At 35.8% G+C, this 120,929-nt stretch overlaps 4 protein-coding genes across 9 annotated transcripts; 2 read left to right on the top strand and 2 right to left on the bottom strand.

Moving 5' to 3' along the window:
• Window positions 1-4,818: 4,818 nt before the first annotated feature.
• LOC127878219 (galanin receptor type 1-like) lies at window positions 4,819-67,100 on the bottom strand. Of its 5 annotated transcripts, XR_008048770.1 has the most exons (4): window positions 47,412-47,588; window positions 18,393-19,012; window positions 10,965-17,178; window positions 4,819-10,819 (listed from the first exon to the last, which is right to left on the bottom strand). XR_008048770.1 is itself a non-coding variant. In XM_052424737.1 (3 exons), exon 3 carries the CDS (start codon window positions 17,139-17,141, stop codon window positions 15,978-15,980), a length of 1,164 nt encoding a protein of 387 aa, XP_052280697.1. In that variant the 5' UTR covers window positions 17,142-17,178; window positions 18,393-19,012; window positions 66,535-67,100; the 3' UTR covers window positions 4,819-15,977. The 5 variants fall into 5 exon arrangements, 4 of the variants coding, with proteins under 4 accessions (XP_052280697.1, XP_052280695.1, XP_052280696.1 ...); XM_052424737.1 differs by lacking the exon at window positions 47,412-47,588 and adding an exon at window positions 66,535-67,100 and having other exon boundaries at window positions 4,819-17,178; XM_052424735.1 differs by having other exon boundaries at window positions 4,819-17,178.
• On the top strand, window positions 54,052-116,593 carry LOC127878204 (coiled-coil domain-containing protein 171-like). Of its 2 annotated transcripts, XM_052424693.1 has the most exons (33): window positions 54,052-54,218; window positions 67,158-67,290; window positions 67,819-67,978; window positions 69,154-69,233; window positions 69,472-69,646; window positions 71,086-71,198; window positions 71,425-71,513; window positions 72,031-72,071; window positions 73,748-73,842; window positions 74,307-74,399; window positions 74,723-74,817; window positions 75,842-75,907; window positions 76,371-76,509; window positions 78,402-78,522; window positions 81,215-81,321; window positions 82,649-82,900; window positions 85,835-85,873; window positions 87,411-87,578; window positions 90,305-90,493; window positions 98,433-98,821; window positions 99,350-99,465; window positions 100,655-100,798; window positions 102,533-102,744; window positions 103,121-103,300; window positions 106,060-106,251; window positions 107,722-107,867; window positions 108,093-108,147; window positions 109,288-109,407; window positions 112,196-112,339; window positions 112,530-112,636; window positions 113,092-113,157; window positions 113,730-113,760; window positions 114,820-116,593. In XM_052424693.1, the coding sequence occupies exons 2-32, from the start codon at window positions 67,168-67,170 to the stop codon at window positions 113,746-113,748; spliced, it is 4,035 nt and encodes a 1,344-aa protein (XP_052280653.1). In that variant the 5' UTR covers window positions 54,052-54,218; window positions 67,158-67,167; the 3' UTR covers window positions 113,749-113,760; window positions 114,820-116,593. The 2 variants fall into 2 exon arrangements, with proteins under 2 accessions (XP_052280653.1, XP_052280652.1); XM_052424692.1 differs by lacking the exon at window positions 113,730-113,760.
• Window positions 54,570-64,808, top strand: LOC127878208 (uncharacterized). Its single transcript, XM_052424705.1, has 3 exons — window positions 54,570-54,693; window positions 58,219-59,764; window positions 61,416-64,808. The coding sequence occupies exons 2-3, from the start codon at window positions 58,225-58,227 to the stop codon at window positions 62,618-62,620; spliced, it is 2,745 nt and encodes a 914-aa protein (XP_052280665.1). The 5' UTR covers window positions 54,570-54,693; window positions 58,219-58,224; the 3' UTR covers window positions 62,621-64,808.
• LOC127878216 (uncharacterized) lies at window positions 56,096-66,479 on the bottom strand. Its single transcript, XM_052424732.1, has 2 exons — window positions 65,057-66,479; window positions 56,096-57,438 (listed from the first exon to the last, which is right to left on the bottom strand). The coding sequence occupies exons 1-2, from the start codon at window positions 65,283-65,285 to the stop codon at window positions 56,375-56,377; spliced, it is 1,293 nt and encodes a 430-aa protein (XP_052280692.1). The 5' UTR covers window positions 65,286-66,479; the 3' UTR covers window positions 56,096-56,374.
• Window positions 116,594-120,929: the final 4,336 nt, after the last annotated feature.

Here is a 120,929-nt window from a genome sequence, read left to right as displayed (position 1 = left end):
GTGTTAACAAGGTTTTACTATAGCCATATAAGGAAAAATGCCCCACCCCTGGCAGCCATGTTTTTCAACCAACCGGCATCATTTTTGAACTCATCCAAGATATTATCGGAATGAATCTTCTGACCAAGTTTCATGAAGATCGGACAGTAAATGTGGCCTCTAGAGCGTTAACAAGATTTTACTATAGCCATATAAGGAAAAATGCCCCACCCCTTGGAAGCCATTTTTTTCAAGCAAACATAATTATTTTCGAGCTCATCCAAGATATCATTGAGACCAATCTTCTGACCAAATTTCATGAAGATTGGACAATAAATGTGGCCTCTAGAGTGTTATCAAGGTTTTACTATAGCCATATATAGCCATATTAGGAAATATGCCCTGCCCCTGGTGGCCATGTTTTTAAAGCAACCAGAACCATTTGCGAACTCATGCAAGATATCATTGGGACAAATCTTCTGACCAAGTTTCATGATGATCGGAAAATAAATGTTACCTCTAGAGTGTTAACAAGGTTTTACTATAGCCATGTAAGGAAAATAGCCCCGCCCCTGTGGTGGCCATGTTTTTCAACCAACCAGCATCATTTTTTAACTCGTCCAAGATATTATTGGGATGAATCTTCTGACCGAGTTTCATGAAGATCAGACTATAAATGTGGCCTCTAGGGTGTTAACAAGATTTTACTATAGCCTTATATAGCCATATAAGGAACAAGAAATGTGTCCACAGGACACGGATGCCCCCAGCTGTAACTTTGTCACTACATAAAAGTATAACTGTGTAAACGCTTGGTAGAAGTTATTAGCTTTTTTCAAATCCTAAACGCAGTTTTCCAACCTAAACGCAGACCCTAAGTTCAAGGTCAAGGTCACAGGGGTAAAAATGCGTATGGAAAGGCCTTGTCCATTAACACATGCATGCCAAATATGAAATTGCTATCTGAAGCGACATAGAAGTTATGAGCATTTTTCGAAATCTAAACACAAAGTGTGACGGACAGACGGACGGACAGACAAATGGACAGTCCGATCACTATATGCCCTCCTTTGAGGGCATAAAAATGTCTTAGAATATCAAAATAAATCAGAAAGTCACATAAACTAGAGAGCGGACAACATGCTTAATCCTTGAAATGCACTAAGTGACCCCGTGACCTAGTTTTAGACCCGGCATGACCCATATTTGAACTTGACCTAGATATTGTCTTAATACAACTTCTTACCAAGTTTAGTAAAGATCAGATGAAAACTACTTCAATTAGAGAGCGGACACCATGCTAAATCATTGAAATGCACTAAGTGACCCAGTGACCTAGTTTTTGACCCGGCATGACCCATATTCGAACTTGACCTAGATATTGTCTTGATACAACTTCTGACCAAGTTTAGTAAAGATCAGATGAAAACTACTTCAATTAGAGAGCAGACACCATGCTAAATCCTTAAATGCACTAAGTGACCCCGTGACCTAGTTTTTGACCCGGCATGACCCATATTCGAACTTGACCTAGATATTGTCTGGATACAACTTCTGACCAAGTTTGGTAAAGATCGGATGAAAACTATTTGAATTAGAGAGCAGACACGAAGTGTGACCGACCGGCTGACTTACTGACCAACCGACCGACCGACGGACAGTGCGAAAACTACAACCCCCTTTTCTTCGAAATGGGGGCATAAAAATGCCCCGCCCCTTGGCGGCCATGTTATTCAAGCAAACGTAACCATTTTCAAACTCATCTAAGATATCATTAAGACAAATCTTCTGACCATATTTCATCAAGATTGGACAATAAATGTGGCCTCTAGAGTGTTAACAAGGTTTTACTATAGCCATATAAGGAAAAATGCCCCGCCCCCTGGCGGCCATGTTTTCAACCAACCGGCATCATTTTCGAACTCGTCCAAGATATTATTAGGGTGAATCTTATGACCAAGTTTCATGAAGATCAGACAATAAATGGGGCCTCTAGAGTGTTAGCAAGATTTTACTATAGCCATATATAGCCATATAAGGAAAAATGCCCCTCCCCTTGGCAGCCATATTTTTCAAGCAAACGTAACCATTTTCGAACTCATCCAAGATATCATTGAAACCAATCTTCTGACCAAATTTCATGAAGATTGGACAATAAATGTGGCCTCTAGAGAGTGAACAAGGCAAATGTTGACGTCGCACAACGGACAACGCACGACGGACAAAAGGCAATCACAAAAGCTCAACATGAGCACGTTGTGCTCAGGTGAGCTAAAAACCTATGTGGCTGGGGATTTTAGAAATACATCATACAGAATGTTTGTAGAATTTAAAGTGTCTATGCCATCCTTCACTTCTCACTGCAAAATATCTATACATAAATAATGTCATAGGCAACAGCTGTAATGCTGCTAATTTACTGGTAAAAAAAGGAAAAGTTTTAGGTAAATACATGTCGTCAAGGACATATTCCTGCCAGCAGCAATGTATGTAAGAGTAATAGATTACTGCAAATAATAAAGCAATGACTTCTGCTAATTTATCATAAAAACCATGTGAGTTTTCTAGTGATGTAAGGCAGAATTTAAGTGATTAACAGAGAAAAGTTAGGCTGAATTACAGACTTCTGGATTCTGCTGGTTTGATCACTGTACGGATTAAAGATGCCATTTGAAAGCTTCATTTTTTGTTTTTCCCCATACCCAGAAATCGCTGTTCATTTATTGCCCCATACCAATTTATATATAGTGGCCACAAATTAGCCTGTAGATTTAGCACGGGCTATTCAGGACAATACTTTCCACTCTGATGGTTTGAAGGAAGTCTCTTTTAAACAAAAATCAAACCTAGACGGAAAGTGTCGTTCCTTATTAGCCTGTGCAGACTGCAAAGGCTAATCTAGGATACTCTATGCAACATGCTTTAAGCCCAGTTTTCCCAGAAAGGGCTCATATGCCATTGTATCTACAGGTAAAGACCTGTATTTGTCGTAAGTGTATCACAAGTTAAAGGAACTTGTTCACATATTGAAGTACTTTTTTAATGGGTATTATTTTATTTACAAAACTGTTTTGTTCAGAATTTATGTTAATAATCATAATAGGAGGAAGATCAAATTCAAACAAGAGCACCGCATAACAGGTGCCAACGCTCCGCTGCAATTGCAGTTTTGAATAAATGAAAGCATGTAAGATTTTTTTTAAATTCTTTTTTTAGAGGTCAGTGACCTTGACCTTTGACCTAGTGACCCAAAAAATGGGTGTGGCGTGTAGAACTCATCAAGGTGCATCTACATATGAAGTTGTAAGTGGAAGCAATTTGATTTTAGAGCCAACGTTAAAAAGGTTAACAAAATGTAATGGTTTTAGCCCAACGCAGGACGACGAGCTGGCTATGACAATACCTCGGGTTTTTTCCGAAAGCAGCCAAGCTCAAAAATGAGCTTGGCCTGGAGATTAAATAAGGGACCCCAAAAGCAAATAATTACACCACACAGATAAAATGTAGTTAAAACCCTGTGTTGGTAATTCACGTATTTGCTAAATTATCAATACTAGAGTGTTAACAAGGTTTTACTTTATAGCCATTTAATGTATGTTTTTCAAGCAACCAAAACCATTTTCTAACCATTCCAAGATACTGTTGAGACGAATCTTCAGACCAAATTTCATGAAGATTGGACAATAAATGCGGCCTCTAAGTGTTTACAAGGCATTTGTTGACCCCGCACAATGCACAACAGACAAAAAGCCATCACAAAAGCTCACCATGAGCACATTGAGCTAAAAAGGCATTTCAAATGCTTAATAATTTGTACAATTTTGATTGATGATTATCAATAAATGAACATATATTTTGAATATTTTTCTTATACTCGATATGTATTTTGCTTGTTAGAATGTATTACATACATTCTTTTTTGAATATTTGACTTTTTTTCAGTCCCTTTAAGCATTACAATTATTGAATAACTAACCGTTTCTTAAGTACTTTTTAACACGTCTGTAGACAAACATAAAATAGGCTATGATCTGGCCAAGTAGTAACTGTCAAACAATATCAACCCTTTGCATGCTGGGAAATTTGTCGTCTGCTAAAATGTTGTCAGCTGATTTTCTAAAATAAGCATTTTCTTCGATTTTTTTTTCAAAGAATACTATCAGAATAGTTCTGTGGCGTCTCATCTGGATCCAAACTGTTTGCAAAGGCCTTCAAAATTCGGTTCCAGCACTGAAAGGGTTTAGAATAGATAAACATAATTGTAAACATCAATATAACCAGAAACAAGAGATGTGTTTGTCAGAAACACAATGCCCCCTAATGCGCCACTTTGAATTAAAAATATTTGACCTTGAAGGATGACCTTGACCTTTCACCACTCAAAATGTGCAGCTCCATGAGATACACATGCATGCCAAATATCAAGTTGCTACGTTCAATATTGCAAGTTATGAAGAAGGTTAAAGTTTTTGAATTATTTTGTTTTTTACCTTTGACCTTGAAGGATGACCTTGACCTTTCACCACTCAAAATGTTCAGCTCCATGAGATACACATGCATGCCAAATATCAAGTTGCTACGTTCAATATTGCAAAAGTTATGAAGAAGGTTAAAGTTTTGGTTAAAGTTTTGGGACACACAGACACATACAATGACAGACAGGCCAAAAACAATATACCCCAATCTTTCCATCCAGGGGCATAAAAATGGTATAAGGCTCATACTTCATTGCCTAAAAATATTTAAAGTTTTTCAAATCGACATTATTTCAGCAAATTGACATGCTGTAGCCTATGAATCTTAGCTTTGTCTGCATGACAGAGAAAACAACACAAGTAATGAAGATTACAGGTTTAATTGTTCACTTTGTATGTTGCTATAAAGGAGAGTACAAATAGTCATGTATCTAACATCAGTCCTTTTTTTACGAACCTAATGAATAAAACACAACACAAACTGCATTTAATGTGTTTCAAGCATGCCCTATATCAATCAATAACAAAACAGCCGTACACCTTTTAAATCTTACACACTGACACATACGTAACTCCTATAAAAACAAGAAGGCTAAATGCCATAGGTTGCTCATCTGACACATGTAGAAATTCACCCGGATCATAAAGAAACTAAACTATAATGTGAAGATTTTTTATGTCTGTATAATAACTGTTTTTTATTAAGTTTTTTTTTAAAACTCTGCATGAGACATATTTGATATGGTCATAGTAACAAAGACACCACTGGAAAAGCATGTGGCTTCTCTGGACAAAAAAAGCCAATTTTATGGGTGTGAAGTATTGTTTTATCAATTCTTGACACAAAACCACTTTATTTTGATTAGCAAACTGCACAAAAAATGCAAATTTGTATTTAATTTGTATAAATGCGCTTGACTCTTTGTTTACACTTTCACAGTAAACAAACACAAGCTCAAATATAACTTCTGATTAAAATTCACTTTTTGTTTTCTTCATAAAAATCAAGAAAGTTGAGACTATAATTTTTAATAGATTTTTGTGAAAAAAAATGGTAACAGATTTTAATGGTATGCAATGGACCTTATTGAGTTTTGAAGAACTTTGATAGAAGGTCACGCAAAGATCATACCTGTGTAGTTTGGTTGAAATCAATTAAGGGGTTAAGAAGGAAAATGTCAACACCTCACAAATGCACTAACGGACAATGGACAACACAGTATCCTAAAAGCTCTCCATAGGCACTTAGTGCTCAGGTGAGCTAACAACTAAAATACAATAGAACTCAGGTGAGCATTAACTTAAAAAAACAACAAAAATCAAATATAATTTTATACTTATGAAGTTCCCTGTTCAAAAAGTAACCCTTGAATATTCACCCTTATTTATTGATATTTCTGTGTTCTGTCTTCCATGAAGTCTTGTTACTTTTTTTAAATGCCTGGAGATCTTATGGCAATATCCATCAAAAATAAATGAAATTGTTTGAACAGCACATTTTTTAAAATTCAATACAGAAATGAAATATCTGTAATTAACAATAATTATCAAATGAACACACAGAAACAAAATAAAATAACAAGGCACAATCAAAACTAATATAATTACAGGAACAGTACAGAGAAAAACATGTACAAACGTCTATCCATCTAGCAAAACATTCACAACTTAACCGCAATGGCATAACAGTAAATAAAACATTATCATACGTGTGACTTTAGATCTTTTAAGATACTAATAACTTCTTATACATAATGTATTTACCCTTATTATAATAGACAATTCTTAAAGCGAGATTATACGATTTTGTCAAATATTTATTAATAATATAAAACGTGTAAAAAACTTATTAAACATATATTTCAATACAAATTAAAATAAAAAAATAAGAAGAAAATACGTCGAAAAATGTGAAATAAGCCAAATATTTCATTCTGAAATCGAAAATGTCTGTACAGTAGAATTTGCCAGCATGTAAATCATGCATGTACGATGTGAATCTAAATTTAGTTCAACGGTTCATTTTAAATTTCTGCAACAATATCTATTCATACGACACTAATTAAAAAGATGAATGCTTCGGTTATTGTAGGAAAATATGTACGAAATATCTTCGTCACAATCGGCTCGGGGCGCTTATTTGTCTTTGCTGCATTTTATGAACTTGTTTTCAATTTATAATTTATCTTGCCTATTTTGTGTTATTGTTATATATTTTATCAATATATTACAATTAAACACATATAAAACAATAGTATAATCTTGCTTAAAAGAGGATGCTTTCAAAAACAACATAAGAAGAGTGATTGTGTTTTACAATTGAATAAACAATGATGAAACCCAAAATGAATGCCTGAATATGATTTTACACATGATTTTTACTAAATGTGTAAAAGAAATTGTAAACAAGTTTGTACCAGTATGAATATCGAGGTTTCATGTTTAACATAGTCAACTGTTGATGATGGTCTTGTGTTATAAGAAAGAAATGAGTTGCATATTCATTAAAGCATTGGATGGAAATCCAACAGAATATTGAGCATTGATGTATCAGAGCATTTTAACATAAACATAATACAAATACTAGGCAAAACAGCAATGTACACACAAATATGAGAACCAATATTTACAAAAAAGGAACACATTTTTCCTCATGACAACAAGCCAGATTAACATTAAAAAGCTTGGAATAATATTCAATCTCAACCATCAGGTATTAGAAAATAATTCAAAATTTTACATTGAAGTAAAATAAACACATCAGCAAATGTAAAAATTCACTCTAAATGTTTGTGTTTTTATGGCTTGCAGATGTTTAGGTTTTACATATCGCTCTTCCAATGAAAATGATTCAGGCTGAGTCCTGAAAAACAAACAGACAATTTTTTTTAAAGAATGTTAATGTCAACACATCCAATATCAGGTTCCATCTTAAACAAGATTCATGTACTTTGTAGAGTTCTTGAGCAAAATCAAAAAGGCAAGCACTGCATGCAAAGTGTAAAGAATGTACAACATTCCATAAGAAATATGACACTTGAGACATAAACTGCAACAATCTCAGTGATCCTGCTCAGACTAGTAAAAGTGTGTCATCAGACAGAAAAAAGTATGAAGGCATGAATATCCATAAGTTCTCATAATTATTTTAGTTGCAATCATATTCAAATATTCTTTGCATAATAGTTCAGGTTATAAAGAAATCTATCAATAAATGTAAATTAATAAATCCTTGAGAAAAACTTGTTGTGACTTATTTTGTATTCAGTCTCTATCGTGGCATAGAAGCTTAAACAGTACTGCAACAGGTACAAATGTTTTTAACTCAACCCATGACAGGTTATCATAAGTGGCGCAAACGCCAAGATAGAAGATAAGAAGATCATAAGTGGAAATGGTATAATGCTACAAGGTAGTCTGTGACCTAGCAATAACCAGCAGAGCATTGGATATAATACTAAGCTTAGCAAAAACATATCATGTTAACAACAAGTGTGCATGCAACAATGTGGAAATATTCAGTGCCACAAAAAACAACAGCCTCTAAAACACTATAAAAGGAAACAAAAACACAATCCATTAGCACATCACCATGCTGTCTATATTAAAATTTAATAAATGAATGTATAGTTAAGAATAAAATTTAGATGAAAAAAAACAGAGCTTTGTCACAGACGTGACGCATACGCCCACATGCCTCATTGACACAGACTATTTTGCATGATGTCTTCACATAACAAGAGAATCTACTTTATGGTGATTTTTAAGAATTAGTATGCCATTATCATTTATAGCCACTTTGACCTTTAAACTCTTGAATTCTTTCACTTGACACGCCGTCCAATGACTGTGAACAAAATTAATGTACAGAGTCACTTTAAAATCTCATAATGAATGACATAGTTATGGCCCGGACAAGATCATTTATTGCCATTTTTGACCTTTGAACTAAAAGTGTGACCTTGACCTTGGAGATATCGATGTAATTCTTTCGCGCGACACACCGTACAATGATGGTTTATGTGCCAAATTATTTTAAAATCTCACCATAAACGACATAGCTATGGCCCGGACAAGCTCATTTATGGCCATTTTTGACCTTTTAACTTAGAGTGTGACCTTGACCTTGAAGATATCGACGTAATTCTTTCACGCGACAAACCGTCCAATGATGGTGAATTAATGTGCCAAATGATTCTAATATCTCACAATGAATGACATAGTTATGGCCCAGACAAGCTCATTTATGGCCATTTTTGATCTTTGAAGTCAAAGCGTGACCTTGACGTAATTCTTTCGCTCGACTGACCGTCCAATGATGGTGAACAAATTTGCCAAATGATTTTAAAATCTCACAACAAATGACAAAGTTATGGCCCGGACAAGCATTTGACTTTTGAACTCCCATTGTGACCTTGACCTCGGAGATATCGACATACTTTTTTACACGACATACCTTCCCATGATGGTGAACAAATGTACCAAGTCATTTTAAAATTTAACCATAAATGACATAGTTATGGTCCGGACAAACTTTCGGTTAAAACACACTATGTGACCCCATGACCTAGTTTTTGACCCCGCATGACCCATATTCAAACTTGACCTAAACATCATCTACATACAACTTGTGACCAAGTTTGGTGAAGATCGGATGAAATTTCAGGACAGACCGACAGACAGACAAACAAAGTGACTTCTATATAGCCCCCATAACCAATGGTAATGGGAGTATACCTAACACCTGAGTAGAAAAATACTGCAGAAACAATAAAAGTAATAAAACATTTAATGCTGAAATCCTCGAACACCTTTGTTAAGTATCAATATCAATTCAATACAAGTTGTAGTTACACAGATATTAAGCTCCTTAATGCAAACATCACAATAAATCTATTGGTTAAAGACATATAATGTACAGAATTTTTGCAGTCAAACCTCTATTTCAGCATTATCCAGATGCTCGCACTAATGAATGGTCACATTGAAAATTAATGCAAATATTTTGTAACATGATTGTAACAAACTGTTTGTATTTGCATGCAATTTATCTTTTTTTTAAATAGCACTGTGGTTGTTGGTAGTACAACAGCAATGACCTGATAGTTTGAGCAAATACACCTTCCATGTAAAACAGTCAAGCAAATTTCAAACACAATCTTTTAGACATACAAAGACACATATACTCCATGTATTGATGTGTTTAATGCCCAACTTCATGTCGCACTGTGCAGAATAAGACTTTTTGTTGCAAAGAATTTAAGAACTATACAAAATATGTTTATTGTTACCATTATTCCTTTAAGCATATCTGTTATAAATATGATTGATAGAAGAAACAAATTTGTATTTATAGAAGTAAAACAATCATTTATTAATGTGTAAGTCAAATAAAGTCCATCTAACCAGAGAACCAAAGGTCGTATGTCACTCACCTGAAAACCGAGAGAAATGAACTGAACTGCAAAAAGGAGCTGTTGCAATGTTTTATTAACAATTGTCTAATTCGCTCCATATATTCAAAATAAACTTATAATAAACAAGGGCTGTTTGTAAAACATGCATGCCCCCCATATGGGCTGTCCGTTGTAGTGGCAGCCATTGTGTGAATATGTTTTTTGTCACTGTGACCTTGACCTTTGACCTAGTGACCTGAAAATCAATAGGGGTCATCTGCGAGTCATGATCAATGTACCTATGAAGTTTCATGATCCTAGGCGTATGCGTTCTTGAGTTATCATCCCAAAACCATTTTACTATTTCGGGTCACCTTGACCTTTGACCAAGTGACCTCAAAATCAATAGGGGTCATCTGCGAGTCATGATCTATCTAACAATGAAGTTTCATGATCCTAGGCGTATGCGTTCTTGAATTATCATCTGGAAACCATTTTACTATTTAGGGTCACAGTGACCTTGACCTTTGACCTTGTGACCTCAAAATCAATAGGGGTCATCTGCGAGTCATGATCAATCTACCTATGAAGTTTCATGATCCTAGGCGTTTGAGTTTTTGAGTAATCATCCCAAAATCATTTGACTATTTCGGGTCACCGTGACCTTGACCTTTGACCTTGTGACCTAAAAATCAATAGGAGTCATCTGCGAGTCATGATCAATCTACCTATGAAGTTTCATGATCGTATGCGTTCTTGAGTTATCATCCGAAAACCATTTTACTATTTCGGGTCACAGTGACCTTGACCTTTGACCTAGTGACCTCAAAATCAATAGGGGTCATCTGTGAGTCATGATCTATCTAACGTTGAAGTTTCATGATCCTAGGCGTATGCTTTCTTGAGTTATCATCCGGAAACCATTTTACTATTTAGGGTCACCGTGACCTTGACCTTTGACCTAGTGACCTGAAAATCAATAGGGGTCATCTGCAAGTCATGATCAATCTACTTATGAAGTTTTATGATCCTAGGCGTATGCGTTCTTGAGTTATCATCCGGAAACCATTTTACTATTTCGGGTCACCGTGACCTTGACCTTTGACCTAGTGACCTCAAAATCAATAGGGGTCATCTGCGAGTCATGATCAATGTACCTATGAAGTTTCATGATCCTAGGCCCAAGCGTTCTTGAGTTATCATCCGGAAACCACCTGGTGTGGGACCGACCGACAGACCGACATGTGCAAAGCAATATACCCCCTCTTCTTCGAAGGGGGGAATAAAAATAGAAGTAGTAGTAGTAGAAGTGGTAGTAGTAGTAGTAGTAGTAGTAGTAGTAGTAGTAGTAGTAGTAGTAGTAGTAGAAGTAGTAGTAGTAGTAGTTGTAGTAGTAGTAGTAGTAGTAGTAGTAGTAGTAGTAGTAGTAGTAGTAGTAGAGTAGTAGTAGAAGTAGTAGTAGTAGTAGTAGTAGTAGTAGTAGAAGTAGTAGTAGTAGTAGCAGTAGAAGTAGTAGTAGTAGTAGTAGTAGTAGTAGTAGTAGTAGTAGTAGTAGTAGTAGTAGTAGTAGTAGTAGTAGAAGTAGTAGTAGTAGCAGCAGCAGCAGCAGCAGCAGCAGCAGCAGTAGTAGTAGTAGTAGTAGTAGTAGAAGTATGCATTACAAAAATGCTGTTAGCCTTACATTTAGTAAAATTTAATTATATTACAAGGGAGGCAAATCTGTAACAATAAATTTAAACTTATTGCATTTGTTTCCCCTGTTGTGTATTACCTCCCCTGTCCTGCTTATATTTATATTAATCAACAAAATTAAACATTAATACAATATTTAATATACAAAATATACAAAAAATCTCATATTCTGATAATATTTTTACTGATCCACTGTATTTTACTAAAAGGATGATGTTTCATTGGACTGATAATTATAGATTTAGGATTACAGACCAGTTGCTTCAGTAATATTGTTCAGAGTGTGCCCTGTTGGCCGCGTATGCATTCTTGAATTATCATTCAAAAACCATTTTACTATTTCGAGTCACCGTGACCTTGACCTTTGACCTAGTGACCTCAAAATCAATAGGGGTCATCTGCGAGTCATGATCAATTTAGCTATGAAGTTTCATGATCCTAGGCCAAAGCACTCTTGAGTTATCATCCGGAAACCACCTGGTGGACGGACGTACCGACACCTGGTGGACGAACCGACCTACTGACATGAGCAAAGCAATATACCCCCTCTTCTTCAAAGGGGGGCATAAAAATGTTCTGAGCAAGTTTCATGTTTATTTGGGAAAAGTATGTCAACAAGGTTTCATTATAGCCATGTAATGAAACTCTCCTGTTCTCTTATGACCATGTTTTTTCAACGGACAAGGTAAATGTTGATGCCACATGCTGCACAAAGGACGAAAGGCTATCACAAAAGTTTACCACAAACATGTTGTGCACAGGTGAGCTAAAAAGAAGATGTTGATGTAACATGAATGAATCTGTGAAAAAAAAGAAATTTGAACAGCCATTAATTTACCGGCCTAGATACTTTAACAAAACTCATGGCACAATACAGGTACATTTAGTACTTGTTGCCTGAGGTATAAAACTGGCTTAAAACTGTAACCTTACAACGGGAAAAAAAAGCTCAAAATATTTTTTCATCATAAGAATTAATAATTGTAAAACAAAACTTATGTACATGTATTGTGAAACCAATCTTATTCTTTGAAAACTAACCCTTTGCATACTGCGAAATTTGTCGTCTGCTAAAATGTTGTCTGCTGAATTTCTGAAATTAGCATTTTCCCAATTTTTTGCAAAGAATATTATGAGAATAGCAAACAGTTTGGATCCTGATGAGATGTCACGTTCTGTGGCGTCTCATCTGGATCCAAACTGTTTGCAAAGGCCTTCAAAATTCGGTTCCAGCACTGAAAGTCTAAGACGCAGCTAACTTTCCATGATTTTTGTGGGTCCTGTCACCCACAAAATAAAATGTCAAATGAATGTTCAAGTCTGAAGCAGTATATCAGACATAAGAAAAAAAAATCAACTCACTAAATATCAACGAAAATGACAGATTTATAACTCCACACAATTAATTAGTCTGCAGTATTGCACCATCATGGTTTTAACACCAGAAGAAACTTATATGAAAAAAGAACAAGTACTGAACATGATCATGATGATACAACACATTGACAAATATTATAAAATGATAAATGCAAAATGTATGATATAAGGGTTAGGTAGATAAAAAAAATTACATGTAAAACATATTACTTTAAAACATGTAGAACCAATGACTTACAGTTCATGATACATTGATACACCATTTACTGGAACTATTTAATGCCTTTATTTTAAGGTTCCGATGATGAAAATAAGAAATCTTCTGTTTTGCACTTCTGGGACATTTAAAGTTAGCAGCAGAAAATATGGGACATATTTTATGGATGAACAAGCAAATTTGTTGAATTGATATCCCCCACCAATATACTTCTGGACACAAAAGTGTTATATTTGACACTAAAAAAAGCATTTTTTTGAAGATACAAAGGGCCATAACTCTGTTATTATCAGATGGTGTACAATGCCATTTGGCGTGCATCATCCTATTATCCATATATATACTCATACCAAGTTTCAATGAAATCCGCAAAAGCACTTCCAAGATATGGCTCCGAACAAAAGTGCCGGACGGACAGCGCCAAAACAATATCCCTCCGCCTCTGGCGAGGCATATATACTCATACCAAGTTTAAATGAAATCTGCCATAGCACTTCCAAGATATGGCTCCGGACACAAAAGTGCCTATAGTAAAAAGCATTTTTTCAAGATACAAAGGGCCATAACTCTGTTTTTAACAGATAGTATAAAAGGCCATTTGGCGTGCATCATCCTCTTATGCATATATATACTCAAACTAAGTTTCAATGAAATCCGCCAAAGCACTTCCAAGATGTGGCTCCGGACACAAAAGTGCCTATAGTAAAAAGCATTTTTTCAAGATACAAAGGGCCATAACTCTGTTTTTAATAGATGGTGTAAAATGCCATTTGGCGTGCATCATCCTCTTTTGCATATATATACTCATACTAAGTTTCAATGAAATCCGCCAAATCACTTTCAAGATATGGCTCCGGACACAAAAGTGCCTATAGTAAAAAGCATTTTTTCAAGATACAAAGGGCCATAACTCTGTTTTTAACAGATGGTGTACAATGCCATTTGGCGTGCATAATCCTCTTATGCATATATATACTGATAGGAAGTTTCAATGAAATCGGCTAGAGCAATTCCAAGATATGGCTCCGGACACAAAAGTGCCGGACAGACGGACGGACAGCCGGACGGATGAATAACGCCAAAACAATATCCCTCCGCCTCTGGCGGGGGATAAAAAAACAACATTTCCAAAAATAAGGCTATTGTCAAGCAATATGGTCCCCTACCGGCTCCACTATTGTCAGAAACTCCACCATTGTCAGATTTTATTTTTTTTTTGGTTTTGTTGCCATAGCATCCAGAATTTTGGACGTAGGAACAGCATGAATTGACGTGCATTATGTCCATATTGCCATCTATCCATGTTTCAAGTATCATGAAAAAATATTAAGAACTTTTAAGTTATCGCAGGATCCAGAAAAGTGTGACAGACTGACGGACCAACGGACACACAGAGCGAAAGCCGTAAGTCCCCTACAGTGAAACCGGTAGGGGACAATAAATCTTTAACAAATGAAATTCAGGAGTAAGCTCCGTTCTTCTGGGACTATTGAAGTAAGCAGCAGAAAACATGAGAAAAATTGTATTAATAAAAAGAATATTTTTTTTAACATAAATCTAAAAAAATGCAATTCAGGAGAAAGGTTTTGAAAAGGTTATACTCATTATTTAATTATAAAAAGCATAATATCAATTATAACTAAATTTTTATTTTAAAACGGACAACTTTTAAAACAAATGGGCCATGATGACCATGAAGGGTTCAACTGGTTTCAAGGTACACAAGTTGTCAAAGATTTGACCAGGTAACCTACATGTAGTTCAGATCTAAAACTAACTCTGAGTTAAGATGGTCAAGATTACATTTTGAACAAGTTTTATCAATACTGAGTTATAAATGTTACTTCCAGAGTGGTTACATGTATATTAGTTTTCTAAGATTAGACCCGGTGACCTAATTTTTAGACACACATGACCCAAATCCAAACTCAACCTTGAAATTGTCAAGATGAACATTCTGACAAGTTTCATAAAAATTGAGTCATAATAGTGGCCAATTATGACATTGGCACAGACTGAAGACAATACCTCGTGTTCAAGTGAGCACAAGCAATTGTTTACAAATAAAACAAGTGCAAATAACAAGTGAAATCTAAAATAATATATGAAAGGTAAATGAAGCACAGACAAAAATATTTACCCAAGTTAAAATAAATTCTTAAATTTAGAACTGCAGTCTTCAAGATTTAGAGTATTCAAAAGCAAGACAAACATAAATGTTTGTGGAACTCACAACATGCTATATTAATGCTGGTACATATAACAATATTCAAATAATATTAACAGTTATCAATAACAGGGCAAAAGCACATTTACAGCAACTTTTCTTCCTCTGAAATAACAGATGGTCAATAACTAATATACACTTTCTGAACTTTCTGGATCTCAAGTATTGGTATACGATTGCGTTCAGTGACATTTAACAGCCCTCAACAAAACAATCAAGCACCAGAATATTCAACAAAAACTATCTCTACAAAACAAAAAATCTCAACAAAGCAGGTCAATAACAATGGAGTTGCAAGTTAAAATTTGCATGTTATGTGGGTCTAAATATAGAAGACATCTTATTTACATAGACCAATCATAACAAACACTTCTGAGGCAATACTGTTAAAACTTAAATCAACTTTATTGGCTATTGAAATTGTATTTGGGCCTTATTTTGCCCCAAACTGGGCTTAATGCATGAGTGTAAAGTGTGTTCCCAGATTAGCCTGTGCAGTCCCCACAGGCTAACCAGGCCTTCATGCTGACACTTCATGCTGAATGCATTTGGCCCATTTTTCTGAGAGCAAGGCTCATTTTATTTTAATTGTTTTCACGAACACCATTACAATATCAACCAATGTCACGCTCAGCGTCATAATCCTGAACCTCGATACTCGGTCGCAAAGGAGTCTCCACCTCACTAGGCCCGTGATTTGCAGACTGAATCACTTCTTCTATCTCTTGGCGACGTCGGCGCAACGGTTGAGGGTCAAGATCATCATCATCTTCTTTCTTGCAGTATCTGCAGTTAATAATGCTGTCATACACTGCGCCAAACTCTTGTGACATTGTGGCGTATATGACAGGCCGCAATGCACAGTCCAGCATGGCTAAGATGCTCAAATATTCTCTTACACGGAACCATACTGTTAACTTATTAATGTCCGTAGACAGAGCAATCACAAAGTCTGTGTTCTTCAACTGGAAGTGCACAAGTAAGGTTACCATTTCATCTGGTAGTCTGCACAGAGCAAACACGTAAATTATGTATGTTATCATTTTTGACAACCGCCTTTCCCTGGGTGAGTAGCTATCCTCGAAATACCTTTGACTCATGTAACCTGTGACTAAGTAAATGACAAAAATAAGAACTAAAGGCAGGAAGTAAGAGAACGCAGCTGAGAGCAGTATGTACAATTCTTCAGTCCTCTGCACCACTGGTTCCGATTTTCCGAAATTAAAACCAGGATTTTCCGCACCATCAAAACTCGCAGCACATGTGGATTGTATTGTCAGCTTTGAATGATTGATCATTGGTATGTTGGCTAGTAACGATACAATCCACAGGATGATGCACGTCAAAAACGCGATCTTCGACGTTGGCCCATGGTGATCACGAGCTGTTAGTAGTATTCCTCGGAACACAGCCAGTACCACAATGTGGAATGGGGTAATGTACTGAACAGAATTGAACAGATAACCAAAGATTTTACACCAAAGCTCAGATTTGAGATCACCTTTTTCCGCCTTGTTAATTATCTCCTCGGGGACATTCAAAGCCGTGTTTAAAATATCGGTCAATGCAAGGCCACCAATTACAATATATATGGGCGTGCGAATCACTCGACGATTGTTCACGAGTGTCACGAAGGCAATCATGTTTCCCGTAATGCTGACCACCCCAATGAGGCCTGCGATGACACTCTGGAGTAAGCTGTGGATCATCGCCTGTTCATCGACGCTTTCTTCGTGGCCAACATGTACCATCTTGCCTGGATCTGTGGAGCCCTCCATGCTGGATAAATTGGTAGGGGGTGTTGGGTCCAATACCCTGAAATATTACACATCCGCCATAGCTGTGTACAAGGTAAAGACATTCGTAGGTTTAGGAGTGATATAACCATTCATCTTGTACATACATATGGGAAGCAAATTATTTTCTTAAACAATGTAATGACAAATATTTTGTTTTTATATTTTTAACACTAAACTATTGTTTTTAATATTAAATAGTTGATACTCCTATAAATATACCAGTTAGTGTTTCTTATCTTCAATTTATTCTACATCTCCAATAAAACAACTTTTTTTTTTAATAATCACATCCAAAATACATCATCAGAAATTTGGAACAATTTAATCAATGCACATTAAAGACACAGCTTTTTTAATACAATGTAAAATATGTGACATAATAAATTACTGGTAGATCTATGGCAAGTTTGAAGTTAGAGGTAAATACATGTAGTAAATATGTAGTTCTATATCATTTCAGGCCTTTTCCGACAATTGTGTTATGGCACAGAGGAATAGACCCACATTGTAATTGGTTTTATTTGTTTCTTAATTCAATATTTCCTTTTATAAATTTTTACAATAATTCGGAGCGTAAAAAAGCACTGACAGGTATTAATTAATTAAAAATTAAGGTACATTGGTGTTCCTGAACTGAAAACTAAGACACATTGTTATCCTTTTTTGTAAACTGCTGCCACAAGAGTGGAAATACCTTAAGTTATTATTCTTATTTATTTGCGAAAAAAAAACAAACTTACATGTAAAAGCATGCAATAAATTGTTTAATGACATACACACATGAAGGACATAAGCAAGCATATTTTAACTAATTGCCATTAAAATAGGAAATTTGTTTAAATGAAATATGTTCACACAATCATCTCAATATGGTTCTTGCCAATAACAGGGTCTTGACATTCCCGTACATGTAAATGACAGAAAAACAAAACTGAATTGATTTACCAGTAAACAGCCCCCCCCCCCCTCTGGGAATATGTAATGCTAAATAGGAGCAATTATCAATGAATAGATGGTGGAGATGAATTTACTGACTATTCTTTTCTATTTGTGCCCTCATTCATTTAAGTACTTCAAAATCAAAACAAGCTCAAAATGAAACTTTTTTAACTTAAACTGTAAAATTCATGAAAGCTTATTGACAACATCATCAACATAAGCTAACTTTCAAAGATTACTGAACAGTTGTTTGTATTTGTTATTCAAAGATGGACACAAAAAAGCACCAACCTTCTACTGTCTGTAACACAAAGCTACTTCTGATGTCCTCTGTAAAAGGTGTGTACATTTACCTCTGTACACCTTACCACTTCTGTTGCCTAACCGCCTTTCACAAGCCTAGAAATCTGAGTTGTTTCCAGACACTCCTATCTGTTCATCTGTCCTTTTCCAGCTAAAAACCAGGTCTCTTAAAATGTCACAAATAATGGATCAGCCACGTGATACCACTCATCATATTTCCAGAAATTTGCTAAAACACCAATAATTGTTCAGAACTTCTGATAAAATCACCGAACAAGGCGTTTAAGTACCATAAACATGTGTGGATCAAGCTCTCATATTTGATGCCTTTTGTGGACGGCAAATAGCAAGCTTATCTGACTTCTGCGTCACAAACCAATCCTGAAGGTAGAGGGTAAAATGTGGTCATACAAGGCAGCACCAGAACTGTCATTCTCTGATGACTGGGAAATCCAATCAAGTTTATAGTTTGTTGAGTTATTTCTGCACAGCAATTTATGGGCAAAATGAGGAAACAATTCAGTCAGTAATTATTGACAGTATTTGAAGGCACTTGCTACGGTTTCTGAGGTTAATCAAGATTCCTGAGATTGGCTGGCTGGAAGACTCTGAAATAAAAAAAAAGTATTTCAATTGCTTTCTTATATAAAAGCCACTATGTCAAAGATAATTGGACAAAATATGATGTCAGATGAATGATTTTTTCCACAGCAACCACTCTCACTATATATTCTGTCCCATGTTTTGCTAAAATATATATTGTGAAACTACCAATTACAAGTACAAACAAGAGCACCGCATAACGGGTGCCATGCTCCGCTGCGAAAGCTTGTCAGAATTTTTTTTAGAGGTCACAGTGACCTTAACCTTTGACCTAGTGACCCAACAAGAGATGTGTTTGTCAGAAACACAATGCCCCCTACTGTGCCACTTTGAAATATATTTTATATTTATATATATCATTTGGGAGGTATAGACATCATCTCCCTTTAAAGCTTTATTACTACCCTTGGATTTTTTCCAATCCAACCGGGGGGGGGGGGGGGGAGGGAGGTCTGTAGACAGTCAAAAATGACCAAGTCAGACATCACTGACAACCAAGGCCTGTGGTTTATCAAAGAGATCATGTATGTATGGACATAAGTCCACTGATATTTAATGAAAACTAGCATTCACAAATTAGAACAGGTTAGAAATGATAATTATATCAAGAGATGTGTTCGTCAGAAACACAATGCCCCCTATTGCGCTGCTTTGAAATAAAAAAATAAAATTGCTATTTATCATTTGGCAGGTATAAAAATCATCTCCCTTTAAAGCTTATTACTTCCCATGAATTTTGTCCAATCCAACCGGGGGGGGGGGGGGGGGGGGGGGGGGGGGGGGGGGGGGGGGGGGGGGGGGGGGGGGGGAGGGTCTCACAATCAATTATGACCGTGTCAGACATCACTGACAACCAAGGCCTGTGGTTTAAAAGCGATCATAGCCAGAGTTTGTTTGTTTTTTCTTTTTCATAAAATCATAGCCAGAGTTGATCATGTATCTATGGACATAAGTCCACAGGTATGTAATGTACATCAAAGAAATTATAATTATATCATTAAAAAACAAGGGACAAAATTGTCACAAAACCAGGTTTTCATTGTGAAAAAAAAATCTGATAAAGGGAGAAAACTCAAACTGAACTTTTGAAATGAACAAACAAAATTAACCCCCTTTGTAAGTTTGTTTTTAAAAAAATCTATTTTTAGTTGTGGCGACCTTGACATTGGAGATATTGACGTGATTCTTTCGTGCGACACACCGTCCCATGATGGTGAACAAATGTGCCAAATGATTTTAAAATCTCACAATGAATGACATAGTTATGGCCAGGACAAGCTCATTTATGGCCATTTTTGACCTTTGAACTCAAAGTGTGACCTTGACCTTGGAGATATCGACGTAATTATTTCGCGCGACACACCGTCCAATGATGGTGAATAAATGTGCCAAATGATTTTAAAATCTGACAATGAACGACATAGTTATGGCCCGGACAAGCTTGTTCCGCCCGCCCGCCAGCCAGCCAGCCCGCCCGCATTGGCCAATCTAATAACCAGTTTTTTCCTTCGGAAAACCTGGTTAAAAACTTTGTTAAATCAATCATGTGAGTTATAAATAATCAAAATAATAAATCTGTACAGTAACTGTGAAAAGAACTTCAATTCTTGGTAAGGAAATATATATCATGAGATTTATAATTATATAAATTACTTCCCTTGAAAATATTTGTTTCTAACAAATCTCTATTTTTAGTAGCAAATAATTAAAAGTCACTACTGTGACTGTGATTGACCACTCGAAATGTGCAGCTCCATGAGATACACATGCATGCCAAATATATAAAGTGGCTATGTTCAATATTGAATAATTTTCTCCCTTTTTAAAGCTTATTACTTCCCTTAAATTTGTATTTTTTACCGTAGACCGTAAAGGATGACCTTGACCTTGACCACCTTTTACCATATGTGTTTGTAAGAAACACAATGCCGCCTACTGCGCTGCTTTGATTTATTTAACAAAAATATATACGTGGGCAGGTCAGATAACTATGTCCATTTATAAGTTATTACTGCCCTTTACTTTGTTTTTCGACCCTAGACCTTGAAGGATGATGTTCACCTTGAAAATTTACCACTCAAAATGTGCAGCTCCATGAGATACACATGCATGCCAAATATCAAGGTGCTATCTTCAATATTTAAAAAGTTATGGCCAATGTTAAGGTTTTAGCACGACACCTACGCCAGACGTCGGACGACGGACGATGAGCTGGCTATGACAATAGCTCGGGTTTTCACCGAAAACAGCCTCGCTAATAACTTGAAAAGTTTTAAAATAAACAAAGGCTGTTTGTAAAACATGCATGCCCCCCATATGGGATGTCAGTTGTAGTGGCAGCCATTGTGTGAATAAGTTTTTTGTCACTGTGACCTTGACCTTTGACTTAGTGACCTGAAAATCAATAGGGGTCATCTGCCAGTTATGATCAATGCAACTGTGAAGTTTCATGATCCTAGGCCTAATAATTCTTGAGTTATCATCTGGAAACCATTTAACTACTTCGAGTCACTGTGACCTTGACCTTTGACCTAGTGACCTGAAAATCATTAGGGGTCATCTGCCAGTCATGATCAATGTACCTATGAAGTTTCATGATCCTAGGCGTAAGCATTCTTGAGTTATCATCCGGAAACCATTTTACTGTTTCGAGTCACTGTGGCCTTGACCTTTGACCTAGTGACCTGAAAATCAATAGGGGTCATCTGCCAGTCATGATCAATGTACCTATGAAGTTTCATGATCCTAGGCGTAAGCATTCTTGAGTTGTCATCCAGAAACCATTTTACTGTTTCAAGTCACTGTGACCTTGACCTTTGACCTGAAAATCAATAGGGGTCATCTGCCAGTCATGATCAATGTACCTATGAAGTTTCATGATCCTAGGCATAAACATTATTGAGTTATCATCCGGAAACCATTTTAGTGTTTTGAGTAACAGTGACCTTGACCTTTGACCTAGTGACCTGAAAATCAATAGGGGTCATCTGCCAGTCATGATCAATTTACCTATGAAGTTTCATGATCCTTGGCGTAAGCATTCTTGAGATATCATCAGGAAACCATTTTACTATTTCGAGTCACTGTGACCTTGACCTTTGACCTAGTGACCTGAAAATCAATAGGGGTCATCTGCCAGTCATGATCAATGTACCTATGAAGTTTCATGATCCTAGGCGTAAGCATTCTTGAGTTATCCGGAAACCATTTTACTATTTCGAGTCACTGTCACTGTGACCTTGACCTTTGACCTAGTGACCTGAAAATCAATAGGGGTCATCTGCCAGTCATGATCAATGTACCTATGAAGTTTCAAGATCCTAGGCGTAAGCATTCTTGAGATATCATCCGGAAACCATTTTACTATTTCGAGTCACTGTGACCTTGACCTTTGACCTAGTGACCTGAAAATCAATAGGGGTCATCTGCCAGTCATGACCAATGTACCTATGAAGATTCAGGATTCTAGGCCTAAGCATTCTTGAGTTATCATCCGGAAACCATCTGGTGGACGGACCGACCGACCGACATGTGCAAAAGAAAATATACACTTCGAAGGGGGGGGCAAAAAAATGATTTGATGTGCAGTCATTTGAAGAATATCATTTGATTTCTGTAAAATATAACAGTCAACAGGTTTTTTTCCCACTTTTAGGGAAGATAGCCCATGGCTTTGGCATTGGGAATTTTATTGGCATTTTCATGAAATTGGGAAAATAAATTCATTAGCCTTTTTTCACACGAAAAGTCCAGTGATTAGGGAAATACTAAATTTGATATAACTCTTTATAATCATTCAAATTAAAAGAACAAAATCATATAATACTTTGTTAGATGTATTTGAATTAAAATTGAGATAAAAAACACTTCTTTCTAAAAAAAAAAAATTTTTTTTTTGGAAATTGGGAATTTATGGCCACATTTTGGGGAAAAAGTATACTTTTTGGGATTGGGAACATAGCCGAATTACGGCTATAAAATCGGGCCCAAAAAAACCATGGTCAATACCAATTAATACATTTTGAGATCTTTTGTCAATTTTATATGTTAAATCTTGCTCAAATGTATGAAAACAAGAGATTTATTTGTCAGAAACACACTCCTCTTACTGCGCCGCTTTGATTTTTTTGTTTGTTGATTATATTCCTTTAACAAATATTACTTCCCTTGTGAAAATGATCTGTACCTGCCAAATGATAAATAGAAATTATCCCCCTTTAAAGTTTGTTACTTTCCTTCGATTTTTTTTACCTTTGATCCTTGAAGGATGACTTTGACCTTTAACAACTCAAAATGTGCAGCTCCATGAGGTACACATGCAAAGCCAAATATCAAGTTGCTATCTTTAATACTGCAAAAGTTATGGCAAATGATAAAGTTTACAGACAGACAGACAGACGGACGGACTGACAGACAGTTCAACTGCTATATGCCACCCTACCAGGAGCATAAAAATATCTCTCAAATCTGTTTTTGTTTGCAACTTTTTATGTTATATACTTGCTGTAAAATCATGATAAATATCTGGCTGTTTTTTGTTTCCACATCAACCATGATATTTTAAGCTTTGCCTGATTTACATTTTTCTCTGTAATGAATATTAATTGGTTTTACAATTGAAAAAAAGCACTTGTGGTTAGCATAACAGTCACAATATAGGTCATTAAGTGTAATTCATATCTTCAAATCATATTGCTTTTTTATACAAAATATCTGAAATCATTGTAAGACCTACAATATACTTTTGTCATAAGTTCTACAATTATTAGGAATTCAGTGCTCACATTTTTTATTTTGAGTTGTCAGATGTTGCACTTTCATATTATTAGCAAGCAAGAAGTCAATTTTTACAAGATGGGTCAAAATTTTCTTCCCAGCCACAAATATGAGCTAAATCCGGAAAGAAACGGGTGTAACTCATACAGTATGCATAAAGTATCGTCCCAGATAAGCCTGAGAAGTCTGATAATCAGGGACAACATTTTTCAATAATATGTATGAATTTGATCAAAGGAAATATCCTTTAAATAATAATCAAGTTGGGCAGAAACTTCTTCCCAGATAAGCCTGTGTGGACCCCACAAGCTAATCTGGAATAACACTATATGCATGTTCATCGAGCCTGATTTTAGCAAAGTCCAGCGCATATCAGTGTTTAGGCTCGCACCAGGCTTTTCCTTCATAACTGTAAACACCACTTTCTTAAAACATTTCCAAGAAATTCCATCAAAGATAACATCAGACTAAAGAAGCTGAACAAGTTTGAAATATTTCTATACCTCTTTTCCAACCAATTGCCTAAATAAACATTATTTACATCTTAATCAACAACAGGTGTACCGGTAGCTATTAGGTTTCATGTCTGATTGATTACTTTATGTCTTCTTGCAGAATATGAACAAAACTGAATGATTAGAAAAGTAATTTTAATCAGCTCTGAATGCCCAATATAGCAATCTCAAAAAAGTAAATATTTTTCTGAATTGTTTGCCTAAAAAAAAGAAACCATACCTGACTTGTTTAAGAAATCACATGAAAATGTTGAGAGCAAGTTACACAGAGATTACAATATAAAAATGCAGTCACTAAAGTGTTTACACTCTTTTTCTTTAATTTGACCCAGCAAACTAGTTTTTTACTTACTTGATGCAGTTTCAAACTTGGTTGACTCATTAGACGTCATTAGTGAAAAATGTTCTGACCAAGTTTCATGAAGATTGGGAAATAAATGTAAAGTGTTAACACTCTTTTCCTTTAATTTGACAAAGTGACCAGGTTTTTTACCCCAAAGGATCCAGTTTCAAATCAGCCTAGATATCATTCTTCTCTAGAATTACTTTATTCAGGGTTATTAAACATCAGGACTTTGATATAAAACCATTTTTCCAAGCATATGTTTATTATAAAAACTCTGCTTTAAGAGCCTATGAAATGTTGTTGTAAATAAATAGTTGTAGGCAATACACACACTACAGTCGTATGTGGCACATGATGTTGGTGTAGTTCTTCTTGAATGCTCTCATACGTACAGCTCAGACTGAGGGTCAATTGCTGGGAGTTGGATTATTGCAACTAAATGTTGGTGGTGTCACTGGATTATGATAATTCAGATTATCATTACACACAGTTTGCTGTTGTTTTTTTTGCTACAAGTATTAATATCTATCTTCTGATCAAAAACATAATTTCAAAATTTGAAAAGTGTTATCAAGTACTGGTAAGTGGCACTTTCCCAGTATGAAAAATTATACAATGCCAATTGCCCAAAAAATCCCAAAATGAAGTAAATTTGAGGGTTTTTTTTCACTCTAAAACTGCCTTAAATATCAGCCAGTAAAAATATACAAGAGGGCCAAGATGGCCCTAGTTCGTTTCACCTGAGAGGAGTCGGTTCATTCAATCTTTACCTAATGTCAAACATGACCTAGATATTGATCAGACAAACATCCTGGTCAAGTTTCATCATTATTGAACCAAAACTCTGGCGTAGGAAGTGTTTTTGTTTTTGTAAGATTTGAAATGGTGACCTATATTTTGAGTTGACCCTCTAAACATCAAACTTTGCTTATAAGGATTTTGTATAATATAATGAAAATTTGGACAATCTAAGGGCAATAATTATGGCATTAATTATGTGATTTTGCTCATCATCAAACTTTACCTAGATCTTTCAGCAACTTTGATAAAGAATGCTTGAGAAATGTGAATGCTAGAGTGTTTACAAACCAAATGTGGACGGACGGACAGCGGACAAAGACCAATCCTTAAACCTCACCTGAGCAATCAGGTGAGCTAAAAAGTGTGTTTCACCGATCTGAGCCATTTTCCAACTTGTCCAAGAAATCAACAAGGGCTGTTTGTAAAACATGCATGCCCCCCTATATGGGCTATAAGTTGTAGTAGCAGCCATTGTGTGAATACGTTTTTGTCACTGTGAACTGTGGTGGTGGTGGTGGTAGTTGTGGTGGTGGTGGTGGTGGTGTAGTAGTAGTAGTAGTAGTAGTAGTAGTAGTAGTAGTAGTAATAGTAGTAGTAGTAGTAGTAGTAGTAGAAGTAGTAGTAGTAGTAGTAGTACTAGTAGTAGTAGTAGTAGTAGTACTAGTAGTAGTAGTAGTAGTAGTAGTAGTAGTAGTAGTAGTAGTAGTAGTAGTAGTAGTAGTAAGTAGAAGTAGTAGCAGCAGCTGCAGCCGCAGCAGCAGCAGCAGCAGCAGCAGCAGCAGCAGCAGCAGCAGCAGTAGTAGTAGTAGTAGTAGTAGTATGCATATTAAAAATGCAGTAAGCCTTACATTTGGTAACATTTAAATATATTACAAGGGAGGCAAATGCTGTAACAATAAATTTAAACTTATTGCATTTGTTTCCCCTGTATATAAGAAAGATATAATAGTGTATTACCTCCCCTGTCCTGATTATATTTATATTAATCAACAAACTTAAACATTAACACAATATTTAATATACAAAATATACAAAAAAACTCATATTCTGATAAAAATTTTACTGATCCACTGTATTTTACTAAAAGGATGATGTTTCATTGGACTGATAATTATAGATTTAGAATTACAGACCAGTTGCTTCAGTAATATTGTTCAGAGTGTGCCCTGTTGGCCGTTGCATTTTTGAGTTATCATTCAAAAACCATTTTACTATTTCGAGTCACCGTGACCTTGACCTTTGACCTAGTGACCTCAAAATCAATAGGGGTCATCTGCCAGTCATGATCAATGTACCTATGAAGTTTCATGATCCTAGGCCCAAGCGTTCTTGAGTTATCGTATGACAACCACCTGGTGGACGGACCGACCGACATGAGCAAAGCAATATACCCCCTCTTCTTCGAAGGGGGGCATAATAAAACCAATGTATTGACTAAGTTTCACGATGATTAGGCAAAAAATGTGACTTCTATAGTGTTCGATCACAAGGTTTTTCTCTATATAGTCACATAAGGAAAACTGCCCCACCCCCCTGGCAGCCATGTTTATTGACCCATAGGGACCATTTGGAAACTCATCTGAGATATATATAAAACAAATCTATTCACCAAGTTTCATGATGATTGGGCAAAAAATGTGACATCTAGAGTGTTCACAAGCTTTTTTTACTATATAATATAAGAAAACTGCCCCCCCCCCCCCCCGGCAGCCATGTTATTCAACTGACCGGAACCATTTTCCAACTCAACTCTCGTATCAGAAAACAAATGTTCTGACCAAATTTTATGAAAATTGGGCAAAAAATGTGACTTCTAGAGTGTTCACATGTTTTCACTATATACATATAGAGAAAAATGCCCCGCCCACTGGCGGCCATGTTTTTTCCCAATCTGGACCATTTTCGAACTCATCCGACATATCAATAAAACCAATGTTTTGATTAACTTTCATGATGATTGGGCAAAAATTGTGACTTCTAGAGTGTTTACAAGGTTTCTCTAAAGCCATATAAGGCAAACTGCCCCGCCCACTGGCGGCCATGTTTTTCAATGGACCGGAACCACTTTTGAACTCAACCAACATATCATTAACACAGACATATAGACAAAGTTACATGAAGATTGGGCATCAAATGTGACTTCTACAGTGTTTACAAGCTTTTTCTTTTTTTTGACCTAGTGACCTAGTTTTTGACTCAACATGACCCAGTTTCAAACTCGATCGAGATTTCTTTGGGACAAATCTTCTGACCAAGTTTCATGAAGATCGGACAATAAATGTGGCCTCTAGAGTGTTTACGAACAAATGTGGGCGGACGGACGACGGACAAAGACCAGTCACAAAAGCTCACCTGAGCAATCAGGTGAGCTAAAAACAAGAGCTGTCACCATAGGATGACATATGCCCCCTATAAACGCTTTGATAGAAGTTATAGCATTTTTCGAAACCTAAACGCAGATTTTAAAACCTAAACACGGACCCTAAGTTCAAGGTCAAGGCCACAGGGGTCAAAATTTGTGTGCGTATGGAAAGGCCTTGTCCATATAAACATGCATACCAAATATGAAGGTTATATCTCAAGGGACATAGAAGTTATGAGCATTTTTCAAAACCTAACCGCAGATTTCGAAACCTAAACACGGACCCTAACTTCAAGGTTAAGGTCAAAGGGATAAAAAATTGTGTGCGTATGGAACGGCCTTGTCCATATACACATGCATACCAAATATGAAGGTTATATCTCAAGGGACATAGAAGTTATGAGCATTTTTTGAAACCGAAACGCAGATTTTGAAACCTAAACGCGGACCCCAAGTTCAAGGTCAAGGTCACAGGGGTAAAAAATTGTGTGCGTAAGGAAAGGCCTTGTCCATAAACACATGCATACCAAATAAGAAGGTTATATCTCAAGGGACATAGAAGTTATGAGCATTTTTCGAAACCTAATTACAGATTTCGAAACCTAAACACGGACCCTAAGTTCAATGTCAAGGTCACAGGGGTAAAAATTTGTGTGCGTATGTAAAGGCCTTGTCCATATACACATGCATACCAAATATGAAGGTTATATCTCAAGGGACATAGAAGTTATGAGCATTTTTCAAAACCTAAACGCAGACTTCTAAACCTAAACGAGGACCCTAAGTTCAAGGTCAAGGTCACAGGGAAAAAAAAATGTGTGTGTATGGAAAGGCCTTGTCCATATACATATACATACCAAATATGAAGGCTATATCTCAAGGGACATAGAAGTTATGAGCATTTTTCGAAACCTAAACGCAGATTTTGAAACCTAAACGCGGACCCTATTTCAAGGTCAAGATCACAGGGGTAAAATTTTGTTGTGCGTATGGAAAGGCCTTGTCCATATACACATGCATACCAAATATGAAGGTTATATTTCAAGGGACATAGAAGTTATGAGCATTTTTCGAAACCTAAATGCAGATTTTAGATGGAAAGGCCTTGTCCATATACACATGCATACCAAATATGAAGGTTATATCTCAAGGGACATAGAAGTTTTGAGCATTTTTCGAAACCTAAACGCAGATTTCGAAACCTAAAAGCAGACCCTAAGTTCAAGATCAAGGTCACAGGGGTTAAAAATTGTGTGTGTATGGAAAGGCCTTGTCCATATACACATGCATACCAAATATGAAGGTTATATCTCAAGGGACATAAAAGTTATGTGCATTTTTCGAAACCTAAACGCAGATTCCGAAACCTAAACGCGGACCCTAAGTTCAAGGTCAAGGTCACAGGGGTAAAAAATTTTGTGCGTATAGAAAGGCATTGTCCATATACACATGCATACCAAATATGAAGGTTATATCTCAAGGGACATAGAAGTTATGAGCTTTTTTCGAAACCTAAACGCAGATTTTGAAACCTTAACGCGGACCCGAAGTTCAAGGTCAAGGTCACAGGGCTACAAATTTGTGTGCGTAAGGAAAGGCCTTGTCCATAAACACATGCATACCAAACATGAAGGTTATATCTCAAGGGACATAGAGGTTATGAGCATTTTTGGAAACCTAAATGCAAAGTGTGACGGAAAGAAGGACAAACGGACAGACAGATAGACGGACGGACGGACAGTCCGATCACTATATGCCCCCTTTTCTTCGAAAGGGGGCATAAAAACATCCAACTTCGAATAACTATTAACACATAAATGAAACACAACTACACTGTATTATTATGAAAACATTAATAATCAAAGGGGAGTAACTACTGTATTTTTAAATGCAATATTTAGAAGAGTTGTCTCACATGTTACATGACCTTAATTCATGATTGTTTGCAAGCCTTTTTACTATATAAATATAAGGAAAACTGCCACCTCCCCCTGGCAACCATGTTTTTCAACAGACCGGAACCATTTTCAAACTTAACTCAAGGATCTAGGAAACAAAAGTTCTGACAAAATTTCATGAACATTGGGCCAAAAATGTAACTTCTAAAGTGTTGACATGTTTTCACTATATACATATAGAGAAAAATGCCCAGCCCACTGGCAGCCATGTTTTTTCACCGATCTGGACCATTTTTTAACTCGTCCGAGAAATCAATAAAATCAATGTTTTGACCAATTTTCATGATGATTGGGCAAAAATTGTGACTTCCAGAGTGTTTACAAGGTTTCTTTATAGCCAAATAAGGAAAACTGCCCCGCCCACTGGCGGCCATGTTTTTCAACAGACCGGAACCACTTTTGAACTCAACCAACATATCATTAAGACAAACATTTTGACAAAGTTACATGAAGATTGGGCATGAAATGTGACTTCTACAGTGTTTAAAAGTTTTTTCTTTTTTTTGACCTAGTGACCTAGTTTTTGACCTGGCACAACCCAGTTTCAAACTCGACCGAGATTTCATTGGGAGGTCGCTTCTGACCATGTTTCATGAAGATCGGACAATAAATGTGGCCTCTAGAGTGTTTACGAACAAATGTTAACGGACAGATGGACGGACGGACGAACGTACGCCGGACAAAGACCGGTCACAAAAGCTCACCTGAGCAATCAGGTGAGCTTAAAAGTGAATTAGTTGTGTGTAACCACAAGCACCTTGCTCCATTAATTAAGGTTAAACAAATATAACAAGAGATTGCCAAGCAATATGGTCCCCTACTGGTGAAACTCCACCATTGTCAGAATTAAAAAATAATAATTATTTGTTGCCATAGCAACCAGAGTTCTTGACATAGGAACAAAATGAAATGACTTGCATAATCTGCATATTGCCATCTATCTATGTTTCAAGTTTCATGAAAGAATATGAAGAACTTTTAAAGTTATCGCAGGATCAAGAAAAGTGTGACGGACTGACTGACAGACAGACTGACAGACAGACGGAGTGCAAACCATAAGTCCCCTCCGGTTTCACCGGTAGGGGACAATAAAACATCATACATTGTATTTGATCAATCAGGTTACTTCAATTTACATTCACTAACCATTGCACCAACACAGTTCTGATGTTGATGATGGCCAACCTGAGTAAGTGTCTATTGAGGACCTATAACTCACCAGTCTGGATATCGGTTTATTTCACAATTACACAACTCTGTCCAAAAGTGAGAATTGAAGCTTAACATTTTCCAAAAACCCATGAGAACAAGGGCTGTTTGTAAAACAAGCATGCCCCCCATATGGGCTGTCAGTTGTAGTGGCAGCAATTGTGTGAATACGTTTTTTGTCACTGTGACCTTGACCTTTGACCTACTGGCCTGAAAATCAATAGGGGGTCATCTGCCAGTCATCATCAATCTACCTATGAAGTTTCATGATCCAAGGCGTAAGCATTCTTGAGTTATCATCCGGAAACCATTTTACTGTTTCGAGTCAGTGTGACCTTGACCTTTGACCTAGTGACCTGAAAATCAATAGGGGTCATCTGCCAGTCATGATCAATGTTCCTATGAAGTTTCATGATCCAAGGCGTAAGCATCATTAAGTTATCATCCGGAAATCATTTGACTCTTTCGAGTCACAGTGACCTTGACCTTTGACCTAGTGACCTGAAAATCAATAGGGGTCATCTGCCAGTCATGATTAATGTACCTATGAAGTTTCATGATCCTAGGCGTAACCATTCTTGACTTATCATCCAGAAACCATTTTACTGTTTCAAGTCACTGTGACCTTGACCTTTGACCTAGTGACCTGAAAATCAATAGGGGTCATCTGCCAGTCATGATCAATGTACCTATGAAGTTTTATGATCCTAGGCATAAGCATTCTTGAGTTATCATTCAGAAACCATTTTACTATTTCAAGTCACTGTGACCTTGACCTTTGACCTAGTGACCTGAAAATCAATAGGGGTCATCTGCCAGTAATCAATGTACCCATGAAGTTTCATGATCCTAGGCGTAAGCATTCTTGAGTTATCAACCGGAAACCATTTTACTATTTAGTCACTGTGACCTTGACCTTTGACCTAGTGACCTGAAAATCAATAAGGGTCATCTGCCAATCATGATCAATGTACCTTTGAAGTTTCATGATCCTAGGCCTAAGCGTTCTTGAGTTATCATCCTGAAACCATTTTACTATTTCGAGTCACTGTGACCTTGACCTTTGACCTAGTGACCTGAAAATCAATAGGGGTCATCTGCCAGTCATGATCAATGTACCTATGAAGTTTCATGATCCTAGGGGGGTAGTAGGCCTAAGCGTTCTTGAGTTATCATCCGGAAACCATCTGGTGGACGGACCGACCGACCTACCGACTGACCGACATGTGCAAAAGAATATACCCCCTCTTCTTCGAAGGGGGGCATAAAAATATATGTATGGGCTTGCAAAATTAAGTCCCAAGGAATTAAAAATATTCAAAATTTACAATTTGAAGATTTAATGACACAATTGTTCCCCAGTGCAGGGATTTTTGCACTATTTTCCCCAAAGGCAGATACTTTTCCCAAATGCAAAGAATATTGCTGGCCTTATAATGAATTGTACAAATTGTGGATATAATTAAAATCAGTAGAGGGTTAGTAAATTCTAGTAATTATTATAAGTTGTGATTTGGATTAAACTTAGTAAACCACAATAATGTCTTTGTCACATGCTAATATTAATGGCTGTTCTTTGGGATGATACGTCGATAATTCTGATCTTCTGCAAAGACTGCGTTTTAAATATGATTAATTATGTTTCTGTCAAGTTGATTATGCCATTTGTTTACCGAGATATATTAGAAAATCAGTTTTTGCAAATTTAAATATTTACTTAAGTAAAACAAATGTACACATTTAATCAACATATGTGATATGTGATATGGTGTGCTCACATAATAATGATATAAATTTAAAGTTTCATACACGTTAACGGTTCATGAAAATGTGTAAGTTTTTGAAATGGACAATTGCCAAGTATTCCGAATTAGAAAATAAGCTATCGTCTATCTCTGTTATTCTCTGCAAGCTTTATGTCGTGTCTAATCAACTAATCGTAATACATAGAGACTATCGAAAGTTGTTTTTTTATCAACTTTTTCTTTTGATGATTTCTCCACAAATGACATGCAATTTCATGTTTATGGTAACAGGTTTTGTGTTTGTTATGATGTTTTAGGTTGATTGAACTTGATTTTATGGATAATTATTTTACATGAAAAAAGGCCTTATCAGGAAGAACTTTAAGCTGTATGTATGAACTCATAAAAAGCATTCAAGACGAACTTAGTGAAGACAAGTACAATTCTTAATCCTCCCACTTTTTAAATGCATTATAACACTGATGATATAATAAACTTATCAAAGAAACTGACAGAAAAGCAATGTGAGGAGAACATTGCAGTCTGAACAATAATGTTTGAACCTTTTCTTACTGACAATTAATATATTAATGTATAAAACTGAAGTAAAATTTAAACAATCACGAGAAGACAAACAACTCACACTTTTTCCAAGACCTTTGTAACACCCTTAGCTCATTTCTGTGGACCAAGTCCTGAACATTGACTCACTAACCATACATAAAGTTGTACATGTCATTGCATCACCCATAATCATGCTACCCAGTTTCTTACTTTACTACTTATCACATTCACTGCACGCAGTTACATGTACATAAAGCACCGAATACTAGGTGATATATAACTAGACATGATTTATGATCACATATCATTCTTGCCAGTAATGATTGTAAAAGCATTCTACATGTAATTGTTTCAACTTTTGTATAAGACTAATGTTAAACTACCTGACCAAATCTTACATGTTTTCTTTCTGTTTCTAACACAGATTTTATGAATTTCAAAAAACATAAAATTTATTATCAAAATATTGAACACATAAAACAAAACATTGCAAAAATATCTTGGTGTTATTTTTTATTGATTAATTATTAGGATGTTTGAAATCAGTAATCATCTATAACATAAATGTACAATTAAATATTGCAGACTTTTGTTCTGCGACCACTAATAGGTCAACCTATAACATAAATGCTTCATACATGTACATATCTAATGCCTGCAAGCATTTGCAAATAGCACAATCTTCATGTTACAAAACAAAGTTTCATGCAACTGCAAGAGCAAAGGGTACAAGTGTTATGTTTCTGACAGGAGATAATTCAACAGAGAAAAGAGTTTTAAACAATATTAGTACTACTTGTTTGCAAAATTTGACATCCAGAACTACTTTCAAACAGGTACCAAGTTGTCAACAATATTACAGATGTTACAGTTGTTATGGTGGGGATTTCCATAATAATGTTGTGTTGCATCTGTAGTCGCTACAATAAAACTTTAGATTATTTAAACTTCAGCACTACCAGCGATATTTTTCCTTCTTTAAAAAGTACCAGAAAACTGCACTTTCCCAATCAGAAAAAATGCAAATTTTACAATTGCGGTAAAAAAAATCCCAATTGATAGTTTATTTTTTTAAATGCAACTTTTTTTTTTCATGCAACATTTACTTTGTTTTCCTATGCAGCTTAATTGCTTGAACCTAAGTATAATTATATAATATTGAGAACTTGACAACACTTACTTATCAATTTTAAAATACTTGGAGAAAAAAAATCAAATAACCCAATTTCCCAATATGATGACTGCATGACGCCAATTTTCCCAGTTTCAGGGTTCTTGGTGCTCAATTTTTACCAATTGGACTGGAAATGGTACTTTTCATGATTGGGCAAAAAAATTCGCAGACTAACCATTTACATGTTAAAGTTGTACAAGAGCTGGTATTTTTGTAATATAGTTTATGCCAGTGCCTTTAACCTTTGATCTTTTGATATCAAAATTGGCCCTCCCTCAAGACTAACCTGCATACTATTCAATATGATCCTAGGGGTTCTCTAGATATTATAGACAAACCATATTCATGATGTACCGGTAAGCCCCTGTGACTTTTACCTCAAAATAGTTTCCTCCCAAACCTTCCTGATATATGGTGCAAAAACAAATTATATGTTTATTATATATTTATATTAACTCCCCAACTCAAGACCAGATTTCAACTTTCAAGAAAATACACCACCTACACAAATGTTGACAAATTAGTATAAAACACTTACTGTTATGGCTCCACAATTAAAAACATTCTACAACCATGTTACATTCTACAACCATGTTAGTTATTTCACAGATTGTGATAAATAAGACTGCTTCATACTTCCATGAACTGTGAATGTAAACATCATGCTCTTTTATTGGACATTGGATCCTGGAAACATTGCCCCCATAAATGTGTGTCTTACTATGTGTATATGATATCACTGGTTTGTATATCATTCATTATATACTTTATCTCAATTAAACAAACATGGTATACACAAGTGCAATGAACTTGATATTTTAAGTATACGGATTAATATGAACTGAAAGAGGCACAAGTTTACAAAGAATAGTTCATATGCATGTGTGATTATATCAATTACTTTTGTCAATGTATGTTAATTCACCATGGAGAAGAAATACTATTATTAGACTGGGGAGTTTTTAACTCGGTGAACAAAAATATCAGAACACATGGCCCTAAATCTGTCAATTTTACTACAAAGATAGATTGCCAGACTATTTTTTTTATATAAATAAAATGTATGCTGAAAAAGTGGTCAAGTTGAATTAATGGGCAAATATACAAACTAATATATAATCTTTATTTCATTAATTGTGAATAATTTTAACTATAAAAAGGCTACACAAACTGATGTTATCTCATGTAAAATGATTGATAATACTGAAACTGCAGGCACTTGCAGGGCTTAACATTAACCTAAAAACCAACTTGCCCTACCGGGCAAGTACTTAGAAAATCTACTTGCCCTGAACGTAAAACCACTTGCCCAAACATGAAATATCAAATTAATTGTTAACTTCATATTTTTTTATAAAGATCAAAATGATACACCACGAAAGCTTTTTTATTTTTGCACATTTAACAAAATAATTACAGCAATTAAAGTCTAATTAAAATCTAAATTAAATGCACTTTGTTCTTTTTTGCACTTGCCTGGGCGGGCAACTAGTTATAAAATGACTTGCCCGGACCCAACTTTTACTTGCCAGAGGCAATAGGACAACCGTTAATGTTGAGCCCTGACTTGGAATTAACTGCTTCCCCCTCCACCCAGCTTTTTACCCCCTCCCCTCCCCCTCAATACCTCTCTCTCAAGTGTCCATTTGTTATACACAATAACAAAACAAAAGTGAGTCAAAATGTTTTATACTTATTTATAAGTTACTCTTTTTGTCATATCACTTTTTTGTTTAGTTATTGTCACATATTGTGTATAACGAATTGATAATTTTGAGGATTTTGAGAGAGGGTAGCAGATGGGGGAGTGGATAACAGCTCATGCCGAGTGCCTGCGCCTGAAAAAAGTTGCCACTATTACAATGATATGGAAAAGACAGCCAAACCAGTTGGAACTTGCTTGTTTCTGAGTTATTTGTGTAAAACTACATGTAATTACAAATTTCCAAATAATATCACTGACATAAGAATATAATGCTTTTTATGTAAATATATGAACTGCACTCTGAGAATATTAGGTCTAAGAAATATGTGTTAATTGTCTTCACACTGATTAGCCTGTGCAGTCCAAACTGAATATGCATGAAGGACACTTCTGGCCTAAACTAGATTTTCATTCAAAAGAGAAGGATCAAAGTCATAAAAATGGAGTTTAAAACAAAGCTTTTTTGACATAAATACAGAACTTCTTGAAATTGTATACACTTTTTCTCAATGATTTTATCAATATTAAATTTTTAATTAAGTTAGATAAATATTTATTGAATAAGAGAGGATGCACATTAGTTTGAACAAGATATGTGTTTGTCAGAAACACTACATGTATGTCCCCTTTTGCGCCGCTTTGAAGCTATATATTTGACCTTTGACCTTGAAGGATGACCTTGACCTTTCAACACTCAAAATGTGCAGCTCCATGACCATGAGATACACATGCATGCCAAATATCAAGTTGCTATCTTCAATATTGCAAAAGTTATTGCAAATGTTAAAGTTGGCACAAACAAAAACATAAACAAACTAACAGACAGGGCAAAAACAATATGTCCCCCACTATAGTGGTAAGGACATAAAAATAAAATGGCTATATATCTAGAGGAAATACTGTTGGTATGCACCTTTAACAGTTTGAAGCAGTGCTTAAGTATTAGTTCAATCAACAGAATAATACTCACACACACACACACACACAAATATCAACGCTAATTGATTGAAATTTATATTATAAGAGATAAATATTAAACAAGATGTGTTTGTGAAACACTATGTCCCCATATATGACGTTTGACTTTGAAGGATGACCTTGACCTTGACCCTTCACCACTCAAAATGTGCAGCTCCATGAGATACACATGCATGTCAAATATAAAATTGCTAGCTTCAATATTGCAGAAGTGACATTACATGAGCAATTTTGACCCATATATTTGACCTTGAAGGATGACCTTGACCTTTCTCCACTCAAAATGTGCAGCTCCATGAGATACACATGCATGCCAAATATCAAGTTGCTATCTTCAATATTGCAAAAGTACTCATAAAATGAGCAATTTTGGCCACACATATTTGACCTCTGACCTTGAAGGATGACCTTGACCTTTCACCACTCAAAATGTGCAGCTCCATGAGATACACATGCATGCCAAATATCAAGTTGCTATCTTGAATATTGAAATATTGCAAAAGTGTACATAAAATGAGCGATTTTGACCCATATGTTTGACCTTTGACCTTGAAGGATGACCTTGACCTTTCACCACTCAAAATGTGCAGCTCCATGAGATACATATGCATGCCAAATATCAAGTTGCTATCTTCAGTATTGCAAAAGTTATTGCAAATGTTAAAGTTGACGCAAACCAACAGACCAACAGACAGCGCAAAAACAATATGTCCCCCACTACTATAGTGGGGGACATAAAAACTTACCACTCTTTTTTCTTTATTTTGAATTGTTTTGACTAGTAAACAAGAAGGACAAAGGCCCTAAGTTGCTAACCTACATGTAAGACTTGGAACTGAACTGTTTTGATCAGCTTTTATGCTATTTCCAGTCCCAGTTTTTATTTTGGATTTATCATACTACAGTCCCATTTAAGAAATAATGGCAAATATTTCTTAAGAAATTATATTCTGATGAAGTTTCATGACTATTGGACAAAAAAATTATGACCTCTAGAGTGTTCAAACGCGTTTCCTTTCATTTGACATAGTGACCTTCTTTTAGATGATACGAGTATCTAACTCCCGTGTGATATCATAATATTATGGACAATTTTTTCAACAACTTTCATGAAGATTGGATGATATATATTGCCTCTAGAGTGTTCACCAGCTTTTCTTGAAATTTGACCTAGTGAGGTAGGGTTTTATTCTTCATGTCATAGTTTTAAAATCGCCTTAGATATCATTAGGACACAATCATGTTCTGATAGAGTCATACGGATTGGGAAATAAATGTTCACAAACTTTTTTCTTCAATTTGACCTACTGACATAGTTTTTGGCCCACATGACCCAGTTTCAAAGTTGGACGAGATATCGTTGAGAGATATGTTCTCACCAAAATTGATGTAGATTTGGCAATAAATGTGGCCTCCAAAGTTTTCCAAAGTTTTGTTCTTTTATCTAACTTAGATATTGACCCAATTAGACCTAGTCTCAAACTCTGAATAATTAATTGAAAATAATTAATGAAGAAACGACAAGGAATTTCTAGATATACATGTATCTTTATGAATTCAATCAAATATTAAATTAAAGGATCTATATTGGAGGAATCATGCATGGAAATAAAAGAATTAGTATGAGTAACTTATTTGTGAATTTTTTTCCTGCTATGATGCTAAATTAAGTCTATTATCATTCTTGTTTGGCTTTTCTTGGTATCTGTATTGCAAACACACATCATTAACACAAAATGAACTCCCACACACAAACAGACCAAATCAATGGTAAGAAACCACTCGAGCAATGTAACATCAGGGCTTTCCTTAGACCTCAAATCTCAAGAGTCAATGACTCTTGGGACCATATTTTCAAGGGTCAAAATCAAATTTGTATGAGTCATAATAATAATGCAAGATAGTCAATGATCTTTTGTACTTGAAGCAAATTACTGAGATATAATATATAAAAAACAACATATTTACAAATATCTTAACATTTATTTCTTATATTCCAGTCAATAAAAGGCACAATGTAAACATACATTGTGAGCATCGTGAAATAAATACGAAAAAAACACACGCACTGGTACTGACATAATATATATCAGGGGTGTCAATTGTCCCAAATTCGAAATCCGGAAAATTAAGCAGAGAGTCTGAGACCGTAAGATAAAGGAAATAGAGGGCATAGCCCCTCGAGCTCTAGCTAGCTTGTTATTTTTTATTGTCTATGTGCAATTTCTTGTGAGTACAATGCAAAATTTTATCAATCAGACCATCCGTAACACCGCATGTGTATTCGTAATTCTTTAAAAATGTTAAATAGAATGTTGAAAATAAATTAAAATCGACGAATCATACCGTATCCGAAAACGTCTGTCCGAAAACATGTTGAGATTCGTCGTTTGCACATTAAGCAAATACGCAATCAATATATGATTCGGTTGACACATTGTTTTAAAATATGATTTTGCCGTGCTTTACTTTGCTTATAGATAATTTATAGGTGGCGGACATTAGCAACGTTCGTAGAATGCCAATAGTACGGGTTTCGGAAAGTAGGGAATATGTTTCGTCAGGTACTGCTCATGTAACTGCTCAGTGCTAGCCGCTTACCATCAGAAATGAGAAATAAATACATCCGCCTTAAACTAACTCATCGGATTTACATTCATCTCAAAATCGACCCTGGACGGCTCAAGTCCGGGTTTAATTATTTGTTTATTTCATGTGCCATCTTCACCGAAGACGTGCGACAAACACGCCATTTTTCGATGCCGTCTCCAATGGTCAATTATTACAACTATGTTGTAATTAATTAGCACATGCAGCATCCAAATTTGTCACTTTGCCACACGGTCAGTTATACCGGTCCAATGGTTATTTTTAGCAACTCTGATGCAAAGCGTGTAATGTGACGATGTAGACAGTACATATGCCAGCATAACTTTCGCGCGTATTTGAACGTAGCAAACATGAAGTAAAATAGGGTTGGGTGTATTTAGCTTTGGAAATACATTCTGACATATTGTGGAAGTATTTCTCAAAATATGCTTTACAGTGTATTGTGGATATAGATGTTATTATTTTATATTGGATATTATTAAAACTGACGCAGGTGAGTCCATTCTGTTTTGGTGGGTTTAATACATGTCTTTTCCGCAAACAACTGATATCAAACGCTGTGATAAATAATGGAACGTTTATTACGCGTCATCGAACGCAGTGTTTTAATTGGTCATTACTAGATTTCTAAATGGGCCAAACACCGCCTACTAGGCAGACTTGTGCTTCAATGATTGGAAACATGTGAAAATGGTAAGCGTCTACTAAAAGAGATACTCCACCCCAAGCCAATTATCGCTTAGTCTTAACAACTTTTGATCTCGTTGACGCAAGTCGGTATATTACCCCGGTTCAAATGTGACGCAAGACGTAATTTTCTCAAGAGTCAAACAAGGGTCTTCTGTAATTTTCAAGCGTCAAAACCCGGGAGCTCGGGTCAAAGGAAAGCCCTGTAACATAATTTGCAAAAATTAACAACCCTCCTACAAAGTGGACATTAACAAATTAACTGCTTGTGCTTGGAAATGTTCTAGTGACTATTTTTCTATTACAGAATATCAAAAATTGAATGTGGTTTAGGCCAGGGTTGTGTTTTCCTCAGGATCTTTTTGTATGGCACTACGCCTTGCCGCCGTTCTGAAGCGCCACTTTGCCCTTTTCAGAAGCAAAAGCCACGCCTTTATTGATGACATCTCAATTGCCTCTTGACCACACTTTGCACATGTTAATCCCTATTTTCAAATCATCACAGTGTACATAACAGGCCATTTTATCTGTTAAGCGTGTTTTCCCAACAACCAGCACTAATTGCAGTCTTATCTGGGCTTTTTCTGATAGTACAGAGTGCAATAACAGTTTTTATACTGACTTATCTAAAAGACTGTTAAAATAAAGATACAGCAGGTTTGATTTTAAATTATATCATAGGAAGTGTCAATTCCAAATCTTTTGCGATATATAAATTTTGTAAAAATGAACTATAAAACATGTAACAGAAATTTAAGTATCTCGATGTTTTTTGCACTTCATATTTTTTATACAAAAAATCAATGTCCCCACTTTCCATGTGAATTATTTGACATTTTTATCAGGACCCAGAATCAACACAAGCACTGTTTATTTGAAGCTAGAGCAGTGTTTGTCACCATTTTGAGAATTGGGCCGGGTTCCTTTGGATTGGGAAAACTTGTGTTTTTTTTAACTAAAATTGTGAAATCAGCGTTGTTGTTGTTGTTAAGCTTAAAAATGCTTCAAAATTGAGAATTAAACTGTCTTCGGTATTATATTTAATGAGGTTGAACTTATATAAGCTGATGGGAAAAAATGTTGAGATCTAAAAAAAGGAGAGATCTCTTTTTTTGGTAACCTTGAAGAATCCACAGGCCTTGAAGAATCCACTCGACCGCTCGCATAGTCGAGTGAAGTTGACGGTCGGGCAAATAAAGTTTGTTAAATACTCGACCAACCGGGCAAGTGCTGTTCTTCAAGTTGAGAAATATAAATTCAGTTCCAGAACTGCCACATTGATACAAATTGCAATCAATTTTTCAAACAAACAAAAAATAGGTTTAGTACACAAAGAAACTGCACTTTCGTTTTGACAATGAAAAATGAAGTCACAGGCACAGTAAAAATAATTCTCGAAATCGGCTGCGCTCTTTTCGTAGGTGTCAGTGCTCTAAGCTAATCGATTAAAAGTGAAAACAAGAGGGCCTGAAAGGCCCAAAGTCGATCACCTGAGATAATAAGATATTATTGGGACAAATCTTCTGACAAAGTTTCACGAAGATCGGAAAATAAATGTGGCCTCTAGAGTGTTAACAAGGTTTTACTATAGCCATATAAGGAAAAATGCCCCGCCCCCTGGCAGCCATGTTTTTCAAAAACCGGCATCATTTTTTATTCATCCAAGATATTATCCGGATGAATCTTCTGACCAAGTTTCATGAAGATCGGACAGTAAATGTGGCCTCTAGAGTGTTAACAAGATTTTACTATAGCCATATAAGGAAAAATGCCCCGCCCCTTGGAAGCCATTTTTTTCAAGCAAACATAATCATTTTCAAACTCATCAAAGATCATTGAGACCAATCTTCTGACCAAATTTCATGAAGATTTGACAATAAATGTGGCCTCTAGAGTGTTACCAAGGTTTTACTATAGCCATATATAGCCATAATAGGAAAAATGCCCAGCCCCTGGTGGCCATGTTTTTAAAGCAACCAAAACCATTTTCAAACTCATCTAAGATATCATTGGGACAAATCTTCTGACCAAGTTTCATGATGATCGGAAATAAATCATTAAATGTGACCTCTAGAGTGTTAACAAGGTTTTACTATAGCCATATAAGGCAAATAACCCCGACCCTGTGGTGGCCATGTTTTTCAACCAACCGGCAGGAAAAATGCCCCGCCCCTTGGCAGCCATGTTTTTCAAGCAAAGGTTACCAATTTTGAACTCATCAAAGATACATTTGTATCAGTGGGACAAATCTTCTGAGCAAGTTTCATAAAGATCAGAAAATAAATGTGGCCTCCAGAGTGTTAACAAGGTTTTCCTATAGCCATATAAGGAAAAACGCCCCGCCCCCTGGCTGCCATGTTTTCCAACCAACCGGCATCATTTTCGAACTCGTCCAAGATATTATTGGGATGAATCTTCTGACCAAGTTTCATGAAGATCAGACAATAAATGTGGCCTATAGAGTGTTAACAAGATTTTACTATAGCCATATATAGCCATATAAGGAAAAATGCCCCGCCCCTTGGCAGCCATGTTTTTCAAGCAAACGTAACCATTTTCGTACTCATCCAAGATATCATTGAAACCAATCTTCTGATCAAATTTCAGGAAGATTGGACAATAAATGTGGCCTCTAGAGAGTGAACAAGGTAAATGTTGACGTCGCACAACGCAGGACAAACGAACAACAGACAAAAGGCGATCAATCGATCACAAAAGCTCATCATGGGCATGTTGTGCCCAGGTGAGCTAAAAAACAGTTAAATATATTGGTCATTCCGTGAAGAATAAAATTTTATTTTAATGTATATATCAATAAAAAAAAAATACATATCTCGTTAATAATAATATTCTTAAATTTAATTAAAAATAAACAGAAATAAGAGATGTGTTTTTCAGAAACACAATGCCCCCCTAATGCGCCGCTTTGATTATTATTTTTTACCTTTGACCTTGAAGGATGCCCTTGACCTTGACCTTTCACCACTAAAAATGTGCAGCTCCATGAGATACACATGCATGCCAAACATCAAGTTGCTACGTTCAATACTGCAAAAGTTATGAAGAAGGTTAAAGTTTTGGGACACACGGAAACATACAATGACAGACAGGCCAAAAACAATATACCCCCGATCTTTCGATCTGGGGGCATAAAAATAATTATTAATAAACAGAATAATTCGTGATCAGAAGCCTTAGCCAAAATTTACCATATTGTTACCATTTGTCAATCAAGCGTGTCTTTCAGTGTTCGTCTGAAATATTAAAACTCAGCATGGAAAAAGGGTTCTATTTTAAAATATCTGCAAGGTGGTGGAGACAGGGAACAGAAAGAAAGGTCATCAAAACGAGAAGCGGAAAGTACATGTATTGAGAAAAGGAAACAGGTGCAGAAGACATTCTGGTTAATCATAACTATTAAATATAGATATTTTTTTTTTTTAATGCAGGGCGAGTAGAATAAAGTGATGGGCGAGTGGATTGTCAGGCCTACTCGCCCTGCAGGGGGAGTGGCTCTGGAAAAATTCTTCAAGGCCTGCTTCAATTGGGACTTTGTAGGTCCCATTTGAGAAAAATATACACGTTTTCCAATTGGAAATGAGGCCAAATAGCCCACCTGATTTTGAATGAAAATAACACACTGTAGAGTTTGTAAACATTGGGGACGTGTGCATTACAATACCAAATTGCTTTTTGAATGCCAAATCTAATTATGCTCATTTAAGAATTCAACATAACATTTACAGTTGTATGTAATAAATTCTATGAAAGTTTGATAACTGCTTAATGTGTTAAAGCAAATATTTTGACAAGATTATACATGAAATGCACAATTTATTTGATCATAACACCCAGTTGCCTTCATCAGTCTTTTAAGAAACTGGCCATGATTTTATCATGAAAAAGTAGACTGTTTAGGGACCGATTGGCGATTAGTATTAGTGTGGTAGGTGCATGTATAACAAGGACAGACAGGGCCCTCAATCTATCAAATCTGCCGCCGAATTTCGGCGGCAGTCCCCCATCTGAAAAGTATACTTTTTTCCCCTTTAGGGGGGCAAAATTCCCCCTAAAAAAAAATTATTTTTTTTTATAGAAAGATGTGTCTCATGATTATTATATCTCAATTCTATTTCAATTTAATCTTTGCAAACATACTAAATTATGAAAAATGCAATGAATATAGTGCAAACATGTACAAATGTAATAATGAGAGAGTAAGTAAAAAAATCCCCAAAAAAGGGAAATGCCGCGAAAATTCCCCCTCCTAAGGGCTGCGGACCCCTTCCCCCAAAGTAGTGTGAGGGCCCTGACAGAACATCAAACTGCCACATAAACACTGAAATTAACAAACAAATGCAGACATCAGAACCTGCATCCATTAACCCATGACCCATAAGATATTGTCATTTTTAATCACACATTTAAAGTTAAAATTCCTTCAATGCAGAATTTACATGTATCTGTAACGTAATCCACATAGTTTAGTGACATTTATTATTAATAGTTTTTCTAATCCGCACACTTTTGTGACATTTATCATTCATAGTTTTTCCTGTCAAAATAACTATAATATGTGAATTTGGTCAGTAAGCATGATTAGAGCATAGATTAGATAATAAGACTGATGTTATATGTATATTACAACGACGGCAAAAAGAAGTTCAATATAACGATGTGAAGCTAACTACTCTTCTGTGACTGTGTTAATTAAGTGCCATTTTGTATTAATGCATGATACACTCATTTTTATACCACATTCAGCATACAAGACCAACAATTTATGTTGCTTGGTGATCGTTAATAAATAAATTCGTCCTAGCCCAATACATCAACAAAAAAGTAGGCTAATAGCTTGCGGCATGCACACTTCTTAAGTATCTTTGACTGAAATTGATTTTAACACGAAGCTGGAACATTAGCATTAACACAAGTAGCTTAATATGCGCAAAATGCCAAACTTGATTTGCGTCTGTCATTACTGACAACCGCAGCCGATGTCTCAATCCAAAAATACTCAAATAGACGAGTTAATTGTTATTGTTTACATTCGGGATTTTCCGCGCATGCGCACTGACTGGTTGGCAAAAACACTGGTTACAGTCACGTAAAACATGTATAAAGGGCTTTTGTTTAGTCAATTAAACGATAAAAAATCCGAAATAAACATTACAAGTCTTAAACAATAGTGCAAATATATCATATTTAGTACTAATAAATGTATCATCATATATATAATTTCCTCTTTATAAAAATACAAATTAGTTATTAGTATCAGAGTAAACGTGGTCGGAAGACTAAATACTGACAATACCACACAACAAAACAATACATTAGCCGTATTCTTTTTTATAGTAAGACTTTAAAAAATGATATTTCAAAACTTATAAAACATATATTAATTTGATTATAACTATAAACGGTGTGGATATTGTTATTGCTCATCAGCGACCGAAAGTGTTTTATAAGAGGCGCATTTAATCAATTATAAAACAAAGCCATAAAAAACGGAATACATTAACAATCGTTAAATGTTGTTGTAATTTTCTTTTCCATAGAATGAATTTTCGTTTCGTTTTCATTGAATAACAATATTAATACATTTTAATATACAAATGAAAATAAAACCTGCATCTTGTGCAAATTGAACTGTCTTTGCATGTATATTGAAATCTCTTAACAAGTAATAAGGAGTGATACATTTAACAATCTAGCATTTTATGATAAATATATGTATTTATTTAATTTATTTTACGCAAATACTGTTTATCCATTGTGATTGCTTGTTTTCATGATGGGTGTTACGTGCAATGCAAGAACGTATAATCTTTACACTAAATTGACGAGTTTACATTTGCCGGTACCCGCGGTAAATACATCAATTGTGTAGCAGTAAAATTGAACAATATTTTAACTTTAAAGACATAAAGCACTGTATTATTATGATTAAACTGGCTAACAAATAAATACACATGTTCCTGTTAATCCGTTTCGGACAAATATCTTCTTTTTTTAATATGTTAAATTATTTATTAAAGCAAATGTTACGTATTTTGGCTTTAATATTTGGCTTGCTCAATATGACTGCTCAATATGCCAAGAGATGACATGGAAGTATCATAAAGTCTGCCACATGTGGTCTATGCAAGGACCCAATTAAAGTATAGGTCCCTATGTTTATGACGCCGGCATGTTTTCTGTGTAATTGTCTGGGCAGTCTCCGATCATAACGAGATAATATGCTTGTGACGAACAACGGTTCAATTAAACACCAGGTTAGAAATGCTGAAACAAGTGTCAAAATTGGTGTGCACAATTAAATAAAACAATTAGATTTATGAATTTATTTGTTGTGTAACAAGGTAAGTTTGTACAGATATATTAAGATTAAAATCAGTTACTATATGTTGCGAACAAAAAGCGATCTACTTGTTGTTTGTTTCCATCCTTATTTGTGTTCTTTCATTAAATTTAATTTATTCTAAACGAATTTACATTTCTGAAATTTTGTATCTAAAATGGACGTGAAAATGCGGTTAGTAGAGATTTTTGTGGTAACCACATACCGAGCTCGTAGATAGTGTACGTTCCACTCCAGAGCTCGTTTTTAGTAAAAACAAATAATAACAACAATATAATCGTTCAAAAAAAATGAATTTCCACGCATGCTTATGTTTTATTCAGACATAAATAGTAAAATTATATTTGATACAGTTCATGATTATCAGTAAAAACGATGATAATGTCAACCTTCTCTATATGCGCTTATATCAATTCCACCTCTTTTTGCCAACCAGTGGGCGTAGTCTTAACTTTGCAAGTGCGTGTGACGTCACGCGTTAACTCGTCTATAGGTCAACCGCACATTTTTCTACTAAGTTTGGTTTCATAATCATAAAGCTTTCATTAAAGGCAAAAGCCTCCCATCGGATTGGCCTTGGTAATAAACATATATAGACATATTAATGACTTACATGTTAAAATGCAAACTGCTTTTAACTCCGAAATCAATGTTCAGCACCGCTGCACTGATGTCAGCATTCTGTCCTAGTTCAGCGGCTTACTTGTAACCTACTTTTCGGCCAATTGTAATGTACATGAGGCGACACCGGAAGTAAACAAATGCGTTGAATTGCCTGGTTCCCATTTGAGTACTGTTCGATTCGTTCTTAAACATTTCGTAACAGTGAGTCACCATTGAATTAGATAAACAAGCTTATGCGTGATTTTTTGTACATTTAGTAAAAGTTCTGTTAAGATCTGCTACATAATGTACCGTATGTTGATAAATATCAAAACGAACACATATACTATTAAACAGTTAACAAAAAGGGACATTTTACCTTTTTGATATGTTAACTTGATCAGTTATAGCTTAATAAAATATGCGTAAACATCTGTTAATTACTTTTAAATTAGATTAAACAAGAAATATCTTTTTAAAAAGATATACGGCGTTGATTGTGGTTGGTGTTTATGAACGATCAAAAGTTATATCCTTGACATCAAAAATAGCGAATGCCTTTTCTGCGCATTTCGATCTTAGCTGCATCACACGCAAATTAATTACGGGGTGTTTCGCCCGATTTCTTTGATTATTTTGCTTTATAAGATATAATTACACATATATCTATATTAACCTAATAGAAAAACACAAGAAGCATGAAAATAAATGAAAGCATATAGCTCAGCCGGCACAACTCGAATCTTATTTGATTCAATTATTAACAGTATCGTGAATCATCGTGCTCATGCTTAATTAATTTGTCTAAATGGATAAATATTTCTAATTAAATTAATCAAAATTGGTCCTTATCATGCAATTGTTGAAAATACTTAAAAAAATATGATTGACATACCATGATAATATCGCCGAAGATCTTTATTAAGAATCTTCTGATCGAAATAAACTTAAAGGGCACATATTGTGTGTGTGTATTCCAGAGTTTAGTTACAGGTCCTGCGTGCCCCTTCACGGAGTCATTTTAGCTAGACCTGCCCCTGTGACCTTTCAGGGGAAAAACTAATTTTGAGCCAAAGTAGGTAAAATTTATCCCGGCTGCCCGGGTATTCGCCAAAAAAATAATTTGGATCCAAATAGACCAGTGCACGGTGGCCAATGAGACCGTAATGTGCACTGGTAGACAATTTCAAGACAATTCATGTCTGGATGCCCCGCCCTCCAGGGGACAAGGCTACTCCGCAAAGGGAGTGCTGACAATCTTCAAGAGATCTTCTTCCCGCTCCTAGCTCCCAGCTCTGCCTTTATGGCCGCTCTAGACGTCACCGGCCGTCGTCTCGTACCCCGAGGCGGTTTCCCCAGTGAATTGAGCGTACTGAGTACCGCCGCCCCGGGTCCCTTCTCTAAGGTCACCCCCTCAATGTTCTGGTCGTCGCCCCCAGGTCCGCCCCGTATGTCATCAACACTGGTAAGCTCGCTGTCCCGTTGTTCCCGTCAATCTTCAGACGGAACCTCTGCAAGGTCCGGACAAGCGAACTCTCGACGATAAACAGCGGTTGATAAGACCGCTGCATCTTGGAGAAGACGGTGAACCTAGCAGTGTAGAAGACGTCCGGCTCGAGGCTGGCGGACTCAGCTGGATTAGCAGAGCCGCCCGCAGAAGTTCCCCTCTATAAGGAAATATGTACAGGTGAGAGAATCTTCTGCGGGTGACTCTCGCCTCGGTGGCGACGCGCACGCTCCAGCTGCTGACCGAGGGGCACATATTGTTTACGCAATAGCGTTTATATAACGATTTCTGTAACTGACCGCAAACTGACCTTGATACCTTGAGGGTTGGAATGCAATGCATTAAAGTGAGGTAACAATTCCACTGATGGAACAACGGCTTGCTTAAAGCTTTAAACATTTACGTGTTTAACGGTCAATTTCGAAAACAATTTTAAATATTTTCGTTAAAGTGAATATCAGGTTACTAAACAACAATACTTATATAATCTAAAATTTATGAGTGCACAGAATGCAATATCGTAGTAATTACCAAATATGAGAACACAGCCTTTAAAGCCACACACATTGAAATAAAATACTTGTTAATCAATACATATAGATGCAATTTGAAAGTGTGCAAAACTGCCATTAAATCTATAGCCTAGTTAGCAAGTAATTTATTATTTTTCAAACGGCACCGCTTTTAAAACCGAAAGTAGGATTTTTATACATATACGGCAATTTCGACAAACGCGATTATTTTTAAGTTTTAAAGCGCAAAAAAGACGGATTTCTACCTTGTACGGTTGATGCTACCTTGTAACCTCCAGATATATTCTAATTCGAATAGATGAAATTCAATCTATAGCCTAGTTAGCAAGTTATTTATTATTTTCCCAACAGTAACGCTTTTAAAACTGAATGTAAAATTTCTTGACGTATACGTCTTTTTCGACAAACGCGATTATTTTTAAGTTTTAAAGCGCAAAAGGCGGATTTCTACCTTGTAACCATCATATATATTCTAATTGGCATAAATAAAATGTGTTTCTTATTTATACTTAAATATACTATGCTGTGTGGCTTTAAGTACAAATGCTGACATTCTTATAATATAAAGGGGCACACATTCTGTATTGATGTCGAGAATTGAGTGTGCAACTGCTCTATCTCTCAAACCTTATCATTAGAGATACATTGTTTCATGCTGAATACGCAGAAAACATCGTTGTGAAACAAACTGTATTATTATTATCATTATTATTATTATTATTATTATTATTATTATTATTATTATTATTATTATTAGTATACCGAATTTATATTGCGCCCTTTTCATACAAGAGTGCACGTTCAAAAAGGCTTTATATAAGAACATTTGACGTATCGCAGATACGAATACATTTTCAACACTGTTGAGAGAAATCGATCAAAGCTACTCAATTATACTATAAAACTACTCTATTATACTTATACCGTAAGTTCTACGTAAAAACATGCACAGTAACCATAGATAAGAAAAATCAACAAGACACTATACAAAAAACTACTCTATGTGTATAGCTATAGGACAATTAATGAAACAATAAAATCTAAAACTTAAACTATAAGTACTATGGGGAAAAAACATTCACAGTAACCATAGATTAGAAAGATCAGCAAGACAAAACAGAACAGAGACAAGGGAAGCGTCAGGTTACCATTACCACGAGTCCACAAACCCCCAAAGGAATAATTATGCTTCCTTGAAAAGGGTTAATTCCGGGTCATGCTGATTTAAACAAGGGTAACGTCATGTATCCATTTTCATACCCTATATTTCCCAAGAAAAGAAAGTCGATGGAATAAGATATTATTGTTAATGTGACATTTGTTTTTAGATGACGTTTTCTACTGCGAAAAGTTTCAGGCCTACCGGCGGGAAATTTTATATTCAAAGTGATTGGTCGCTAACAAAGGTCAGACTAAGGTGAAACGCTGGCGTATACAGCTATGCCGAAAAATTATTGCTGTGTATCATAAATTCTGTTTAAGATGGTCTTATATACGCATTTTCAAAATTATGACGGTTCTAAATTCAAAAATGTTGCTTTTATTTTCAATGCTATATTACTGACCTTAAGATGCGTTTGTAATTGTATCCGAAAACGTAAATGTTCATGTACGCGAATAAATGATACATATTTAGCATGTATTTTGCAGTGGCGTAGCCATCAGAGGCGTAGCTGGGCTGATTTTCAGTGTTTGCAAACGGCATACTAGGGGGTCCAGGCATGCTCTCCCGGCAAATTTTTTATCTCTACGAAGCCGTATGAACATTCTAGAGAGGTTTTAGACAATATTTTAGTGCAAAATATGGCGTGATAAATTCGGATATGATACCATTTGTCTTCGATTTAATAACATGTGATTTTCCTTTAAGATTTTTATTCCAGAATTTTGTCATAGGACATAACAATTTTGGATGAAAGTAACTAAAGCTTAATTTGTATTGTTAAAACACAAATACAAGAGACATAATTTAGCAAAATATCCATATTTTAGATAGCAAATATGTCTATCATATTTACTCGATAACTCTAGTCACTTACATCTCGTCTTGTATTCTCTACCTATAGCAAAATACTTTTAAAAACAATATACGTAAACTGTATACATTCGAATAAATGCAAGGTCTCTTGTATTGCGTGCATTACATTACACACGAAATAAAAGGGCCAAACGGCGCTCCTTTCGTCTGGCAAATACGTCAACGACCTCTTCAAGATCGATCTCTCGCTCTCGGTGTATATTCAACAGGGCAAGACCGGACATGCAATCCGTTCCCATGGTGTTACGGAGGCATGTCTTCACCCGTCTCATTGTTCTACTACCCATCTCTTCTGTGCCCACGGCGTTAGTCTCCAAGTTCTCATAGAACCGCAAAAGCCGTTTGGCAGAGTAGTCAAAGGCAAACGCTGTTGTAAGGACAGTTGCCATTATGTTCTTAGCGTGCATCGAGTCGGAGGCGTGTATAATGGCGAGATTCAACCAGTGCACCTTGCAGAGAGTGTATACAGCTCTCGCGACGATGGCTTGGATGCGAGCCTGGACCCCCTTCCCGGACATGTTCGACGCACCATCATAAATTTGGCCGCACATTTTCTGAATGTTTACTCCAAGAGCTTGAAGGTTCTCGAGGGAGGCATTAGCCAGAGCTTCGTCGGTGGTAGACTTGCACTCGACAAACCCAACGAATTCCTCTCGAGACAGGCTTTCTCTGCATCGTAAAATCGATGGCAGAGAGCCATTTGCTCCATAGTGGCAGCATCAGTGGCATCGTCCGCCATAAATTCGAAGCAGAACGACTGTACTGGATGTTGGCTGGTCTGATTTTCCGTCGAAAACATCTATGTACGTGGCGACATCAAATTAGCAGCCTTTCTTAAAATCGCCCGCTTCGTTAACATTCCATTCGGATACATATTAGAAAACAACAATAAAGCGCAGTCGATAAAAATATTATGGATAGTCACCACATCACCACGTGAAAAGAAACGTGACCTCAAAAATGGTAGCTAAATCATGCGTATTCTATGAAGTCGAAAAAAAACTTTGAGGCAGTTTAAGTGTTTTCGATATGAAAACACATCTCTCGCTAGAAAAAATGCCTAAACCGGGTTAGGCATCACATTTTATTGCATTTTTCGAATACTTTAATTGTGTATTTTTTTCCAAACAGCGTACGCATGCGTATTTGCGTATGCCCAGCTACGCCCCTGGCCATGGTAATTTTTAGTGGAAGGCCTTGTCATATGAAGTTCGGTATTTTGATTTGCCAACTATACAAATATGTTTGTTTCACTTCACATTCATTAAAACTGGGTAAGTACGGGGGATATACGTCTTTTTACAATTTTCGAAAAAAAAAATGAAACTGAATTACGCGGTTCGTTGTGTACCCTTGAACTACCATGGTAATTCATTCATTGAAAACGTATAGCAGGCACTATTGATGAAATATTAGCACAACACTGTAGCATACATAAATATTTATATAAGTTATTGTAATGACGTGTTCATCAACTCTTGTTTTATACATTATTTTTTGCCTTTGGAAGCAAATTGTACGATGAAAACCCCGTCTTAAAACAGTTTGGAAATAAGTTTGATGGAATTTTGACTTTCAAACAAAGGCATTACCGTTTTAAACAATGCGAACATATGGGGAATATATGAATTAAAAAGAAAATCGTACCATACGAAGCTGACTTTTGATGTTAAAAAAAGCATTCATTTATTCAAATTAATTGTGAACACATACTTTTTGTGGTAAATTTTATATATTGACGGCACGATCATTAGCGCCTGCTGGTTTCACTGTCGATACATTAAGTGATTACTCTGTCGCAACAAAACAGTTTAATATTGATGTATGGTTTCATTTAATACACATGATATGGTTTTATGTCATTCACATTGAAGCAACTATACATGTTGCACAAACGGTGAAGTGAGTAAGATGCTAAAATTTAAGAACAAGGAGCCCATGTACTAGGAACCTTAGATAGTGACAATGTGTGTCCGTCCACGTGTTGCTATTTGGCTAGGTATTGAGACGATTATTCTGCACACTTCAATCTCTTGAGTATGGCCTCTTCATTAAATCGCATATTGCGGTGTTTTTCGCTCTTTTGAATATAGCACACACAATTTTAATTCGATAATCAGCGTCGCCGGGAAAGGAGCTTTTCGGGTGTCCAAGCGAAAAAAACACACACATTTTGACAAAAAAGAAAATACAGATATTAAATGTATAAAATATGGCTATAACTACTCATAGGGTAACAAACGTTCAGTTTTTACTTAAACGAATACGTACTAATTTGTGTAATTGTATTAGAACTCTTGCGACCTAGAAGTCCAAAGGAGACTAGTCAGTCGAAAATAGTACCATGGTACGTAGTTTTGTTTCTTTTTATTTCAATCTCCGATTTTATTTAATAAAAATTTCAACATGTGCGTGAGAATGCTGTGTTGTTTGTGCTACAAACTCTCATAGACCTTAACAATTTACTAAAAAAAATCCGTTTTAAAGCGCAATTTTGGTGTGATATACACTTAAATCTTTTAACTTTTCTTCCGTGTTTTACACCCTTAATTACGACTGACCAATGAAACGTATCCGGAAGTTGGCAAGTAAACAACATGGCGGCCAAGTGACAGATTTTGAAACTTCGTTTTTAAAATAAATCCACTTAAGCTGAGCTTGTAAACATTTCAAGTGCAAGATACTTGCAAATTAAGGATTTTGACAATTTCAACACTTTTCGCTGATTTTAAACTTAAAGTAAGTGCTTTTTGCCTAGAAATAGGGTCAGGAAACAAGCTTTTCACTTGCAAGTCACGTTCAAACATGTTTATTTTTTGTAGTTTACTTAATTTGCATTGTGTTATGGTTTATTGAATTAAGTCCGAATGTTTTTAGTTAAATTGCCTTGCGGAATGTATCGTTTTAATTTGAATAAACTAAAAATCCACAGCATTCTTGTTGTATTCAGAAACTAAACTTCCTGTCCACAAACATTCATTCCATACAAAGACCTAGATTACACAGATTGGAATCTCTCGTCTCCGCTACAGCGATATGCGATAATATCTATCGGCGGACGCGGATCACGTGACATTGATTTTGGAGATGCCGGTGTACCTGTAGAATCTTCCCTGTTCCAGCTGCTGTCGGCCATTTTCTTATAAAGCAAACAATTATTCTTCGTAATTAGTCGTTAATATTTGATGTCGTAGGGTATTCTGAGCATGATCTGGTAAGTTTATATTATTTTGATATTGTTATTAACAATTTTAATGTGTTAATTAGTGTTTTTAGCGCTCGGTTGTCAGTTTGCAGAGCAATGAATGCCTGAAAGCGCAACGTTACGAACTTTACGTAGTGAGCAAAGTCGGTCTCCGAAAAAAGACATATTGAATATTCTTTGTGTGATAAGAAATAAGTATTTATTTTCTGTCTTGATAATTCTTTAGGTTTTGGTAGTTATTATTCTAATTAATTATTAATTTATCGGAATTTGAAAGAGAACACTGGATTCGTTCATTTTCGATAATTTTTGAAAAATTGAAAGGCCCGAAGCATTTTTCTATAAACTTCTTCATTAAGCATCACATATTGATAACGTAAGATTTTTATGCTAGGTGAGATGTTAATCTATGTATGATTTATAAAAAGTAGACGAAAATGAGGTATTTTAAAGGATTTTGCCTTTGTACAATTTGTACTATTTATACTGTTATTTCATTCAATCAAGTGGTTTGTATTTTGTTGAAACACTTTTCTATTTTATTTCTCATCCCATATCTTATGAAGTAAGATTTTTATGCTAGGCAAGATGTTAATCTAAGTATAGATTTAAACAAACTACAGGAAAATATTCAATTTAAAGCATTTGGCCTTATACAATGTTGGTACAATTTTAAGCTCTTTTCTTCTGTTGTACAAGATTGCTGTCAAACGTGTTTTTGTTCTTATTGATAAACTTTTTCATTTTTCATCCCAAATCGATTAAGTCAGATTGTTATGCTTGGTGATATGTAATTCTAGGTATGATTAATAAAAAGTAGACGAAAATAAGTCATTTTAAAGGATTTTGCCTTTGTACAATTTTATACTGTTAATTCATTCAATAATTTTTCACACCTGTCGCCAAAGTGGTTTGTTTCTTTGTGAAAACTTTTCTATTTCTCATCCCATATCGTTGAAGTAAGATTTTTATGCTAGGCAATATGTTAATCTAAGTATAGATTTAAACAAACTAGAAGAAAATATTCAATTTAAAGGATTTGGCCTTATACAATGTTGGTACAATTTTAAGCTCTTTTCTTCTGTTGTACAAGATAGCTGTCAAACGTGTTTTTGATAAACTTTTTCATTTTTCATCCCAAGTAGATTAAGTCAGATTGTTATGCTTGGTGATATGTTAATCTAGGTATGAATTAATTAAACTGGAGGATAATGTTCATTTTAAAGGATTTTGGCCTTGTACAAAGATGGTACAATTTTAAGCTCTTTTACCCTATTATACACACATGTTGTCAAACGTGCATTGGTTCATTGTGAAAAACTTTGTCATTATTCACCTCAAATTGAAGAAATAAGATTTGTATTCTGGGTAATATGTTTATCTTGGTATGAATAAAAGAACTAGATGAAAGTACAATGTATGGGTTTAAATTTTCATTTAATATCTTATTTTATTAGTATTACCAGTTTTCCTGTCAATGTTACACATGCAAGTTAATATACAAACATATTTTAACAGATAGCTGTGAGCTTACTATTAAAACACAAACAAAAGCTGTGAGATGACTATAAAAACCACAAATTGTCATTGTTAAAAGCGTAAGCAATAGCAGAGCACACGTTATTAGTTTCAATATTCCCATACTGATAGTCCTGATGTTAAACTTCTGGTACAGACCTATAGTCCCAGTTTATTTCAAATTACCGGTATTCAGTGACTTTAAAGCATCTCTCAGGCTGGCGGATGTTTTCTTTTCATTTTTTGCACTTTTCTCAGTTTTCTTATTTATTAGTTTTGTAATTGCAAAACCTCTTACAGTAAGAAATAGGTTTATGCAATCTTCAAGAAAGCTCTCTCTTTCATTATCATCTTCCACAAGTTCAAACACATCACAGCTATAGTGCTTTACCATAAATGAGTCAAGAATTTCTTCACGTAATTCATCTTTTAAGAAAGACTTCGAATGAATGCTTTCATGGTCCACTGATTTTCGCACAACATTTTCAAACTCGCGTATCATGAAAAAGAAATTGTCACTTGGTTTTTTCAAGCCACCACAGTTCTTGTAGTCTATCATTGTGCTGTACTTTTCCGTGAATGTTTTCTCTGAGGATTTGTTCACTAAACTCTTTATAACATCTTTCTTATGTTCTTTTTCAGTTGGATTTTTTACCTTGCTATACCTCTTCAGAAGAGCACTGATTAAATATCCAGATATATAGAAAAGCACTTTCGAGTCATTTTCACTGATTACTTCACTAGTGTTTTTGGATGATTGCGCGCACAATTCCACAAAACTCTTAAATATTGCCCCAACAAGTTCAAGAACAAAATCTTGAATGAAATTGTTCACCGCCTCCTCAGAATGTTTAGTTGTTTCATTGTTTATAGTTCTTGTGAGGTCTTCAATCACTGCAGAGCTCAACCTTTTTTCATGTAGTTTTCTGAAGATGGTTTCTCTTTCTGAAGTTGATGCACCACTACTTCCATTGAACACCTCCAACATTAGGTCCTCAAACTTTTTCCTTACAATTTCATTGTCTACACAACACTTGGCTACCTTACACTGGTCAGACTGTCCAAAAATGTTGTAGATTGGACTGCTGATAATTGTTCTCAGACTATTGGTGTAAGCTTGTTGGAAGACTTTCTTCACGTCTTCATTTATGCTGGTTGGTGCATTTGTTGTTTTCTTCTGATACATGTAAGCAGCCTCTTTCTTGTTTTTTGCAGCCCCTTTTTTGTGCTCACAAGCTGAAGATACAAAATACAAGATATATTATACTGAGCAAATCTTCTAACTATCTTCTAAATTTACTTATATTTCTTTTATTAATCAATTAAATTCCAACAAAATTTCCTGGAAATGTTACACAGTGTATTGACAACTGACATTTCATTATTTCACAGGTAATTGACACTGATGTGTTAAACACTTGACTGAATTCACAACTTTAGTGTGTTAGTAAGTCAGCTAAAATCGATATCGCCTCATACGTTGATGTTTATCAGATTAAAAAATCATGCATGTGCGATTGGCCTGAATTCAGCGTAAATATGTTACCATAAGGAACTTTTCATAGCGTTTCAGAAAGTTGTTTTTTAGAATCACAAAATCCCATCATGTTTTTTAATCTGAGTGGAAACGGGTTAACCCTTTCAGTGCGGGAACGAAATTTTGAAGGCCTGTGCAAACAGTTTGGATCCAGATGAGACGCCACAGAACGTGGCGTCTCATCAGGATCCAAACTCCAGATGAGACGCCACAAATGGCGTCTCATCAGGATCCAAACTGTTTGCTATTCTGATAGTATTCTTTGAAAAAAATCGAAGAAAATGCTAATTTTAGAAATTTAGCAGACAACATTTTAGCAGACGACAAATTTCCCAGCATGCAAAGGGTTAAGCACATAGCCATTTTCACTTTGCTTCTGAGTGGGAAAGGGTTAATAGACCGTGTTCGTTAATCGAAAGAGTGATGTTAATTAATCAATCTTGAAAGCATTATGAATAATTCAGTATTTCTTTTTCCAGATCAAAATGCCAAAAAAAAAGAAGAGAGCAGGTGTTTCTGGTCGGCGTCATAAATACCATTATTTAAAAAAGACAAAACATGAAAGCAGTGAAAATGTGAATCCTGAAATAAACTTTGAATGTGACAGTAAACAGACAGTCCAGCGTGAATTCACTGATGTAAATGTTCAAACCATTCAGACAGAATTTGAAGATGCTAGTGTTCAAGCAATACCTGAATCTAGTGATATATCTGTGCATACTATAGAAAGGGATACTGATCATACATATGCAAACAGTTATACCGATTATTCAAGTGATGACAGTTTTAGTAATGCAGAACTTTATTCTAGTGTAAATGAATCGCATGAAGCTATGGAGCAGATAGAGTCCATATACATTGATTGTGGGGACGAAGTTGTTGAGTCCCTTTCTTTTAAAGAATTTTCTTCAGCTGTCAAGAAAGGATTGAGCAGTAAAACTAGGAGCTATAGTGTACACGAAACAGAATCAGAATTGACACTCATAGATTGCTATGTTTCTAGTGAAGGTGCTTTAGCAGTGAAATTGACAGTTAGATTTAACAATGACTTTACTTGCAATGTGTGTGTGCACAGGAAAGAAATACCAAGATCACACAGTTTGTGGGAATGTGCGCCAGAGGTGTTTCATACTAGCAAAGATGCCTTGGATTTCTTGGAAAGACTTGATAAGTTCTCTGTTTGCTGTGGAAATTCAGAGGCAGAATTTCAGCAGTTAGTACCTGTTGGGTCTGGGTTGACAAAATATTCCAGCAATGATATTGTGGCATACAGAGAAGGAAATTTTGGTGCGCAATACCAGTCCACAATAAGATCATCTGCGTGTGAGATGTTGACCTTGCGAAAGGAAAAATGTCTTAAATGCAAGGATTATGGCTATGCATTGACAAAAAGAATCAAAAGACTCGAGGACAGGAAAGCAACTCCAAGAAGATTTAGCCATTCAACATTCAAACACTCCGACATGACAAGAGATGAACTTTGTAGCAAACTGAAAGAGCAAAAAAATGAAATTAATGACCTCTCAAATACAGTTTGGAAACTTAAAAGACAATTTGAGCGAGCAATTTCCAAAAGTGGTGTTAAAATGAGCGAGCATGGAAATATTGAGTTGAAAACATTGTTTGCGACTTGTTCCGAGGAAGTTAAGCGACATTTCCCAGATAGCAATTCGCGTCAAAGACTCTTTTGGGAACAACAAGAACTAGCTGCAAGTAAGTCTGATAAACGTGGGATGCGCTGGCATCCAATGATAATCCGTTGGTGTTTGTTCATGAGACAAAAGTCACAGGTTGCATATGATGCTATGTGCGAATCAGGATTTGTGAATCTCCCATCCTCACGTACATTATATGACTATAGTCACTTCCTAAAAAGTGAGCTAGGATTTCAGGCTGATGTACTTCAGCTAGCAAAAAAGGAGGCAGAGAAGACCGGTTTATATGATGCGGAGTGGAGGAAGAATGTTGGGCTTCTATTTGATGAGATCAAGATCCGTGAAGATCTAGTGTACGATAAACACACTGGTAAGCACTTGAGTCCTTGAAATTAGCATAACTTATTTTTCAATTTTGATGCCCAATAATTGGCATGTATGTGTAAATTATTTCCCTAAAGAAGGAAATGGTCACTATCGCCAGACACATTTTTTAACACGCCCGGTTCATAAGAGACGACTAAAAGTGCATCATTCCTCACGCCAGTCTAACAGTCTAACTTGCATCTGTCATTTTCTGGTATTTACATCCACCATCTGATCATCCAAGTCAGAATTTCTCCTCAAAATACCTCCTATCAATTTCTAGAAATTTAATGAAATGAATACAGGTAGATGTTTAGTATAATACAGTTGCTAATGCGTGTCCAAAATATTGCTTTTTTTGCTTCAGTTTGCTCATTTTTGTTTAACCCTTTGCATGCTGGGAAATTTGTTGTCTGCTAAAATGTCGTCTGCTGAATTTCTAAAATTAGCATTTTTTTTTATATTTTTCTAAGACCACTATCAGAATAGCAAACAAGTTGGATCCTGATGAGACGCCAAATTCTGTGGCGTCTCATCTGGATCCAAACTGTTTTCAAAGGTCTTCAAAATCCGGTTCCAGCACTCAAAGGGTTAATAACGGCTATGTTTGCATGATATACAAGTCTTAAGATTATTTGAAAACGTATACATGTTCTTCTTGTTATTTACATTTTAGCGATTATTACAAAAGATTAATCTAAAAGGTTGTAGATTTTCCTAGAAGCCTGACAAGAAAGTACATTTTTTGACAGATTAATAATTTATTGTATATACCAATTATATAAATGAGTTGTGTTGCAGGAAAAGGGACCTTAAGGTGATTGCAACTAGTTTTGGTCCAGATCAGCCTGTGCTTGAAAGCTCAATCTGATCAGGTTCAAAACTGTTCAATATTCAGTCAGTATATTTTAAGTTTAAGTTAACAAAGACTAAGCAATCATTTGGATCCTGATCAGACTGCACTTTCAAGCACAGGCTGATCTGGATCCAAACTGGTTGCAATCTTGTCATAGTCTCTTCCCTTGACACTACTCAAATTCAATAATCAGCTTGGTAAATTATTCATTTATCAGACTGTTAAATTAAAATGTAATTATCTCAAACATTGAAAACACTAATCATGACATGTTGACGAATCTTGTATTCTATTGCGACCTCACAGTGTTTTATTTTCACTTTTGGTTTATTAGTCAATTGAAACCATAGTGTGCTAGTTTATATAGTCCGAAGTTATACAATTTGGGGGCTCGCCTCTGTGTGTTGGTCATTCTTGTGATTTCATCAGTAGTTGAACCAACCACTCTCATCTATAAAATTGTGATTTAGGCATAAATGACTATACAATATTAAAGGCCCTATCCATACCCTAGATGGCCGATTTCGAAAAATAATTTAATAACTTGTTGGTAAGACATCAAAACTAAGTGTCTGATTCATTTCTTTATCAAATTTTTTGTATATTAACGGTACAAAAACAAATCGGTCACTTAGTTTTAGTATCTTACTAACAAGTACATGTTGTATGACAAATATATCAAAATAATTAAATATTTAAAATTTATTTGGATTTTTCATATTTTGACATCTGGAGTATAGTGACTTTACTGACCTATGAACATGATTAAAGGTAAATGTTATTCTGTGTATATTCACAGGTGAAATCATTGGTTACTGCAACCTGGGTGACATTGCTAACCAGATGATGGCGTTTGATGCTAAAAATGCAGAGACTGGACATGAATTGGCAAAACAGGTGCTTGTTATTATGATGAGAAGTGTGTACGGACGTTTATGTTTTCCCCTCAGTGCATTTGCCACAAAATCTATAACTGCAGACTATCTCTATCCAATTATGTGGCAGACAGTGTCAATTGTACAAACTCAACTTGGTCTTCGTGTTCTATTCTTCACATGTGATGGCGCCAGTCCCAATAGACGATTTTTTCATTTGCATCGTGTTGGAAATGAGGAGTGCTTATTCAGGACTGTAAATCCTAACTACAGAAATAGACAAATATATTTCATTTCAGATGTGCCTCATCTTATAAAAACTCTAAGAAATAACTTGAGTAACTCATTCTCTCACAACAAATCCCGTACATTATGGATAAACCAAAAAGATATTTCATGGATGCACATAGTAAGACTATTTGAGGAGCACTGCGAATTAAACTTGTACAATCCATGCCCAAAATTGACCCGAAACCATGTTCATCTGGCCAGTTTTAACTACATGAAGGTTAAGCTGGCGGCCCAGGTTTTGAGTGACAGTGTGGCCAATGCCATGGCAGACTTGTATGGGCCAGAAACTGAAGAAACAGTCAAATTCATAAAAATGTTCAACAAATTCTTTGACTGTTTAAACGTAAGAAGTCCGTGGGAAGGTCGAAATTCAAGAAATCAAAATCTGGAGCCATACAGTGACACAAATGACAACCGCCTGGACTTTCTTACAGGGGAACTAATTGATTATCTGAAGTCTTGGGATGAGCAGGTGAAGAACAGAGCTGGAAATTTCTCTAAGGCCCAAAGGGCGACTATGCTTTTAAGCTACCAGACGGTTGAAGGTGTAAGATTATCTGCTAGATCAATTAGTGCATGTGTGAAACTTTTGCTCAATGAAGGTGCCAGTTATGTGCTGACGCATTGTTTTAACCAAGACCCATTGGAGCAGCATTTTGGACATTACCGACACAAATGTGGTGGCAATAACAATCCATCAGTGTACGAAGTGAGAAATACTCTAACAACAATACGAGCTGTAAATTCTCAAGCCCTAGCTCCGAAACGTGGTAATACTGATAGAGGTCGTGTAGATAATTTTTCAATAGATAACAATAAATTACCCCGAAAGAAGTAAATGCATCCATGTCCCCTTTCACAGATGATGAAAAGGCATTATGCATTCCCCCCCCAACACTTAATTTTTTGCTAATATATAGAGAAAAACACAGGTGAAAATTTAAATTATATATGTACTGTTATAAAATTACTCTTTGATATATTTAAAAAAAAAGAGTAATTTTATAACGGTACATATATAATTTAAATTTTCACCAGTGTTTTTCTCTATATATAATTTTATAGTCTGTCCCATCTTTTTGGGCCTCTGCATTTTTATTCCTCTTTCATGCATTTTTGCTAATTGTAAAAACATATACATGTATTTACATGTAACTGCAGGTTTAAATATCTACAGACACATTTTTGGGCTTAGTTTCGTTATTGAAAGATTGTATCTCTAAGTCTATAATTGGAATGTTATAATCTCCATTGTTGTGTTAAACAAGTGAAATTACATCCAGTTTTATATTCTGGTTTTTTGTCACAATTTTCTGCACCCCATGATAAGTTTTTGCTGCTTAATAGATACTTGTTTTTAAAAATGTAGAACTTAGCTACAAGAAAAACGCAAGAACATATTCGAGGTTTATATTATAAAATAGTTTGAACTTAACCCGTTGTACTACAGTTTCATTGGTGCAACCATTTTGAACACTTAAAAATTACATATGAAGGGGCCCAAAATTTGATGGTACGGATTATTTTAAGTATAATAAAAAACTATGTACTACTACATTATGCTTTTCCTAATGTGTGTGATAATGTTTCCTAGTTTATATTGAGCACTATAGATTAATTGTTGTAATTCTATTGAAGTTATGTTTCCTTTGATCTTGAGCATTATAATCAATTGTTGTAATTCTATTGCATTTATGTTCCTTTATAGAAAAGTTCTGTTGGAATGAATTAAGCATTTTTGAGTCTGAATACAAATATGTTTATTTAGAAATGGTTGAATACTCACAATAGTTACAGGATTAATATGTATTATACCAGACACAGAGCATCATTTGTTCTTCAATTCTACCTCAGTTAATATCATTATCATGAAGTCTAAAAGATCTGTAATATGCTTAACATTATTTTTTGGCTTCTGATCAGGATCCATTACTTCCGAGTAATAATGTGTTGAGATTTTTTCAAATGTGTACGTGTACTTGCTGCAGATTCATTTTACTTTCTATATTTAAAGCGCCTAGACCACATGTGCTATTAATAGTACCAACACTTCGCTATCTACAAGTTAATGGACTGACAAAATATGAAATATAGACGTCTACACTTTGAAATCTTAACATGTAAAACAGGCTTGTAGATAACAAACACATATTAAATTATATAGGCAGAACACACGTACAAGTATGCGTTACAGGTTTGAAATCTCAACCTCTTTAATATATAATTTTCGTTTTCGCAATTCTAGGATGTTCTTTGTAAATTGTTTACGTTCCTTTTTTTTCTTAAATAATTAATTTATTTTGTTATTATTATTTATTTTCTTCTCTATTTTTTTCCTGTAAAGTTAAGCTTCTATTGTCCTTTGTTAGCTCCTAATTTTTCGTTTTCGCATTAGGTGCTATAATTTCAGAGGAAAAAACCCATCAAGGATTAAGATACGCATTGATCTTTAGGAAGTACCTACATGTATTCTTTCGATTGTGTATGTTGTGTATGCTGGTTCCTATTACAATTACACTGTTTTTCCCTTTTATCTTGCAAATGTGCTCTTCAACTGAATCCACTTGCTCTGTATTAATCTAATGCTATGACTGTTATTATTGTTTTGTATTATACGCTTAAATGTTTTATTGTTGTATGTCTTGGCCATAATTAAACTCAAATACATTGTGAATGGCCAAAGGCGAATATGCTGATTCGCCAATAAATGATAGTGATTAAATATTTAACAAGAATTGCAGACTTGCGGAGCTCAGAAAATCTTCCAGACAGTCGGTCTGACAGGATCCATTAAACCGTCAGACCAAAGTATTTATATAAATTTTATTTTCTTTAATTTTTCCAGACAGTCATTTTAACTAGCTCCTAAAATCTGTCAGCTTGCTCAAAAGAAATCTTGTCAAACATGTCCACTGGGGACAGACAGCTTTCGCGAAGTATGGAATATATATATTTTTTGATACTGTTTTTTCATCATGTGATACTTTAATGAATGCCATTATTAAAGTCATTTTTAACAGATGAAACCTGTCTCTTTTAATCAGAACTACTCCCCCCCCCCCCTCCGGTATAAAAGCAAATCACTTATATTATATTTAAAGATTTGCAGACTTTTAGACTGATACCATTATAAACCTAATCTATGCTAGTGCTGGATATAAAATCTATTGCAAATAACTTGGAACTATAACGTGGCTGCTGAGCAGGAAATACCTGTTTGATACACATATATTGTGAGAATTGTTCTTTGAAGAAATGAAGAAAAATGCCATACCTTTAAAGTTCTCGTCATGCTTTTTCGTTACGTGACCTCGGAACCCAGATATAGTCTTGTATTCTCGTGAACAAATTGGACACACATATATATCTTTCTTATCAACACTAACACTATGTTTATCAGTACAAACAGAGTCATTGTCAGTATAGTCCCCTTCAAAAAGCTCATCAAGGTCTAAATCACTATCACTCCAAGCGAAAAAATCAGGGTCTCTGTTACGCGACATGATTGCACAAATGATACAGAATTTAAAAAATGTAAAATCCAAAATATGTACTAGTATGTCCAACTTATAAGATACACAATCGAGAATAGCCTTTTTTAAACAGTTTTATACAGCATTTCATTGTGTTTATAACGTACTATTATAAACAAGTATATTAAAATCTAACACATTCACAACAAAGACTTACCTTAATTGGACATCACAATGACATATAAAGAATGAATTCGCCGGCCGCGGCCACTGATCACACAATTAAAAACAATCAACAACGCAAACTGATAATTGAAGTAAGAATCCCTTCTTTTAATTAATTCTCAATAGTAAAGAAAAAACACTCAAAGCATCTTCAGTTCGCTAATTGATTCGACGATTAACACGCACGTGAAATGTTTTTGTTTTTTTCTTTTCGCGAAATCCTAGCCCACGATACTGAAAGCTTAATTTAATAACCAAAAGAAAAAAACTGGATTACAAACAAAACTTTAATAACCTATAACTCACGAATAAGATCTAAATAAAAAGAGAATTAAACAATTGAAAAAAATCTACACAATCAATATTGAAATAAGTCGAACTAAACCCGGTTTTGGATCGAACGATCATAGCATTTATTATACTGTAATGCTGTTTTAATCAGAGACCTAGATCTATGTGTCCACATATTTTGAAATAATAATATTTCATAAGGTTTTAACTGTCTGAAATACCAAATTATACAAGAATATTTTATCAGCAAAAGCCTTTCAAATAAATTATTCAACAGCATTCTCGCCGCGATTTGGAAGTTCTTAGCGCAATTGCTTCAATGATCGCGGCATTATAAATTCTTATTGTAGGTAAATAAAATCGAGATTTTATAAAAACATAATTACTCATGTTTCTATGAAACTTTATTTTATGAAAATCGGATCATTATTGACCAAGTTACAGCCGCCTTTCTACAGCGCCGTAACATTTTCGCATAACTTTGCTCGATAATCGTAGCCGTTGCTACTGACGCGTCGCTATCTTATCGCAATCGTGATACACCGGCTATCTCCGGACTACTCCGATTGATTCGTGGAATAAATCGTCTGCTGATCCCAAGTGTTCTTATCAGTTTCTCGACCACGTGACCCCGCCGAGAGATAGCCCGATAAGGCGCGAAGTTTCCAATCTGTGTAATCTAGGTCTTTGTTCCATATAAATTTGTGAAAATGACTAAATTAATTTGCAAACAAGATTTTTACATATCTCAAAGTTTACTCACTCAATCCTCTCTGTGCCGTCTGGTGCTTAAGGCAAAGGCAAGAGAGCACCACTTTGGACTTTGGTCTGTCGGCTGCTGTTGCTGGTGCTGTCTGCAGAGTGAGGCCTCTGTTCTTGAGCTCTCGCTCCACGGTTCAGCGCCACATCTCTTTTGGTCATCCGCGGTTTCTTTTCCCATGTGGAGTCCATCTCTGGTGTCCACCCTGGGTAGAGTCAGGTGGCATTCTGCAGACGTGGCCTAGCCATCTCCATCTCCTCACAGCCATGGTCTCAGTGATGCTGTTTGCGCCCGCTCTTCCACACAGTTCCATGTTTGTGATCATGTTTGGCCAGAAGACTTTCATGATTCGTCACAGGCACTTGTTCTGGAAGACTTCAAAGTTGCCATTTTTTAAATACACAGTTGTTTTTGCTTCCAATTTTGCCGCAGTTTGAAATTCATATGTTGCATACATGTAGACAACGATAAATTGTAAGTTAATGTTTTGTGTATCTATTAAATATAGAACATCGTCAATATTGTCACATACAAATTTAGGGCAAATTTTGACAAATTTGAAACCATTTTATCTATGGTCAATACATCATAATCATCGAGTCACATCTAAACATAACCTTTTATAGTTTCATAGCAATGTCCTCTGAAGATGAAGAGCCTGTTAAAGCCTCTGGCCCTCATGATGCAGATGCCTCCAACAACAGCGAGGACTTTGGTCGTTTTAACCAGGACAACTCCTACCATTACTCTTATGGTCAGGTATGCCAGTATGTCATGAAGTTTATTTGTAACGTACTTATCCTAAATCGCAATGCTGATGTTCTGCAAACTATGCCAAAGGAAGATTTTGCCAATAAAATTTGCCACTTTTACAAAGTTTTAGCAAATATGCCCCGTAAGTAAAAAGTATAATTAATTAGTAAATAAAGTTACATAAGTGATTTATTGCAGATTGTCGTTTACTAGAATATAACTTGGAAATAAATTCAGTCTTTTTTTATGGTACATGTGTATAAAGTACCAAAGCTAACCTTTTCCTAATGCGCTGTAAGGTTCAAACTAACAATTTGAACTCATGGAAAAACAACAACAAAAAACAATCACAAACTCAAAGGTGATCATGTACAATTGAACCACTTGTAGTACAATATATGCATCCATTTAGTCATTCAATTTAACTTACTGTTTACCAATTAGTTAAGTACAATTTTAATACTGTGACAATTTAAAAAAAAAAAATTCTAAAATAAAATGGCTAATTTCTGGTATTGAACTATACTATATTAGGGTAGAAAACATGAGATAACATTCTCCCCTGAAGCATCTAAAGAGTGGAAGAACATGACCATGTCACCAGGCTCAGAGGATCCTGGGAGACTGCGAATAGAAAACAACCAGCTTAAGTTACAGATGAAACAGATCTCATCTGATTTGCAGGCAGAGCAGGGTATGTTTCAGAAAATATAAGTCACATCATGTGAACATGGGCCTTGTGCCATATGCAGACTAGCCAGCACACTCACACAGTCTGGTCAGTAGCAAGGGTAGCCCTGACCAGACTGTGTACATGTGCTGCGCTGGCTGGATATTGCATTAGACCAATTTTATCATTAAACAGCTCATATGTTTCTAAATAGGCTAACTTAATTGACTGTATACTTTCCATGCATCAAAGTTGTATATGGCATACTGGATTACCTATGGATTTCTGTTCTGTTGGACCCACCCAATTTTGTCAGAGGATGTAATTCCTTACTATTAACGTACATTTTGCTACATATTACAGCATAGGGCGTCTTTTTGACAAAATTGTTCTTTTTAAAATTGTTGTCTCATAACTCTCTGATTATACTCCTTTAATTGACGTTTCGGCATAATGCCTTTATCAAAACATTGGAAATTATATGTTAACTACATTTTTACGTCTTTTGACTGCACAATTTAAATAACAAAGAAAAATGTTTTTAAACGTCAAATGACGTTGTACATGATGACGTCATAAATGGCGTTATATTAAATGGCGCCAAAAAATGTATAAATTCGCCAAAAATGAAATGACGTTAAACACTTACATATTGTGTCTTAACCTTATGTTAAATGTGTGCTTTATATATTTAATAAATTGATATTTTACAATAAAACAATCATCATCATATGTAATTATAATCTACCTAAACTTATTATCATAAATTAAATAGGGTAAACTTATTTAATGACTCTAAATATTTCATTCCATATCTATGTAAAATATTATAATGATATTAAATATTATAAGTGTTTAACGTCATTTCATTTTTGGCGAATTTATACATTTTTTGGCGCCATTTTATATAACGCCATTTATGACGTCATCATTTACAACGTCATTTGACGTTTAAAAACATTTTTCTTTGTTATTTAAATTGTGCAGTCAAAAGACGTAAAAATGTAGTTAACATATAATTTCCAATGTTTTGATAAAGGCATTATGCCGAAACGTCAATTAAAGGAGTATAATCAGAGAGTTATAATTATTTAATATCCCTTCGGATAATTCAACTGAGCTTGTTGTCTCATATGCAGCCATATTCTACATTACAGCATAATTAATTTTTACCGGTACTATTCTGCTTTATTTTGTAGATACTGTTTCAAGCCTCAGGAAAAGATTAAACTCAGTTGAAAGGGACAGGTTAGAAACAGCAACAAAGGCCAACAAAGAGGTATGGGAGGCTTGAATATTGCATCAGAAATTTGTAACAAAATTAATTCATAAATATTTCCATGCGGATGTGAAAACTTGTTTCATTGGAATAGTAACAAATATGTTTGTTGATAATGATGCAGCAGTATAAATTGTCTGCATATGAAATAAGTTTTTTCCAAGTGTTACCAGTATTGCAATTGTATTGTTGATACAACCCTTTAAGCATTGAACAAAATAAATTTATTGTTTGTCAGGTATCTGAACTTGAAAGCCAAATTGCCAAGTTACGTGCCAATGTCGAAAAAGGAGAGGCAGCTAAGGCCAATATTGAGTTTGAACTGACAAGAACCAAGCGTGACCTGGCACAACAGAAACAATCTGCAGCAGGCAGGGAGCAGGCCTTTGAGCAGGCTAGCACTGATCTGAAACGTGAGTATATATGGAAAACTGGGAAATAAAGTTTGTTGGAAGAATGCCATCGAGTTTTGCACAACTGTAAACTACATTCAAATTAGTCATGGCCTATGGACGCCCCCAAAAACTGAGTGTAAAAAACATATAGAGGCCCTCTATATGTTTTTTACACTCAGTTTTTGGGGGCGTCCATAAAGTATGTCACACTATTTTTGACCATTTTTACCCCTCCCCCTATTGCAAACTAACAAATCTCCTCCCCCGCTAAAGTACTCAACGCCTTTAAACATTTAAAAAAATTAACACCTAATTAAAAATCTCACACATGCTTCACTATAACAGGTATTAAAATCTATATCATTTGTGCTTCAAAGAACTATTACATTATTAAAATGACTTCAATAGTTGAACATGTGTCACGGTTTTTCATTGAAGCAGTAACTCAATCTAGATTAAATTTGAAAAAAAACATTGCAAAGACTTTACAGTTATATAATACACATCATTTATCTACTGCTTTTTATTTACAATAGGTGAATTCAAGTTTTAGATAATCTTCTGATTACGCAATCTTTTTACACAGAATAAAGAGTAGATAAGCGAAACTTTACTTATAATTTATATTCAAATAAATAAATATTACCAGTAATTTTTTCAAAATTGTTTATTATAATAATTACTTAGACATGTTAACATTTAATTCAAATTTCTCGCTCAGTGACATAATTGTGAAGCAGATAACATTACATAATTATACTTTAGGCATGACAAAAGCAAGGCTATACATAAATAAAGGCTTTGCAATAGCATACTAGCGCTCCTAGCGAGAGGCATCGTGACCAACACATTCAGGACATACTAATTTAATGCTACTTTAACATACAATTAATTCTTATATTTCACATACTTGATTATCAAAAAGTGTGACCTCACACATGGCCTGACCCTTCCCCTCCCCCCTGTCACAAACTGTTACACTTTCTTACACCCACTTATCCCGCCTGGAGCGTGACATACTTAATGGACAGCCCCATAGCCTGTGCAAGTTCTGAAAGTGTCTAATGCTAAGTGCCGAATGTGTCTAAGTGCCGAATGTGTCTAAGTGCCGAATGTGTCTAAGTGCCGAATGTGTCTAAGTGCCGAATGTGTCTAAGTGCTGAATGTGTCTACGTGCTGAATGTGTCCAAATGCTGAATGTGTTGTAATGGAGAATGTTCATGTATAAATTAAATGGCATCATCTGACTTATAATATTGTTTATAATTTAAGGAAACCCTTATATGATTTTAAATATCCTTATATGATTTTAAATATGTGCTAGTTTCTTCTTCTCCTTCTTCTTCTTCTTTTAACATTTGCTGATGAATAACTTAAAGCTATGAAGTTCATGTAACGTTACTACATACATGTACTTCTATGCCATGGCCGCCGATTAGACGGGAATCTGTTTACAGAGAAGCTGTCAGAGTATGGAGATGAGATCAAGCGACTAGAGGAATCGCTTCACCACGCCAGAGAAAGTGCAGAGGAAAGAGAACGCCAGCTCAAACGTGAAATTGAACTCAAGGTTTTGTTAGAATATGATAAACACAATATAAATATTACAGTTAGTGCGTTATAACCTTCTTTTAGCTGATATTCACCATTTCAAATCTAATATAGTTCTATAAAATTTCTTGACTGTGTTTGATCTATTAACAAGTCCAAAGTTTTGGTGAATCCTGTAAGGGGGGCAGGGTATATTTCTTCCCTGAGGTGTTTCTGAGATATCATCTGTGTCTGTGTTGTTGTAGGATGCTGAGCTGTTTAAGGGGTCCAATGAGCAGGAGCAGTGGAAGGCAGAGAATGAGAAGGCTACCTCCCAGCTTCAGCAGCTCGAGAGGTGAGGACTGGGGCTGATGGCTGTAAATGAACTTGAAAAAATCTTGTGTTTAAAAGGTTAAATTTAAATTGAGATTTAATTGTTAAACCCAATAGATTGTTGTAGAGGATTGAACAAAAATTGCTTGCACCTATTGATTGTTTAAAGAAAAAAAATATATATGACCATTATTATTTGTCCATACAAACAATTGGTACCAAAAATCCACACTTTTTGTCAATTCTTAAAGTAAATACACATTTGCAGATATTTTTACCATTTATACATCATATTTTGTACAAAATAATCTGAAAATTCAATTCTAAGAAAATCGATTTGTTTAGGATATTATTTACAAAACATACAGTTTGAAAACGTGTTAACACTCAAATAATAATTGGGAGTAACATATAACTGTATGTAAGGCATGTTTGACAGTTTGCGAGTAAATTGGTAGATGGAACCCACTGGTAGACACTATGCGAGGGAAAAACAATAATCTTGATAAAACTGTTGATCTGGATGCATCTGCTTTCAGCTCAATGGCCAGTTTGAAAGAGAGGTTATCAGACATGGAATGTGAGTATGAAACATAACATTTATAAGCATTTTACTATAGAGTAACTCATTGTCATTTGTGGAACATTAATTTTCATTGAATTTGTTTGTTGAATCCATGAATTCAACACAGACATATCGGAAAATGAACTTTTAAATTCCTCTTTTTTTTGGCAAAATCATAAATTACCAATTTACGTGTCCACAAAAAAGTCATAAAGACACACATTTTGTGCTGACGAATATAAATGATTTTAATGCACTGAGATTAGGGTGATTGCTTAAAGGACCTACAGTACAGCCAAGTAGAGGGGCTGATAGGCTACAGTACAGCCAAGTAGAGGGGCTGATAGGCTACAGTACAGCCAAGTAGAGGGGCTGATAGGCTACAGTACAGCCAAGTAGAGGGGCTGATAGGCTACAGTACAGCCAAGTAGAGGGGCTGATAGGCTACAGTACAGCCAAGTAGAGGGGCTGATAGGCTACAGTACAGCCAAGTAGAGGGGCTGATAGGCTACAGTACAGCCAAGTAGAGGGGCTGATAGGCTACAGTACAGCCAAGTAGAGGGGCTGATAGGCTACAGTACAGCCAAGTAGAGGGGCTGATAGGGATTTTGCCATGGACAATGACATCTGTTTGTTTGTCTGTTTACCATTTTGCAAGTATGTGTTAAAATGGACGTAAAGTGAAAAAATACTGCATATTTTCAAAGTAACATTTTAGCTGATTTTCAGCTCGTCTGTTTTCGGAGAAAACCTGAGGTATTGTCATAGCCAGCTCGTCTTCCGGCGTCGTGCTAAAACCTTTACATTTTGTTAACCTTTTAAACATTGGCTCTAAAATCAAAGTGCTTCCACCTACAACTTGAAACTTCATATGTAGATGCACCTTAATGAGTTCTACATGCCACGCCCATTTTGGGGTCACAAGGTCAAAGGTCAAGGTCACTGTGACCTCTAAAAAAAAAAATTCTGACAAGCTTTCATTTATTCAAAACTGCATCCGCAGCCGAGCGTTGGCACCCGTTATGCGATGCTCTTGTTACTGTGAAATTTCCATCAGCTGCAAAATCAATGGTTTATGTTATTATAAAGCTTAAACTGAGACAAATGAAACATGTACAGAATTTACTAGGTGTATATATTTGAGGCATATGAATATTAGCTGCTCTCTGGGAAAAGCGGTTTTAATACATGTTCAAAAAAATAAAATCGTTGTCCAAGATGAGCTTGTGCACAGGCTAATCAGGAATTACACTTTATGACTTTACTGGATTTTTGCAAAGAAGAGACGTTTCTGAACCAAAAATGTAATAAAAGGGCACCGTATTGTCCCTGATTAGCTTGTGCTAGTACATAAGTTTTACATATATTCATTTGGCCCTGTTTTTCCATAAGCAGTCGCAATTATATGAGATTATATGTTTAAAGGATGATATGCAACCACAGTGACAAAATCTGATAAAAGTGATATTTTTTCCAGCAGTGTAAGCTAACCAATTTATTTTTCTGAGAAAGTGTATTATTTTAAGTCTTCATATAGTTTATTTTTGTGACGTCTATTTACCTATACTTTTAAAGAAAGACCCGAATAACTGGATATTAAACACTGATAACAAAAATATGTATGACTGAAGTCAATCAAACAATTCTGTATGAGATAGGATGAAGTACATGATTGTGTTTGTGTTTTGCAGCTGAGTTGAAGCACAAGACTGATCAGCAGCGACGGACCGTGACTGAGTTCGACTACTGCAAAGAACGAGAGGAGAGAACAAAAAAAGAACTGGAGGTCAGCAGACGTTTGATTGATAAATAGAGTGGTGGTTAACCCAGACCTTATTCATTCTACCAATTTTAGACCAAAGTCATACAAATAAAGAATAATCCTGAAAATGTTATTACAAAGCCCCACTCTTGTACATGTAAGTGTACTTTGTATTGACTTTGGCTATTCAATGTATTGTCTATTAGGATCAGTTTTGATATTAAAGATAAATGGTACCTTGCAATAAATAATTATATTTAAATTAAGAACACAGTGAAATTTGAATCATACAGTAAATTTGAATCATACATGGTTTCTATTACATTAATTAGTACCTTCTTTGTTTAGAATGAATAAATTAAGCCTAAAAAATGTTGGTAACTTAGTTATTAACAATCTACTTTCTTAAGTCATCGAGGTAAAATCCTTTTTGTTTAAGATGTTCTAGTGTCTTGACTATACTAATATATTTGTTTTACTTGTAACAGTCAGCACTACAGAGGCTAAGAGCGATTGAGGAAAGTATTGAGTCAGAGAGAGCCGCCCATCTAGAGACCAAGTTTAACTCTGAAATTGTCCAGGTATGTACAATATATGTACAATATAGCTTTGTTCTGGAAAACTGGACTTAATGCATATGCGTTAAGTGTCATCACAGACATGCCTTTGTGGTCCACACAAACTTATCAGGGACGACACTTTCAGCCTTGATTTTCATTTCCAAGAGATTTGCTTTAATGGAATGGTTTCTGGAATTGAAGGGAAACTTCTTTTAAGGAGATTTGTATGCGAATGTTAGCAAAGGAAACAAACTGGAGTCCTGTTAAGAGAGGATATAGATATAAAGAGGATTCAGTTTAGAGGATTTACCCTTGCCACTGTACATGTTTTTCTATTCCATTAGTTGCGAGTTCGAGACCTGGAGGGTGCCTTAGATGTTGAGAAGTCTGCCAACATTGAGGCAAACAAGGCTATTGACAGGCTCTCAAAACAGATCAAGTAAGCCTCCACTGATTTAAATAATACCTGTCTAATAAAGATGTAGATGGGGTACATTTATATTTGAGTCACACGCTGAGTCCTTCTGGCGGTGTGGATAAGATAAGTGTGTGCTGCAAATTACTTTCACATTTCTTAAGCGATTAAAGTTGAACTTTAAATATGTCATCTCCATCAAGTGTTTGTCACTGTTTTTTTTTATATAACCCTCATGTCCCCAATAACCCACACATTCCTGAGTTGTTTTGCTTTTAAGTATAGCTGACAAAGTGGTGTGGGGTATTTAGCAATGCGTTAGTATTGTAATGATTTCATAGAAAAGTTCTTTACTTTATCATATGAACATTGATTTCTGGCAATAACATCTACTTTTCTTGTAGCTTTATCATGTGTAAAAGACAGATGTTTATTAACAAGTGAGTCTAGAAGTTGTATTTTTATGTCCCCCACCACTATAGTGGGAGACATATTGTTTTTGCCCTGTCTGTTGGTTGATTGGTTGGTTTGTTTGTTTGTTTGCTCCATCTTTAACCTTTTGCCATAACTTTTGCAATATTGAAAATAGCAACTTCATATTTGGCATGCATGTGTATCTCATGGAACTGCACATTTTGAGTGTAGAAAGGTCAAGGTCATCTTTCAATGTCAAAGGTCAAATATAAAGCTTCAAAGCAGTGCAGAAGGGGACATAGTGTTTCTGACAAACACATATCTTGTTTTAGAAAAGGGAATTCCAATGCTTCCTAAGCAGGGATCCAACTGAATACCTGCATGGATACATACATTTAAAATGATGTTTACATAAAAAATTTGTTGACCAGTCCAGTTGGGCAGCAGGGAGGTGGTATAAAAGATGCGTATCTGCTCTTTCGTGCTTTTGTAAAGACCTAAATTAAAATCTTTAATTTTTTCCTAGAATCTCTATGGTAAGATTTAAGGAAGCAATACTGTAAATGTTACCTAGGAACCATGACATGGCTGCCCTTTAAACACGTCACTCTTAAAATTGCCATATTTTTTTAAGGGAGTTAGAGACTTCTTATGAAGATGAACGGAAGACGAACAAGCAATTGTCGGAGAAACATTCCAGGTAATTTGCAAGCAAATGACTGAAGTATATAGGGTAACTGGAATAAATTATTTGCCATAAATAGACATATAAAAGATTCAAAACGAACAAATGCATTCCAGTAAGATAGTCTCGTCAGTATTTAACACCAAAACATTTTCGAGTAAAATTGAAATTAAAAGCAATGAAGTTTGCCATCTGATGTAAGATTTATGCCACAGTTTTGAATAAAAAGAAATGTTAATGTAGATTTAACCTGGGTCATGCGAACATGGGACTTGTGCCATAAGCAGCCACGGTAGCTACACATTAGGGCCTTGTTGCTTTGTGACATCCATAGTTTCATTGATCATGTGCGTTGATTCTGTATATGGATTTTTGGTTCTGGGTGTGGAACTTTTGCCCACCCCATACCAGGTCGCATGACAAGGCATGTACTCCAGTATTTATAGTAACACACTTAATAATATGATGTACACTGCAGGTTGGAGAAGGAGCATGTGAACGTTCGTAAGCAGCTGATGTCGGAGGTGGAGAACAAGAAGAGCACGATAGGCAGTCTGTCCAAGGAGCTGGAGGTGCACCAGAAGAACTTCATAGAGCTCAAGGAGGAACTCTCCAAGGTAGACGCTGTGGAAAAATGAGGGAAAAATGCTTAGATTTTACAGGCTTATCTGGGATGACTCTTTACACATCTGCATTAAGCTCCGTTTTCCTAGAGCATGGCTCATTTATATTGAGTGCACCAAGATTCAATATAAATTCAGATGGGATACAGGGAGACTGTTGCAGAGACAATCTTTGGTGAAATAGTACCTTGTGCCCTGCACCTTGTTTGAAATGTCATGTTAGTAGTTTAGTGTAAATGAGGAATAAAACATGTAACTAATTAGTTGAGCTGCAACTGTGTTTTAAACGAGGATATGCTTATTGAGCAATGTTGGTTAAATGGTTTGGTCTTTATGTAACATGGTTTGGTCTTTACGTAACTTCTAAAAAGCCTTATTTAACACCAAGGAATGATGGCTTGTGACGACTGGTGGTTTTTCACCAAATCTTTCAGCTTGAAAACATTTTGCCATGTTACTTCAACTTCATCTTTTAATTATACCCCCATTACCATTGGTAATGGGGGCTATATAGGAGTCACTTTGTCGGTCGGTCGGTCTTTTGGTCTGTCCCGAAATTTCATCCGATCTTCACCAAACTTAGTCAGAAGTTGTATCTAGATGATGTCTGGGTCAAGTTTGAATATGGGTCATGCCATATTTGTGTTTTAAACTGAAAGTTTGTCTGGACCATAACTATGTCATTTATCGGATGGGATGGTTTGTCGTGTGAAAAAAGTACGTCGATATTTCAAAGGTCAAGGTTACACTTGGAGTTCAAAGGTCAAATGCTTGTCCTGGCCATAACTTTGTCATTTATTGTGAGATTTTAAAATAATTTGGCAAATTTGTTCACCATCATTGGACGGTGTGTTGCGCGAAAAAATTACGTCGATATCTCCAAGGACAAGGTCACACTTTGAGTTCAACGATCATAAATGAGCTTGTCCAGGCCATATCTATGTCATTCATTGTAAGATTTTAAAGTCATATGGCACATTTGTTCACCATCATTGGATGGTGTGTTGCGCGAAAGAATTACGTCAATATCTCCAAGGTCAAGGTTACTTTTAAAGTTCAAAGGTCAATAATGGCCATAAATTAGCTTGTCAGGGTCATAACTATGTTGTTCATTGTGAGAATTTACAATTATTTGGCACATTTGTTCACCATCATCGGACGGTGTGTCGCATGAAAGAATTACGTCGATATCTCCAAGGTTAAGGTCACACTTTGAGTTCAAAGGTCAAAAATGGCCATAAATGAGCTTGTCCGGGCCATAACTATTTTGTTCATTGTGAGATTTTAAGATCAGTTGGCACATTTGTTCACCATCTTTGGACGGTGTGTCGTGCGAAAGAATTCCGTCGATATATCCAAGGTCACACTTTGAGTTCAAAGATCAAAAAGGCCATAAATGAGCTTGTCTGGGCCATAACTATGTCGTTTATTGTGAGATTTTAAAATCATTTGGCTCTTTTGTGCACCATCATTGGACGGTGTGTCGCGTAAAAAATTTACATCGATATCTCCAAGGTCAAGGTCACACTTTTAGTTCAAAGGTCAAAAATGGCAATCAATGATCTTGTCTGGGCCATAACTATGTCATTTATTGTGAGATTTTAAAATGACTCTGTACATTAATTTTGTTCACAGTCATTGGACGGCGTGTCATGTGAAAGAATTCAAGAGTTCAAAGGTCAAAATGGCTATAATAAATGATAATGGCATAATAATTGTTTAAAATTCCCATAAATTTGATTCTCTTGTTTAGTGAAGACAGCATGCAAAATAGTCTGTGTCATTGCGGCACGTGGGGGTATATGTCACGTCTGTGACAAAGCTCTAGTTCAATGTGGCACTTAGCCTTTGGGGGGATAAATAATGTGTTGAAACCCAAATTGCAGGCTCGCAAGCGTCAGATCTTCCTAGAGGAGACGTACGGGGGCAGTATGAGGGAGCTAGAGCTACTGCTGCAGAACTTCCAAATGGCAGAGGACATCAAGCCTAAGAAACAGAGCCAGACTAGTATGTCAACTCTTACTGTATTGCTGGTTATCAGAACCAGTCTAGTACAGTACACTCCACGCGTTTTTCCCCAATTTCCCTCCATACTCCGCGTGTAGTAACTCTGAGGGAGATTAAGAAAATTTTGCAATACGCGGCGTTTGCGTGATTTGGGACACCGCGTTGAACGATTGGCAAAATTGATAAGCCGACGTGGCGGCCCTCAGCGTTGGCAACGCGGGGGAAACTCCGTGTTTAACGAGATAACGATCAATTTAACTTTGTTTGACCTCCTGATTTTCAAATAAAATTACATTTATTACAAGTACATATATATATATATATAATATACAATTAAAAAAAAAACAACCAAGATAGATCGATCCCCACGTGGTTGTAGAAGTAGTTGTATAGAAAACTCGTTGATTTACCACAAACAAAACGTCGTCTTTAAACTGATACTTACCAATAAATATAATCACAGTTTGCAACATTGTTTTTATTTTGATAATTTAATCCAAAGTTTTCATGTAAGCAGGTGTTTTTTCTATACTGAACATGTAAACAAATGACCAAGGACCCTAAAAGTCTCCCAAATCTGTGTGAATTGACAGTTTGACGTTATCAAAGAAAAGCGACTTCCTGTCTGAAGGCATAACTTACTCAAGTAAACACGTTCAACGAATGCATAAGGAATGGTTTTAATTGTCAGAACAAAGTCGATTCTCTGCTCACTAATTCATTTATTTTTTCTTTGTAGGTAGGTTATTCCATTGATTGCTAAAAGAAGGTGGTAACTATTGAGTTGATAGTTGCATTAAATATTCACAGTTGTCTTCTAATTGCGTCGACATTCAAAACAATGTTTACCAGTAATTATGGACCAAATCGGCAGAGTGACATTCACACATGTAAATCCCTTTTGTCAAAACACCGCAGACAGCAGTCTACACAATAGGTCAGTAGACAAGCTTTGCGTGTTTTCATAACGTCAAACACTTAATCCAATTTCGCCCAGATGTCTTCTTTATTCGGTTTACAATACAATTACTGTAAAAATAATTACTCTACTCAAATACCGTAATGATAAAGATTCGGCGTGTTCGATTTGGAAATATTTTGGAGGAAATATCAACTTATTCGCGATATAATTTTGTTAAAAAATACCAAAGAAACTTTTAACCGAAATACAGAATTAAGTGTTCTCTGCGCTACAAAGTTTGTATAAAAAATCAATACATGCACGCTTTGCAGGAGTATACCATGACCTTGTACATTGCAGCATATTTTTCGCGCGCTTTTGTCTGGAAATATACATGATGACTGTATATTGGAAGCATTTGTAAACGTCGTGTGAACATTAAAAATCGTAGTGTGTTTCGGATTACTTACTATTATTATCATTTGGAAATTTTACAGAACATTTATTCTTGTGTTATATGTGCTGTGATTTAAATATTTATTTTTCAAAATGCTTAACATGTCGTATATTCATTCATATTGTAGACGTACCTGTGAATTAAAAAACATAATTTTTATACGTATTAATTTTCTATACAATTATCTGTATTTTTATATGCCACAGTATTTAAACAATTTTTAATAACAATGTTTCTATTTTTTGGCATGCCCAGTAGCACACTGCTAACGCGATGTTGCGCGGCAGTCGCTGATAAGAACGGAAATTGTCTGCATTTACCGACTAGGCTAAAGTAATACATGCCGCGGGTATTAGCGAACTCGGCAGAACGCCGCGTTTTACCTCGCTTTCAAACTCCGCGTAAACACTCGCTAGCAGGAAAAAAACGCAGAGTGAGCGTGTTTTTTGGGGAAAACGCGTGGACTGTACTGTATGTGAATAGTCACTGTATAGCTGGCCTACAGAACCAGTCTAGTATGTGAACTCTCACTGTATAGTTGGTCATCATAACCAGTCTAGAATGTGAATTCCCACTGTATAGTTGGTCATCAGAACCAGGCTGGTATATGAACTTTCACTGTATTGCTTGCCATCAGAACCAGTCTAGTATGTGAATTCTCACTGTATAGCTGGCCTACAGAACCAGTCTAGGATGTGAATAACAACGGTAAACCTAGCCTACAGAACCAATCAAGTTTGCAGCAGCATGACACAATTTGTAGCTGGCCAACATGCAGTGTGGTGTTTGCATACATTTTGCTTTGATTGTTTCATGTTTTCATATTCTGGTTCAGTATTGGCTACCTTTAGCTTGCCAACATTCTGTGTTTACATTCTTGAACTTATTCCCCATATAAAAAGATATTTATATAGGTATTGTTTTCTAATTATGCTTATTATTTACACTATCTCCACAATTGTTTTTATGAAAAGATGCATTTTATAAGCTCACCTGAACAGGTTCAAAACTTGGTCAGAATGTTTAACTTGACAATATCTAGGCTGAGTTTGATTATTGGTAATGTGTTTTCTTAAAATATGTCACCAGGTCCAATCTTACAAAACCTGGTTACCACTCTAGAAGCCACAATTTTCATCCAATCTTGATGAAACTCTGTCAGAATGTTCATCTTTACAATATTAAGGCCATGTTTGAATATGGGTCCATGAGGGTCAAATACTTTGTCACAAGGTAAATGGGCAGGTATTTCTGTAGCTACTCTGTCCACAAATTGCATTAGACCCATTTTGCCATGACGCTGTTTAAGGACCTATGGTTTATTTTTTGTCCAGAGGGAAAAGAAAAGGTCAGCAAAAATCCTGCGCCATCGATTGTGCTCGAGAACTTGAGGCTGACATTGTCTGACTACCGCAAACGTCTGGACCAGACATCAGAAGAGGTGGGTAATGCTTCTCTTTTTGATCTTCTTTGAACCTGTAAAGCATGGAATCTTTCACACATATTCATTTTTAGCGAATCTTCAAGTTCAAATGTAATGGAAAAAGCACTATTTTGTACTTACCTACCCAGCCTTATTCTTCATGGGTGGCAAAGTGGACATAATTTTATTTTGGGCATATCTGGCAATGCCTGTGATGAAAAATGGGTAAGTACACTATGTTTGTTTGGTAAATGCCCCATTTTGGCAGCTTGTTCATAGCAATAAACATTTGCAGCAGTCTGTATAAGAGAATACTCTTAATTTACAGGGATCCAATTCTAAGCTCAATAAGACATAGCCCAGAGATATGTTTATCACACCCTATGTTTGTTTACTGAATATCGTCTTAAAAATGTAATTTGCATTTGGCTTGCATATTCTTCATTCAGTGTATCAACTTGATAATTATTAAATTCATGTTATGCGCTGCCAAATATTTTTACAAACATAAAAATCTCTTTTGATATCTGCACTTCAAGTTTTTTTAATTGTACTCAAAACACCCACGCTTTCCATGCATACATGGTGTTATTCATGTCGGCATTATTTTGGACGCTTTCTGGCAGGAGACAGGATAACTCTGTGATCATATGAAATAAAATGTATAAAACACAAAAAGATATGGTACTGGTTGTTCTACCTGTAGTATAAGGATACTCATTTCCAGTTTGTATCTTTTATTGTTTATGAGATTCAATTTTTTTATGTTTGTTTTTTATTTACAACATAACCCTTTCCCACTTAGAAGCTTAGTGAAAATGGCTATTTCAGTATGTGCAAACAGCACAAAACCAGATCAGCCTGCGAGTAACTCGCTGTCTGTTCAGGTTTTATGCTGTTTGCTGCTCATTAGTAACTAAGGTTTGGAGATGAATTAAATATATTTTCTGAGGGACTACACATGCCTGAAAATAAGTATCAAAGTGGTTAAGGGATAAAAAGAATATTTGAAATGTGAAAATGACGCTTGATGAATATTGACATTTAATAAAATGGACATTTAAAGAATATGAACTCCAGTACATGAACGGATGAAGTGTACCCTGACACTCTGACTAATTGGAAAATCAGTAAAATGTGCGATGGTCATAATTTCGGGTAATGGCAGGAGCATGAAAAGCATGACAGCTAATACCTCCTTCAAAATTATTTATTCTGCAGTATTATTTCTCCCACCTCCCTTAAAAGAACATTGGTATATTGCTTTAGTGAGTTTGTCTGTACACCATTTCTTTTTATCTGATTAGATTCATGCTTTACAATAATCTCATGTTCGTCTTACCAGCTGACCAAGATGAAGAAGTCCAGTGGGTCCCTGAGCAAGGAGATGGAGCAATGCAAGGAGATGATCTGGGCCAAGGACAAGTCCCTGGAGGACGCACAGAAGAGTTACACGCGCACCGCCAAGGAGCTCAACCGCGTGCGGTCAGAGTATGGGGAGCTAGAGACCCTCCTCACCAGACTCAAGGTGGACATGCAGAGCACAGCTACCAATCAGAGCAAGGATAGGACCCGCATACAAGAACTGTCTGAAGAGGTGCGGAATAGTCGTGGGAAGATTTTAAAGTTTTGCTATTTTTAGCTTCATTTAGATTTTTGCCAATTTTGCCACTTTCTGGAAAAGAATATATTTATTCCCCTTCCCCAACTTGTAATAAAATTTAGTTTAGAACAACAGCTTTATTAAAAGAATAATTTACTGTATTTTTTTTGATAATTCATAATTAAGGGCATTTTAATTCCTACTTCAAAGAAGGAGGAATTAAGCATTAACACTGTACATCTGTATGTCTATGTAAGCGTCCTATGTCTGTGTCAAATTGTCAGCAATTACAGTCACATTGACATATATTGATGGATTTAAAATAACCATGATTTATGTGTAACACTCTTTTCCAAGTTCATTGTCACACTTAGAGGTCAGAGGTAGAATTTGGCAATGAAATGGCTGGAAAATTTCTGTCTCAGCAATAACTTTGACGTATATCAATGGGCTTTGAAATAACTTTTCACAAATGTAAACCATCAGAAGACGATGTGTTGTTTGTAATGCTCATCTACCTACCTCAAAGGTCAAAATCACACATAGTTTCAAGTTTAAAATCACACATAGTTTCAAGTTTAAAATCACACATAGTTTCAAGTTTAAAATCACACATAGAGTTTCAAGTTCAAAATCACACATAGAGTTTAAAGTTCAAAATCACACATAGAGTTTCAAGGTCAAAATCAAACATAGAGTTTCAAGGTCAAAATCAGTTTAAAGGTCGAAATCACACATAGAGTTTCAAGGTCAAAATCACAAATAGAGTTTCAAGGTCAAAATTGACCATAAAACAGCTTGTCAGGACTGTATATTTGTCATTCATGATGTGATTTTAAAATAGTTTACCATAACTGACCACCATTAGGGAACAGCATATCGCCTGTCTTCACAACTCAAACCAAGGTCAAATTATAGGTTGCCTTTGGCCATCAAACAACGTGTACAGCATTTTGGTTTTGTCAATTAACATGCAATTATAGTGTCACATGTCTCATTTTTTCAAAAGTCAAGCCTTTTGAATATGGGGGCATCTATGCCCTATGGACACATGTCTTGTTTTAGGTCACGCATCATTGGGAAAGGTTGGAAGGGGGGGGGGGAGGGGGCGGATATGTGACTGTACTTTTCAATTAAGGTGACCTTGCTTGTTTTTATTGATGATAATCAACCAGGATATCCTGGTTGTGCTTGTAGAATTCTTTCTTCTTCATGAAATTATTTGCTTTTCTGTGAAAGAATTTAATTCAAATTTGAAATACAATTTACTGTGAAACCATTTATTTTCGTGAGCACGAAATTTCGTCAGCTTTTCGTGGTTTCGGGGTTGCAGCAAACCGTGGTGGCGAAAAGGGAGGACACTTTGGAGCCCCGTTTGTCACATGCACATTACCGTAATTACTCTATGTTTTTGGACACTTAAAAATAATTATTGTTTTTCATGTCTCAAAACTTAGATACAAAAAATATTCACAAAATACAGGTGTGCGAAAACTTAGAGTCGAAAATTGAAGTGTCCGAAAATAGCGTCAATTGTATCAAAGACTACTGGTAATAGCATGCGCTTGTAAAATACCATAACGTATATTATAAATACAATTATACATGTTCGCACTGCATTTTAAATAATTTTAAATGCTTAATTTTTTTGACAGAAAGTTACTACAAGGTTGTACTTTGACCAACAAGTTCAAAGATGAGCATGTGATGTACCGATACTCACTAGTATGAACCTGTAATTAACGCAATAAAAAAAGCAAACTATGAATTCTTTGTTTGTTCATTTCAGATAGTTGTTGTCTAACACCTTCCATTGCTCGTAAAACTTACAATAGGGTGCATCACACTTTGAAGCGTTTAGTATTTGTCACAGATATTTTACTGAGAAGGGGTAGTACCATTGCGGTAGATAATTGAACTGTTAATTGGCACTACCCCTGGTAATTGTTATCACGCTTATGCTATCGGGCAAAACCATTGTTTAATACCGGTTTACAAGGTTTTTTACCCAACAACGCAAATGTTATGGTCTGTTGCCCTCAGGCATGCACCTGCCATGTTTTATGATGTTAATCTGGTTGTAAAACCCAATGATCGAAGTGTCATTAGATATTGTAAACAGGACCGAAATTTGGTAAAATAGCGCTGTAAAATATACTGTCCAAAAACTTAAGAGACATTATTTATGGTCGAAAACTCGTGTTTTCGAAAATTAAGAGTCACGAAAAATAATTATTTTTGCTAAAAAAAAGGGGTGTCCGAAAACTAGAGTGTCCGAAAAGATAGAGTAATTATGGTAAATAGTCTTGTGTTATCAGGTGATAGTAATGGGCCCTTATTAATGCATGCCATTGACAAGTTCATTGTTATGATTAGTGGATTAGCTGTACCGAATAACCGTTAACGAGTGTTTGAAACAACGAAGCCCATTGCCAATTAGTCAACACCCTTAAAAAACACAATACACACAGAGAAATAACGTTAACAATAAGCGCTAATCATAACTATTCTATGTAAACGAAGTCAACACATTTGATACAGAATAAGTGCATCCGCGTTTTGCAGCAATGCCACATGCCAGTTAAGTACACTGTAAAATGTGCACCCCTTTGTGTCAAAACAGAATTTATCTTGACTTCAAAACAGACAAAGTATGAATGCGTGGATTACATTGGATTTTAATGTCTCATGCCTACAGTAATTCAGTCTTAATTTTGTTTAAACATTGGATATAATTATTCGTTAGGATCTTAAATTGTTACTAGGTAAACTGATGAAATAGACGAAAACTAATGCCTGACGAATAATAATGGTTTCACAGTAGGTTATTATTAATTGCTTGTAGACATTATAGATAACATAAGTGCAAATTGACTAGCGCTAAAGAAGATATTGCTAAATGTATATTTAATGTTTCTTTATTTGTAGATTATGAAACTGGTGAAAAAGCATAAAACAGATGAAGAGGTAATCTCCCACATTTCTGATATTTAAATAAAAAAAATGATTCTCTCAAGTTATGTTATTTAATTCAATTGATTCCTATTTGGCTCATGATTAGGCAAAGAAGTCATTTGTGTCCACTTTCACTGCGAAACACAGTAGGGTAGGTAGGTTGGCTTGACATTTTTTGTGCTTTATTTTTTTAGTGAATCCCATTTACACAAGAATTCAATGGTTTGATTTGTGCTGATGGTTGATGGTGTTTTATTTTCTGCTGATCAGATCTATGTGTTTTATAAATTTAAACATGGTTAACTTTAAATGATGAATAACTTTTATACAAATGGCCCATAGTTCTGTTATTTTGTTTTATGCCCCCGGATCGAATTATCGTGGGCATCTTGTTTTTGGCCTGCCTGTCTGTCATTCTGTCCCAAAACTTTAACCTTGGTTAAAGTTTTGCGATGACTTTTGCAATATTGAAGATAGCAACTTGATATTTGGCATGCATGTGTATCTCATGAAGCTGCACATTTTGAGTGGTGAAAGGTCAATGTCAAGGTCATCCTTCAAGGTCAAAAGTCAAAAAATACAACCCAAGGGAAGTTATAAGCTTTAAAGGGAGATAATTTCTAAACCTGCCAAATGATATATTGAAATTTTATTTCAAAGCGGCGCAATAGGAGGCATTGTGTTTCTGACAAACACATCTCTTGTTATTTGTATTTCTATTTAACAAATATCACTTTCATTTAATAATTACGTTTGAAAGAAATGGACTTGAGCATCAATGATTTTATAGATTTTTTATCTTAAAAAATGTGTGAACTTATTTACATTTAAGTTAACGCTTGTTGGAAAGATATAAAAAACTTAAGTAAATTTGCTGGGACACATTACACAACATTACATTTGTGTAAACTGTCACTTTCTGAGCTTTATCACAAACTGTGTGAATGTTTTTTGTGTGCAAAATTGTTAATTATGCTTTTCTGTTTTAAGTATAACACAGATGGAAATCTTGCTTTTTTTGAAAAACAACAACAACAGATTTATGTACTTGCAAGAAGTTTGACTTTGCAGGAACCTTGAAATATAAACAAATAGTAGTTTAGTATTGAAACGCTTATAACAAAGAATTATAAACTTTAGTCTCATAAAAATCAAAGCCAAATCTCTTAAGTGTTGGGGTTAGCTGGTATTCATGTATCAGTTTTGTATACTGCTGTTTTTTTTTCCTAGCAAAAGCTGAATCTATACCCTTGGGGTTAATTTCAACCATGCATGCCTTTGAACAAGATATAAAAAGTATCAAAATCTAGAACACTCATGATTATATAAGCCCCACTATGGTACAACTGGGTTTAATGCATAAAAGTAGAGTGTCCTCGCAGATTAGACTGTGCAGTCTGCACACGGTAATCAGGAAGGACTCTTTCCACTTTATTGTATTTTTAATTTAAAGGAAGTCTCTTCTTAAGGTTATGGTGGAAAATGTCGTCCCTGATCTTGCATAACAGTTTACGCAAATTCATTAAGGCTCATATCTATTGTATTCCAGGAGAAGCTAGCATTCCTGCATGGACTGTATCAGCGGCTGCTGGCAGGGAAGATTGTCGTGGCAAGCAAAGAGAAGACGTTTAACCAGTTCTCGTGGCACGACCTCACCAACATGGTGTACGACCAGGTGGCCACCCTTATCAATAACCTGCAGAATGCAGAGGAGAAGGTAGGCAGCATGGACATAGTGGGCATTGAAAACAGGGCTTTATGCATGTGCGTAAAGTGTAGTCACAGATATGTGCAGTCCACACAAGCTAATCAGGAACGACACTTTTCGCTTAAAAGCGGAAAGTGTCGTCGCTGTGAGCCTGTGTGGACTGCACATGCTAATCTTGGATGACATGATATGCACATGCTTTAAGGCCAGTTTTCCCAGAATGCAACTTAATTAAAAGACCTTTCTTACTAGATTCAAGACTTTAAGGCTTCATTTCAAACCCTCAGATACTGATCTAAAGCAAACATCATAAAACCTGAAAGGACTACAGTTACACGCAGGCTGTTCTGGTTTTGTGCTTGTTGCATTCAGCCATTTTAACTTTGCTTTTGAGTGGGAAAGAGTTAAGCCATCATTGCTTGTTATACATAGTAACTTGCAAAAATTGATTAAATTTTTATAAAAAAGCAAACAAAGGGAATTAGTTATATAATGTTTTACGATTTAAATCATTTTAGGTGTGTTGACTCTCTGGAAAATGTGTGCTCAGCTCTTATTATTTTGTTGTGTATCTGCATACTGTTAATTTATTTGAATAAAATAAGGTAAACAGAAAAACTAAGATAAAGTTGAATTGAGAATGCTAACATTCTTGACTTACCTCATTCATATTTCATCTGCTATTTGAATAGTGTATTCGAACAACAATTCAGGTTTGTCTATTGGAAACAAAAGCTTTTAGAAAATAGAAAGATAATCCAAAACCCATGTTTGTCAAAAGTTAATTATGCCCAGGGCATATAGCCATAGGCCTGTCGGTTCTTCCAATCATGCGTCTGTACGAGGTTAACCCTAAATAAGATTTTTATTTATAATATCAACACCGCATGTTATCAATCTTTGGTACTTGCATGGCTGTTATCGATGCACACTTTCAACACACCAACATCATATGAACTCATACAGCGCATGTACCTTATTCTGATATGATATTTGCCTACATTTCAACTAAGACTATTGACTTTGACTGATTCAGAAGGATCATATACGTGTAACTCCAAAATGAGATGTTTTTGTCTAAAATCAATACTTCTTGCTACAAAGCTTAAATTCCTGCATGGATGTTATCTGTGAACACTGTCACACAGGCTTGCTATAAAGTTTGTATACTTGCATGGATGTTATATGTGAGCACTCTCATCAAAACAACCTTATCTAAACTCATTTCGACCTCAACATTGACCTACTTTTGGACTTGGTCTAATTCAAACGATGAACATTATTGGTTAACCCAAATTTACTGTTTGGCAAAAATCAATACAACTTACTAAAGATATTTTATACTTAATACTACCATTCAGCACAGCTTTATGTATCAGCTGACCTCATCTTGAACATGACATTGACCTTATTTTGTACTAAGACTTATTAAATGGGCCAATGAAGTGATATGCATAAGACTTCTGGGAGCATCAGTGTTTATTAAATGCAGCATCTAGTTTATTAATGGTTTATGCTTATATACCCTTTCATTGGAGAGGATTTCAATATATTGTTCCATTAAAGTGTCTTATAAGCATGCATCTAGTTTACTGTTATTCATTTTGATATGGTCCTTACTTCTGACATTTATTATATATCAGTGCCATGGATACTTAATAAAACATTCAAAACCATTATACCAGTAAGACATCTTTCTGTTTTCTTAAAGCTTAAACAATTTTAGTGTATGCAGCGTGAAGAGAAATGGCTATGTAAGACTGTTAAATGCACACATTATACCTATGTATGTGGTATATAGCTAGGTTTTTTGCCATGAAGTCTTTTGATGATTATTATCTGCTTTCATTGGATTGTCTTGTTCTTGCTAGGAACTTATAAATATTGAACGAAACATAGACCTACGTATGAAGGTAAATATCTGCCATGTCAGCAATGTTCATTGAACTCTGGACCTCTGCTGGTGGTCACCATTTCTCAACGCAATGCACTTTGACCTTCATGCCTTTGTTAATATGCTAAACATGGTTTAAAAATAATTGCAAAGCATTTTCAATGCAATTGCAAAGTATTTCTTCTGTTTGAAAATGTGCAATACTTGTGATACAATGTATTTTCTTGATCATTTTGAAGTCATTCATTTAAGTCATTAATTTCTCATATTTTCTCTTCACAAAAAAACCACAAAACACATTATTATTAAAAACACACATTTATTATTCATCCCTTGTGTGCCTCAATGCATTTCTGTTTAACTATGGTGTTATCTGATGGGGTCTTTAAATACAAGTTTGCAACTGTTGTGCATGGGTGTTCACAATTACCACTTTTACCAAGCTCTTATCCTTTTTCATTAGTTACTTATATGGGCTCTTTATCCGTTATCCTGATGAATCATGTATGTGTATGATATTGGAAAAACTTAAAACATATTGGAAATGGTACCATACTGCAGAAACAATTTTTACATACTGCTTCATGTAAGATATTTTTTGAGTTAACAATACTAAAAAATATTACATATTGTATATTTAATATTCTGATTATATGTTGTTGGTTTAGTGTGTACAATTTAATATATGACACAATTAAAAAGCAAATGGATGACCTAAAGAATCTTAGAACTTTAAGCTTTGTTGACCCACTGTTGTTCTGTTTTGTTGACCCACTGTTGATCAGTTGGCTAGCTGTATTTCCTGTGGCAAGTACTGAACCACCCACTCTCGCTTCCACAGATCACCCACCTGGACGAGTGCCTGCGGGCGCGTGAGGAGGGCCTCAAAGATGATCACCTGAGCCACGAGGACCAGATGAACAAGCTGACCACCCTCACCAAAGAGCGCGAGCTCTCCTGGCAGAAACAGAAACAGGAGCTGGAGGACCACTACCAGCAGATGCTCACCGAGATGCAGGCCAGGATCAAGGTGGGTTGCAAGTCGCCATGATGTAGTGGATATTGCATCTGCCTATCAACCCTGAGGTCATGTGTTTGATCCCAATAGTGGAAACATTCTTTAGAATTTTCCAAAAGACACCCAAGTACTGGTTCTACTCAGAAAACGTTCTTGTGAGTTTCAATAAGCCTTAGGCTTTTGATGTAATTGAGCTAAAATAAATAGTTGTAAACTAAGTTGGGTCATGGGGAACTCTGTATTCAAATTGTTCCGTATCTCATTTTTTTGTTGGTTTTGAATAACAGTCATTGATTGTTAGTTAGGTTTTGAACCTGATTTTATGGCACTAGGTTTGACAATCACTTTCTGCTCTGTTTTCCCTATTTGTTTTCAAATTCTTTGATTAGGAATTTTATTTTCTGTTTTTATGATTGATATTTCCTTTATATATATATTTGAATCAAGTTCATTGATATAGTGTACTAGATTTTAAACTTGTTTTAGGGGCTCTGGAATAAAATTGTCTTCATCTTTTAAGCTGATTTGTTAATATTTTAAGCAATGTGGAGGTGGGTCTAGAATTTTTTTTTCTGCTGTTCGATTTTTCCTGCAGTCTTAAGATTCCTTATTTTTAATTGAAATGTTTTGTTATGATCATATATCAATATTTGGTAAGTATTTTAATTGAATACTTACAAAAATTGAACCCTTTCACAAGACTCTAACATCAGGTTTTCTAGGCATAGCTTAATATCGCAATTTTTAGCTCACCTGATTGCTCAGGTGAGCTTTTGTGACTGGTCTTTGTCCGTCTGTCCGTCCGTCCATCCACATTTGTTCGTAAACACTCTTGAAGCCACATTTATTGTCCGATCTTCATGAAACTTGGTCAGAAGCTTCGTATCAATGAAATCTCGGTCTGTTTGAAGTTTGAAACTGGGTCGTGCCGGGTCAAAAACTAGGTCACTAGGTCAAAAAAAGGAAAAAACTTGTAAGCACTGTAGAAGTCACATTTCATGCCCAATCTTCATGTAACTTTGTCAAAATGTTTGTCTTAATGATATGTTGGTTGAGTTCAAAAGTGGTTCCGGTCCGTTGAAAAGCATGGCCGCCAGTGGGCGGGGCAGTTTTCCTTATTTGGCTATAGAGAAACCTTGTAAACACTGTAGAAGTCACAATTTTTGCCCAATCATCGTGAAAGTTGGTCAAAACATTGGTTTTATTGATTTCTCGGACGAGTTCGAAAATGGTCCAGATCGGTGAAAAAACATGGCCGCCAGTGGGCGGGGCATTTTTCTCTATATGTTTATAGTGAAAACATGTGAACACTCTAGAAGTCACATTTTTGGCCCAATTTTAATGAAATTTGGTCAGAACATTTGTTTCCTTGATATGAGATTTGAGTTCGAAAATGGTTCCGGTCCGTTGAAAAACATGGTTGCCAGGGGGACGGGCAGTTTTCCTTATATTTATATAGTAAAAAGCTTGTAAACAATCATGAATTAAGGTCATGTAACATGTGAGACAACTCTTTTAAATATTGCATTTAAGTTTACAGTAGTTACTCCCCTTTGACTATTAATGTTTTCATAATAATACAGTGTATTTTCTAGAGGGCACATTTCTTTTCCTATCTTCATGAAACTTGGTCAGAAGCTTTGTCCCAATGATATCTCGGTCGAGTTTGAAACTGGGTCATGCCGGGTCAAAAACTAGGTCACTAGGTCAAAAAAAAGAAAAACCTTGTAAACACTGTAGAAGTCACATTTCATGCCCAATCTTCATGAAACTTTGTCAAAATGTTTATCTTAATGATATGTTGGTTGAGTTCAAAAGTGGTTCTGGTCTGTTGAAAAACATGGCCGCCAGTGGATGGGGCAGTTTTTATGCTCCCCCAAAATTTATTTTGGGGGGAGCATATAGTCGCTGCTCGTCTGTCCGTGCGTGTGTGTGTGCGTCTGTCTGTCCGTCCGTGCACAATTTTTGTCCGGGCTATTTCTCAGCAACTAATGACCGGAATTCAATGAAACTTTATGGGAAGCTTCACTACCAAGATGACATGTGCATATTATCAGCCGGTTACGGTTGGATGATTTTTCACAGAGTTATGGCCCTTTGAAATTTTCCATTAACTGTACATATAGTGCAATTCTTGTCCGGGCTATTTCTCAGCAACTAATGACCACAATTCAATGAAACTTTATGGAAAGCTTCACTACCAAAAGGAGATGTGCATATTATCAGCTGGTTCTGGTCGGATGATTTTTCACAGAGTTATGGCTCTTTGAAATTTTCCATTAACTGTACATATAGTGCAATTCTTGTCCGGGCTATTTCTCAGCAACTAATGACCGGAATTCAATGAAACTTTATGGGAAGCTTGACTACCAAGAGGACATGTGCATATTATCAGCCGGTTCTGGTCGGATGATTTTTCACAGAGTTATGGCCCTTTGAAATTTTCCATTAACTGTACATATAGTGCAATTCTTGTCCGGGCTATTTCTCAGCAACTAATGACCGGAATTCAATGAAACTTTATGGGAAGCTTCACTACCAAGAGGAGATGTGCATATTATCAGCCGGATCTGGTCTGATGATTTTTCACAGAGTTATGGCTCTTTGAAATTTCCCTTTAACTGTACATATAGTGCAATTCTTGTCCGGGCTATTTCTCAGCAACTAATGACCGGAATTCTATGAAACTTTATGGGAAGCTTCACTACCAAGAGGAGATGTGCATATTATCAGCCGGTTCTGGTCGGATGATTTTTCACAGAGTTATGGCCCTTTGAAATTTTCTATAAACTGTTCATAAAGTGCAATTCTTGTCCGGGCTATTTCTCCCCAACTACTGACTGGAATTCAATGAAGCTTTATGGGAAGCTTAACTACCTTGAGGAGATGCGCATGTTATTTGTGGGTTCTGGTTAGATGATTTATTTAGAGAGTTATGGCCCTGTGAAATTTTTAAGTTGCTAAACCATCCAACGTATTATTTTGTCCAAAGTTATGCCCCTCAAGACGTTTCCTTTTATCTGAATATATAGTGCAATATTGTGACAAAAAAACCTTTGGGGAGCATCACCCGTCTCCGATGGTTTCTTGTCCTTATTTGGCTAGAGAGATACCTTGTTCACACTCTAGAGGCCACATTTTCCGATCTTCACGAAACTTGGTCAGAAGAAGGTCCCAATGATATCTCGATGGAGTTGGAAACTGGGTCATGCTGGGTCAAAAACTAGGTCACTAGGTCAAAAAAAAGAAAACCCTTGTAAACACTGTAGAAGTAACATTTCATGCTCAATCTTCATGTAAATTTGTCAAAATGTTTGTCTTAATGATATGTTGGTTGAGTTCAAAAGTGATTCTGGTCCGTTGAAAAGCATGGCCGCCAGTGGGCGGGGCAGTTTTCCTTATTTGGCTATAGAGAAACCTTGTAAACACTGTAGAAGTCACAATTTTTGCCCAATCATCATGAAAGTTGGACAAAACATTGGTTTTATTGATATCGATATGAGTTCGAAAATGGTCCAGATCGGGGAAAAACATGGCTGCCAGTGGGCGGGGCATTTTTCTCTATATGTATATAGTGAAAACAAGTCAGCGTTTTTTTCCTTCTTCAACTAGTACCGGGGAACGGTACCTTTCCCAAAGCCTACCGGAGGCTTCCCAATTTTAGCACCGGACCTTTCCCAATCTCGATATCTACCGTTCCGAACGATTTTAGGTGCCGTTCCCAATAGCCAGTGCCTTTTATTTTCGCTGGAAATATCTTTTGATATTGTCGAGCCTTTCATTTTCGGCCATTTATTTTCGTAGGACATTGTTGCGTAGAAAGTAAACAAAACTTTTCAAATGGGGCGCAATTCTAACCGCTGTGTAAAATGTGAATGGATTACATAACTGCGACGAGTGATCGATATTTCCCGTGAAAGAATTCCATCGCTAAGACCAGTCTTCCTTACATCAATAAACTTTCTCAACACTAATTTCGTTGACATTAAAAAAAAAACGTAACCGTATTGAGTTAAATCCGCATATTACTTCTATGTATAGTTTTTTAAGTGTCAAATCCGGACAGTAACTATTCGGATACGAATATAAACAAATAAAAGTTTAACATAAAATTAAAAATAATGAGACATGGGTGTAAAATCCTATAGTTATTTACAACATATACATAAGCATTTAATGGCAGATGATCTTAATATCTTATTTGATGATTTGAAAAAAAATCAAAACAAAATATAAGACTTACCTTTGAAAATTATTGTTAAAGCATTCCACTCTAAAAACTCATTTTGGTTACGTGTGACTATTCTCACTGTCTATTGTTAAAAGATGTCAAACCAGTACAAGATCCATTGTTGTTGTTTTTCTTTAGTTTTTAAGTTTTTAATTTAACTCACATGAAACATTGCAGGGCTTGTAAGACTTTTAAGGGCTAAAACAAAATTATTAATATTAATTTTTATGCAACCTCAGTGCTTATGCCTATCACTGGAAGATATTTTTCCAATTGACGGGCACATTCTAACTGAAGTGGCAATAACACAATTTTCACATGACATGATACGATAGTCAAAATATCATAACCGTACTGTAGTTTTTCTGTCAAAACCTAGAGTTTAAAATGCTTTGTGATGCAGAATATAGCCCCTAATGATAGATTACATGCATTTTAAAGGTTCCCAATTCATCAATTTTGCGACTCGAATTTTTCCCAATTCATTGATTTTGCGACTCATTTTTTTCCCAATTTGAAAGTTTCACGACTCGAAAAATTCCCAATTGTAGGGGTACAGGTACCTTTCCCCTTTGGGGAAAAAAAACGCTGCAAGTGGACACTAGAAGTCACATTTTTGGCCCAATTTTCTTGAAATTTGGTCAGAACATTTGTTTCCTTGATACGAGAGTTGAGTTAAAAAATGGTTCGGGGGGGGGGGCAGTTTTCTTATATTTACATAGTAAAAAAAGCTTGTGAACACTCTAGAAGTCACATTTTTTGCCCAATCATCATGAAACTTGGTGAAATGATTGGTTTTATATATATATATCGCAAATGGTCCCGATCAGTCAAAACACATGGCCGCCGGGGGGGGGGGCAGTTTTCCTTATGTGACTAGAGAGAAACCTTGTGATCGAACACTATAGAAGTCTCATTTTTTGCCTAATCATCGTGAAACTTAGTCAATACATTGGTTATATTGATCTCGGACAAGTTGGAAAATGGCTCAGATCGGTGAAACACACTTTTTAGCTCACCTGATTGCTTAGGTGAGGTTTTAGAATTGGTCTTTGTCCATTCACACTTCTCAAGCATTCTTTATGAAAGTTGCTGAAAGATCTCTAGTCAAGTTTGATAATGAGCAAAATAACATAATTAATGCCCTTAGATTGTCCAAATTTTCATTATATTATATATATATAGAGGTCACAATTTTGTTTCAGATTTAATGAATCTTGGTCAAAATATTTATTTTTGTAAGCAAAGTTTGATGTTTGGTAAGGGGGGTCAACTCAAAATATAGGTCACCAGGTAAAATCTTACAAAAACAAAAACACTCCATATGCCAGAGTTTCGGTTCAATAATGATGAAACTTGCACAGGGTGTTTGTCTGGACAATATCTAGGTCAAGTTTGACGTTTGGTAAAGATTAAATGAACCGACTCCTCTCAGGTGAGCGAACTAGGGCCATCTTGGTCCTCTTGTTTAAAATATTTTCACTAAATATTTCTTAAATGATTCTAGGCGAAGTGTGAGGATTTTTTGGTGTAGTAGTGGTAATCTCAAATGCTTATCTGTATATAGATCATTCCAAATCTTTGACTCTTTTTAGCTCGGCTGTTTTCGGAGAAAACCCGAGGTATTATCATAGCCAGCTCGTCGTGTCGTGTCCGCCGTCCGCACCGTGCTAAAACCTTAACATTTTGTCAAGGTTTTGAACATTGGCTCAAAATCAAAGTGCTTCAACCTACAACTTTGAAACTTCATATGTAGCTGCACCTTGATGAGTTCTACATGCCACACCCATTTTTGGGTCACTAGGTCAAAGGTCAAGGTCACTGTGACCTCTAAATAAAAAAATTAAATAAAAATCTGACAACCTTCATTTATTCAAAACTGCACCTGGCAGCCGAGCGTGGCACCCGTTATGCGGTGCTCTTGTTTAATTTGGGTATCGGCTGTCATGTCCTTTCTTTTGTTTCTATTTGTTGGGCAATTGATCACTTGCCTAAAATCAGAACATCCTAATGCTAATAGGATTTATCTCCTGCTGATGCCATTAGCCTAGATTTATGTTTTGACAGGATTTCCATAAGCTTGCTCTTAAAATAGCAATTAAGTTTTCAAACTTGACAGGCTTTGAATAAAATTTGTGAGTGAAAACAACCAAAATAAACACTATTTTGTTGAAAACCATACACATTTTTGAGAAATCTTGCCAGGAGTTTTCCTTTGTTTACTGTACATGCACCTTGCACTGGGAAAATTGGTTTTTTATTAATGTTTGTAAATTATTGTCCCAGAGTAGGTTATGACATGAGGCTAATCAGGGACAACACTTTCAGCTTTTATTGTATTGTATTTATTTTATTTACGTTTATAATGGTTATTTATTATGCCCCCCTTCGAAGAAGAGGGGGTATATTGCTTTGCTCATGTCGGTCGGTCGGTCTGTCGGTCCGTCCACAAGGTGGTTGTCAGATGATAACTCAAGAACGCTTGGGCCTAGGATCATGAAACTTCATAGGTACATTGATCATGACTCGCAGATGACCCCTATTGATTTTGAGGTCACTAGGTCAAAGGTCAAGGTCACGGTGACCCGAAATAGTAAAATGGTTTTTGGATGATAACTCAAGAAGCATACGCCTAGGATCATGAAACTTCATGGGTAGATTGATCATGACTCGCAGATGACCCCTATTGATTTTGAGGTCACTAGGTCAAAGGTCAAGGTCACGGTGACCCGAAATAGTAAAATGGTTTCCGGATGATAACTCAAGAACGCATACGCCTAGGATCATGAAACTTCATGGGTAGATTGATCATGACTCGCAGATGACCCCTATTGATTTTGAGGTCACTAGGTCAAAGGTCAAGGTCATGGTGACCCGAAATAGTAAAATTGTTTTCGGATGATAACTCAAGAACGCATACGCCTAGGATCATGAAACTTCATAGGTAGATTGATCATGACTCGCAGATGACCCCTATTGATTTTTAGGTCACAAGGTCAAAGGTCAAGGTCACGGTGACCCGAAATAGTAAAATGATTTTCGGATGATAACTAAAGAACGCTTTTGCTTAGGGGCATGACACTTCATAGGTACATTGATCGTGACTCGCAGATGACCCCTATTGATTTTCAGGTCACTAGGTCAAAGGTCAAGGTCACAGTGACAAAAAACGTATTCACACAATGGCTGCCACTACAACGGACAGCCCATATGGGGGGCATGCATGTTTTACAAACAGCCCTTGTTTACCTTTTGATATGAAATGAATATACTTTTTTTTAAATCTGTTGACGTCAATTTTTGCTGACATTTTCAGTGTATTATGTAATGATTATGAAATGTGATTTTTTCCTCTGTTGTTTTTTTTGCTTATATAAATAGTTGAGTAAGAATACTCAATTCAGTGTGCACATAAACACACAACACTATCACGAGTGATTTAGTATTATCTTTATTTACGATATTTTTTCACGCATGTATGAATGTTTTGTATTGATCACGATGAGCTGTTATATGCTTAAGTGCATAAAATATTTGTTCTGTTCTGTATTTTGTTTTAAATAAGGTCTCATGTAGTGAAATTCAAGTTTAGGCTGAAAGACTTGTCTTTGATAAGCCTGTTGGGACTACACAAGCTCATCTGGGATGACATTTAAGGCTCATGCATCAAGCCCAGTTTGCAGAGAGCAAGGCTCATATGTTATATGCTCTTCAATGCAGAAAAGCCAGAGTGTGGCTGACCAGGCTTGGGAGAAGATCCGTACGACCGGCAGCGTACAGCAGGGGCTAGAGGCTGAGTGCTCAGACCTGCAGGGCAAACTGACCGACGCCCACCAGCAGAACACAGCCCTACTGGCCTCCTGCTCACTCCTGATTGGTGCGTTCTACCCATTGTGTGCCCGAGCAAACAACTTGGCGTGTCAGCGACGGATTATGGAGGATCAGCTGAATAATTGGGACGTCTGTAGGGAGAGGGTGGAGCTACTGGTACACACATTGACGTCCGAGATGAACAAGGCTGACGGGAAACAAAGGGAGAGCACACTGCCAAAAAGGAGTCCTATGTTGATGTTTAGGACTGGGGCCATAGCTGTATTGGCAGCCAATAGGTCAGGGATATGATAAAGTTGATGTTTTTAGGACTCAAGAACATATTTAGTGTTTCTTTTATCTTTAAGGTGAATCCCCTTGAATGCCTACCATTTTATCATTTTTTTCTTTGCTTTTGTTGTATATTTTCAGAGTTTTTATAAAATAGGGTCATGCGTTTTACTAAATTCTGTCTGGAATAATTTCCCAATTTCCCAGTCTTTATTATGGTCTGCCAGATTTGTTAGTGCAAGTTGCTTAATAGTGTCTTTGATATGTAACTGATCACAATGGTTTGTAACTGTAATGTAAAAATATTACTTAAAAGTAATATTGATTGTAGATGATTGTGAATATAATATTTTTTCACCAAAGTGGTTCTATTTCAACATACTACTTGATAAACAGCTGTTATTTTTTATTCGTTTGAGCAGAATTCCTCCATTTCAATTCCAAACTTTCCACACGCTAGTTGACGTGTTATGTTACAGGAAAATCTCAATCATGTCCTGATAGACATGTCTTATGTTCCCTTCTTTTTCTTGCAGATTGAAGAGGATTGGAAGTGAAAGCACCTGTACATTTGTAACCCATGACTCGGCAACTGGCCATAACAACATCTTGGTTTGCACAGGAAGCTCCGACAGCCCTGTTAGAGATACTGGTAACTGTTGATTGCTCATTCCTATTGCTCAGACAGCCCTGTTAGAGATACTGGTAACTGTTGATTGCTCATTCCTATTGCTCAGACAGCCCTGTTAGAGATACTGGTAACTGTTGATTGCTCATTCCTATTGCTCAGATAGCCCTGTTAGAGATACTGGTAACTGTTGATTGCTCATTCCTAAGTTGCTTCTCAGATAACTGATACATTTTCAACGAAGTTGTTCAAATTTTAGCTGTTGGTAAAATTAACTGAAGTTAAAATTTGAAGAGATATTTTTATGTCCCCGGATCGATAGATCGGGGGTATATTGTTTTTGGCCTGTCTGTCTTTCTGTCTGTCATTCTGTCCCAAAACTTTAACCTTACAGTAAAGTTTTGCAATAACTTTTGAAATATTGAACATAGCAACTTCATATTTGGCATGCATGTGTATCTCATGGAGCTGCACATTGTGAGTGGTGAAAGGTCAAGGTCATCCTTGAAGGTCAAAGGTAAAAAAAAATAATTTAACCTACAGTAACGTTTTGCAATAACTTTTGAAATATTAAACATAGCAACTTCATATTTGGCATGCATGTGTATCTCATGGAGCTGCACATTTTGATTGGTGAAAGGTCAAGGTCATCCTTCAAGGTCAAAGGTCAAAAAAAGCGGCGCATTAGGGGGCATTGTGTTTCTGACAAACACATCTCTTGTTCTTCCTTTATTACCGTAAACTTAATACTTAGTGCTGATTTTAGACAGTGATAAATTGACTAAACATTGTTGAATCTTTGTACATTAAAAATTAACCACTGTTGGCTTTAACACATGGTAACTTTTATGAACAACTGGGCCATTTAGATTGTGTACTGACCTAAAGGGTCTATAACTAGATATATGATAGGATATGGACAAGTAAAAATTATGAATTGGCTTTGAGATTTTGAAACATGTTATTCTAATAAAAGATCTTTAAGTTATTATTGTTATAAAAAAAAAGACACCTACCAAAGCTGAATTAAAAAATGGTATTCATTTGCTAACAAAATACTTCAACAAAATGGTTTAGTTTTTGTATCATAGGTGTTTCAGTGCTGAAGTTTGAATGCTTATTGCAAAGTTATTCAGTTTCTGGACACAATAAACAATGTGTAATCTTCTCTGATGACCATTTTGGACCAACATTAATCACACATTTTTCACAGACGAAGACCGTTACCCAGGCCACAGTGCCCCTGGTGAGACGGGCCTCCTCCATTGGCTGACCAGCCCTGAGCTCCTGCACACACTCACCTCCAGTACATCCGAACTCATGGAGACCATGAACCAGGTGAAGGGCAAAGACAGAAGTAAGTGGATTCCTTGGGATTTGTGTGGTCAGTTGTGTGTGTAATATGTATAATCAGTAATTAAAAAATACAGAGAATACATAAATAATTCCCTCTGCAAAGCAAAAAGGGGTTTATAGGAATCCTTTTTGTCAATTCATACAAACAAATAGTATCCATTTGTTAGGACGTTCATCAGTCAGTCTGTAACACATCTCAATTGCTTGCTCCATTTATTCTATAGCCTTTGACAGATTTTTTTTAAACTTACCTCGAACATTTACGCATTGAGAGGATGTTAATTAATAAGGCTTGAGTCACTCATGCTGGCTCAAGGTCAAGAATCTTATCTCTTATACTATTTGGTGGATTTTCATGACACTTGGCTAAAATGTTAAGATTACAGAAACTATTAACACAGGGCATAAATCAATCACATCAGTTCCATGTCAAGGTCACACTTAATTGCCAATAGTTTAACCCTTCATTTTCGTGACTGCTCGACAACTCCTTTACCCTGAGTTGGTCATGCTAGTTTCATATCAAGTTGCTACTTCAAGGTTGAATGATTGGGCCTCCATTCAAGGTTGAATGATTGGGCCTCCATCTTTGTGCCAGCTCAATTACTCCTATACCCTTTGAAAGAGTTTTTGTGAAAATAAGCTGTTATGTAAGGTACATTGAGATGATGAGCTGAGTGCAGGAGTCACTAATGCTTGCTCAATTTCCAGGTCACATTGGAAGGTCAATAGCTTAGCCTTAATTTTTAGTGAGGCTGTTTTCTGAGAAAACCCGAGCTATTGTCATAGCCAGCTGGTCGTGTCATGTCGTGCTAAAACCTTAACATTGCATCTAAAATTAAAGTGCTTCCACCTACAACTTTGAAACTTCATATGTAGATGCACCTTGATGAGTTCTACATGCCACACCCATTTTTGGGTCACTAGGTCAAAGGTCAAGGTCACTGTGACCTCTAATTATTATTTTTTAATCTGACAAGTTTTCACAGTCGAGCGCGGCACCCGTTATGCGGTGCTCTTGTTGAAGGATATTCCTGATAGTTAATGTTATTTAAAAGATGACCAGAAGTCAATCACCATGGCTCAAAGTCACTGCTTCAAGGTAAAGGTATCTTTGATATTTCTGTCTCTATGACAGCCTTGTTCATTGATTATGATTATATCTTTGCAGGCAAGGGATATATAGGAGTCACACTGTGTGTTGGTTTTTAAGCCAGTTTGTCTGTTAAAATGTTATTTGTGTTTAAACATACTTCCTCCACATTTCTGAAGCATTTAAATTACAACTTCAAGTAAGAATTAACCGTGAAGTTGAGATGTGAAAAAGCTTGCAAATAAAGTATGAATAGGGGATATTTGAGTCACACTTAAATGACATTACAAAGTGTCAGTTGGTTTGTGGGACGGTGGGTCAGACAGCATAAACATTACACGTTTGTGGAACAAAGTATTTTCTAATTTTGAAACTAATGTCGTCACTATAAAGTGTAGATGTTTTACACACTTTTTTTCATCCCAAACGGTCCACACGCATGAGTTATACACTCTAACACAGTAGACAAAGCAGTCCATGGGCATTGTTCATATTTCTGTAGTAGTAGTTCTGTGTAATTAATGCTTCATGTTCATAACTATGATTTAACTTACCAGTGACAATGACTGAACTGAATTTCTGGTAGGCTCTTAGGCCTGAAGTTAGCCTTAAAAAACATTTCAACTCCATTTCACTCTACAGTGGGGTCTGTAGAGACCCGTGCTGTGGTGAACGCAGCCCGTAACTCCTTCACGCGTCTCTTTGACCGCCTGGGTCGCTACTATGAGGGTGTGGCCATACGGGCAGACATAGGGTTCCGGGAACGCAACTCCCTTGTGAGACTGCTGGGAAGGGGGCTCAATAGGGCCCTCAAGGACAAGACAGCCGAGGATATGGGGCCAGCTTCTCCACAGGTTTGTGCACTGTTATAAGGGGTATGATTACTGTTACTTTTGTCTGATTACCCTGTTTGAGATTGCTTTTCAAATGGTTCTTAGTTTATTGATGTGTTTAAAATGAGTTTTTGTTAACAGCGTAAATTCCGTAATGAGAGGGGGGGGGGGGGTAGGGTATATTCCTACCCTAAGGTTTTCTAGAATTACATGCTTGGTAATAGAAAATATATAAAAAATAAAAGCAATTTGAATTAGGGTCTTAAACATGATCTAAAAAGGCATTTTATAATAGCTGTTTTATTAAATTTTTAATAATTCATGATAATTGTGATAATAAACATTAAAAAACCATAAATGTGTTAGCAATTCTTTAGAGAAACGGTGTTTTTTTCAGGAGCTGATGATATCTCTTCAAAGCCACATTCTGGAGTTCACGCAGCGTCTGCACAGTGTGGAAGTGGAGAGGCGTGGCCTATTGCAGGAGGTGGGCAGGCTACAGGCTGAGCTGGAGCGACTGGGGCCTGAGAAGGAGGAGCTTCTCTCAGAGGGGGCGGAGATAGCTGTCACACAACAGGTGAGTGGGGCAGAGATAGCTGTCACACAACAGGTGAGTTGGGTAGAGAAAGCTGTCACACAACAGGTGAGTTGGGTAGAGAAAGCTGTCACACAACAGGTGAGTTGGGTAGAGAAAGCTGTCACTCAACAGATGAAGAGGGTGGAGATAGCTGTTACACAACACGTGAGGGGGCGGAGATAGCTGTCACGCTTCAAGTGAGTGAGGAGAAGATAGCTTTCACACAATAGATAAATACCTTAGAGGGGGCAGAGATATCTGTCACTCAACAGGTGAGGGGGGGGGGGGCGGATAAATATGTCACTCAACAGGTAAGCGACACATGAAACCACATTGGTTATGTAAAGTTATGTCCTCAATAAAAACAATTCAGTCTGTATCAGTCATAATTATTCAGTGTAATTGCATACTTTCATTGTTGATAATTATTAATGCACTGGTTTTACTTATTGATAGAGACCAATTAATTAATGTTTCAATTACAGCAAAACAAGCCTGTGTGTTCTACTAATAATATATATACATATATTCTTACAGGGAAACAAATGCTTGTTGATCCATGTTGATCTTTGTATTGCCTTGTTGGGAGTATGTCAAATATTATTGTATATACCAGTACCAATGTATTTCCTGCAGACATGGCTGTCTTGCTCAGTTGGTTACTGTATGTACCAGTGTGAGTGTATTTCCCCACAGGCCAGGCAGGCTTGCTAAGTTGGTTATTGTATGTACCAGTGTAAGTGTATTTCCCCACAGGCCAGGCTGGCTTGCTAAGTTGGTTACTGTATGTACCAGTGTGAGTGTATTTCCCCACAGGCCAGGTAGGCTTGCTAAGTTAGAAACTGTATGTACCAGCGTGAGTGTATTTCCCCACAGGCCAGGCTGGCTTGCTCAGTTGGTTACTGTATGTACCAGTGTGAGTGTATTTTCCCACAGGCCAGGCTGGCTTGCTCAGTTGGTTACTGTATGTACAAGTGTGAGTGTATTTCCCCACAGGCCAGGCTTGCTTGCTCAGTTGGTTACTGTATGTGCCAGTGTGAGTGTATTTCCCCACAGGCCAGGCTGGCTTGCTCAGTTGGTTACTGTATGTACCAGTGTGAGTGTATTTTTCCACAGACCAGGCTGGCTTGCTCAGTTGGTTACTGTATCTACCAGTGTGAGTGTATTTCTCCACAGACCAGGCTGGCTTGCTCAGTTAGTTACTGTATGTACAAGTGTGAGTGTATTTCCCCACAGACCAGGCTGGCTTGCTCAGTTGGTTACTGTATGTACAAGTGTGAGTGTATTTCCCCACACACCAGGCTTGCTTGCTCAGTTGGTTACTGTATGTACAAGTGTGAGTGTATTTTTTCACAGACCATGCTTGCTTGCTCAATTGGTTACTGTATGTACCAGTGTGAGTGTATTTTCCCACACACCAGGCTGGCTTGCTCAGTTGGTTACTATATGTACCAGTGTGAGTGTATTTTCCCACACATCAGGCTGGCTTGCTCAGTTGGTTACTGTATGTTCCGGTGTGAGTGTATTTCCCCACAGACCAGGCTTGCTTGCTCAGTTGGTTACTGTATGTACACATGTGAGTGTGTTTTCCCACAGACCAGGCTTGATTGCTCAGTTGGTTACTGTATGTACAAGTGTGATTGTATTTTCCCATAGACCAGGCTTGCTTGCTCAGTTGGTTACTGTATGTACCAGTGTGAGTTTATTTCCCCACAGGCCAGGCTGGCTTGCTAAGTTGGTTACTGTATGTACCAGTGTGAGTGTATTTCCCCACAGGCCAGGCTGGCTTGCTAAGTTGGTTACTGTTTGTACAAGTGTGAGTGTATATCCCCACAGACCAAGCTTGCTTGCTCAGCTGGTTTCTGTATGTACCAGTGTGAGTGTATTTTCCCACAGGCCAGGCTTGCTTGCTCAGTTGGTTACTGTATGTACAAGTTTGAGTGTATTTTCCCACAGGCCAGGCTGGCATGCTCAGTTGGTTACTGTATGTACCAGTGTGAGTGTATTTTCCCACAGACCAGGCTGGCTCGCACAGTTGGTTACGGTATGTACAAGTGTGAGTGTATTTCCCCACAGACCAGTCTGGCTTGCTCAGTTGGTTACTGTATGTACTAGTGTGAGTGTATTTCCCCACAGACCAGGCTTGCTTGCTCAATTGGTTAGTGAATTTACCAGTGGGAGTGTATTTTCCCACAGGCCAGGCTGGCTTGCTCAGTTGGTTACTGTATGTACAAGTGTGAGTGTATTTCTCCACAGACCAGGCTGGCTTGCTCAGTTGGTTACTGTATGTACCAGTGCGAGTGTATTTTCCCACAGGCCAGGCTGACTTGCTCAGTTGGTTACTGTATGTACAAGTGTGAGTGTATTTCCCCACAGACCAGGCTGGCTTGCTCAGTTGGTTACTGTTTGTACAAGTGTGAGTGTATTTCCCCACAGGTCAGACAGGCTTGCTAAGTTGGTAGAGCTCTTATAAATCCAAGGATTGTAGGTACAATGCATTGCCCCACCACAAAACTTGTCTGAAGATTGGTTTAGAAATTACTTCTGTGTTTTGTATTCTCCCCTTACATCTGATGTAAGTATGGCAGTTCTCAGCCCCTGCCATACCTACTTTATACTCAGTTATACAATGTTATAAACCAGAATCCCCATAAAAAGTGTGGGTACTTAACTGATCACTATGATATGATGGTCTGAAAAGATACTGTCTTAAATTCTGTCAAAAATGATTATAAAAAATAAGAGAGTATTTGTTACAGGGTAACAAGTATGTTTCAATGGACAAGTTTGAGAGCGTGTGCATGGAGCTGAACAATGCACTGAAGCGTGAAGAGCAGGCCCAGCAACTCCTGCAGGAACAGAGCCGACAGATGGAGGATTTGTCCTCCCGCATGGACATCTTCTCCTCTGAGGGCATTGAGAAGGAACAGACACTCACTGAGGCCATACAGGTAGGGAGGGAACTGGAAATATACTGGATTAATATATTGAGTTACAAAGCAGTGACCAACAAAGCAGTCCCAAATTGTATATGGACTGAAGCTGAAGGCTCTGGTACATATCCAGTTTTGGGCTACTTATGCAATTGCTTTCCCAGCGGGGTTTTCTATATGTTATATTGTTCCATTTTGTAAAATTTTAATCCTTTGAATTAACTAGCTATAATCAACAGTTTAAATAGCAGACATATTGACAAAGTTGTAAAATTCTCATAGTAAGTTTGAATTAAGAATACACATTGAAGAAAGTTTCATATAAAATGTTAGATTAAACAAGATAATGTTAAATAATGATTTATTTCTGATGATTATTTTTCAGAATTAACAGAAAAATAAAACTAACGAAACCTCAATGTTAAACTTAGCTGTGTTTGCGGATGGTGACATCATTGTGTGAATATTTGACACTTCCTTTCCATATTTAGCATTAGCAGTTGAATAGCAAATATGCACTGGTCCGTGTGTGCAGCGTCATGAGAAAATTGGTATTAATAAATATTCAGCCAGCATAGCTTCAGACTAGCCTGTGGGTATTATTGAATATTCAGCCAGGGTAGCTTCAGACTAGCCTGTGGGTATTATTGAATATTCAGCCAGGGTAGTTCCAGACTAGCCTGTGGGTATTATTGAATATTCAGCCAGGGTAGCTTCAGACTAGCCTGTGGGTATTATTGAATATTCAGCCAGGGTAGCTCCAGACTAGTCTGTGGGTATTATTGAATATTCAGCCAGGGTAGTTCCAGACTAGCCTGTGGGTATTATTGAATATTCAGCCAGCATAGCTTCAGACTAGCCTGTGGGTATTATTGAATATTCAGCCAGGGTAGTTCCAGACTAGCCTGTGGGTATTATTGAATATTCAGCCAGGGTAGCTTCAGACTAGCCTGTGGGTATTATTGAATATTCAGCCAGGGTAGCTCCAGACTAGTCTGTGGGTATTATTGAATATTCAGCCAGGGTAGCTCCAGACTAGTCTGTGGGTATTATTGAATATTCAGATAGGGTAGCTCCAGACTAGCCTTTGGGTATTATTGAATATTAAGCCAGGGTAGCTCCAGACTAGCCTTTGGGTATTATTGAATTTTCAGCAAGGGTAGCTCCAGACTAGCTTGTGGGTATTATTGAATATTCAGCCAGGGTAGCTCCAGACTATCCTGCACAATCCACTGTCTGGTAAGGAGCTACTCTTCTCACTATTGAGACCACAAAATCTTGTGTGACAGCAGACACGGTAGCTCCTTACCAGACTGCAGGATTGCGCAAGCTGGTCGCATAAGGCAAAAGACCCATGACGCGGCTCATATATTCTCTATTGTCAATATCATATTTTATGTACCTGAACTGGTCATATAGATAAAGGCGGACAAATATGTGTGAGGAACAATATTACTTTATCATATTCTTATATACCTTCCATTTCAGGGCCTGGCAGAGACCAAGCTAGAGTTGCGAAGGAAGGAGCAGACAGTACGTCAGGTTAACAAGCAGCTGTCAAGTCTTGAGGGAGAGAAAGAATCGCTGCAGAATAACCTACAGGACGCGGAGAAGGCACTGAGAACTGTTGCCAAGTAGGTTCCATGTGTGTTGTATGTGAGGTCATGTGATGTTTCTATTGAGAATGGTAGACTTGTGTAAGAAATGATTGCTAACCATCTGATTACAAAAATATGGAATTTATCATTCCTTTTTTTTAGGATTAATCATAGTGAAATTAATAGTGTCTTGCATATTATTTTGCAAACTTATGGAAAATTATGATAGTTTTTAATAAATTGCGCCGATTTTTGTTTTAGGGATAAGGAAATTCTGACTACATACATTCAAACTGTGGAATCAGCTTTGAATAGGGTAAGTCTGGTAGATATATGTTTCAAATGTTTAGCAACAGTGTTGTATTGTTTGTGACACTCTTTGAGCTCCAGAATAAGGTAAAAAAAATTGGAACAATAAAATCTGTGTTTACTATATCGTAGTGTCACATAATTCTTTGGTTAGACCTTTCCCTCTGTTTTCTTTTATAGGCTGCAAGGGTTAATTAGGGGTTTAATCTTTTTTAGGTTTCTTGCTGATTATTATAATAAATTTTCTTCTTGACATTTCTATCCTTACAGAAGGCAGTGTTTTTAAATGTTCTTTCTCTTGATATAAGAGAAAATCTAAACCTACAGTCCAACCTGATTTTGTGGTCACTAGAATTTAGCTTTTACAAGGAAAAAGCAGTCATTCTAGATCCCCCCCAGGAGGCAGTCATTTCTAGGTTCAAAAAGTAAACACTCGAATGGATCTGTTTTGTCGACACTCAATTATGAGGACATATTATCTGTTGAGCGGTTAAAATCTGAATGCTGTATCCGCCTTTGAGATGATAAATGCAGTCCACTGTGAGAAAAGTACCTTATTTTAGAGGAACAAGTCAAGTGTGTGAAATTGTTTGAGTCTGTAAACAAGTGAGAATAATTGATTGTTTTAAAAATCTATTTTAAACAACATTTTTTTCTTATTTAAGACAAGTTGTGCTTAGCTTAGGGTTGTTTGAATGAAAATAATGTTTGTGTGATGTTTATGTACAGAGAAAGTTGACTAAGCGTTTGGTGTTTGAAAGAGAATGATACTATCAACTTAAAAACGTCTAATTAGTGGTTACTTGCATTAACAAAGCAGCCAATTGCCTTCAGCTACCACTTTGACCACTTGCCTTGACTGGCTGCTTTAGGCTGGTTGGACTGTATATTCTTTAGTTCAATAGCATTGAAATCATATGGTGCATTTAGATGCTCTTAAATTAAATTCCTTGGTACTTGATGTCTTAGGATTGCTTGGGTACAGTTCCTTAGTGGAGATCAAACACTGGGTCATCTTGTTTTAAAGTTGACTTAATATCAACTATGTCGTGTTGATGAATGTGTTGATTAACTCTCCCCTTTGATGAAATTTTTAATTGGTGACCTCTCACTGCTGCTCTAAGTATTTATATGTTACCTCTCACAGGTGAAGAACGATGTAGGCACCAAGTCTGGGAGAGATGTTTCACTGTCCAAGCTTCTGCTCAATGCAGAGTTCATCCCCAAAGATGTTGGTAAAGCTGGGCCTGAGCTGATAGCCTGTCAGGTAAACATTCATTGCTTTACATCATTTTTAGCTCTGCTGTTTTCGGAGAAAACCCAAGGTATTGTCATAGCCAGCTCGTTGTGTCATCCGCCATCTGACGTCCGCCGTCCCTGTCGTGCTAAAACCTTGACATTTTGCTCTAAAGTCAAATTTCTTCCTCCTACAACTTTTAAACTTCATATGTAGATGCACCTTGATTAGTGCTACAAGCCACACCCATTTTGGGGTCACTAGCTAGGTCAAAGGTCAAGGTCACAGTGACCTCTAAAAAAAAATCAAAAAAAATCTGACAAGCTTTTATTTATTATCACTAACAAGAGGAGATGTCCATATTATCAGCCGGTTCTGGTCGGATGATTTTTCACAGTGTTATGGCCCTTTGAAATTTTCCATTAACTGTACATATAGTGCAATTCTTGTCCGGGTTATTTCTCAGCAACTAATGACCGGAATTCGATGAAACTTTATGGGAAGCTTCACTACTAAAAGGAGATGTGCATATTATCAGCCGGTTCTCGTCGGATGATTTTTCACAGAGTTATGGCCCTTTGAAATTTTCCATTAACTGTCCATATAGTGCAATTCATGTCTGGGCAATTTCTCAGCAACTAATGACTGGAATTCAATGAAACTTTATGGAAAGCTTCACTACCAAGAGGAGATGTGCATAATATCAGCCGGTTCTTGTCGGATGATTTTTAACAGAGTTATGGCCCTTTGAAATTTTCCATTGTTCATATAGTGCAATTCTTGTCCGAGCTATTTCTCAGCAACTTATTACGGGAATTCAATGAAACTTTAAGGGAAGCTTCACTACTAACAGGAGATGTGCATAATATCAGCCGGTTCTTGTCGGATGATTTTTAACAGAGTTATGGCCCTTTGAAATTTTCCATTGTACATATAGTGCAATTCTTTTCCGAGCTATTTCTCAGTAACTTATTACGGGAATTCAATGAAACTTTAAGGGAAGCTTCACTACTAACAGGAGATGTGCATATTATCAGCCGGTTATGGTCGGATGATTTTTCACAGAGTTATGGCCCTTTGAAATTTTCTATAAACTGTACATATAGTGCAATTCTTGTCCGGGCTATTTCTCCCCAACTACTGACTGGAATTCAATGAAGTTTTATAGGAAGCTTAACTACCTTGAGGAGATGCGCATGTTATTTGTGGGTTCTGGTAAGATGATTTATTTAGAGAGTTATGGCCCTTTGAAATTTTTAAGTTGCTAAACCATCCATCCTATTATTTTGTCCAAAGATACAGGAACATTTTAAAAACTTGTAGTAAAACTCTATCTCACCATGCAGTGATTTCCATTTTGTTTATTAGGTCACAATTTCTCTTGTGCATAAACAATCCAAAGTAAGTGCCACATGATCAGCTTTTGATTTCTAAGTGAAAATAAGCAGTTAAATGCATGCCAGGAAATGTAAAAAAATCTGTGAGTAATTCTAATAATGCATTTCATGTAAAAATTTAATAATTATATATAAAATCTTGTGTTTTTAAACCATGATTTCACTTGCATGTTTGCCGACCCTTTCAAAGCTGCACAGCTTTTCTTTAGAACACAGTATCAAATGATAAAAAGTACCCTTTAAAGCGTTGCACACAATTACAGGTTGGACTAGTTTTGCTTAATTCATTTATGGAAAGACATTTATATTTTATCAAAATTGGAAATGTATGCAGCTATTTTGTAGACTAAATTTGATATGTTGGTCTAATATTTGTTTGAAAACTGTGATTAGTACAGTCAGGTGTTTGATTAATATGTGCTAAGTTTCTTGTCTCATTTTTTTGCGTTTCTTTAGAATCATAAAATATTTGTTCAAATTATGCTTCAGCATGTCAGTTAAGGTAGTGTATGGTACCTTAAACTGTCATTATTTCCACAGAATCTACACAAATAACAAATTTGCAAAAGTAAGAGTAATAATAATTCAGCAGAACCTGCATAAACAGGTTGTCATAATAATTTGAAGTTTGCCTCAGGTAGGCCACACCCAACAAGTTATGAAAAACATGGCTTAAGTAAAATAATAACTATATTTATAGAGTATAAATTTGTATGACCGGCATCAATGGAAAATGGGTCTAAGGGCATGTGTGGCCAGCTTATCTCCAAACTAGCCTTCATATTAGCATAGTCTAGTTAGGAGCTTTCCTGTCCATCATAAAATCATGCACTGGTTCCTGGTTTCATAAGTGGAGGGTATCTTCTGATCAGACTGTGCGAATGCAAAAGTTTATGGTGCATAAATATGTAAATTATTCCATAAATATGTAAATTATTCCATAAATATGTAAATTATTCCAAAAACTCTTGAACAAAACTTCCATAATTGAAGGCCAAGATATGCAAACTGCCAAAACTGATATTCAAAATTTGTATTAAAAGGTGATGCTATCACAGGCTCAGTTCAATCTCTATGTTTTATTTCTGTAACAAATTTAACCCCATAAAGTCACATATTTACTAAAAGTGAAAATTCTAATTACAATCCAGTTTATGATAAAGAAGTCCTTATTGAAGACTTAACTGTAATTTAAACCTATATTTAGTATATCTCATACATTATCCTGCCGGTCTGCAGTGATAATTGTAATATTATTATTTTCTTTTTGGTATTTGAGAACCTGGAAAAATTGTTCATTGACACGTAGCATCATTCTTTCCTTTAATCAAGATTTGCCTCATATCTCCGTTGAACATTATGCAGGACTTAAAGACTTAAAGACTTCGTGTCTAAATAGCTATTCTATTGCAATATTTCAGAACCTGGTTGGAGCGTTTGTGGACACACAGCACCACCTGGTGTCTCGGATTAAGGCCATGGAAGATGAGATGGCTGAAGGTCGTCGTCATGTCAACCTGCTCAAACAGGAACTGAGCGACGCCGTCAGGAGGGAAAATGAACAAGTATGTCAAGGTTGCTTTATACTACTGGAGTTTAATGAAGTTAAAATGTTGGGGAATTCTTTCCAAAAGTAGGAGGGGAATTAAATTGAAGTTTTTATTAAATTTTACTGAATACGAATATACTGCATAATAAAAGGAAAATAATATTGAAAGATTTACCATTTAAAATGTATACTGTTTTGTATTGCAGTTTGAGTATTCCCCTCCCATGAAGGACAGATTTAATGGACAACGAACTATTGAAGAGGAGGCTATGCTAGACCATGATTTCACAGAACGAGAATTCATGCCATTGAGGTAAAAAAACTGTCAAATAATCATTGTTTTACTTCCCAAGTTTTTGTTCATATCTTATTTCTAATGTCACTTTGTTCCTTTGTTTTTCATTCTAACAAGATAATTGTGATATTCTTTTGTTGGAAAATTGTTTCTTGATTGTTCTTCTCTTATATAGTATCCTGTATCTTGTGTGATTAATATTTCATTTGTTTGTGTACATCTTCTAAAAGCTTGATAAAATAATTGATACATTGATAAATGTTTGTTTTAGAAAAGAACACACTTTTTTCATTTGAGAAGAGCTTATCAACAAAAATTTACTATACAATATCTGCAGACGTATTTAGTAAACCCCGTGGGTTTTAAAAAAAATGTTATTTTGAAAAATAAAAGACGTCCCTTTAGGATTTGTTTCCCTTGTGATTGATTCACTTTAGAAGCATCTTGCACCCTTAGTCTGTTTCTGAATGCAGGGAAGATTCTGAGATATCATTCAATGCCAGTCGCAGGTCAAGGCCATCACCAAAGAAAGCAGACAGGTAAAACAAGCACCAAGAGTGGCTGTGAATTCCTTGTGTAGTGATGCTCACTATTATGGCCTCTATTGCACCTAAACATAGGAATCAATTTTGCCAAAGTCCATCAGTATGTCTGTTTTTTCATACATCACAACAATTGTTTAGTCTTTTTACTACTTGATGGATTCTGCAAAACCTTTCCCGGCTTAGAAGTGTTAATGGAAGGAAGTATTTTTGTTGTTTTTTATTTTGCCCTTGGACATTTAAGTATCATAAAACCTTGTGGAAACAAAACACTAATGTTGCTGGCTCATGATATATGAGCCTTTTCTGGGAAAACAGGGCTTTATGCATATGCGTGAAGCGTCATCAAAGGCAAACAAAATCTTATGTCTGCCACATTCATTAAAACACAGTACCAGGGGGGTTGCAGGATCTATTATCAGCTCAAAGTATACCATATCTGCATAATTTTTACAGTTTTCTCTTAACCTTTAGTTTGTAATTAAAATTTGAGCAACATTTATTTTATGCAAAGGCAAATCTTCGTAGATAAATATTATGTTTGTTTTTGTGGTTTGCATTGTTTTCAGTTTTGGTGTGCATTTTTGAGTAATTCGCAAGGTATACTTAAACTAACATTCCTTATTGCATGTTCAAATGTTCACTGCATGAGTAATTGTTACATTTTCATGTTTGTGCTGTAATGATGAGGATAAATGTTTTTTGTTGCAATTTCAATGTTCTGTTTTTAGAAGATTATAATGCATGTTAAAATGTCATACGCAGAATTTTCTTTTATATTTATTCTTGTTGGTGTTCTGTGTTAAATAGAAGAAGACTTACTTTATGTGACTTAACAGATTCATCAGTAGAGTAGAATTCTAATATGTCTTCCATAAACATTCCTCAAAAATTGTTTGTTTAGCACTCACCTTGTCTAGAATATATATTTTGGATAATGCAAAAAAGGGTCTTATGCCATATGAGTGTCTTATGGTCTTATGGCCTAACAAAACATCAAAGCCTTGCATGCCTTCATAGAGGACAGCAAAGCTCCTGACCTGACTGCACGATTGAGTAGGCTGGTCTGGAGCTACATGAGGTGCATATGGCATAAGACCCATTTTTGTATGATGGGGCTTATTTGAATTCAAGTACCAAACTAAAGGGCTCCTGAAGCTTAAGCAATTGATCCCCAAAAATGTGTTCACTGTTCATAATTGCATGTATACTTTGACATGGCTTGTTTAGTGGATAATAATCTGCATTGCTCATGTATGCAATTTGTTGTGTGGTATATTTCTTTTAATGTTTTGAAATGTTACATTGACCATCTATGGTGCTGTAAAAATCCTGGACATAATTTTGTATCACACCATGACAATTGTTACGTAGTAATACAGCATTTCAACGCTAAATGGATTTGACAGACCTCCATTAATGTCAGTTGTTCACTGCAAATGTCCGTGGCAATGTTTCTCATATTCGAAACTTCTTTTTGATAAATATTGTTGACACATTTCATATATTCATTTCAGTGTTCAATGTTTGCATTTAAGATTTATTGTTTGGTTTTTAATTGATTTTTTGTAACAATGATCATTATCATTACCTGGCAAAAAATGAAGAAAAAGGGAGCCAATATTCTTTGTTTTTACCAAAGATCCACTTTTGTTCCAGATCAGGCCAGTTTGCAACTCCTACCAAGTCCAGTAGGAACAGCAACAGACTGCAGGCTGCGCGGAGATAGTAGTTAGTCGCCATAGAATCACAAAAACCATTGGCATGAGGATACTATAGCAACATGGAAATACAGCAACCAAAGCAACTAAAAAACATGGCAACATCAGCACTATAGCAACATAAAGACTTGAAAGTATTGATAACTTGTTATCCATAATTACCATAGAACTATAGAAACTTTGAAACCATAGCAATATAAACATCATAGCTTCTTTAAAAGCTTGACGACCATCAGCAACAATAAAATTTGAAAACTTCAAATTCATAGTATCTCTGCAGCCAAAGCAACTTAGATACTTGAGGCAAGAAAACATTAGCTATATAGAGACCATTTGGGTAAAGACATTTGAAATGGTTCTTCAAAATCTCAAGTTACCATATTTTTCATACTTGTTCATAGTTCACATAAATATGTGAATTTTGATGGTCACAGTTGTTGTATCAGCATATGTCCATTCATTGTAAAGAACATTGCCATGAGGTCTTCACCATTAATGACTTTGGTATGAGTTTTGAGTTACTGATAAAAATGCAGTTTGAGTTGATAGCCTATTCGTCTATAGTATGTAGTATAACATTGATAATGTATACCTGAAACTTGGCTCTTAAGATATAATTTTAGAATACAGATATATTTTTATGCAATTCTGCACAATACATTTTATGGCTTTATTTTTTTACCTTAAGATAATCAATGATTTATGTGAACTTTTTTATGACTATTGGCACCATTTTGTTTTTTATAGCATCATCATGTTTATAAATGCAATGATATCTCGTACATTCAGTAGTATCACATATCCATGGTTCGAATTTCTTGTAAGTTATGGTAGTTTGTCTCCAATTAAAGTGTAAATAGAAGTAATAGCTCACTTCACTGCACTGAAGTCCCAGAAGTGGTTATAGTTTATTGTTATACACTGTATTATAGATTTTATTGTAATTTGTGTTTTGTATATACACATATGTACATTAATGTAAACATTTTATATTTATATAGCATAACTGTGATTTGTTTAAGGTGCCTAGTTAGAAATTGAAGGCACATATTTACTTGTTATACAATTTTCCAGTTTCATGTAAAGGCCCACCATTGCTAAAAAATAAATTTGATTAATAAGGAAGCACTATTTCAAAGACACATTTATTTGCGAAAAGTATATAGCACCAGTAAATAAAACAGGAATAAAACAGCATTAAATAAATGCTTGGTTCAAACGTAAACACAAAAATTAGACATATTTAGGAATAATTGACCAGTCGTATATGTTTGTATCTACCTTGTAGTTTTGATGTTCAATTATTTATGTAAATGCAACACAGTAAACATTGATTTTATGGTCTTTTTTAAATGTTACTTTTGTGACAACTGATGTTTACAAATAATTTTTGTGGTGAAACTATATTAGAGTGTCATTAATTTGTTATTGCAGTTTCCTAACCTGAGAATGAATTGCTGTGTTGAAATTAACCTGGTTTTAATGGGGTTTGTAATAACTTAATTTTGTACGATACACATTATAACTACACATTCATTTAATTATATGCTTTTATAAAAAAAAAAGTCAGAATGGGTCATATTCAACTTCAATACCATATGTCAATATCGGTGGATATCACAACGTTTTGGCATTTATATTTTCAATACTTTTATTGCATTTAGAATACTATTGCCATATGTTATTTTCCATTAAATGTATTTTTCACAAAAGCTTGTGTTTGCTTGTATGTCGGAATCCCAATTTAAACTTATATTTCGTACCACCCCAATATAATATAGAATAATTCATCAATTATTGTGGCACTGGTGTACTTTATTGACTGTACACACCATTTTGACACCATGTGAATCAGTTTTGCGACAGCGTTGTGTCCTGTATTAGCAGGATTTTCAATGTTTTTTTCATTACAGCACGTTACATTTCGATCAAATCTTGATTATTTATCTCCATGACATATTACGTAGGTTTTAGGTTTAAAATAATTAATGTAAAATGTCATAAAACTTCAATAATACTGACAGGCATTAAACATTCATAACATTTACGCAAGTTTTCTGTTTAAATGCTCGCTGCTGGAAGGACCAATATGACTGTTCTATCCAGCTTTCTGCTAACGGACTCGACCAAAAACTTCTGATCATTTTTATCACTGTTAGCACTACGTGTAAAATTAAGCGAAATGACAACGATGTACATTTTTATGTCAATAATTGAACGTAAAAACATAAAATTAACGAAACATGGTTATGCATTCGATATTGGTGCACACATGTCGCTGAATATCGTTTCAAATGTAAAACACTAATAGAATAAATTAAGAATATAGATTTATAGGACCAAGAAGACAAAATCAGATCTTACAGCATAATAAGATACATGTATGTCCAAAAAAAAAATTAACATTAAGCTTACAGCTCGATGAGTAAAATTAATTGTGTAAAATGTATTTATATACATGTACTTAGAATTGCACACTAACGTTTTTTTCATTATTTGAATTACTTATTGCTATATACATGGGTAACGTTTTAATATGTTTAGCAGAAAATAGCCCCTATTCTAGAACCATCCAAAGTGGCAATGAATTTTCCAGAGATTGTACGGATTGCTTTTCGTTGCAGGTTCGTGTTATTACATGGCGGTTTGTACTTATCCGTGCAAGACTGTTCTACGTGTAATTGGTACCAACTATTATCTTTAGCGAACCGCTTGTTAACCACGGGTGGTTAGCGTGTGGCTATGATATTAATTAGTGAAAACATCATTTTGAATGAAAAATAATAAGTTTCAAAGTTTATTGGCAATCGGCAATAAAAACATGCCTTTAGCCATTTACAACATAATTATGGCACAGACAAAAAGAACGGTTAAGTAGTATCATCACACACAACAAAGTACATATATACATATTCAAGCATAATATACATGCATACATAAAATTTATTTATGTAACGAAACGTTGATATACTTTGGATTAAGGAACAGATAGTTCAGTAAGGGTATTATTTCTATATAACATAGCTTCTTTTAGGTATTTACAAATTACTAATATTTTATTTATTTGTTTCGATGTCATAATAGTTTGGAATAAATTTAAGGTAGGCCAAGAGATATGTCCAATAAATTTCAGTCTTTAAGTGTCTATAATTGTCACAACAAAGTAGGAAGTGATACTCAGATTCAACAACGTTCATATTGCAGCATCGACAAAGTCTCTGATCGCGATCAATACCTTGGAATCTGCCAACTTCAATTTCTAGATGGTGCGACGATAGTCTAAAACGGGCAAATTGTTTCAGCAGGTCATATTTTTGTATTTTTAATAAGTACTTTTCACAGACAAATTCAGATTTGAATAAGCAATACTGCTGTAATTTAGACATTGATTGAATAGTTCCCTTCCATTCTTGAACAAAAATATCTCTAAGTTTATTTTTCAAGCTTGGAAAGTAGTTAATTTCATAATTGAAATTATGACGAATATTGTTAAGATCTAAATGGTCAATCAAGGTATTGATTCTGTTGGCCCAGCAGCCACTGCTACCAGTGTTACACAGATCGGAGTATATGTTACAGATAGGAGAATTTCTATTTTTCATAATTTTTAACAGACAGACAGACAGACAGACAGTTTATTTTGACTTATACAATGTACATCGTCAACAACACATTATGAAAACAGTACAATGTCAATTGTGATAGGTACAAACTTTTACACGTATTTACAAATGATCTACTTAGCTAACAAAGTAAATTAAATATAAAAACAACAAAGACAGAAAAAAGAAAAAAGAACAAAGAAAAGAGGATGAACATCTAAAGCATTATTGCGTTAATAATAGATGTTCGAACTTTAAGTGATTCTTTAACAAAGAGACATACTTTTATAAGTTCTATTTTATTATTCGATTGCAGTAAACTTAAATATTTATACATAGATGGCCTTTTGTAATAACATGGTTTTATGTATTTTTTTCTAATGTTTCTAAACGCCGGGCAAATGCAAATAAAATGAAATTCATCTTCAATATCGGTCGAATTGCAACACATGCAGTGACGCTGATTTCTAGCGACGTCTCTTGCATAACGACCGGTTTGAATATGCAGTGGATGGGCTGACAATCTTAATCTGGTAAAAAAGTATCTTAAACTACTTGGTAAAATGTCTAAGTACGACTCATATTCAAAATTGGTTTTAAAATTTCGATAAACATCTAACATCGAACTATTATTTAAGGTTCTATACCAGTCCTGTGTGAAGTTATCATAAACTCTCCGTTTAAATTCCTCTACAAATGAGTTAATCTCAATATTAATAGTGTTTATATCATCAAATGCATAACTAAAACCAAAGTCATCAAACATTTTTTAACATTAAATATCCAATTATGACAGCCTTTATGATAATCTGAGACGGCCAAATTATATATGGTTTTAATAATGATATTTTCAGATCTACATATCTTAAACCAATATTTAATTACACGTACATATCTATGTATATACATGGGATATCTACCCAGCTCACCATAAACACAAGCATTACATGTGTTAAGTTTTACCTTTAGTAATCGTTTGCATAATTTCAAATGGATTCTTTCAAGTTCCTTACTTTTAGTATAGCCCCAGACTTCCGAAGCATAATTTAAAATGGATCCAACAAATGCGTCAAATAATTGACAAAGTATCTTGGGTTTTAAATCGTAGTCATTACATTTAGACAATAAAATATTCATTGCTTTTAAAGCTTTACCCGTTAGGTGTTCCTGATTCAATGTGAAACTCCCAGTATAATTAAAAACAACCCCAAGATAATTAAAATCATTTACAACTTGTATGTCATGGCCATTGTAGGTCCATTTTTCATTTGGCAATAATCCGCCTCTTTTCCGAAATACTGTAATTTTTGTTTTCTCTGTATTTACTTTCAATCCCCATAAATTACAATAATAATATAGATTATCTAAGTGGTTTTGAATTTCATTGGGCGTTTTACCTACAATAGCCATATCATCAGCAAATAACAGTAAAATCAATACAATGTCGTCAATATTCAATCCGGATTGTAAATCATTTTGTAAAAACAACTCAGGATCTTCTACAAACAAAGAAAATAATAAGGGGGACATAACTTCGCCCTGTCTGAGCCCCACTGCGTAAGAAAAATAGTCAGAATATGAAGACAATGACTTAACACAAGATTTAACTTTTTGATACATGTCCCTAACAATTCTAAGAATTTTACCCTGTATGCCACATTTATACATTTTTAACCATAATGCATTTCTATATATAGTATCAAAACATTTCATCATGTCCACAAAAATTACATATAATCTCTTATTTTCAAATAAAAAGTTTTGAACAAGAGAATGAAGAATAAATATTGCATCTGTCGTAGACCGCCCTTTCCGAAATCCGAATTGGGCGTCCGAAATAGTATTATTTTCGTAACAAATATTTTCAATGCGATTGTTTAAAACGGTTGTAAAGAGCTTAGATAAACAGCTAACTAAAGTAATCCCTCTATAATTATTTACATCTTCTTTTGAACCTTTTTTGTGTAGAGGGACAATAATTCCCTCGGTCCACTTTTCAGGATAATATCCTGAGTTCAATACACAATTAAATAAATCACATATATGTAAGGCTAATATATCAACACTTTCAATAAAATACTCGTTCAAAAGATTATCACTGCCACAAGATTTGTTCCGCTTCAGTAGCTTAACAGCATTTATTATTTCTTGAACTGTAATTGGATCATCAAGCTCCGGGTAAACAGTATTAGGATTATCAAAGTTATAAAAACTATTAAAACTTTCAGCATCATTATTCTTATCCGTAGCAATGTCTGCGCTTAAATTTTCAAAATAATATTTAAATTCATCTAGAGAAATTTTGGAAGATGTTTTGGAAGATCTAGATTTAAAATGTTTCCAAAAGTCTCTTGGCCTACTTTTGCGTAAATTAGCTAACTCGGACATACGTTTATTATAATCGGCGTGCTTTTTCTTTCTAACAATATTTTTGTAATTAGTTTTT

The sequence above is a fragment of the Dreissena polymorpha genome, chromosome 4, assembly GCF_020536995.1.
Source record: "Dreissena polymorpha isolate Duluth1 chromosome 4, UMN_Dpol_1.0, whole genome shotgun sequence".
Lineage (NCBI taxonomy): Eukaryota > Metazoa > Mollusca > Bivalvia > Myida > Dreissenidae > Dreissena > Dreissena polymorpha.
The sequence above is the reverse complement of the archived record's forward strand: the minus strand, read 5'-3'. Positions and strand labels throughout refer to the sequence as shown.

Bases quoted from the DNA above. Each gene is read 5' to 3' on its own strand.
- LOC127878219 (XM_052424737.1), bottom strand. From the start codon at position 17,141: ATGGAGGGCTCCACAGATCCAGGCAAGATGGTACATGTTGGCCACGAA.
- LOC127878208 (XM_052424705.1), top strand. From the start codon at position 58,225: ATGCCAAAAAAAAAGAAGAGAGCAGGTGTTTCTGGTCGGCGTCATAAA. The intron at 59,765-61,415 runs GTAAGCACTTGA...GTATATTCACAG, and splicing joins AGTGTACGATAAACACACTG to GTGAAATCATTGGTTACTGC.
- LOC127878216 (XM_052424732.1), bottom strand. From the start codon at position 65,285: ATGTCGCGTAACAGAGACCCTGATTTTTTCGCTTGGAGTGATAGTGAT. The intron at 57,439-65,056 runs GTATGGCATTTT...TTGTATCTTCAG, and splicing joins GCATGACGAGAACTTTAAAG to CTTGTGAGCACAAAAAAGGG.
- LOC127878204 (XM_052424692.1), top strand. From the start codon at position 67,168: ATGTCCTCTGAAGATGAAGAGCCTGTTAAAGCCTCTGGCCCTCATGAT. The intron at 82,901-85,834 runs GTGCGGAATAGT...CTTTATTTGTAG, and splicing joins TACAAGAACTGTCTGAAGAG to ATTATGAAACTGGTGAAAAA. The intron at 107,868-108,092 runs GTAGGTTCCATG...TTTTTGTTTTAG, and splicing joins GCACTGAGAACTGTTGCCAA to GGATAAGGAAATTCTGACTA.